We start from the raw sequence: 142,249 nt of genomic DNA, 5'->3' as shown, positions 1-142,249 counted from the left end.
GTGATAACAACGAAACAAAAAAAAGGAGAGACAAGCAATTCAGAAAAATCTCAATCAACTCAATCACTTGAATAATATCAGAAGTCCTCATCTGATATACTTGAGCACTCTTACAAGATCATTCGTTTTGCTGCTCAAATAAACCCTCGCCTACAGTTCACATATCTGATCGTCAAGGATCATCCTAGGGTTTTCAAGCCTCTCGACCGCTCTGCAGTTTGAGAAGCTCAACTCAACTATACTCATTGTTGAAGAGAATTGAAGCTACTCTGAAAGCTTCCACCAGTCTGATAAGAACTGAGAATCTTATCTGTGTAAATCTAGGAGTTTCGGATTAGGCATTGGATAAGTCCTAAGTCTGAAGTGGGTGTATTACAAGACGTTGTAATAACCAAAGTCTTCTAGTGAATTCCTTCCTAAGTGGAAGAAGGGGAGACGTAGAAGGATTAAGCCTTCGAACTTCCATAAATCGTGCCTTAGTCTTTACTACTATTTATCTTACATTCTGCTCATACATTGCATTATTAACTTTGCATCACTAAAACCTCTGAACTATTTCCGCACTATTTAAGTTGTTCAAACCGTTTTAGAAGTTGAGAAAACAGATTAAGTGAACTAAACCTCACTTGATCATTTTAAAGAAGAAGAAGAAAAGTTTCAGAGTGTATTGACCCCCCCTCTACCCTCTGAACCGATCCCAACAAACTATGTTGTCGGTTTAGCAATAAGTAAAAATTCTCAAACAGAAATAATTTCAACAAAACCAACTATTTATGTTGAAAGAATGTTTGAAAATATTACAAGAATTGAACACCCTCGAAAAGCATTTATTGAAGAAATAAATCCCTATAAAAGATGGAGTTCAGATGACCTCCAAATCACAAAACAGTCTGTACCAAGAAGATCATTATCATTTGCTAGAAATGATGAAGATATTCTTGATAAGATTGGAACCATGAATCAAAATATTCTTAAAATTAAACAAGCTATTGTTAATGAGTCAACCTCATCGCAATGACGTCTTTAATAAAATTAAAAAAAGATCTAGGAGATTTAGAAAATAATATTAATAAGATCAATCTATCAATACAAGAATTAGAGAAGAATTTCAAAGAATATATTGATTTAGCAACGACTAGATTAATAATTGAACAAGAAAGACATAGTAATGAAATATTAAACTATCTTAAGAAAGTTCTTCCAATAGATAAAGGAAAAAGAAAAATGGACGAAGAACCACCATTCAAAATTGAATCATGGTATAGAAATCCCCTTAGTTATGGCAAACATAAGTATGGAGATGTTTAGTGAAACCGACTCATCTGATTTTGAACAAATAGGAGTAAATACAGAAGAATTATATCATTCACATCAGAACTCAGAACAATACAGAGATATGGATATTTCAGAATCAGAATCTGAAGATGATTCTAGACCACGATTAAATCTACGAACGAATGTAGAAGGTAGTGGTGGAAGAGATGATGAAGAATTTAAATATAACAGAGACCAATACTCTGGATCTTATAAAGATGTTAGAGATATTCTTAGAGAATCAAAAACATCAGGATTTGTGAAACAGAATATCTTAGATTTAGGTTGTTCAACAGCCAAAGAAAGAAAATCAAAGATAGATCATTGGGCAAATGAACTATCAGTACAAATTCAATTAACATCATTATTAGACAAAAGTGAGAATATTCAAGTTTTAACTCATGGGATGATAAAAATAACACTGGTAGGAGCAGTAAGAATTTGGGCTGAAAACCTAGTAATTACTAATCTACCACAAGGAATGACAGGACATCGATATTTCGAACTATTTGTTGATGCCTTGTACCAATAATTTTTAGGAGTTTCTAATAATGATGCTAATTTGGTAGCTAAGAATATAGAACAAAATAGAGCAATCTTTATATTGGATAATATTAAATTATGCAATTTATGTTACTTAGAAGAATTTATTTGTGATTATGAAACAAACTATTATCAATTAATAGATGCTGATAAAAAGGAACATTATAAACTAAGTATCTTTAATAAGATACCTAATATACCTATACACAGTAAAGATGAATTCTTAACTAGTCCTTATGCTAAAACTTTAGGAGGAGCTATATATTAAATTCATCAAAGACATAATAACAAAGAAATGTCATGAAGTAATACTAAATAAAAGAATCTCTAAATCCTACAAACAAAACAATAAACTTTGTTGTGACAAAATGGAATTCACAGTAAAAGAATACGGTTGCAAAACAAACATGTCACACAAATATTTAAAACGACAGAAACGGAATAAATTTAATAAACCTTATAAATCTTTTAATAAGAAATTTATTCCCTATAAGAAAAAGAAATTTAAAAAGAATTTCTTCAGAAAACCTTATAAAAGAAAATTTTATAAAAAGTTTGATAACAAAAAACCACCTTGTCCAAAGGGTAAAGGAAAGAATTGCACATGTTGGTTGTGCAACGAAGAAGGACATTATGCGAATGAATGTCCAAAACGAAACGAAAAGAAAAATAAAATTAAACTTCTTGAAGAAATATATACTATTGGATTCTATCCCGTAGAAACAATTGAATTTTCATCCGACGATGAAAATATTTATTATCTTGATGAATCAAGTGAATCAGATTTTGAATCCGATTCCACATTTGATAATTCAAGAAATAATAATGATTAAAATAACGACAAGGGCATTTTCGGAAAGACAAATATAGGAAGTAAATTGAAAGTTATGTTTGATTTAGGGAGTTATCTACAAGTTGCCCTTAAAATTTAATCTTATTTATACATTATCTCAAATTTTAGTATGATATACAAAATATTAATCAATTTATTTAAAAATAAAAATAAATTGGATGTGCAAATTTTAATTTAATAAAAAATCTATAGTTTGTTATAAAATATAAATTAATCTTAAATTTAAGACTAAATTAAGATTTCTATGTTATTTTATACTTTTTATTTTTAAAATATCTTCAATTGATTAACATCATAATATTATACATAGTTGTTAAAGGCGAGCACAGGCGAGCCCCCGTGCCTATATTCCCAGGTGCAGCGTTTTAATAAGCGTCTGGGCTCGCCTTTGAAGCCCACTGAGGCGCGCCGCGCCTCAGTTTTTTTATTCTGTTTTTTACATTTCTTTTCTATTTTTAATTTAACATAATAAAATTAGGAAAGCCTATCAAACCCTAGAATAGAATAAATGGGCTAAGGAAAGTTATATATTTTCCCTTTTTTAATTTAAAGAACATTTAATTGAGGTTCCATTTTCCAAATATTTGAAAATTACATTTATAGATAGATACATAACAACTATAAATTAGGATCAAATTATTAATCTGCCTTAAACTAGAATCTAAATTGATTGAGTGCAAATTAGTAGAGAAAATCCCTACACTTATTATGGTAAAAAGGAAAAATAAAAGTAAACAAAAAATCTACTAGTAATAGGATTTCTTAACTACACACAACATTCTAAAAATAAAATCTTAATATTCTAGATTAGAGAACTAAAAATAATGCAGAAATATGCGAATAATTAAATATTTTCTAACTGTATTCTTAAAGAATATGCACTTTACCACAAAATAGTAGTAGTAGATAAATATTTTTTGTGATATGATATATTTTTGTTTAGCTTAATTATTTCAATAATAGTTTTTTTATCATATAATAGCATTAAATAAATATAGTTTTCTGAAAAATTAATGGTGCGCCTTGCTTCGATAAGGCGCGCGCCTCGCCTCGCCTCGCCTCGCGCCTTGCGCCTCAGGCTCCAGGACCCTTTGTGCCTTAGTGCGCCTTGCGTCCTTAACAGCTATGATATTATAAAAAAATGTTATTTAGCGCGTGTTTAACAAACTCGTCGTTGCAAAGATAAAACGTGCAACTGTTATTAAAAGTTAAGGGTTGGGGTGCCTAAAATTTCAGAGGGGAGAAGTTTGTATTTTCGATATTTAACAAGGGGATTAGGTGCAAAAAAAACTCTAAAAAATAGTAATAATGTGTGGAATAATAATAATAATTGGAATATGCAAAATTCTTGAATTGTATGCTCTTTTTATTCTTTTTAAAATCCTTTTATTTATTTAAATATGAGTTAGTATAGTTTCCGAAAAAATAAAGGAAAGTGGATATGTGTTTCCAATCATTTGTTAATCATAAATAAATATTATTTTTTTATTAATCATATTACTAGTAAAAACAAAAACAAAAAATAAGTAGACAAAAACAAATACACATCTTTTTAATTTTATTCGATTTAATAAATGGATAGATTATTATTATTATTCCAAATATTAATAAAATAAGTTGACAGACACATGTACATACCTTCCTTTATTTCTTTCGAAAACTAAACTAACGCATATTCAAATAAATCAAGGAATTTTGAAAAAAAAAAAAAGAAAAAAGAAAAGAGTACAAATTCAAGAATTTTGCATATTCCAGTTATTCCACATATGACGTAAAATTTACTCTTATTTTATTAATAATATTGTTTGTAAAAATAAAATAAAAATAGAGTAAGTCTCTGTTGAGAAGGTCTTACGAATTTATATCCGTAGTAGGTTGATCTGGTCCATATCTGAGTGAAAAGTAATACGTTTAGCATAAAAATGTACTTTTTCATAGGTCGGATCAATAAGAGATTCGTCTAACAAAATTAAATCGTCACAAGAGTTTTTGTGATATAAATAAATTTTTTACAAAAACAAAAAGAGTAAAACATTTTTTGAAAGATAAATTGCCAATTATTTTAAAAATAAAGTTTTTTTAAAAAAAAAACTGGTTGGATGGATCACCTTATTAATGTTATTTATTAAAATATTCATCCTCTAGTTTTAACCGAGTCCTAATTATGTCTTTAATATTTTCCAGGGTCATTAATTTTTTTAATTTTTTTAAAATTAATTAATAATTAATAATACCTGTATGGGATAAATCATAAGCGAGTCTGTTTTTTTTAGCTTTTCCTACCTTTTTCCTTTTTTTTTTTTTTTTTGAATTCTTCTCGCAATGGCCTTTTATCTGCTGTCCGTTTCCGTGGTATGCTCCTTTTTTTGAAACGTTCTTTTCTTTTTCTGTTTAACCCGTTCAAACAACTGTGCCTAAGAACGATAATTTGTGTAGTTCCCCAGTTTATTTTGTGTTTATTGTCATATCTATATATCTCCCTATATATAAAAAATCTCCTCCTTAGACACCATCTTTTCAATTGCCGAAATTACCCTTATGTAATATAAATATTACACTTTTATTTTTATTTGTTTTTTTAAATTTTAATATTTCAAATTTCCATATTTTTCTCAACTAAACATTATAAATAAGATAAATCTCTCCCTATATATAAAGAATCTCCCCTTAGACACCATCTTTTCAATTGCCGAAATTACCCTTATGTAATATAAATATTACACTTTTATTTTTATTTGTTTTTTTTAATTTTAATATTTCAAATTTCCATATTTTTCTCAACTAAATATTATAGATAAGATAAATTGATAAATAAATTTTAAATTTATTTTTATATTATTTTATAAATAAAAAATAAATAAATTTAAATATTATCGAAAAAATAATATTTATATATAACATACAATATTAAATATATTATATGATTTTATACACACGCAACGCGTGTGTGCAATTATGCTAGTATCTAATTAAAAATTTTATGAAGCCTAAATGAAATTTACCATTATACCCCCATCTATATAATCTTAATAATGTTAAATAACTAACTCATTTGTAATTTATTTATAATTATCATATCTTATCTCTTTTTTTAAAAAAAATTAGTTAATTATTAAATTAAATATTCTTTATCTTAATCTATACTTTTGAATATTAGAGGGTGTTTGGCTAAACTTATTAAAAAGAGCTTATAAGATCTAGAAGATTATGGGCCCGTTTGGATTTGATAGATATTTTTTTAAAAAAAAATGCTTTTTTAAGCTATAAATTTTAGTTTTGAAAAAACTTTAATTTTGACTTTAAAAAGTGCTTTTTTTTAAGCACTTTAAATGGCCACCCAAACACTTTGTTAACCCAAAAATCACTTTTTTTAAAAAAAAAATGCTTTTATGATCTGGATTTTGAAACCAAACGGGGCCTATAAGTTGTTTTAGGAGCTTATAAGCTGGCAGTTCTTATTTTAAAAATAATTTGTTAAAGTGTTTGGGTGAACTTATTTTAAACAACTTAAACATATTGACGTGTTTGGTATTAGATTATCTTTTTATTATCAAAATTTATCAAAGAGGGTATAATAATATGAAAGTAATGTAAATAGTAATATATATAAAAAATTTAAAATTTTCATAAATATTAAACATATATTAAAAAAATAAATCTATTTTTATTTTAATTAGAAAAAAATTGATAAATATATACAAAAAATTGGCAGTGGGCATGGTGGGAATTTAATAAAACACATAAGGATAATATGAAGAAATAAAATATCAAAATAAGATCTTTTTTAAAAAAGTAGGGGTGACTTTACTTTTTAAAAAAATATAAGTTATCAAACATCTTATTTTGACAGCTTATAAGCTGTTTGACAAAAAATTTGTCAAACAAATTTGAAGAGTTTATAAGCTCTGCCAAACACACTCTTAATTAATTCATCATGTCAGTCCTAAAATTAACATAAAAATTAATTAGCTTGAAAATTTTATGTATTAAATTTTTTTATATATGCACGCATCGCGTGGAAGAGGCGGTAGTGTTAAAAAAAGATGCTGCGGAATAGTGTAATACCTGCATTGCATAAGCGAGGCTGATTTCTTTTGATAGATAATGTGAAATTTGCCTTGACTGCAGGTTGTGGTAATTTGAAACTTTATTTTCTTTCTTTCACTTTTTCTTTTGAGAAACAAGGCATCGAATAACTATCTAGATAGAGATGTCAAACGCCCCGCCCTGCCGTAGCCAGTCATCAAACGGGGCGGCTGGCCCGCCAATCCAGAGGGTTGGAAAACCTCAACCTGAGTCGCTGGTTGCGTGCTAGCTTGGCCCGCCAAATTTTTTTAAAAAAATTAAATCAACACGAATACAAATATTTGATTGAAAGTTCTCTTTCAGCTCTTTAGCTGTTTTAGCCGAGGTATGGCATTTAGGCGTTCTCGAGCGATTTTTTGAGAATGTGCAAATGCGGGCTCCATGCGTCTGCACATTCCATATTTTAATTGTTTTAATTTTTTTAATTTTTAAATTTAAATATTATTAAACGGTAATGTTTATAGAATTTGGCCAAATTGAGTCCAACGGGTTGATTTTTTCAACTGTCAAATAATGTTTTTTTTATGGAAAGACAGAAATCTGCAAGAAAAGATGTCGAGCGGACATTTGGGGTGCTCCAATCTCGATGGGCGATTGTCAGAGGCCCAACGTGTTATTGGTATAGGAAAAAGTTGAAACAAATCATGTTAGCATGCATTATTTTGCATAACATGATTGTTGATGATGAGGGAGGTCACATGACAATTAAATTGATACAATGATGAAGGTGACAAACTCGCACAACCTATCCATGACTCAAACCAAATATTTCAGGATTATCTTCGAACAAATTCTGAGCTGCGTGACACTCAAGTTCATCACCAACTTCGCGCAGACTTAATGAAGCATATCTGGGGGAGTTCCAACAACAATCCGTGAATTAGTCCCTCATATATTATTTTTAATTTCATCGTATTGTGGGTTTTGACTCACGTCTCATTCTCTTTTGTGTCATTTTAAAATACTGACAACTCTCTCAAATCAGAAACGATACATTTTCACACAAATACTAATCATATAGGATAAAAATTACAAATAAACAAAAAAAACATGTGAGACCCTCATGAGTTCATTTTGTGAGACGGGTTTCTGACCCGAACAGTCCATAAAAATTATTATTTTTTATGTCGGAAGTATTGGTTTTTATTTTTGTATGGAACAGGTTGACCTTTTTATAGATTTAAATCCGTTATCTCATAGACATACTAAATAAATTAATTAATTAATAAAAATAATGAATTTGACCAATGTCGAAACCACAATTTAATTAAATGGAACACACATACCATCAAATGATTGTCAAATAAAATTCTTTTAATTAACAAAATTATCACACTATTGTTAAAAATCACAAGAAAACCCATAAAAACATAACTTGCTAACTTAAATAGTTGAGAAGATATAAAAGATTTCGGAATTGAAAGTGATATATTTATATGTAAGAAGATATTTTAAGGCAGTTGTGAAAAAATTTAAGTTTCTTGCATACTATTGAGACATTAATTACACAGCACAATTTTTTTTTAAAATGAAAAAATAAAGTATTATGTTGTCAATTCAACCAAATAATAAAATTTATTCTTCTTAATAATTCCAAATCTCAATTCCTAAAATCTTCTCTTCTCTCTAAGTCTAGCCTTGTGGCCACCACCACAACTTAGGTCACTAAATTTTTTTCGAAAAAATAAAAATTGATTAATTAGAAGTGCTAGCTATCATTATGTATTGAGAGAGTTAATATGTAATGGTTTGGTCGATATTATACTCATTTCCACCTATCAAACATTTGTTAAAATTAACTATGAATTTATGCTTTTGTGGTTAATTATTAAAGTTTTTTTTTTAAATCAACATCTTACATCTTAATTGTTATTTTTAGGCGTTCGTTTGTTAATTAAGTGCATGAATTAATTGTTAATGAAAAATACTATGTATCTTCATTTTGAAGAATAAATAAATTAAAAACACTTGAAAAATTAAGTTATTAAAAAATATACATATATATATATATATATTAAAATTATTGAAATAAATACGTGATATAAAATTTAGGCGAAAAATATACATGATAATTCAAGAGCATTTAATAGATTTTTTTAAAAAAAAAAACAAACAAACTCTTATAGTCAGTGATGGTGCTAGATATTTTTATGCAGGAAGACCAAAAAAAAAAAGATAATTCATCCCAAAATATTTCAAAAAATTAACTGGATTATTTCTTTAAAATTAAATGTGACACCTCATAATAATAAGGTAGATATATTCATATTTCAAAATAAAATAAAAGTGACCTTTTACATTGAAGCTAGAAAATTGTTATTATGTAAAAATAAATTATATACAGTTAAACAATAATGTGAAAAATATCAAATATTAAAAAAATTAAGTTAATGTCACTATAATTTTAATTAATGTTTATTCATTTGAAATTTTCAAAAATAATCCAAAGATAAAAAAAACAGTCTTTGTAGTGACCATGCTTTGGATCACCTACTAACTAGCAGCTTTAAGCATGCAATCAGTTTAATTAAAAATATTTAATTAACAGAGTAAAACTTGCAAAAACATATCTCATAATATACATAAACCGACAAAATACAACCGGTACTAAAACCCAAATCAGTAGTGATACAACCATATCAAAATGTAGGCAATTAAAAACTGAAATGTATTATTATACAGCTATATCGAATCCAGCTGTATAATATACCATTTGCTATCTCCAGCCCTCTAGTCCTGCCTCGAACTCCCTGCCCTGTCCAACCTGAGATCTGCCCCCGTCGAATGGGATGTACAAGTTAATAACAGGGACATGAACGACTAATGCTCAGTATGAAAACATGAGTAAACATATAAATATGATACATGCAAGTGTGACGACTGAGTATCGGGTCATCCATCAAATCATGCTCAGAACAGGCGCTAATGAGTTTTGTAACCGCGCGGATCAACCTCTGGGTACAACCACGTAAAATGCAACATATAAATGCATATTCGTTGTGTAGTGGCCCATATCTAGAATTAACGATAATGAGTAATTATCGTTTGATCATGTTATATTTAGTAAAAACGTGATTAAGGAGACTTCTAAATGGATTAACGGAGCCTGGATATAGACCCAAAATGATCAGAAATGGTCCAGTGGGTCAGACAGATCGGAAGCTCCGAAGTTAGGATCGGATGCTCCGAGGGTGATCGGAAGCTCCGATGAACGATCGGAAGCTCCGATCGAATTACGTCATCCATGACGTGTGGTTGATCGGAAGCTCCGAACAGGATCGAAAGCTCCGATCACCCCTATCCGAAGTCAACCAGTGATATTTTGACATGTGGCAGATAAGGATGTTCGGAAGCTCCGATGGCAGGATCGGACGTTCCGATCAAGGATCGGAAGTTCCGATCGAGGATCGGAGGTTCCGATCGATGCCTATAAATATAAGGTCCGAGGCATTCATTTCTTGCCAATTTCGAATTCTCTCCTTCGCCCTCGTGGTCCTATTTTAAGACTTTGGGTACTCTTATTCTAGAGTTGGAGTAGGATATTTGTTTTAGTATAGTCAGACAGTGTCTGACATAGTAGCGGAGCAGTGCTCGTGTTGTAGAGCCGTGTTCGAGGCTGTGGATTCGCAGCAAGGGAGTATCCTAGTTGCGGGATAGTCGTCATCAGGGGGCTGACGACGGACGCAGGTATAGCTATGGTCTCCTTAAATTATTTAGGAGTATGCAATAGCTTAGTTAAGTCTTTTAGCGCTTATTGAATGATGCATGGGTATTTGCATTGTAGACTTGATGATAGGCTTGGAACCTAGAGTGGGACTACTAGGACTACCTTAGAAAGGTACGTAAGTACTGACTGAGATTTCCAGCGGATATGCATGCTTATATGTTGCATTTATGTGTTTGCATGTTATTATTGTTATGCGGCATGTGCATATCATCTTGTGCCTGTACATCTGTATATCTTTCGAGATGAGCCAGTTAGGGTTGCTCAGCCCTGTTAGGACGTTTGATATCGAGTACCCTTAGGTACTGATACCTCGAGGACTCCGCGGTCCGCGTCCGGGATTCGGGAATGAGTGGTCGCACACAGTGGTTAGCTACCCCGATGTGACGAGCTTATATCCCAGGCGCCAGTTTGAGCAGTTTGTATACAGTTATCCCAGATATGGATACCCGGTCATTTGCATGCATCATATTTGTATGTTTATCTGTGCTTTCGTATTGAGCTTAGAGCTCACGTCCAGTATTTTCTGTATATCTGGATACCCTATTCGATGGGGCAGGTATAGGTGCAGGATTGAGCACCAGGAGCCTGGAGTAGCCAGTGACCTTGAAGACAGCAGGATTAGCTGTAGGTTTTATTTAAAGTAATTCGATTGGGTTGTATAAATCGAGTTTGATTAGCCGGTTGTATTCTGCCGGTCTACTTGTATTTAGTCTTCCGCAGCAATTTGATTTAATGCATGCTTAATTATGCTCTTAACTCTGATTAGGTAGTGGATCCGGGTCGGGTCGCTACATTTATGGTATCAGAGCACTGCATGCAAGGGACTTAGGAAATTGATAATAAGACCTCTTGATTATCCTTGTAGGATTGATTGAGGCTAGCGAAAGAAGATTTGGTTCTTCATTGCCAAGGTTTGCGGCAGAAGTTTTTACTATAAGGAATGCAAACAGTGAACACCAGTAGTAGCATATCGATAGATAGACTGACTGCTGTGGACGGTTCATCATTCAATGCATTGGGATGTTGATCGAAGAACATATGGATTCCAGCCAGGGAAGACTGGAAGAGAAGATCGGTTATATCGCGTCAGATACCTCTGAGGGCTTTTTGGAACGAATGGTGTTTAGTAATCCATGTGGTTCCAGTCCTTGAAGATTCTCCACTCGTAGTTGGAGAGATTGTCAGATAGACCTTCACCAAAGAATGCCTCGAGTGCCTAAAGCATGACAGGTTTCGAGAGTGAGGTCTTTAACCTCGTGCAGAACATGGTTTTGCCGGTATGCTTGTATCGATGCTTTTGGTAGGCATACGGAAAATTTCATGTTCAAAAGCATGATTTAGATACAAGAAGAACGCTGATGGTAGATCGTGAGCAGAAGAAGTCGACTGACATACACTGACGCAGAGCATAGCTAGTTAGCTATCACGTGCCATTTCTCCGGAGTTCTTCGCTGGAGGACATGTAGAGAGACTTGGACGGAAGTATGCTTGTATCGATACGTGTGTCGATTGGAAGCTTCATGCTCAAGGAGTGAAGACAAGTTCGACGATTTTAAATACTGTATTGATGTATTTGTAAACAGTATTTCAGTTGTAATGAATCATCAGAATTTGGTTGTATCAGTTCAAGTTATTGGATGTACATTTTGTTGTATTTTGAATACTGTATGTATTACATGGGATTGTAATAAAGGAAATTGTACATAACTTGAAGTAATGATACATGTTTTACTTATTCAAATATTCGTGTTTGATTACAAGTAATTTTACTAAGTTTGGCTTGGAATTAGTTGACTAATCAACTAGGATAGCTCATGGATTTTGAGTAAGTCAACGGTAACGGATTGACATGGGGTTAGTCTAGGTGTCTTCCTAGGGCTGACCTAATTAGTCGTTTGACTAAGTTAGTGCCATTGATGAGGTAATTCATCTGGGAGCATGGAAATATCGATCTTGTTTGGAATTTTGAGTTTTTGTTCTAAGTTGTTTCCTTAGGACAGTAGTCTGATTGACCTGCATAGATTGAGACTTCGTGATGATGGGATTTCATCGGGATACCAAGTCGGGTATATGCCGAGAGTTGTGGACTAGGACCATGACTAGACATGATGGAGCGCGACCCTATGCCAGTGTTACTCTGGGAGTCTTTCGTACTTCGGAGAACGCCTGGAAGCCTTCGTGCTTCAGGATTTGGCGGTGGAAGGCTACTTAGTCTAGAGTTTTGGTAACAGTCACGACGGGGTATGACATTGGATTGAATGCCTGGTTAGGTGTCAGCAGTTTATTTATCGTCTGACTGTCGTCAGAGATATTGGTTTGCAGTTTTGTCACAAGGACCAGTCTTGGAGGGATTTTCCTTGACGAGTACGTACTCTGAACAGATAGTTTTAGTCTATTGGGTACTGCTAGACTAGTGGATCTAGTCGGGGTTTGGATGCTCTTGTGATAGGGGCTATCCAGGAGTTTTGGTTTGTGAAATTCCTGAAACATTTGACTCGGAGATGAGTAGTTTTCAGCATTAATGGTTTCCTTCAGTGATAAATTATATCCGATGCTAAGGATTGTACATGACTATTTGAGGCGTGAGGATAGGGTGATTTATGCCAGTGTACACTTGGTGGTGATTTCAGGTGGGACACCGCGGCAAGTAACCTCAGTCTCGATTTGTTGCAGTCTTAGCAAGAGATATAGTTATCAGGAGCAAGTTTAGCGACAGTTGGTAGTGAGTCAGTATCGATGCGAGATTGGTACTGGTGACTACTAAATGCTGTTGTCTGACTCTGTCAAAGATAAGTGATTGAATCAGCTGTGATTCTTTTTATTCCAAGTATTTGGGATATGCGGACATGTGGCAGTGAGATCATCGATATTGATCGAGCCATGAGAGTTTCATTGATCAGTGATTGTCTGATTAGGGTTGATATCGTCAGGCATGGCAAGAGCTACAGTATATCGATTTGATTGATCAGATTATTCCAATCGGTACAGATGAGATATAGTGAATCAAGAAGTACTGGGAATGGTACTTTAAGTATGGTATGCTTTGATATAACGATTCACGTGCATTTAGGAAATTCTTTAGTCGCTAAGGGATCTCCAGGAATGCGGGAATCGAGACTTTTGGATTCGGCGGATCACGAAAGTGGTCATTAGTTGGCTCTTGTGATCGTAGTTGTTAGTAACGTTGCTTCGGCTACCAGTGACGGATTTTGATCTGAGCATTGCTTGGTGTTAGCAATGAATTATTCAGTTTGCGGAAATATGATTCAGTGATTGCCCCAGGTTTGTCAGTGGACGAATTTTGAAGACTATTGGTCAGAGTGTTTTGCTTGGGATGCTTCCAGCAGATTTCTCGAGATTTGTTCTTGAGAGGCGATTCGACAAGTGATTATGGAGTTCAATGAACATTAGCAAGTTTGAATTAGTTGTTACATGGGATGAGACAACAGCTGAGACTTGTGTTTCTGAGTCTGGCAGGATTGTTGTCATTGATATCCCAGTGCGTTCTGATATGCTGTGTCATTGAGAGGTTGAGATAGCGGGACTGCCGCTAGTATTGATAGATTTTGTGTGGGATCTAGTTGAATCCGTTTGGTTATCCCCGCTAGGGGGCCAAGGATTTGGTTATCTGGAACAGGATTAACCGGAATCGTTTTCGTCGATATTATTTCTAGTTTCGAGATAGAAGTAAGCATCTGATATAGACTACTGCTGAGGATGGTGTTGGTCCATCTGGGAGTTTCAACAGGATGATAGTGAATTTCGAGGCGACGACCTCGAAGGATACATTTAGACAAGAAATTGTGTATAAAGATTTTGTCATCTGGTTACTTAGCTGGTACTCTTTGGGAAACATTCATTGAGAAAAGTGAGTACTGAAAGTACGTACTATAACGCCAGGAATTGTCAGGATTTTGTTTTTATCCATGGAAGGATGACTAATACGATTGAGTAGATGCTATCTACGATAGCGAGATTCGGATCAAGGTTTATTGCAATCAGTCTGAGGGTTTCAGATGGTTAGAGTCGTGTGCAGTGGTGCGATTGCTCTGCGAGCTGGTGGCCAGTAGTTGCCATTTCTATTCGCATAAAGTACTGTTTTGGAAGATAAATTTTATCCTTCGTGATAAAAAGTAACCCACACGAGTTCTTGAAAAAGGGATATCTAGGATTTGACCGAGAGTCGAATCTAGATCGATTTGTTTAGAACTTTTCGATAACGTCAAAGGATGCGATGTTACCGTTAGACCAGTGAAATACAATGTGTTGTATCTGGTTTTATCGTGGGTAGCGATGGAGTTCGTGCATGTCTAGAGAATAGCTGATGGCTAGTTACAATCTTAGCAGGAGTGTCATCGCTAAGATTTGTAGGCAGTGTGGCTGATACAGTCGATAATTTGGACCGAAGGTGCCATGTTGTTTCGGTTATCGGTGGATAACTGACGATAGTCAGTAGTGTTACTCGATTCTCGTAGGATTGCTGATAAGAAGGAAGTGATTTCCAGAGTGATTGTTAAAAGCGTACGAGTTTGAAATCAGTGCGAATTATAAATCGAGTTTATGTTCTGATGTGGTTCAGTGAATGAACAGACCTTGCAGGTTTAGCGAGGTTTGGTATTGTCGAAGGTTATTTGACCAGATGTTTTGAACCGGAACTACTAATGAATTGGACGAATGGTTTATACTATAGTCCCGAGGTTTACCTTAGATTTCGAGGACGAAATCCTTTTAAGGTGGTGGGAATGTAGTGGCCCATATCCAGAATTAACGATAATGAGTAATTATCGTTTGATCATGTTATATTTAGTAAAAACGTGATTAAGGAGACTTCTAAATGGATTAACGGAGCCTGGATATAGACCCAAAATGATCAGAAATGGTCCAGTGGGTCAGACAGATCGGAAGCTCCGAAGTTAGGATCGGATGCTCCGAGGGTGATCGGAAGCTCCGATGAACGATCGGAAACTCCGATCGAATTACGTCATCCATGACGTGTGGTTGATCGGAAGCTCCGAACAGGATCGGAAGCTCCGATCACCCCTATCCGAAGTCAACCAGTGATATTTTGACATGTGGCAGATAAGGATGTTCGGAAGCTCCGATGGCAGGATCGGACGTTCCGATCAAGGATCGGAAGTTCCGATCGAGGATCGGAGGTTCCGATCGATGCCTATAAATATAAGGTCCGAGGCATTCATTTCTTGCCAATTCCGAATTCTCTCCTTCGCCCTCGTGGTCCTATTTTAAGACTTTGGGTACTCTTATTCTAGAGTTGGAGTAGGATATTTGTTTTAGTATAGTCAGACAGTGTCTGACATAGTAGTGGAGCAGTGCTCGTGTTGTAGAGCCGTGTTCGAGGCTGTGGATTCGCAGCAAGGGAGTATCCTAGTTGCGGGATAGTCGTCATCAGGGGGCTGACGACGAACGTAGGTATAGCTATGGTCTCCTTAAATTATTTAGGAGTATGCAATAGCTTAGTTAAGGCTTTTAGCGCTTATTGAATGATGCATGGGTATTTGCATTGTAGACTTGATGATAGGCTTGGAACCTAGAGTGGGACTACTAGGACTGCCTTAGAAAGGTACGTAAGTACTGACTGAGATTTCCAGCGGATATGCATGCTTATATGTTGCATTTATGTGTTTGCATGTTATTATTGTTATGCGGCATGTGCATATCATCTTGTGCCTGTACATCTATATATCTTTCGAGATGAGCCAGTTAGGGTTGCTCAGCCCTGTTAGGACGTTTGATATCAAGTACCCTTAGGTATTGATACATCGAGGACTCCGCGGTCCGCATCCGGGATTCGGGAATGAGTGGTCGCACACAGTGGTTAGCTACCCCGATGTGACGAGCTTATATCCCAGGCGCCAGTTTGAGCAGTTTGTATACAGTTATCCCAGATATGGATACCCGGTCATTTGCATGCATCATATTTGTATGTTTATCCGTGCTTTCGTATTGAGCTTAGAGCTCACGTCCAGTATTTTTTGTGTATCTGGATACCCTATTCGATGGGGCTGGTATAGGTGCAGGATTGAGCACCAGGAGCCTGGAGTAGCCAGTGACCTTGAAGACAGCAGGATTAGCTGTAGGTTTTATTTAAAGTAATTCGATTGGGTTGTATAAATCGAGTTTGATTAGCCGGTTGTATTCTGCCGGTCTACTTGTATTTAGTCTTCCGCAGCAATTTGATTTAATGCATGCTTAATTATGCTCTTAACTCTGATTAGGTAGTGGATCCGGGTCGGGTCGCTACACGTTGGCTATCTCAGTCAATATTTATGTACCTATACTTAATAGTTCGAGTCTACCTCAGGACCTAGCTTCCAAGCCTACAATCAAATATTTATTGTATCACTAATCATCTTCTACAAGCCTTAACTAAACTAACATATACTCCTATAATTTAAATAGGATTCTCGGACTATACTTTCATAAGTCGTTAGCCCACTGATCTTGAAAACCAAGTTTCTACTCTCAACTGGATGATATTCTCCAAGCACCTCACTTATACCGTCGGGTCCTCAATATATAAGTACTTTCAATTGTATATTGAATCACTGAATTAATCTTATGAAATTATGATTCAGAACTGAGGCTTCGGCCCCTTATTTATAGGCGGACTTTCGCTGAGTTCGGATGGTCCGATCTTGAGTTCGGATCGTCCGATCTGGCACTTCGGATCGTCTGATCTGCCACGTGTCAGTCATCCGACTATCAAGTCATCATTCCACGTCATCGGATCGTCCGATGTGGCACTTCGAATGGTCTGATCGGATGCCAATTGTCATTCATCTGTGAGCCAACTCACTTGCTTGGTTGTCTAAGGAGATCGGATCGTTCGAACTCTACTGGCTTCCGAACTCTTTCGTTGTCTCCGAACTGGGTGTAGTCCGGATCCTCCGAACTCTAGTTCGGATCGTCCGAACTCACCAAGATTTCATTAATCCCGAATTATATTTTAAATCACACTTAATCCCTTGATCATGTATTTAGTAACTCCATAATCATGTTTAATATTTAATTAACTTAATACAGGATACGGGTTACTACAGTCTTAAAATAGTTAAATATCACAAATATAACCACAATTAATTAAGGATGTTAAAGGCAAACAATGAGAGATTTTGAATTTTCCGTTCTAATTTAGAATCAATGATTTAGGGTTTGAAAAGTATAATTAAAAATGAAAATATTTTTTATTTTATTTTTTCATATAAATATTTTTTTGATGAAAATTTGTGGGAACAAAATATTTCTCGAAATAAATCCGATATTGGTGTGATTTTTCAAATTTATTTTCGGAATCATTTTCCTACTTAAATAATTTTGTGAAAAGTGAAAAACATATATTTTATAAATTAACCGATCCCTAAAAAATAAGCAGAAACAAAAACAAGAAATGAAAATAAACATAAATTATCGATAAATTAAATGAAAGAAAACAACTTAACATCAGATAAACCAATAACTCACGAAAAGAGAAATTAAAACAAGTATAAATGATTTCATTAATTTTTATCCCAAAAAAATTTCAATAATAATAATGATAATTTGAGATGAATTTAATATGTTATCATTTGTCACAGCTATATATTAATAATTTTGAAAATAAAATAAATTTGTTGGAGACTTAACTAAATTTTCTCACGAAAACTAAAATATTAATTCGGAATTTAAGCTAGTGCATATATAAGATGATTAAAAAAAAAGAAGAAGAATCATATAAAATTTTAGGAAGTCCATTAAAAAACAAATGTAAAATATAAAAGAAGATTGAGAAAAATTCACAATTCAAAACTTAATTATACCACATAAAAAAATTATGTATTCAATATAACATAATATTATAAATGCCCAAATATTAATAATTTACTCTCAATAATTAGTCATTAGTTAATATCATTTAATATAGATAATAAAATTATAAGGGTGTTGTGAAAAAATAAAAATTTACGATAAAAAGTAAATACTTCAAAACTCAAAATATATCAAACTCTACACTTTATAATATTTTTTTCTCAACTCAATTGTATTTTTCATCACAAATGAAGACCTATTTATAGATCCACATTTGAGATTAGTCCAAAAATAAATACATCATCATCTACATCATCCCACACTAATTTTCCACATTTTACAACTCAATATTCAACATTCAACATTCAATATTCAATATTCAATATAATAATAATAATAATATATTTTTCAACACTCCCCCTTGTGATGATGATCGTGATATGATGACTGTCTTTATTATGTGTTTTATACTGCCTCGTTAAAAACCTTACTAGAAAAAACCCAGTGGGATAAAAACCATAGTAAGGAAAAAAGAGTGCAGCCACGTAAACTCCCCCTCATGTTAACATGAGTGATTCTTCACATATTCCGCAGATTGCGCATCCCAATGTTGTATATATGCTTTCTGAATATCATCGTGGGAAGTGCCTTTGTGAAGAGATCTGATGAGTTCTCACTTGATTGAATATAACAGATATCAATATCTTTATTCTTCTCAAGCTCTTGAGTGTAGGCAAAGAACTTTGGGGGTATATGTTTTGTTCTGTCACTTTTGATGTATCCTTCTTTTATTTGAGCAATACATGCAGCATTGTCTTCATATAACGTCACAGGCTTCTTGTCTACTGATAATCCACAAGAAGTTTGGAAATGTTGTGTCATTGATTTTAGCCAAACACATTCACGGCTTGCTTCATGTAGCGCAATAATCTCAGCGTGATTTGATGAAGTTGTTACAAGTGTTTGTTTCTGTGAACGCCAAGAAATTGCGGTGCCTCCACGAGTAAATACATATCCGGTTTGGGAACGTGCCTTATGTGGATCAGATAAATATCCAGCATCTGCATAACCAATGATACTTTGATTGGTGTCTTTTGAGTACAAAAGTCCCAAATCTGTCGTTCCTCGTAGATAACGAAATATATGTTTAATTCCGTTCCAGTGCCTCTTTGTTGGATATGAACTGAATCTTGCCAATAAATTTACAGCAAAAGATATATCTGGTCTAGTGCAATTTGCAAGATACATAAGGGCACCAATGGCACTTAGATATGGTACTTTTGGACCAAGAATAACTTCATCATCTTCACATGGACGGAATGGATCCTTTTCTATGTTTAATGATCTTACAACCATTGGAGTACTTAATGGATTTGATTTATCCATATTAAAACGTTTAAGGATCTTTTCTGCATAATTTGTCTGGTGAACAAAAATTCCACATTCTTTTTGTTCTATTTGCAAACCCAGACAGTACTTGGTTTTTCCAAGATCCTTCATTTCGAATTCTTCCTTCAAGTACATCATAACCTCTTGAATTTCTTTATTCGTTCCAATGATTTTTAAATCATCAACATATACAGCAATAATTACATATCCGGATGTTGTTTTCTTGATGAAAATACAAGGGCATATTGGATCATTTACATATCCCTTTTTCATCAAGTGCTCACTTAGCCGATTATACCACATTCGGCCGGATTGCTTCAACCCATATAATGATCTTTGCAATTTTACAGAATAAAATTCTCTGGGTTTTGAACTTTGTGCCTCAGGCATCTTAAATCCTTCAGGGATCTTCATGTATATATCACTATCAAGTGATCCGTATAAGTAAGCCGTAACAACATCCATCATACACATTTCCAAATTTTCAGACACTGCCAAACTAATCAAATATCGAAACGTAATTGCATCCATAACAGGAGAATACGTTTCTTCATAATCAATTCCAGGCCTTTGAGAAAAACCTTGTGCAACAAGTCTAGCTTTATATCTTACTATTTCATTTTTCTCATTTCTCTTTCGAATAAAAATCCATTTGTATCCAACAGGTTTTACACCTTCAGGTGTGGGGACTATAGGTCCAAAAACATTACGTTTATTTAGCGAATCCAATTCAACCTGGATGACATCTTTCCATTTTGCCCAATCATGACGAGTTTTACATTCACCAAAGGTTTTTGGTTCATGATCCTCGTTTTCATTTATGATGTCACATGCCACATTATAAGAAAATATCTCATCAATATCTTTTATATCTTTTCGGTTCCATATTTTTCCAGTATTAATATAATTGATAGAGATTTCACGATTCTCGTCAGTTTGTGATTCTGACAGAACATTTTCATCATCAGGTGTTTCTTCTGAAACACCATTTTCTATTTTATGATCATCGTGTTTCTCTATGTCTTTTCTTTTTCGAGGATTTTTATCCTTGGAACCGACTGGCCTTCCACGCTTCAAGTGTTTTATGACATCATGAGTGTCTTCAATTTGTTTCTTTGGAATTTCAATTTGAGCAGGGGCATTTACAGCATGTATATATGATTTTGTTACCCCTTCTGTGTCTGCAAATGCATCTGGCATTTGATTTGCAATTCTTTGCAAGTGCGCAATTTGCTGTACATCTTTCTCACATTGTTTGGTCCTTGGATCCAAATGTAACAATGATGGTACATACCATGTGATTTCTTTTTCGATGTGTTTCTTTTCTCCCCCTAACATTGGGAAGATTTCTTCATTAAAATGACAATCAGCAAAACGTGCTGTAAACACATTGCCTGTCTGAGGCTCAAGATATCGAATGATTGATGGGCTATCATAACCAATATAAATACCGATTTTTCTTTGAGGACCCATTTTTTATCGTTGAGGTGGTGCAATAGGCACATACACCATACATCCAAAAATTCTCAGATGAGAAATATTTGGTTCTTTACCAAATGCAAGCTGCAATGGGGAGAATTTATGATATGCACTTGGTCTGATGCGAATTAATGCCGCAGCATGTAAAATTGCATGTCCCCATATAGAAATAGGGAGTTTTGTTCTCATAATTATTGGTCTAGCAATCAGTTGTAGACGTTTAATCAATGATTCAGCTAATACATTTTGTGTATGAACATGAGCAACAGGATGTTCAACAGTAATTCCCATTGACATACAATAGTCATTGAAAGTTTGAGAAGTAAATTCTCCAGCATTATCAAGTCTTATTTTCTTGATTGTATAATCGGGAAATTGATTCCGCAATTTTATTATTTAAGCCATTAGTTTTGCAAATGCCACATTTTGAGTTGACAATAAGCATACATGTGACCATCTGCTGGAGGCATCGATCAATACCATAAAATATCAAAATGGTCCACATGGTGGATGAATTGGCCCACAAATATCACCCTGAATACGTTCAAGAAATATGGGTGATTCTGATTGGATTTTAGCTGGCGATGGTCTTATAATAAGTTTTCCAAGAGAACATGATTTACATTGAAACTTATTATTCTGAAAGATCTTCTGGTCTTTCAATGGATGATCATGCGTATTTTCAATAATTCTTTGCATCATTATTGAACCAGGATGTCCCAATCGATCATGTCAATTGATTAATATTGAAGAACTATTAACCACCATATTTGATTCGATTGGCATTATATGTGTATAATGCAATCCAGTAGGGAGCATTGATAATTTTTCAACCACGTATTTCTTTTCTGATTTATATGTGGTAAGACACATATATTTCTGATTTCCATCAGTTATCGTCTCAGTATCATATCCATGAGAATATATGTTATTAAAACTCAACAAATTTCTTTTCGATTGTGGTGAATATAAAGCATCATTTATCAGAAATTTTGTACCATTTGGTAACAAAAATTGTGCTTTACCACAATCTTCAATCAAGTCTACAGGACCTGATATTGTATTCACCATTGTTTTTGTTGGTTTTATTTCCAAGAAATATCTTTCATCTCGCAGAATAGTGTGCGTTATACCACTATCCGGTATGCAAATTTCCATGATATTATTTCCATGTTTGCTCATAGCATTTTCCATATCAAACTTCACAAAAATGCAATAAAGAAAAATTAAGTACAATACAAATGCAAAATATAACATGCTTTATAATACAAGAATGCATAAAAAATACAAATTTGTTACAATCTAATCCCACCAATCTTTTAATCAATGTCTTCGAAATCATTCAAAAAATCTGCAGCATTCAAACTAGTTGAACCAATTAAATGGTCACTATTTTCAACAAAATTGGTCTCTTTTCCTTTCCCCTTTGTCGATTCTTTATAGAGCTTACATAGGTGCTCATGGGTTCGACAAATATGTGACCAATGTCCTGGAGTGCCAAATCTATAACAAACACTCTCAGATCTTTTTGAGTGATTTTCATTTTCACTCGTATTTTCATGCTGCCTTTTTGGTGGGTGGTTCGTAACGTTCTTTTGAGATGAGTTATTTAAATAACTATCTCGATTATTTTCATATCCACGGCCACGACCACGACCACGACCGCGATAATTTTTACGTCCACGTCCACGCCCACGCCCACTTACTCGACCTCATCCACGACCAAATTCTGGTCTATGTCTTTGGTTTACATTTTTTATTACGACATTTGCTTCAGGAAATGCCGTTGATCCAGTGGGTCGGGATTGATGATTTTATTAACAATTCGTTGTTCTTTTCCGTCACAAAAAGACATGCAATGAGTTCAGAATATCTCGTAACGCACTCTATATTGTTGCTGTAAAGTTATATTTGATGCGTGAAAAGTGGAAAATGTTTTCTCAAGCATTTCCATCTCTGTGACTTCAAGTCCACAGAATTTTAATTGCGAGACTATTCGATACATCGCAGAATTATAATCACTGACTTTTTTAAAGTCTTGGATTCTCAACGAATTCCATTCATCACGGGCGGTCGGAAGTATCACTTCCCTTATATGCTCAAATCTTTCTTTCAACCCTTTCCATAAAATCATTGGGTCTTTTTCTGTGAGATACTCACATTTCAATCCTTCATCAAGATGTCGGCGTAAGAAAATCATTGTCTTTGCTTTATCTTGTGAGGTTGATATATTAATTTCTTTGATGGTATCACTTAGACCCAATGACTCAAGATGCATCTCTACATCGAAAGTCCATGGCATATAATTCTTTCCAGTGATATCGAGCGCAACGAATTCAATCTTTGCCAAATTTGACATGGTGGTACTAGAAAAATAACAATGCATTTTATTAGTTAATTTCTATTAGTATGATAATACAAAATAATGGAAGGACGAAAATTACAAGTGCGTATATAAATAGATAAAAAATCTGTGGTGGAAAATCGCCGGTGAGTACAAAACTCGTGAGCATGATGATCATAGTCGTTATGAAAAATAGCCTTAGAAAGGTCAAAAACTCCATCTTCTTCTTTTTCGAAAAAAAACCGAGGAGAAAATATTTTGAGAGAAAGAGTGAATTTGGTGTGATTGAAAATGAGTTTGAGTGAACATATTTATAGGTCAAAAATTAGCCGTTTGTGACCGTTGGGGGTAAAGAAAAAAAATCGAGTATGTGTTGAATAAAAATTTGTGATAATGATGCAATGCATATAATGATAATCATAATTAAATAATTATGTATATCATATCACATTATTATAAGGTCAGTGTCATAGACAGCCTTTTATATAATGTTATGAAATTATACCAATATAGTTAGTATAAAGTCAGGTATAGTATATCATATCACATTATTATAAGATCGGTGTCGTAGACAACCTTTTATATAATAACATGAGATTATACAAATATGGTTAGTATATAAATACACAATAATATATATCATATCACGTTATTATAAGGTCAGTATCATAGACAACCTTTTATATAATAACATGAAATTATATATTAATATAGTTAATATATATACATAATAAATATATATTACGTTATTGTTTAAAAACCTTAGAGGCTTTTATACTTGTCGTATCCCTTACCGGGAGTGTGGGATGTCGTCTTAACATCTTCCCAGGATTTATAACAAGTTTTGAAAAAAAACTTATTTTTTCATAACATGATATTATATATTAATATATACACAATAAAAATATATAAACAGTAAAAATTCTTACTTGTTGAATATTTTTTATTTCTTCTTGTATTTTGGAGCGTCGAAAAATATAGAGAACCTTCGAGCGATCGTGCTGATAACGTGTTGTGAAAAAGTAAAAATTTACGGTAAAAAGTAAATACTTCAAAACTCAAAATATATCAAACTTTACACTTTATAATATTTTTCTCTCAACTCAATTGTATTTTTCATCACAAATGAAGACATATTTATAGATCCACATTTGAAATTAGTCCAAAAATAAATACATCATCATCTACATCATCACACACTAATTTTTCACATTTTACAACTCAATATTCAACATTCAACATTCAATATTCAATATTCAACATAATAATAATAATAATATATTTTTCAACAAAGGGAACCCATTTAAAAAAACAACTAACTAACTTAAATAGTTAAGGACATATATGAGAATTCACAAATAAATTAACATATTTATATAAATAAAAAATATATATAATATTATATTATATTATATTATATTATATATATATATATATATATATAATATTGAAATATAAATTGTGCCACCAAGTCCAAGATAAGTTATGCAATTTCGTTTTTTATTATCTTCTTCACTAATAATTTTCAAGAAGCTTAAATTGACAGGAGTGAGGAAATTAAGGACAGTTATCAACAAAATCAATTTCAAAAACGAGTACCAAATTCTTACCTAAAGACTTTTGGATTGAAGTGGAGAAACAGCCACGTCTTTTTTTCCAAGGAGCGTTTATTTTCATTTTACATTTCCAAAAATCTTGGTGTTATTTGGAAAGGGATTCAATTTGGATGCATGCGATTGACCGTTTGATCGATCGCCACAGTATTCAAGGCTTTTTTTTTTTGTTTTTTTTTTCTTCCAAATTTGATATGGAATAATGTTGATGTGTAAAGCTAGAAAAACCGATGTGGTCAAAACTGGTCGAATTAATCAACCCCAAAAAAAATTTAAAAAATCTTGAAATTTCACGTGTTTTCAAAGGAGTTCGGTAAAATTAAACTCGTCCAATTAATACGCAACTCTAGCTCATATTTGTCCTTGCATGGTCCACTCCTGTCCCCCTCATTTTAATTCCTTCAAACTTATCGACGACTAGACTGTGCTGTTCCAAGTCAATCCATAAAATTAAATAATTTTAATTTAGGATTAATTCCTGTTTTCTAAGACACTCCAAAAAAATATTTTGCCATGGCAGTTGTGATCTGTGAAAGATGGCCGGTCGCCTCATTTTTCTTAATTCTGATCGCAAACCTTTTAGCCTCGGCCGCCATGGCGCAACCCCGGTGCTTCAACAACGGCAATTACACCAATAATAGCACGTATAACAGTAACCTCGGCACCCTTCTCTCTTCTTTATCTTCAAGCATCGATTACAATGGATTCTACAACGCCTCAATGGGGCAGAACCCGGATACCGTCTACGCTTCTGTGCTCTGTAGAGGGGACCTTCAGCTCCTTGATTGTCGTACTTGTATCCAAGATGCCACCGCTGACATAGTAAGATCGTGTCCGAATTACAAACAGGCAGTTCGGTTTGATGCTATCTGCACATTACGCTACTCTGACGAATCCATGTTCGGGATACCTGCGGATACGACACTGTTGGCCTTGTTCAATACCCAAAACGCCTCGAGTCCCGACCAGTTCATGCTTGATCTTAGAGTTCTGCAGGACAATCTTCGTGAACAGGCTGCCAACGGTGGTTCTCTTAGAAAAGTGGCTGCTGCGAATAGAACTACCGTAGACTTTCAGACTGTCTTTTCCATGAATCAGTGTTCCCCAGATTTGTCTATCGAGGAATGCAGAACGTGTTTAGTATCGGCAGCTACGGATATTCCAAGATATTGCAACGGCAAGAGAGGGTGTAGGATACTGAAGCCTAGCTGCAATCTTCGCTAAAAGATCTACCCTTTTACAATGAAACCAGGCTTCAAGAATTACAGGCGGCGCTTTCAACACCGCTACCACAAGGTACGTACGTAACAAATTAAATGATCACGTGTATAATCAGTGTTCTAAAAATCCCCGTCTAGGCGAGGCCTAGGCGCTGGGCGGCTACCCGCCGCCTCGACTAATGCCTGGTCGACACTCTGGGTGTCACCCGATTAATTGGCCGCCTAGGCGGCCTGGGCACCGCCTAGGCGCCTGCTTCCTAGGCCGCCTGGGGGCCGTTTGGGCACCGCCTAGGCCACCCATTGCCTAGACGGTTTACTCATTAAAAATAAATTAATTTTTTTAATTAATAAAAAAACTTAAATGTGTTGTGAAAAAGTAAAAGTTTACGGTAAAAAGTAAAAACTCAAAAACTCAAAATTTATCAAATTCTACACTTTATAAAATTTTTCTCTCTTCACAATTGTGTTTTTCTACACAAATGGAGAGACCTATTTATAGATCTCAATTGGAGATTAGTCAAAAATTAATACATCATTAATTACATCATCACACACTAATTTTCAATATTTTACAACTCAATTTTCAACTTTCAACCTTCAACATTCAACAATAAATAATAATATATATTTATATATATTTTCAACACTCCCCCTTGTGATGATGATCATGATAGAATGACTATCTCCATTACGTGTTGTATACTGCCTCGTTAAAAACCTTACTAGGAAAAACCCATTGGGATAAAAACCATAGTAAGGAAAAAAGAGTGCAGCCACGTAAACTCCCCCTGATGTCAACATGAATGATTCTTCACATATTTCGTAGATTGCGCATCCCAATATTATAAATGTGTTTTCTGAATATCGCCGTGGGAAGTGCCTTTGTGAAGAGATCGGATGAGTTCTCACTTGATTGAATGTAACAGATATCAATATCTTTATTCTTCTCCAGCTCTTGAGTGTATGCAAAGAATTTAGGAGGAATATGTTTAGTTCTGTCACTTTTGATGTATCCTTCTTTCATTTGGGCAACACATGCGGCATTATCTTCATACAGTGTGATTGGATTCTTGTCCACTGATAATCCGCAAGAAGTTTGGATATGCCGAGTCATTGATTTAAGCCAGACACATTCACGGCTTGCTTCATGTAGTGCAATAATCTCGGCATGATTTGATGAAGTTGTAACAAGTGTTTGTTTCTGTGATCGCCAAGAGATTGCAGTGCCTCCACGAGTAAATACATATCCGGTTTGGGAACGTGCCTTATGTGGATCAGATAAGTATCCAGCATCAGCATAACCAATTATTCTCTGATTTGTATCTTTTGGATACAAAAGTCCCAAATCCGTCGTTCCTCGTAAATAACGGAATATATGTTTAATTCCGTTCCAGTGCCTCTTCGTTGGACATGAACTGAATCTTGCCAATAAATTTACTGCAAAAGATATGTCTGGTCTAGTGCAATTTGCAAGATACATAAGGGCACCAATGGCACTTAGATATGGTACTTCAGGACCAAGAACAACTTCATCATCTTCACATGGACGAAATGGATCCTTTTCTATATTCAATGATCTGACAACCATTGGAGTACTTAAAGGATTTGATTGATCCATATTGAAACGTTTAAGGACCTTCTCTGTATAATTAGACTGGTGAACAAAAATTCCACATTCTTTTTGTTCAATTTGTAAACCAAGACAATACTTGGTTTTTCCAAGGTCTTTCATTTCAAATTCTTCCTTCAAGTATAACATCACTTCTTGAATTTCTTTATTCGTTCCAATGATGTTTAAATCATCAACATATACAGCAATAATCACGCATCCCGATGTTGTTTTCTTGATGAAAACACAAGGGCATATTGGATCATTTACATATCCCTTTTTCATCAAGTGTTCACTTAGCCGATTATACCACATTCGGCCGGATTGCTTTAATCCATACAATGATCTTTGTAATTTCACAGAATAAAATTCTCTGGGTTCTGAACTTTGTGCTTCTAGCATCTTAAATCCTTCAGGGATTTTCATGTATATATCACTATCAAGTGATCCGTATAAATAAGCTGTAACAACATCCATTAGACGCATGTCCAAGTTTTCAGACACTGCTAAACTGATCAAATACCGAAACGTAATTGCATCCATAACAGGAGAATATGTTTCTTCATAATCAATTCCAGGTCTTTGAGAAAAACCTTGTGCAACAAGTCGAGCTTTATATCTCACTATTTCATTTTTCTCATTTCTCTTTCGAATAAAAACCCATTTGTACCCAATAGGTTTAACACCTTTAGGTGTAAGGACTATAGGTCCAAAAACACTACGTTTATTTAGCGAATTTAATTCAACCTGGATGGCATCTTTCCATTTTGACCAATCCTTTCGAGTTTTGCATTCACCAAAAGATTTTGGTTCATTATCTTCATTTACGATGTCACATGCCACATTGTACGAAAATATCTCATCAATATCTTGTACATTCTTTCGGTTCCATATTTTTCCAGTATTAATATAATTGATAGAGATTTCATGATTCTCGTCAGTTTGTGGTTCTGACAAAATATTTTCATCATCGTGTGTTTCTTCTGGAACACCATTTTCTATTTTCTGATCATCATTTTTCTCTATGTATTTTCTTTTCCGAGGTTTTTTATCCTTTGAACCGATTGGTCTTCCACGCTTCAGGCGTTTTATGACATCATGAATGTCTTCATTTTGTTTCTTTGGAATTTCAACTCGAGCAGGGGCATTTACAGCAGGTATATATGATTTTGTTACCCCTTTTGTGTCTGCAAATGCATCTGGCATTTGATTTGCTATTCTTTGCAAATGCACAATTTGCTGTACATCTTTATCACATTGTTTAGTTCTAGGATCCAAATGTAATAATGATGGTACATACCATGTGATTTCTTTTTCGATGTGTTTCTTTTCTCCCCCTAACATTGGGAAGTTATTTTCATCAAAATGACAATCAGCAAACCGTGCTGTAAACACATCGCCTGTCTGAGCCTCAAGATATCTAATGATTGATGGACTATCATAGCCGATATAAATACCATTCTTTCTTTGAGGTCCCATTTTTGTTCTTTGAGGTGGTGCAATAGGCACATACACCATACATCCAAAAATTCTCAAATGAGAAATATCTGGTTCTTTGCCAAATACAAGCTGCAATGGGGAGTGTTTATGATATGCACTTGGCCTGATGCGAATCAATGCAGCAGCATGTAAAATTGCATGTCCCCATATAGAAATAGGGAGTTTCGTTCTCATAATCATTGGTCTAGCAATCAACTGCAGACGTTTAATCAATGATTCAGCTAATCCATTTTGTGTATGAACATGAGCTACAGGATGTTCAACAGTAATTCCCATCGACATACAATAGTCGTTAAAAGTCTGGGAAGTAAATTCTCCAGCATTATCAAGTCTTATTTTCTTGATCGTATATTCGGGAAATTGATTCCGCAATTTTATTATTTGAGCCATCAATTTTGCAAATGCCACATTCCGAGTGGACAATAAACATACATGTGACCATCTGCTAGAGGCATCGATCAATACCATAAAGTATCGAAATGGTCCACATGGTGGATGAATTGGCCCACAAATATCACCTTGAATACGTTCAAGAAATATGGGTGATTCCTTTTGGATTTTAGCTGGTGATGGTCTTATAATAAGTTTCCCCAGAGAACATGCTTTACACTGAAACTTATTATTCTGAAAGATCTTCTGGTCTTTCAGTGGATGACCACTTGTATTTTCTATAATCCTTCGCATCATTATTGAACCAGGATGTCCCAATCGATCATGCCAATTTGTTAGTATTGAAGAATTTCCAATAACCATATTTGATTCGATTGGACTTATATGTGTATAATGCAATCCAGTAGGGAGCATTGATAATTTCTCAACTACATATTTCTTTCCTGATTTATATGTAGTAAGACACATATATTTCTCATTTCCTTCGGTTATTGTTTCCGTATCATAACCATGAGAATATATATCATTAAAACTCAACAAATTTCTTTGTGATCGTGGTGAATATAAAGCACTATTTATCAAAAATTTTGTACCATTAGGTAACAAAAATTGTGCTTTGCCACATCCTTCAATCAAGTCTACAGGACCTGATATTGTATTCACCATTGTTTTTGTTGGTTTTAATTCCAAGAAATATTTTTCATTTCTGAGGATAGTGTGCGTTGTACCACTATCTGGTATGCAAACTTCCAGTGCATTATTTCCATCTTTGATCATAGCATTTTCCATAATGATCTTCAAAAACAATATGCAATAAAATGAATTAAGAAAGATACATGCAAATTATAATATGTTACAATTTAATTGCAGAATAAAACAATACATGCAAAATATAATATGTTTTACAATATAAAAATTACATTGTTACATTCTTTTCCCACCAGTACATTTAATCAATATCTTCGAAATCATTCAAAAAGTAGGCAGCATCTAAATTCATTGAACCACTTGCATGGTCAATGTTTTCAGTAAAATTGGTCTCTTTTTCTTTTCCCTTTATTGAATCTTTATAGAGCTTACACAGATGCTCAGGGGCTCGACAAGTTCTTGACCAATGTCCTGGAGTGCCACATCTATAACAAACACTCTCAGTTCTTTTTGGATGATTTTCATTTTCACCCGTATTATCATGCTGCCTCTTTTGTGGGTGGTTCGTGACGTTCCTTTGAGATGAGTTATTGAAATAACTATCTCTTTTATTTTCAAATCCACGGCCTCGACCACGACCGCGATCATTTCTACGCCCACGTCCACGCCCACGTCCTCGTCCACGACCTCGACCAAAATCTTGTCTATATCTTTGATTTTGGTTTTCATTTTTACTTACGACATTTGCTTCAGGAAATGCCGTTGAACCAGTAGGTCTGGACTGATGATTTCTCATGAGCAATTCATTATTCTTTTCCGCCACGAGTAAACATGCGATGAGTTCTGAGTATCTTGAAAATCCACGCACTCTATATTGCTGTTGTAGAGTTATATTTGATGCGTGGAATGTGGAAAATGTCTTCAAGCATTTCCATCTCAGTAATATTATGCCCACAAAATTTCAGCTGTGAGACAATTCGATACATCGCAGAATTATAATCACTCACCTTTTTAAAATCTTGGAATCTTAAAGTATTCCATTCATCTCGTGCGGTCGGAAGTATAACTTCCCGTATATGCTCAAAACGTTCTTTTAACCCTTTCCACAAAATCATTGGGTCTTTTTCGGTCAAATATTCACATTTCAACCCCTCATCAAGATGTCTGCGTAAAAATATCATCGCTTTTGCTTTATCTTGTGAGGATGATATGTTATTTTCTTTGATAGTTTCGTTAAGACCCAATGACTCGAGATGCATTTCTACATCGAGGGTCCATGGCATATAATTCTTTCCGATTATATCAAGTGCAATGAATTCGAGTTTCGCCAAGTTCGACATGGTGGTACTAGAAAATAACAATGCATTTTATTAGTTAATTTCCATAAATATGACAATACAAAATAATGGAAGAACGTAAATTACAAGTGCGTATACAAATAGAGAAAAAATATGTGTTGGAAAATCGCTGGTGAGTAAAAGACTCGTGAGCATGATGATCATAGTCGTTATGAAAAATATCCTTATAAATGTCATCATCTCCATCTTCGAAAAAACCGAGGATAAAATATTTTGAGAGAAAGAATGAATTTGGTGTGATTGAAAATGAGTTTGAGTGAACATATTTATAGGGCAAAAACTAGCCGTTTTGTTACCGTTTGTGACCGTTGGGGGTAAAGAAAAAATTGAGTATGTGTTGAATAAAAATTCGTGATAATCATGTAATGCATATAATGATAATCATAATTAAATAATTATGTATATCATATCACATTATTATAAGGTCAGTGTCGTAGACAGCCTTTTATATAATGTTGTGAAATTATACCAATATAGTTAGTATAAAGTCAGGTATAGTATATCATATCACATTATTATAAGATCGGTGTCGTAGACAACCTTTTATATAATAACATGAGATTATACAAATATGGTTAGTATATAAATACACAATAATATATATCATATCACGTTATTATAAGGTCAGTGTCATAGACAACCTTTTATATAATAACATGAAATTATATATTAATATAGTTAATATATATACATAATAAATATATATCACGTTATTGTTTAAAAACCTTAGAGGCTTTTATACTTGTCGTATCCCTTACCGGGAGTGTGGGATGTCGTCTTAACATCCTCCCAGGATTTATAACAAGTTTTGAAAAAAACTTATTTTTTCATAACATGATATTATATATTAATATATACACAAAAAATATATAAACAGTAAAATAAAAATTCTTACTTGTTGAATATTTTTGACTTCTTCTTGTATTTTGGAGCGTCGGAAAATATAGAGAACCTTCGAGCGATCGTGCTGATAACGTGTTGTGAAAAAGTAAAAATTTACGGTAAAAAGTAAAAACTCAAAAACTCAAAATTTATCAAATTCTACACTTTATAAAATTTTTCTCTCTTCACAATTGTGTTTTTCTACACAAATGGAGAGACCTATTTATAGATCTCAATTGGAGATTAGTCAAAAATTAATACATCATTAATTACATCATCACACACTAATTTTCAATATTTTACAACTCAATTTTCAACTTTCAACCTTCAACATTCAACAATAAATAATAATATATATTTATATATATTTTCAACAAAATGTAGATATTTTAATTTTTTGAAAGAATTTTACTCAAAAACTGAAAAAACATAAGATATAAAAATTATTTTTCATAGTGGAACTTATAAATATTCCAAAATTTTAATTTTTTTAGGCTAAAAAAAACCCGCCTAGTCGGCTAGGCGGTAGTCGGTGGTGGGTCGCCGCCCGACTACCGCCTAGCGCTTTTTAGAACATTGTGTATAATTAATATAGCCTTTTACAGTGCAAATTAAATGAATTATTATATCGACGAAATGAGACTTGGACCTAACTCATCTCAAAAGTTAGTTTAAGAGGTAAGGATTGCCTTTTTTTATATGAATGGCTTCCAAGTTATTTAACCAACCGATGTGGGACACAAACTAAGACACCAACACACCCCTTCCAGGTTATTTAACCAATCGATGTGGGACACAAACTAAGACACCAACACACCCCTCTCACGTCCAGGAATAAAACGACTGGAGCGTGTAGATATTAACATGTGGCCAACTATGGGACGGATGAGGTCAACTATGACCGTCCAACACATAACGGTGAAACCCGGGCTCTGATACCATATTAGAAATGAGACTTTGACCTAACTCACCTCAAAAGCTAACTCAAGAGGTGAGGATTGCCCTTGTTTATATAAAGGGCTTCCAGGTTATTTAGCCAACCGATGTGAAACACTAAGACACCAACACGACCGATAATTTCTTAATAGGAATAGGATTCAAACTCATCATGATTTTGCAGGAACAAATGACAAGAACAAAACTCGGATGACCATCATCATTGTTGTTTCAATTTCAATTGGTGTGTTTCTGATAGTAGCTGTATTTGCTGGCTTCCTGCTAATGAGAAAAAAGAAGAAACCGTACCAAGTAATTGAACGTGAGTTTTTTCCCACCTTTTACTGAACATATATATATATAACTTTCAGGCATTACCAAGCAATATAATGTTGCTAAAACCTTCCCCTTTAATTTGAAGCTGCACACGGTATTGATGTATCAGAATCTCTACAATATGACTTCCGCGAAATTAAAGCTGCAACAGACGATTTCTCGGATGCAAATAAGCTGGGGCAAGGTGGATTTGGTTTCGTTTACAAGGTAATCAAATATATATATAAATTTCATTCAAAAAATTTATAATGTCCTCTGTCACATTGATTGAATATTAGTTTTAACTTTGATACAAATTAACTAGATAGATATGGGAATTCAAATATGACATAATTTAATAGGGAAAACTTCCCAATGGACAAGAAATCGCTGTAAAAAGGCTGTCCGTTGGTTCGGGCCAAGGTGATGTGGAGTTCAAGAATGAAGTGTTGCTAGTAGCCAAGCTACAACACCGAAATCTTGTTAGACTCTTGGGTTTCTCCTTGGAAAGAGCTGAGAGGCTTCTTGTCTATGAATTTGTTCAAAATGCAAGCCTCGACAAATTTTTGTTCAGTAAGTACTGAATTTCAAAGTTATATCAAACTAAAAGTAATTAATTAATTATTTATTACACTGTTAATTGTGAACTCCCGTATTCTTCGGATATATATACGTACTACAGATCCTATCAAGTGCAAAGATTTGGATTGGGAAAGGCGTTCGAAGATCATTGGAGGAATTTCGAGAGGACTTCTTTATTTGCATGAGGAATCTCGACTTAAAATAATCCATCGTGATTTGAAAGCCAGCAATATACTTTTAGACGGTGAGATGAACTCCAAAATTGCGGACTTTGGCATGGCGAGGTTGTGTCCCACAGATGAAACTCAAGGCAGTACCAACAGAATTGTGGGAACATAGTAAGTATATTGTTTCACTTGAAGTGATCAGGTCAAATTCATAAACATGTGTACGTAGTAGTATAAGACAGGCGACCAAGACTATCAAATATCAATCGGTAGGTTTGGAAGATAAAACTTGCATCATATGGGATAATTGGAGAAATTTTTAATTAATGTTCTGTTTTCAGGTGAAGCCATGAGCTCAGTTGTTCTATAATTCCATCCCATACAAACAAACTTCTATCCATTTTATTTCGAATAAACTGTGCAATTATGCGTATGTACAGATCATATTCTGATAACTTGCATGTTGATTGCAGTGGGTATATGTCACCGGAATATGCAATGCACGGCCAATTTTCTGTTAAATCCGACGTATTTAGCTTTGGAGTGTTGATTCTAGAAATCGTGACTGGCCAGAAAAACAACTCATTTCGAAATGGAGAGAATACAGAAGACCTCTTAAGCGTGGTAAGCAAGTCTATTGTTATTGAAGCCAATTACCAATTTTATAATCAGCTGTAGCTTAGAGGTTTGCTAGTCCCCTCTTTCTAATATTCTTTTTTTTTTTTCTTATTTCACATATAATTGAGAATATTCCATATTTTAGCCCTTTAATTAACCTTTATCATTCAAGATTCACCACCTTCAATCAAGTATCTGGACTTCCATGTATTGAATGCTAATTTATTTAAGAGAAATATCTCAATTCTCACAGGCATGGAAATATTGGCACCAAAGAACGATCGAGGATATGATCGACCCCGTGCTGAGGGCTAGTTTGGGTTCCTTACGTGATATATTACGATGCATTCATATTGGATTGTTATGCGTGCAAGATAATCCAGCAAATAGACCAACAATGGCTTCCATTGTTCTAATGCTTAGTAGTTTTACCATCTCTTTGCCGGTTCCTTCAGAGCCAACATTTTTTCACAAATAGCGGTTCTATTTCGAAAAATGCGTTATTTCAAGCATATGATTCAAAAGAGCTTGGATCAACCAAATCATCTTCCCAAAATAAGTCATCTCATTCTAGTGAATTATCAGGGAACATCATGTCAATCACTGAGTTTTATCCAAGATGATGTCTAAAAATAAGCCTAAGGTCAAAGATTAAATTATCTGTATTTGTAATCTTATATTATATACTTTAATTTGTGAAGTGTGAGGATATCTTTTTAGTTTTTATGCATTGTAAGGATTTGTGAATTATCTGTTTTGAATTTGAAAACTTTTTTATGTTTGAAAAGATTGAGTTTCCCCTCATCTTGATTGTTTAACAATTATTGTTGGCATGCATCTTTTACATCGATGTGGTGTATATCCAATATCTAAGTGCTATGTCACGTAGATGGGTATGGTGGGTGTACAAATTTCAAATATATATATATATATATATATATATATAGTTTTTATATTTTGAGCAACCACCGTAAACACCTATATGGACACGGGCTAATGTGACGTTTATCAATTGGATGTTGAGGATGTCACGTCAACGGTGCTCTTATAAGTATTTATGGTGGTTGCTCATCATATCAAAACTTTATTAACACATACATAATACCTAAGTTGCAAATTGATGTTTTGATAGAGACATTTATGATATTAAGGTTACTTCTTTAATTTGACGGGATATTTTTGTAAAATTCAATTGTATCATAAACTTGAACCACCCAAAGTACTATTTGATAAGTATGATATGATAAATATATTAATATTTAATTAATTCATTATATAATCAAGCTAATGGTACATTTCGATATCTTACATAAATGATGTATATATATATATCTATATTAAAAGCTCGGAATTTTTTTGTTGTCACATATACATATAAAATGTTCCATAAAAATGATACAATTTACCATACATAATCAAAATAAAAACTTGCTTCAAATCAAATACTTTTATTTTGACCAGAAATATATGAGAAATACTCGATTTTAAGATAACAAAAAATATTTATAATAAAATTTCAAATTTTGAACCAAAAATTATCATAAGCAATAAAATTTTGAAACCGAAAATATTGAAACATCCAATCAAATTTTAAAATTTGAAATATCCAATCAAATATCTAATTTTGAATCGAAAATTATCATATATATATATATATATATATATATATATATACACACACACACACACATACCATTAATAAAAATTTTCACACACACATATATAAAATTAACTGAAATTAAATTAATAATATTTCAAATAATTATTTTAATTTTTATTGATAATATTTATTTACTTTTTGCCTCGATATATTAATACACTATCTATGACAAAATCCAGAATTGTCAATAAAACACACAAATTAATAAAAGTTTGGGATTCAATCCCATAATATTTGTTTTCCAGATAGACCGTCTATCAATTAAAGATACAAAAAATCAATTATAGACACACGCATTTTTACCATATATGTGTGTATTTTTTTGGACGATATGCATGTATATATATACATAGAGTTCTTTTATGGTGCCCAACAACTATACCTAAGTCTGTGCCCACCAAGTATAAGTCAGCTCACCAATTATGCTGGTCAACTCACCTATTGTACATGATGTGCACGGAATATGTATATATATATATATATTGTTGATAAGTGCATTTTGTATGCATTAGTTTTTGATATTTTTATATATATTTTTGTGTGCATTCATATTGTTTTTATAGGTTTTAATACATGTGTGTATTTCACTCTCCCGGTTGATTTTGTAGGAAAATAGATTTTTGAAAAGTGAATTACGGAGCAGCTTTGGTCAAAAATTTATATTTAATTTTAGAGAGATCCAAATCCGATCTCCACCAATCAAAATGAATTCAAGATGTTTTGAAGTTGATGTCCAAATTTCAGCTCGATCCGACGGCTAGAAGATATGAATTTTTCAAAATTGTCGCGCGCAGCAAGTTGAAGCATGCGCTGATAAGTGAAGTTTTAGCGCGTTTGCACAAGAGTTTAGCACAACAAGAGGCGCAAGCACGCAATGGAGGATGTGAACAGCGCTATAGTTTGTGAAAAAGAATTGTTTGCACTACATGTAGTGCAAACAAGGATGAAGAAGCGCAAACTCCCATGGATGAGAAGAGATTAGCGCTTAAGTTGCGCTGTTGGCTGCTGAAGGAAGCGCGATTGTAACGTCCGGAAATTTGCTACGTAAATCCGCATGCATAACTAAGAGATTTAATAAGTTTAAAATAATGTGAAAATGTGTTAAATTGTTTTTATGAGTGATTATTTAAATTATGTGATTTATTTTCATGTTTTAAATATTTTTTCGGCATTTAAATTTGTTTTCTGTGGTTTATGAATTTATTTGAGAAAGTTTATTTTATGATCGCGTAGGCGGGGCCGTGGACGAACGAGATGTTTGTTTTCACCCAAAATATTTTCGGAGATTTTTAGGAGCCTTAAAATATTATTTTAAGGTATAATTTGAAGAAAATTATGGTATTTATATATATGTATATTTAGATGTCCGTTTTTACCCAAAATAAATCATTTTAATGACTTTTATTAAGTTTTAAAAATCACTTATTTTATTATTTCGGGATTTTTAAGTTTTTAGCAAATTATCATGTATTTTTTTAGTTTAAATTTTAGTAATTATCTACCCAAAGTATTTATTTAAATATTTAACCTAGACTACCCAAATATTATCCTAAGATTTTCTACCCTATCTCACGCCTCAACTCCCTACCGCCTCCCTCAACCTTTCTCCATCATCTTCATCGTTCTAGCAAGATTTTCACAGCCCCGTAGCCGAGCTTTTAAGATTTTATATTGGTTGGAGATCTGTTCGTCCCGGAGAGCCGTACGACGCGACATAAACGTTATTTCTTGCAAATATTCATCAAGGCACGTTTGAATCCCTTCTTGAACACCATTTAAGTCATATTATTCTGATTTTAGCATGAAAATTATGATCTTGCATGATATATGTGGTTTTAATGAAGAACATTCATGAACATGCATAGAACCTACGTTTTTAAAGCTTATGAATCAATTTTATCACGTTTTTCTGTCATGGATTGTTCTAGCTTGCTGACCAACGGGTTGAGGGTTGATATAGGGTCCCTAGGGTCGTGTTTGGATGATGGTTCAGTGGCTTTAGTCGTTGGTTTGGGCTAGGTTCATGCTGGACGCAGGTTTAGACGCAAACTGAGCGGTTTGCGTGCGAGGGCTCGTTCTTGGTCCACAGGACGAGTTTTAGGTTGGTTCTAGTTGAGTTATAATCCCAAGACCTTTGAAAAAATTTTCCAGGTGGTTCTCTGGCCAGTGGTGGCCGGAGATTGGCGGCCGAACGGCCGGAATCAGCAGTCGCGTTCTGCACGAACAGCAGCAGAGGGGCTCTGTTGTTTTGGTTCGTTCTCCTTCTACAGGGCTTGGTTTAAGGTCAAATTTGTTGGGTTAGAACCGTCTGGGTGTTGGCTAAGTATGGAAGGTGGTTTCACATCCAAAGGTGGCCTGAGCAGGCGGCACGATCAGATTTTCGGAAGCCGCTCAGGGCTGCCTCGAGTTGGGCTTAGGGAGAGGTAAGCTAGGGTTGTGTCTGGTGTTTTGGCAGGCCGGGCTCGGCTTTTCGGGTCCGGGTTGGGTCTAAAATATAATGGGTCAAGTTAGTTTGGTTCGGGTTTGGTTTATATTAGTTGGACTCGGGTATTTTTATTTTGAATTAAATAAGAGATTAAGTTAATAATAAATGAGTTTGGGTTCGAGTTAATTAATTAATTAGACTAGTTTAATTTTAATTATGGGCTTAATTAATTAATGAAGTGAGTCCACTAATTTGTCATGGGCCGTGTGATCCATGAAAATTATTGGACCAAGTTGTGGCGGGTTTAGTAATTTTATCGGTCAAATTTATAAGTTAATGGTTAGTTAATAATTTTATTAATTTAACTTTAAGTTAATAAGTTGATGGGCCTAAATTATGTTTTTAGTAAGCCCATTAGTTTTTCATGGGCCTGGGGGCCCATGAAGCTTAATGGGCCTTTCAGGTCGGGCTTTTGGGTTTTTGAGTCAGTCTAAAAATTTATGGGTTTAAGTTAAGTGGTCAGCAGCTCGAACAAGTCCTTGGAAAAATAAACGTCCGTAAATATATATTTAATTCATGCATGCATTTTTATTAGATATATAAGTATGATTTTTAAGAAAATAAATTAAATATATATTTACGGACAAATTTTCATGAAATAAAGAAATAAATGATATTTTTTTAAGTTCATGCATCATGTAAGAATTTTTATGATAAGTTTAAATGTATGTTAAGAAAAATATATTTTTATGGAAGTTGAAGTGAAGGTGGAAAGTGATGTGGTTGGAGGCCGGGATACCTGGGCCGGGTGACCTTCCTAATGATGTATAAGTATGATGAGCTTATGGATCCAGCTGAGAGGGCTGGTGAAGTGGCAGCACAGAGGTGAAAACCCCACCGCCGCGTACGTTGGTTTATAGATTGATCAATCGCTCAGTATGATGCCACCGACATGGATACGACTTGTTGAGAACTAAGAAATTATGATAAGACATTTTATGAGATTTATTAAATATGATGTTTATGTTTAGCATGATGATGAAGCATTATAATTATTTATTCATGTTTATATGCATAATATTTTAAGAGCATGCACGTATAATTATTATTCACGTATTTTATATGATGTGTGCTTGTGTGTGGTTTCATTTTGTTATATAAGGATAGAACGTGCTGAGCCTCTAGGCTCACTAGATTTAAATAGTGCAGGTGAGCAGAATGTTAATGAAGTTAATGTGTTCCCGACTGGTGGCGAGGGCATATGAGTATCCAGGCGGCTACAACCCGTGACCATTGCTCTAAGATGATTTTTATGTTGAGACTAGAACATATATTTCCGCATATGTATTATTATTATAGATTTTTAGTATATGCATGGATTTTACATTTAAGTAATTATTTTCTAAGTTTTCATGAATTTTTGTGAAAGAAATATTATTTAGGAATTTTATTATGGCATTCTTATAAATTATTATTTAGTAATTAGTTTTAAGTATTTAATTGCATGCGTGTACCTTTATTGTATTTTTTGTGTATTTTTATTTTAAATTAAGTAAAGTTATTTTTAAGTACGATATATATATGTATGGGCATATATATATTTATATTCATTATTTTATAATAAGAGATTTAAAAAAAAATTCAGTAGTAGTTTTAGGATGTTTCATTTGGTATCAGAGCCATGGTCCTTGGAGGGTTACTAGCCTGCTACACGGAGCTCAGAAGCCGCACTGCCAGTCTGTAAGTTTTAAATGTTTTAAATTATGTTTTATGCATGGGACACATGATTTTTGTTTTAATGATTTATGAAAATGATAATTTTAAGTTATGAAAGTCTTAAAGTAAAAAAAAAAAAAAAAAAAAAAATTATTTATGCAATGCGGTTACGTAGAGAATTTATGGAAATTACAGTATGTTTCTGATACACGTTACACACCAGGATGACTAGAATGATATTTGTTTAAAAAATTAAGTTTGATAATTTATGAGACGTAAGTTTGACATTTAGATTTGTAGATTAAGTTATGATTTTAGATTTTAAGTTTGACAAGTTAGAAATTTTTTTTTCTTTTTGAGATTTAAGTTGAATTTTAGATATATAAATTAAGTTATGTTTTTGGGATTTAAGTTTAAAAAATTAGTTTTGAAACATTTTAGTCATGTGTTATTAGACGACTAAGTTAAATCAAATTTCGAGGACGAAATTCCATTTAAGGGGGAGAGAATTGTAACGTCCGAAAATTTGCTACGTAAATCCGCATGCATAACTAAGAGATTTAATAAGTTTAAAATAATGTGAAAATGTGTTAAATTGTTTTTATGAGTGATTATTTAAATTATGTGATTTATTTTCATGTTTTAAATATTTTTTCGGCATTTAAATTTGTTTTCTGTGGTTTATGAATTTATTTGAGAAAGTTTATTTTATGATCGCGTAGGCGGGGCCGTGGACGGACGAGATGTTTGTTTTCACCCAAAATATTTTCGGAGATTTTTAGGAGCCTTAAAATATTATTTTAAGGTATAATTTGAAGAAAATTATGGTATTTATATATATGTATATTTAGATGTCCGTTTTTACCCAAAATAAATCATTTTAATGACTTTTATTAAGTTTTAAAAATCACCTATTTTATTATTTCGGGATTTTTAAGTTTTTAGAAAATTATCATGTATTTTTTTAGTTTAAATTTTAGTAATTATCTACCCAAAGTATTTATTTAAATATTTAACCTAGACTACCCAAATATTATCCTAAGATTTTCTACCCTATCTCACGCCTCAACTCCCTAGCCGCCTCCCTCAACCTTTCTCCATCATCTTCATCGTTCTAGCAAGATTTTCACAGCCCCGTAGCCGAGCTTTTAAGATTTTATATTGGTTGGAGATCTGTTCGTCCCAGAGAGCCGTACGACGCGACATAAACGTTATTTCTTGCAAATATTCATCAAGGCACGTTTGAATCCCTTTTTGAACACCATTTAAGTCATATTATTCTGATTTTAGCATGAAAATTATGATCTTGCATGATATATGTGGTTTTAATGAAGAACATTCATGAACATGCATAGAACCTACGTTTTTAAAGCTTATGAATCAATTTTATCACGTTTTTCTGTCATGGATTGTTCTAGCTTGCTGACCAACGGGTTGAGGGTTGATATAGGGTCCCTAGGGTCGTGTTTGGATGACGGTTCAGTGGCTTTAGTCGTTGGTTTGGGCTAGGTTCATGCTGGACGCAGGTTTAGACGCAAACTGAGCGGTTTGCGTGCGAGGGCTCGTTCTTGGTCCACAGGACAAGTTTTAGGTTGGTTCTAGTTGAGTTATAATCCCAAGACCTTTGAAAAGTTTTTCCAGGTGGTTCTCCGGCCAGTGGTGGCCGGAGATTGGCGGCCGAACGGCCGGAATCAGCGGTCGCGTTCTGCACGAACAGCAGCAGAGGGGCTCTGTTGTTTTGGTTTGTTCTCCTTCTACAGGGCTTGTTTTAAGGTCAAATTTGTTGGGTTAGAACCTTCTGGGTGTTGGCTAAGTATGGGAGGTGGTTTCACATCCAAAGGTGGCCTGAGCAGGCGGCACGATCAGATTTTCGGAAGCCGCTCAGGGCTGCCTCGAGTTGGGCTTAGGGAGAGGTAATCTAGGGTTGTGTCTGGTGTTTTGGCAGGCCGGGCTCGGCTTTTCGGGTCCGGGTTGGGTCTAAAATATAATGGGTCAAGTTAGTTTGGTTTGGGTTTGGTTTATATTAGTTGGACTCGGGTATTTTTATTTTGAATTAAATAAGAGATTAAGTTAATAATAAATGAGTTTGGGTTCGAGTTAATTAATTAATTAGACTAGTTTAATTTTAATTATGGGCTTAATTAATTAATGAAGTGAGCCCACTAATTTGTCATGGGCCGTGTGATCCATGAAAATTATTGGACCAAGTTGTGGCGGGTTTAGTAATTTTATCGGTCAAATTTATAAGTTAATGGTTAGTTAATAATTTTATTAATTTAACTTTAAGTTAATAAGTTTATGGGCCTAAATTATGTTTTTAGTAAGCCCATTAGTTTTTCATGGGCCTGGGGGCCCATGAAGCTTAATGGGCCTTTCAGGTCGGGCTTTTGGGTTTTTGAGTCAGTCTAAAAATTTATGGGTTTAAGTTAAGTGGTCAGCAGCTCGAACAAGTCCTTGGAAAAATAAACGTCCGTAAATATATATTTAATTCATGCATGCATTTTTATTAGATATATAAGTATGATTTTTAAGAAAATAAATTAAATATATATTTACGGACAAATTTTCATGAAATAAAGAAATAAATGATATTTTTTTAAGTTCATGCATCATGTAAGAATTTTTATGATAAGTTTAAATGTATGTTAAGAAAAATATATTTTTATGGAAGTTGAAGTGAAGGTGGAAAGTGATGTGGTTGGAGGCCGGGATACCTGGGCCCGGTGACCTTCCTAATGATGTATAAGTATGATGAGCTTATGGATCCAGCTGAGAGGGCTGGTGAAGTGGCAGCACAGAGGTGAAAACCCCACCGCCGCGTACGTTGGTTTATAGATTGATCAATCGCTCAGTATGATGTCACCGACATGGATACGACCTGTTGAGAACTAAGAAATTATGATAAGACATTTTATGAGATTTATTAAATATGATGTTTATGTTTAGCATGATGATGAAGCATTATAATTATTTATTCATGTTTATATGCATAATATTTTAAGAGCATGCACGTATAATTATTATTCACGTATTTTATATGATGTGTGCTTGTGTGTGGTTTCATTTTGTTATATAAGGATAGAACGTGCTGAGCCTCTAGGCTCACTAGATTTAAATGGTGCAGGTGAGCAGAATGTTAATGAAGTTAATGTGTTCCCGACTGGTGGCGAGGGCATATGAGTATCCAGGCGGCTAGAACCCGTGACCATTGCTCTAAGATGATTTTTATGTTGAGACTAGAACATATATTTCCGCATATGTATTATTATTATAGATTTTTAGTATATGCATGGATTTTACATTTAAGTAATTATTTTCTAAGTTTTCATGAATTTTTGTGAAAGAAATATTATTTAGGAATTTTATTATGACATTCTTATAAATTATTATTTAGTAATTAGTTTTAAGTATTTAATTGCATGCGTGTACCTTTATTGTATTTTTTGTGTATTTTTATTTTAAATTAAGTAAAGTTATTTTTAAGTACGATATATATATGTATGGGCATATATATATTTATATTCATTATTTTATAATAAGAGATTTAAAAAAAAATTCAGTAGTAGTTTTAGGATGTTTCAGCGATAGCATGATTGATGGTTATCAGCGCTAGTGGACGCGCAATCGCGCAAGGAAAGATGGGAACCGCGCAAGTCTGTGTGTGAATTATTTTTTCTGGCAGAAACATGCTCGCTCGAGCGAGAGCTTGTGATCGCTCGAGCGAGAAATACGGGAGCAGAAATCTTCGGAACAGAGAGTCTTTCGCTCGAGCGAGAGGTTGTGCTCACTCGAGCGCGACATCCGAAATCAGAAAAATTTAGAATTTCGGAAATTAAAAAGTCTTATTTTACGGGCTATTTTCCATGGGCTTTTTAAACTCGTATTTAAGGGACTTATTCATACGGGATAAGGGGATTCATCAGGGATTTTTGGACGCACAACCAGAGCAAGGCGGCTGGATAAGAGAAGATATTTCTGCACTTTTTCTTTTCTTTTTATTTTAATTCTTGTTTAATTCTAGTTTTAATTATTGAGTAGTTTGTTTTTAACCAAGACGGTGTGATTGGGCCGAACAAATTCATGTAGTCATCCAAGGGTAAAATCACGAGGGAGGCCATATCATTGATCACTAAGGTGCTCTTGCGTTTATATATATATATATATATATATATAGGAATTTTTCAGTTGTTCAACCATGTTTTTTCACTTGGTCCGCGACCACTAAAACCCGGTAGTAGGTTTTAGTGATGCAAAAAAAAAAAAAAACCACTAAAACCCACTATCGGGTTTTAGTAGTCACGGACCTAGTAGAATAACATGGTTGGACAGCTGAGCATTCATATATATATATATATATATGTGTGTGTGTGTGTGTGTGTGTGTGTGTGTGTGTGTGTGAGACCACTGTCCCACATGGGAAAAATGAAAGGTTTAAAATGAGTTTAAAATGGGCTACAATGGACATAGTAACTTGGGTTGATCATTTTCATAAAGCGATGACGAATACGAAGTAATTGCTATAGGGGCCCGTTGTGCAGTCGCGCAGGCACGGGCCTGGGCCCGGGACATGACAGAATGGTATCAGAGACGGTCACTAGCCGGCAGACCCCGACAAATAAGTGCTATGCGGGACAAAATGCTACGTGCGTGGGAGCCACCTCTTGAACCTGTAGGAGCCATCTCTAGATTTCCGGTGCTGGTGGATCGATCAGGCCGCGACGAGGACGTCGCGTTCTGAAGGAGGGGTGATTGTGAGACCCGTGTCCCACATGAGAAAAATGAAAGGTTTAAAATGAGTTTAAAATTGGCTACAATGGACTTCTATAGTAACTTGGGTTGATCATTTTCGTAAAGCGAGGATGAATACGAAGTAGTTGCTATAGGGGCCCGTTGTGCAGTGACGCAGGCACGGGCCTGGGCCCGGGGCATGACAATATATATATATATATATAGAAATTTTCAGATACCCAACCAATGATGCCCAACTTATCCCCGAAAACTAAAACCAGATAGTGGGTTTTAGTGATACGAAATTTTTTTAAAAAAAAAACAACTAAAACCCGGTAGTGGGTTTTAGTGATCAGAGACGAGTTGGACAGGAATGGTTGGGCAGCTAAAAATTATTATATATATGTATATATATATATATATATATATATATACACACACACACACGAATGTTTCAATTTCAAGCTAGAAAATTCAAATAAACCATGCACCCTTAAATTCAGCAAACCATTAATTTTTTAAACTTAACACACATATATATACTAGTATTTTTATTTTTTTTTGTGACGTGGAAACCCGCAGCCGCTATCCTTAGGTGCGCTCTAGGTAAACCCTCGGACTAACGTAATAGCCTGCAAACTACGCTAATCAGGTAAACCACACTGGGCAAACCCTGTGTGACAGGCTAGCCCAAGAAAGTGTTGGCAGGGAGAATCGAACTCCTGACCTTTGGCCAAGAGTTCACCTGCTCCACCAACTTGGACACCCCATTGGGGCTATATACTAGTATATTTGCACACACCCATTGTGTGTGACGAAAAAATTGAATTTTTTTATTAAAATTAATTTCGAAAAAAATCTAATAAATTTATGGGAACAAAAAAATGAATGTTTTTTGGGTTAAGAATATTAACCATAAGGATAGTTCAAACATGAATTATATTAGTTATTTTCCACTCTTTTTCATATTATTTGAAATTTCAAAATTAGGGCTCTCATACCAAGAGACCATGCAATTTCTCTAAGTCCTTCTTGCTTAATAAATAGGTATAGATTACAAAATATAACCGAATGTTTAAAATTCAAACTAGAATTCAAATAAACCACCCTTAATTTCAGCAAACAATTAAAATTTTTAAATATCAACATATATACCAAAAAATTTCAAATATGCATTTGAACACAATGATGGTATAAATATTTTTCACGTGCAAAACTATGATGTAATATTTAAAAAAAAACCCGCCGATTTTATTCTGAAAACCAAATGGCTCCATTGTTTAAAGTTATCCGTGAACTCGAGCCGCAGAACTTTTACTCCGTCCTAAAACTACGACTTGTCCGTTGTTACGATCTACCTCCATATGATAGCAAGAGAGATCTCATCATGAAATGCATATTTCAAGAAGTTTAGTTATACTTAATTTTTTTTTTGGATATCCATGTATCTAAAAAATGTTGGTATAATATACGTTCTTCTCAATTTTACAGGGAGCACGCATATATGCAACCATAAAATATGACATCCTTGAGAAATTGAAGTCAATTCTCAAAGAAGGTCATCTTTATGTTGTTAAAAACATGGTTTTTTCACAAAATAGATTGAAATACAAGACCACGTCAAACAAATACAAAATCAATTTTTTCAATAAAGCAAATGCGTGTGAAATTTTCAGCATTCCAACTCAAATGTGATAATCTATTAATCAAAATCTGATCCAAGAGTTCCTTTCAAGTTCCAACGAAGATAATTTTTCTTAATTGTTTAATAAACAATGACAATTAACAAAAGTCAAAGATAATCATTATCACATATGTGGCTTTTTTTATGAAACATGTTTTCAATAATGGTCAAATGTATGTCGTTGTATCCAGAGTTACAAATCTCAAGGGTCTTAAAATTTTAATATGTGATTATTATTACAAATTTACAATGAAAGAAACCCAACTATAAATATTGTATTTAAGAAAGTTTTTCAAAATATGTAATAATACTTTTTTAAACTTTTTTTTAAAATTTACTTTAGTGTTGATTTTGTATCTACTATTTAATTACAAACTCAATTGTCATATTTATCAATTTTTAATCGTTATATATACAATACAATCCGTGCATCGCACGTATGAGATACTAGTGGAACAAAAAACGAAGAAGTGTCCAAGCATAATTCTACTTGTATATATGTTGTATTTTGCGAGTAATTTGTCGGTTCAGTTGAAATGCGGCCCAATCAAATCAGACCTCTGAGCCCGAATGGCCGAATGGATTCGGTTAACAACCTGGCCCAAACGGATTTTTGTAAGTAATATTAATTTATGTTTCTGTTTATTTAAATTTTAAGCACTAGAATGGCAAAATAATTATTTGATATACTTTAAGAAATTCTTTTCAACGTGTATATATTTTCTAGAATTACGCTTTAACATACATACATACATATATTATATATACTAGCAGTAGGGCATACGCATTGCGTGTGTAACAAACAAACATATTTTTTTTCTTAAAAGTCGAAGATGTGTTTTTTTTCCTCAAAAGTGGAAGATGTGGGAGGTGAAAAATTTGAAATGGCATAAAAATTAGTATAGTCATGGATTTTGAGATAGTCAAAATTTTGTAGGAATTTTGATGGGAGAAAGTAGTTGAAAAAAATGTGGGTATAAAGGGTATTTTTGGGCATTTGAAAAATAGACCAAGACACCAACAAACAGTTTCTTTAAGGTGCTCAAACTTAATTATTATTAATAATAAAAGATTATAATTTATATATATAAACAATGGTAATAGGCTAAAACTTAAGCTGATTGGTTTTACGTCTAGAATATTCTGACCCGACCCATTACGGAATTGAGTCCGGTCCGGGTTGAAAACGGATCAAAATTGAAATCAGCATTCATTCATTGATGTGGATGAGGTATGATTACGTGTTCAATATCGATCTTATTCTTATCTTCGCTTATTGACATCGAAGAGCACATACAAGAGCCGTTCATGCCCTACACTTCACTCGCATAGAAAACTTCATATTTCAATATATCTATACATTTGCTTGAGTAAGGATGATGCTTTGAGAAGCAAAAATAATTCAAACAAATTTGGCTTGATTTTCTGATTTATTTTCTCTTCTTTTTGCCGAATTACTTAAGGATACTCGAACTAACCATCCTAACAAACTCTCTACATGTTAGGTTTAATTATTAAAAAATGCGCCTAATTATATAAACAATATAATGTTTTTGAAGACCTTTTTCATAAACACCCAAATTTTCAAATTCATTATTCATCAACATACATAATTGTTTTCCATTAATTTCTAAAAATAGTAACATCCGAGTCACCATATATCCGTGTTTATTTTACATACTTGCTCGCAATTGAATATATTATCTATTGAATGCAATTTACATCATGTTATTTTTGTAAGTATGAATACAGATGGCACAAAATATTTCAAAAGTAAACTGCTGCATGCATTCTTATCTAAGTTATGAATGTGTACAATATAGGAAACGTCCACAAATGAAATATATGTATATTTATATGAAGTAGATTAGATTATATTATATGTGCTGTTTTTTCAAGAATATAGATAGATTTTTAACAATCAATAATGCGTGGGGACAATAAAAATAAATATAATTTTGGCTGATGATACATAAATATAATTTGGTTTCCCAACATCTTGTCATTTATTCCTTGCTCCTACTACTTTGAATGACTCAAACAAAGAATTGATTGGACGAGCAGCGCAAATACCAAATTGCCCATTGTCCTATTCCCACACACCTCGAAATTCAGTGGCAAACTTGGGGAACCAAATATTCGGTTGGAACACAACCACGGGCTGGTCGCCGCGTAAGTATAGAGACTTGACAATGACATTAGGTGGAGTGGGCCCACGTTGTTGGATAGAACTCGGTAACATGTGACTTGTCCGATCAATTCAATTCTTATCCAATTTTTTTGCACAAACAGGATAGAGCTCTCAAACGGGCCAATTCAAGGCGGGGCGGGCTAACCCATCAAAAACCCACATTTTGGCTGGTCGATGGCGAGCCGACCTACCATCCTGACGGGCTAAAAATCCTCAACCCAACCCAATCCAAGGTAAGTTGCTGGTTAGGCGGGCCGGCCCGCGGGTTGGATCACGACAAATAAAAATAAATAAATAATATTATAATTAATTATAAATATCATTTCATAAATAAATATTAATATAAACATATTAATAAAAATTTTAATTATTGATTTCATGTGTTTAAATTTTATATAAAGTCATTAATACAAAAAAAATCACAACTTTTATTAAAAAATAAATATATAATAAAAAAATAAAAATAAATTATTAATTTTCTAGGCCCGCGGCGGGCCAACTCGCGCGGGTCGCGGGCCTAGGCGGGTTGGCCCATCTAGGCCCACATTTTGTTGGGTTAAAAAAATTTCAACCCAATCCATTTAAATTATGTGGCGGGTCATGTCAATCCAACGGGCCTAACCCAAATTGACGGCTTTAAAAGAGGACCAGTCTCATCTTGTGTTACCAACTTGTGGATTTTTATCACTTTGTTCTGTTTGTATTAATAATAAAAATTAGGTAAAAATTCTTAAATACGATTTGTTGATTTCATATATAAATTTTATGAAACAGGTCTTCTATTTAACCCGATCTATGAAAAAATATCATTCTCTATACCAAAAACATTATTTTTCATATGAGACATAAATAAAAAAATTTATATTTTGGTTTTTTCATAAGTGACTCAAATAATATGTCAATCGCATAAATCATATACAAAATTTTTATTTTATTTTTGTTTAGTTTATTCAAAAATGATTGCACATTTTTCAAGACGTAATTAATAAGATTACTTTAATAAAAATTAGGAAAAATTATTACTAAATATAATAATCCCTCCGTCCCATTATATTGTTCACGTTTCCTTTTTTGTTTGTTTCAAATATATAGTCATACACAATATTTAGTATTATTTTTTTACACTTCTTTACTAATATACCCCTATTAACTACACCTTGAAAATTGTGCAATCATTTTTTAATACATTAAATAGAAATAAAATAAAAAGTTTATATAAAATTTACTATCCCAATAAATTTTTCTCTTAATTCGTGTGAAAACTAAAATAAGACAACATATTATATTATCTGAACAAACAGAAAAGAAAACTTGAAATGTGTAATTGAGGCAAAAGTAGCAAAATTTCACGTTAATTTAGATATAAATGTATATATACTAGCTACTAGAGTCATCATATTTGACGTCATTCGTCCTATCATATTTTTTCATAGATTAAAAAAAATTATTGAAATAACAAATTATAAACAAACTTTTTGTTTTAACTCTATCTAATTCATTCAAAAAATGGATGCACGTTTTTCAAGTTGTAAATAATAAAGTATATTTGTAACATTGGTAGAAAAAAATATTGATAAATATAATACAAACTTATATAGTGTACACAAATTAGAGTGGAAAAAATTATCTATATAATTTAAAATATTATAATATCTTCATGCGACTATATATATTTTAAGGGTGAATCACTCCTTACAAAAATAATGAAATGAAGTTTAAAATACAATAAGAGGATCCACTGTACATTTTTTTTATGACATGAAAACTTGCATATATTATCGTTCTATGTATACTGGGTAAACCACAGGTTAATGCAATAACATGCAAACTACTCCAGTCAAGTAAATTACATTGGAAAAGTATTGTACGACAACCTCATCCAAAAAAGTGTTGCTCCTGGGAATTAAACCGTTGATCATTTGACAAAAATTTATCTACTCTACCAACTCGAACAAGTCACGCAACAAAATTCACCGTACTTGAAATTTCTTGCACATGGTGAGGTAGGGGAAAAAATTACTATTACAGTCTACATATGCCCAAATAAAAAAAATAAAAAATAAAAGAGAATATAATATAAAAATAAAATGTGAATATTCGAGTATATCCATAAGCTTCAGAGTAGATTCAATGATTGAGCGTGGCCGAGGTGGATCATGCTGTCTGGTCCCACACGTTAGACCAATCCTATATATGACGCCCAATTACATGTACCCACGTGGAACCATCCATGAGCAATGCTAATTGCTATGGGCTTCAAATATATATTTTATCAAGAAAATTTATTTACTTTTTGTAACATATAAGAATTTTAAATGTAGTCCAAATTTTAGAAGGAATCAATCGTATACAATACAAGTCGAAGAAGTAGGTGTTTACATTTGTTGATTTTTGTTAATTTTTCTCAATCTACTTAGTTTTGTATCTTTTTTCGATGAAAACAGAATATATTTAATTGAATGACGATATTGATTTAAAAGTTCGTTTTCATTATATACTTTTGCAAAACTTATCATCTTGTGGAAATTGACATAAATATTAGATTTTTTTTTAATGATCTAATTGCTTTAGGTAGAATCCCGTTTTAGAAATAGCAAGTGAAAACTTGAAAGAATATGAATTCGAAAGAAATATCCTCATGGGGAGAAAAAAAAAAAAAAGGGCTAGTTAAACTTATTTTAGTTTAATGTATTGTATATAATATTCTCCAATGCCATCATTACTTTAGTTCAATAATTTCTATCTTTATTTCATCATTATATTATATTTTAAAATCATTTATATTTTTAAAAAAAATATATTATTGAAATAATGAAATATGCATGATGTGGCATCACTATCCCAACATATATATCATGATAATACAAATATATTTTCTAAAATCAAAGTAATATATATTATATATATTCGTCTCCATGGAACAGTACTTTAAACATTTATTGAATATTTTAAAAATAAACTATATAACATTTTATAGAAAAAAAGAAAGAAATATTATATAGAATATTATGCGGAGCCTGCACCATGCTCTTGTATTTAATGCCAACATCCCATTAATTGTTGGGGAATGAAGTTTATAGTGAGAAGTCAAAAATAAATTACAGTACTGTTAAGAAGTATGTCTAGAATTCGAATAAACCACCGGATCCTAAGTTACGAAATGGGGGAGCTGGTTGAGTTCTCCGGAGAGCCTGCAGGAATCAATTTATCCGACACAGTTTTTGAGTTCTTGAGCGAAGAATCCGAGAGCCTGCAGTCATCTACCGGAACCAGCTTTGATGATGAAGAACAAGAACAAGAAAACGAAAACGAAAACATCAATGCAAAAAATGCTAAAGATATTGATGATGAGAAGAACTCATGGGAGACGCAACTCCAGCTTCTACAAGTAATTAATTTAATTTTATCTGTTCTAATGCGTCACAAATCTTTGATAAGGCGCTGAAATGTTGAGTAAATTTGCAGGCTACAGTATTCAGAACGAGTAGTTTAGAGTCAAGAATCAGGAAAATCGTTAAGGAAGCGAAGCAGGCCGGAAACGCTTGCGCCTGCGGGACGCCGGAGCAGAAGAGTTGCCGGAAATGTCTCATGGAAGTTGTTTGCCGGCGCCTGCAAAGTTGTGGTTTTAACAGCGCAATTTGCAAGTCCAAATGGAGAAGTTCACCAGATATCCCCTCAGGTATATATTATATATATAACTTATTACCTAGCTAGCTAGTACTGTTTCTTGCTAGCTTTATATATACATGTTGATCTTCCAAAGTTTTCACTGATTTGAGCCATAAATTTTCGCAAAAAGTTCGTTAAACCTTATTTCAAGTTTAAATTATTTCACACAAAATATCATAATTAATTTGTGTTTTTTGGCTGACGTACAACTCAGTGAGGCACTCATCATGGTGTTGCTTATGTGAGAGACATTGACTAAATTTTTTTTTAATGCGATGACACATTTCATTTTAAAAAGAATAATGGTATCCATAATTTTTTTTAAGATAACTAAGAAAGATAAAATAGTTGTTAGCATAATGAACGTCCGAAATGAAAAGCAGGTAATATAAAGGAGAGCTGGTCGGGAATTAGAGGGTACTAGGACCCACTAAGGTTAATAAATGAAAAATAAGAATGGAATATTGTAAATTACAATTGCTTCAAGGGTTGAGTTCAACTTACCACATGGGTATTACCCCAATGATAAATCTAATGTCCCATGATTTGTCACGTCAACAATATATAATTAATTACGCCTATATGTAAAAATACGAGTCATTGGATACATGATTTGGATATTATCCATGTGCTAGGATCTTATTAACATGCTTCAAATATATATTATCTATATAATTAGTGTTTCTTGGTAGGCAGTACGCATGCTTATAAGGTACATATTAAAATTTGTTTGTATTTAATAATTTTTGTGTACAAAATATATATTTATTTTATTAGGATATGATACATATATGTTAGATATGATTTTATTGAAATAGTTTGAACTTTGAGATTCATATAATAGAGAGGGTTGAAGAAAAAAAATAAAAGATTGAGAGAGGTACGAAAATTACTAATAACCCTCTCACCACTAAGAAAAAAAACGAAAGAATTGTAGTGAAAAAGTTAATGTTTTATGCAGGGGAACACACATTCTTGGACGTAATTGACACTTCAAGATCCAAGGGAGGGGAAGTGAGGGTGATCATTGAACTGAACTTTCGGGCCGAGTTCGAGATGGCCCGAGCAAACCCGGAATATGACAAGCTGGTCGAAGCCCTCCCCGAAATTTTCGTGGGAAAAATCGAAAGGCTTCTGGCGTTGTTAAAGATCTTATGCACGGCTGCCAAGAGATGCATGAAGGCGAAAAAACAGCACATGGCACCGTGGCGAAAGCATCGGTACATGCAGGCTAAATGGCTTAAAACTTGCGAGCGGTTCGCGGTGGCACAGCCTCTGTGGCCGGAATATGGATATACCGGCAGGGTGGCGCGGCCGAGTGTATCGTTGCTAACGGTGGATCTTAAGGAAAGTTTTGCTGATTTGTATAGACCTGCTGCTGTTGAAGCTGCGTGAATGTTCATGAATATTATTGGATTTTTTTTTGGTTTTTTTTTTATCCCCGTGAATTTTGGACTTGGAGTATTTCGATTTGTGTTCACTTTGGGTACACGAATAATAACAAATATCATTGGTACTGCTAGCTTTGTTGATTAGAATATGTACTGAAAAAACCATCTCCATCATTGGTAATGGTTGATGGTTATAGAAATTTAATTATCAGAAAGTGAATAATTAAGGACGAGAAATTAATTCAATAAATCAAGGAGAAGGCTCTTGAATAGTTGCAGTTGAACCATCTAAAGGGGCAAATGTAATAACGAATACATTTGGGATTTAGGGTAGGTCCTGTACAGTTAATTTTTGGGCTGTACCACTAAAGCCCATATAAAAATAAAGCAAGAAAAAGCCCAAAACTAAATGCGGTGAGCGTGGATCGAACACGCGACCTTCAGATCTTCAGTCTGACGCTCTCCCAACTGAGCTATCCCCGCTCGATCCCACTTCGTGGTTTAGTTTTATATATTATAATACACCAGAATTATACATATATGTATAAAAATGAAATTAACAAAATCGTTGTCGTAAAAAACATGAAGAGAGAAATGAATTTGGCCAGAGTTTTATGGTTTAGGTTGGAGGGGATAAGTGGCTTTAACTTCTTGCTCGTCCGACTGAAAACTCTTCCACCTCTAAGTCAAACTGGTATAATCGTAATAATATCTCTCAAATGGCATTACTCATCATCCTCTCGGGCCCGATTATCATTCTGGTAAGAAAATATTGTCTCAACCAAACATTAAAATCGGAATGCAACTTAGTTTTTAAGATTATTCGTGTTGTTGCAACAAATTTCCCACTCATAAGTTTATCCATTATTCCATCGTCTTTACACCAAATGATTAAACATACTCAATCATTCTTGAGTACCTTGTAAACAACTTAAAGTTCACAATCATTGTCAATGAAGTCATAATTACACTGTGGATCACAAGAATATTTTTCCAAATCCGTTTATAACAAGAAAAACAGTAAGGAAATTGAAATACCAATAAATAAGTAACGAAAGATTCACCTCCCTTGTACGTACGTATTGGACCAAGAACTTGACAATGACGAAGACATTGCCTGCCCGATCTCTTCAAATGTTGGGTGTGAATTGAAATCATCACCAAAGGTTCGTGGAAAAATGCACCAATCTTGAGCTTCCATCATCTTAAGTAAAGGAATTTCCCAATCCTCGGCCTCATCGAACTCGTTCTTCCCTTCAAGGATCTTCACTACTTGCCTCATTTTTGGCCTTGAATTTGAGTCTGGATGTGCGCACAGCAAGCCTAAATGAAGCATTTGTTCCACTTCCTTCTCATCGAGACCATCTCTGCTCCTTAATCGCGCATCGATCACATCGAGCAATGCCCCTCTGCTACTCAACTCCCACACCCACTCTATCAGATGTGGCTGGCCTTCTTCAATAGGTCTTCTACCACAAATGGTTTCCAAGATCAGTACTCCATAACCAAAAACATCGGTTTGTGTCGATACTCGGCCGCTCTTGATCACCTCTGGCGCTAAGTACCCAACTGTGCCAACCACACGTGTAGTGCCAGCCATCTTATTGTGATCGTGCATTCTCGCTAGTCCAAAATCACCTAGCCTAGCATTCATTTCTTTATCGAGCAGCACATTGCTCGCCTTGATATCTCGATGCAACACTTTGGCCTCCCATCCTTCGTGTAAATACAAGATTCCAGAAGCCACTTGCTTCAGAATCCGTAGTCTATCTTCACAACTCAACATCTTGCTTTCCCCACAATCAAACAATTTTTTATCAAGACTCCCATTTTCCATGTAATCATACACCAAAACCAGGCTGCCCTTTTCTTTCTTGCACCAACCTCTCAATCCCACTAAATTCCTGTGTTTCAGTCTCCCAAGACTTGATATTTCAGCCAGGAACTCTCTAATCCCTTGGCCGTTTTCAAGAGAAAACCGCTTCACCGCAACCTCTGCACCTCCAGGCAACACCCCTTTATAAACGTTCCCATTCCCTCCAATTCCAATAATATTTTCATCAGAAAATCTCTTTGTAGCCGCATCTATCACTTGATAAGCAATTCTATGTGGCCAATACTCGAATTCCCAATCTTCCATTTCTTCCATCTCCTTCCTTATCCTCCTATTCCTTCTCACCGTCAAGAAAGTAACTAATGAACACGCGAAGACGAAAAACAATAGCCCCGAACTGATTCCAGCAATGAAGCCTTTTCTTTTGTGTAATGGAGTCTTTGGGGGCTCAAAAGACGGCAAATCTTTGGTGATCAACCCCTCACTAAGAGAAAAGTTGGCGTTGCTGAAACTCCAAGCCAAAATCTTGTGACTTTCTACCAAAGCCCCCGTGGATGATGTGAATCCAACGAACATTTGATCCTCAAAGACTTCAGAAAGATTTACAGGAACACTCAGCAGAGGTTTCTTAGGCCTTCTCAACCCCACAGGCGCCATAGTAACATTAACAATACCATCAACATAATCAATCCAAACCTGATAATTTTCCCAATTATTAAGCTTCAGTTTCTTGAACGAATACGAACCAGAATTACCACCTCCGTTATCTTCCATCTGATCAGGCCAATACCCGGCCTCGTAAGCACTCACAGATGTGAGAGAATTGACATCAATCCCAACATGATTATCATTAATATCGTGAAACTCTTGGTTCTTAAACACATCAAACTCGACTCCAAACACATGATTACTCGGAAGCCCGTTGTTGCTGAAATTAAACAATCCCAGATTTTGAGAAGAGCTCGTACCTTGAATCCCAGTATGCGGAACGAACAAGAAAACTATGCCGTGTCCCGGGAGCACTCCCACGTAAGGGGCCATGACGAAAATGAAAGACGTGGAAAAGGGAAGCACGGAGGAAGTATTCGGCTGCTTGGTGACGATTTTTGTCGGGTGTAGAGCTCGACCGATGGAGAAAGTGGAGTCATTTGTGAGGGTGAGGACTCGGGATTCGATCGTGGCGTTGCCGTAAAGGGAAACGTCGGAGGAACCGAAGCCATTGAAGAGAAAATCAATGGCGGAAGTGGAGTGGATGATGAGAAATAGTACTGTTAGCAAGTATACTAAACGCTGGTTGTATGGTTTCTTCATTCTAGTGAAGGCTGCAGGAGATGGAGCAGAGGAGTTGACATGGAGACAAGGTAGGAAGACTTCCCATGATATGTAATAATAATAATAATAAGAGAAAATTTCATTTATTTTTGTAATGAAGTTGCAAATAAAGATTAATTTTGTAAAAAAATAAAATAAAAAGGTAAATACAATTTTTTTAAAAAAACAAACAAATTAAGAACATTATTGAAATATTAAAATAATTCACCAAATACAGTTATTTTTATTTCATCTCTTTTTTTTAGAAGTACCTAGCTACAATTTAGTTAATCATTGGGAGATTAGGCTATAAATCGGTCATGTTTCAATATATATATAACTCGCCAAAAAGAGAGAGAGAGAGAGAGAGAGAGAGAGAGAGAGAAAAGAAATTCATGCGATAATTTCATATCATTCCTATATTTGTTATTTATTATCACATAGTTCTTTAAAGAGGCAATTTTGGAAATTAGAGTTTTTTTTTTTGGGTTTGCCCAAAAAAAAATATTAGGGTGTGGGTCCTATCTGACATGGCAATGAGTTAAAATATTTTTTTTAATATATATATACATATATAAATGATTGAGTTGAAAAAATATATATGTCATGATTCATGGTCAACTTTCACTAAATTGATATTAAATTATTTGCTTTGTTCAACAAGAAACTTTTTTCATCTTCTAACAAAATGTGTTGCAGCCAGCCGACCCTACTTTTCCCGTAATAGAAAAAGCATGGTAAATCCATTAGTTACCACATATAAAATATGATAATTGTAAATCATATGTTGTGTTACACGCGAAAGCTTGTGTCGAGTAATTTCTGCTAAATTGAACCCTCTTCTAATTTTTCTATTATTTTTTCATTTAAAAATAATTGTTATGTATATGATCATCATTTGCCATTTGGATTTTAGAGGCCGATAATTTGTTCTGTATCTAATTCGGTTACAAATCGACATTTTTCTTGTAATATATATTATTTGTGCTCTAACAAAACAAATAATAATATTCCAATTGAATGAAGCATTTGCAAAGTCCGCAAGTCAGTAATCTTTGAGAATATCACGTCATTTGATTTGTTTCTTATTATGAAGAAATGACATTTTGCTGATCATAGAGAAGAAGATTTGACTGCCAATACATAGTTTTGACTGAAATCTAATTAAATAATGAGTAATACTCTTGTTAGACGGTTTCATCCGTGAAACGGGTCAATTCTATCAATATTTATAATAATAAATAATACTTTTGACATAAATTGTAATACTTTTTAATGGATAACTTATATAAAAGATCTATCTCATAAATATGACCCTTGAGACCGTTTCATAAAAGTTTTTGACTTAAATAATATACACCTATTTTAAATAAATATATTTTAGAAAATCAGTCCAAACTTTTAAGTCTTGAAATATAAAACCATATTTCCATATGATCAGAATCATGTGTGTTTGAGAAACATCGCCTGTGTGAAAATTATTACTATGAAATTTGAGAAAGGCGGCTGAAGAAATTTGCTACTCGATAATAAAGACTATTATATTTAAAGATAATAATCCACGTAGATAATTGTCAATTATGGAGTCTTAAATAGTATTTACACCCGTCGGGACTTTGCTTCTATGGATTAAGTCGGCAATTTTTTAAATTTATACCATCATTCCCAATCAACTAATAATTTTCCTTCACGCGTGAAGTACTCCTTCCGCATTCATATATTTAAATTCGTATATGTGTTTTCACGCATACGAAAAAAAAAATAAAACATTAGAAAGTACATTTTACAAAAGAAATTTTCGATTTAACCTTTATTTAAATTATGTTTTAATTAAATAAAAAATTTACTGAAAGTAGTTAATACATTTAGTGCTGAGTGTATACTGGTAAAAATTAAATAAATTAAATAATATTAAATATTTAAAATATTCTAAATATTTCGGATGGATGGGATGTAGGTAGTATTAACTATTAACTTTTAATTTAAAAAATATATATAATTGATGTGTTAATAATTAATAAATTAATATTATTATTATTATTATTATTATTATATTGATATAATATTTGAATTTTGATATTTTATTTCTAGGTGAATAAAATAATTATTTTACTTAAAATCATTAAATGTTGATACAATATGAAAGTAGTATGGTTTTAAAAAAAATGAAGGTATATGGGTAAAATTTTAAAAATTTTAAATTATTTTCTCGATTCACTAACCAAAGTATTTGCGCATCGTATTACTTTAATAATAATTCATCATTTGTTTAATACTTCGGTATTAATCTGAGGATGGATACAGTTTGACTTTTGATTACGGTGAAAATGTCATTATTTCATATTCGTGTTGAAATTATCATCAAATTAATGTGATGGATGACAACATAGAATTTTCCGAAATAAATAAATTGTCGTAATTGACTTTTGGATTTTTTTTTTAATAATAACTAGTATTCCCTCCACATAGGGCTCTTGTTATAGATCAAGATCAGTAACAGACTAATATATTTCAATTTAATATGGCGTGATTTATTGACATATTATCGTTAATTATAATGCATAATGTATGTATCATCAAATTTACACAAAATTCGTATATAATTTTATGGTCAATGAATGTATAAACACATAATAGAGTAAGATGTTCGCTCGATTGTCGACAGATTATCCGTTTCATATGGAATGGCGACTTGGGTATCGAACATATGTCTAACTATATTGAGCTATAATTTAAACATACCTAACTGCTAATTATTGGTTATTCTGTTAAATTATTGAACGCAAAATTTATATCTTTAAATCTCACCTGCAATTATTATTTGATTATGCTACATGTACAATACGAGTTACACATTGTGTTACAAACTACATTAAAAATTATACGATTATATTAAATAACACCTTTGAAATATTTTTTTTCCAAATAAAATGTAAAAATAATTTTATAATTTCAAATGCATTTTACAACAAATTTATAAATCTCACTATATATATTATATATAACATTTTCTTTATTATCTAGACCTCTTCATCCACTAAAAGTGGCTAATTCAAAACGACTAATGAAGTATGCAGAAAACACCTTTAGTGTATTTTGTATAAATAATTGACCAATATTTTTATATGCCGGCCCTGATGGAGCAGGTAATGACATGTATATGAATACTATTAAACTTAAAGATTGAAATTAAGATCATTAATTTTTTTTATTATTTTGTATTTTTTATATATATGATAAAAAAAACTTTTAAAAAAGAAATCATCGTTTTTTCTAGTTGTTGATGTGCAAAATTTGAATTTTGTATGGAGAATTATAATACAATGTACAAAAGTAGTGTTCTTAAAGACGACGCCTAGAACCGCTTAGGCGCTATGCAGTTGCCCACCATCTCGATTTTTAAACAGTTGAAGTTTCTGAAAGTTATTACATTAATTGATCGTCAAGTTGCTTAATCTTCGCCTAGATGCCCCAAAATCCGCCTAAGCGACCGCATAGATTAACGAATAATATTTTTTATTTTAATTTTTTAAAAAAGATTATTTGACATATATGTCCACCAATTTGTATCACATGAAAACAAGAAATATGCCATGCAATTCGAGTTTGAATTCGATAAAGATGAATTATTGAATAAATATTAAGATGAACGAGAATAATTAGACATTTAGAACAAATAAACACATTTAGGCAAGTGAATTCGATAAAAAAATTATTGGAAAAATATTAAGATAGATCGGATTAGAATAATTAAATATTTAAACTAAAAAAACCGTATAAGCGGCCGCCTTAGCTTCTAGGGGCTAGACAGTGGGTGACCGTTCGCCTACCGCTTTTTAGAACATTGTACAAAAGTATATATCCAACAATATATTGCAGATTTCACCATCATTTATTTACATACATAATATATATATAACCGGATGGAATGAAGTTATCCAAATAAAACTATTCATAAAAAAGACCCGTCTTTTTTTTTTCGAGAAAAAACCTGTTTTTTTTATTGGTCCAAATGCATGCTTTCTTCGTTGTGAAAAAAGCTGTACTCATGAATCAAAAGTCAAAAATCAAAACCAACTAGTTTGGTCTAGGGTTGTCATACCGGATCAAAATACCGAATTTTCGGCATATCATACCGACTTTTTTTCGATATACAGACATTTTTTCGGTATACCAAATTTTTTTTCGATATCTATATGGTATCAATATGGATTTTTTCCATACCAAAAGTTCGAAATTTCGCTATCGGTATCGTTATGAATTTTTTTCATACCAATTTTTTTAGTACGGTATACCGAAAAACCACCCCTAGTTTGATCTAACTTATAAAATCATTCCAGATTTCACAATTAGCAAAGGATATCAACCAGACAGTACCGTTACAATTTAATTTAATTTTAGTAAACATCCGCATATTACTCTTTCAAATAATTCAACATCATCATCAAATTCAAAAATTATATATTATCACGATAGCATGTAACTCGATTTAATAAATTGTATGAACATACCATGCCGCGTGAATAGTCAGCTGTGCACAATTAAACTGATCAAGCTTAAGAAAGACATTATAAATTCTTGAAACTAGATACATATATTCCTCAAACTTAAGTCCCAATAATTTTTACTCCCAACTCATAAAATAACAACTTGATTAGCAATTTAATCGGCAAACCCCTAAAGTAACTCCAATATTAATTTTAAATATACTCAGATTTATGAGGTTTATTCATTATTTAAGGATGCGCACGTTAGATTAAAAAAAAAAAAAAAAAAAGGCCACGTTAGTCTGTAGTATTTCCTCACTGATTTATGCAACATAGGAAGAATAATCTAGGATTCAATCTCCGCCAACTCTTCAATTTTTTTCTGTGCCATGCAATTATCTAGCTCATTAATTAATTAATGTAATTTATATTATCACCAGTACTCAGTTGAATACGGACTTGTTATAAATGTTATACGTTAATTCATAGTTTTGATTGGACACCAGTGTTTTGATACTGGGATTTCATAAAAAAATTTATATAATAAATATCGAATTCTAACTGGGTTTTGTCGAGTTTAGAGTCCACTGTAGTCTATTCTGTAGGCAGTGGATGTGCATAGTTGTTCTTGATTTTGATCGATTTGGCGGTGTAGGTCTGATGAGTAGCCAGTCCAATTTATAGCCAGTCCAATTTAACGTTTTTTGTGCTTTTTTCTTGTATTTGGATCGGTATTAGTGGATTCGTATAGCGGTAAAGGGGTAAAGATTCAAAATTTGGGGAATTTTTTTACACACATTGTCTGAATATGGAGGTGGGATTAAGGGAAATGAGAGGTGAAGTATGTGGATCGAGGGGACAACAATGACTACAGGGTCGTTGGATCTTCGATCTTCAGGAAGTAATGGATCATTGCAGCAAATTCAGAACAGTTTGTTGTCATTGTCTATCCAAACAACACCTATTGTGTCATCAAGAATCAAGAAGGCAAAAACTTTTATGAAACGGTCTTAAAGGTCATATTTATGACACGGATCTTTTATATGAATTATCCATAAAAAAGTATTATAATTTATGTCAAAAGTATTACTTATTATTATAAATATTCGTTTCACGGATGAGAGCGTCGTCTAGTTTTACACAATCAAGAAAAGTTTTACACAATCAAGAAAGCTCACCAAGATGTTTAAGGAAAAGGATAAATTGTTCCATTGGATCTGCAAATTCGCCCCTCGAAACAAGATTGGAATGCTTCTCTTGTCTCTTGTTTCTGCTGTGGTTTCGTATGGGTGTTGTTTAATGGTAAAGGTTGGTTTCTCAAAATTTGAAAACTGTGGTTTTGATTTTGTTTAATTTGGGCATTAGCTTACCAGGACTTCCCATTCATGAACTCCACAGCTTCTCTATATTATGTTATCAAAACCCGGCTGTTTACTATGAGAAGTTAATTTTGTGCTTCGTGGTTGGTTACTTTCAGGTGAAGTTACTCGAGAAACCATTATTCCGAAAATTGATGTGCAATCCAGGCCCATTATTCGACGAGAAGGATAATGTGAACGAAACTTTCTCTTCCAAACTCGAGGAAATGGAGAAAAACTTGCAAATGTAGCCCCTCCACCTTCAGCACCTGCAACTTTTCTTGGGTATACTCTTCCTTCTGGGAATCCATGTGAGAGTTTTACATTACCTCCGCCACCAGTGGACAAAAAGAGTACTGGACCCCGTCATGAGTTAGAACATTATGCTTTGTGGGCTTTCCCTTTTTTCCTGTATATGCATGAGTTTTTACTAGTTCATGTTATGACCGAGGTTTTCCTTTTTGGCGCATTTTCTTTCTTGCTGTTTGCTTTCTCAGCATGCCCAGTTTGCTACCTTCCTATGGAAAATGTACTTATGCCAATAGCGCCATCCTTCTTTCCCGTGCTTAAAAATTTGACTTAGTGTGAGAAGACAACTTAACTAAAACTGAATTCGGAGGTTCTGAGTTCGGTGGGTATCCGTCATTGAGGCAGAGAAGTGATTCATTTGATGTGAAGGAGTCCATGAATGTGCACTGTGGGTATGATAGTATCGTCTCGAAGCTGTTTCCTCGAATACTTTAGTGTATTTAATTTCTTTGCATCATTCAACTTAAACAGAACTCTGATGCTAGGTGCGTGTGAGGTTTGTCAGAGGAGTGAAGCCTGGCCATCAGACAATTTTGACGTAGCTGATTCGGACCTTCTTGAGATGGAAACTTGCCAAGGGGTGGTTGTTGCATCAGCGATATTTGTTACCGACTTACTTATGTATTGTTTCACTTTTAAGTGAGAGTATTTGGTTAATTGACGAAAGAATCATTTCATGAACAGGGGTTCGATATAATACGGCAACCAAAAAATATTAGTGAATATACCAAGCGAAATTCCTGTTTTCATATCTTTGTGGATGAACAAACAGAAGCTTTTCTAAAAAATTATACTGAACTCAGCAGTGACAAGAAAATTGGGCTGTGGAGGATTCTAGTTGTGCACAATTTACCTTATTCTGATCCAAGACGTAATGGAAAGGTAAACTTTGCCAGGTATTCACTGTGGATGCAAAACTGGAACTGGTCGTTGATCCGTATCAAAATCTCGAAAGGTACCAGTATACGCAACCAATACTTGCCTGCTTAGGTGAGGATGGAAACACTATCCCTTTTCTATTGTTTATTTATTTGGAACTGAAATGTATTTTAATGATATTCCAGGTTTTTATGGAGGAAAAATGCTAGCTTCGCCATAGCGAGGCATTTTAGGTGTTTTGATGTTTTCGTAGAAGCAGAAGCTAACAAGGCTGTCGAGAAGTATGAAAATTCTTCCATTGATTTTCAAATCGAGTTTTATAAAAAAGAGGGCTTAACTCTTAACCCCATTCTCCGCTGATAAATTCCCAATAACCAGTAGTAGGACTGTACATCCAATCAACAAATCTCATTCCCTATACTTGCATTATTCTTAACGTGGTGATTGTCCCGTCATTACATGTTTTATGAACCTTCGTTTGGATGTGGTCAGATGTCCCCAAAGGATGTGTTATAGACTTATAGTCCAATCTCCAACCTCGATCTTCACTTGCCTCTGGTTTAATCAAGTGGATAGATTTACACGATCTGGTTGAAGACTAATTACACGATCGACATGTTCTTGGACTGTGCGAGACACAACTTTGTCATTCAGGTAAATAAAGGTGTTATAATTTTATGTATCCACAAGTAACTTCCAAAAAGCTTCTGCTTGTATTGTCTTTTTGCTTTAAGTTTGTAGAGTTCAATGAAGAGAAAAAGCAACTTAGCTTAATTGGATCAAGCGGGTTATTAAGTGTATACCAATGCCTATAGATGCATCTCAGCAACCTTAGACTGGTTTATTGTCGCAGGGATACCACAGAGACTTGCTTGAGCACTGGGCTCCCCTGCCGCCTCCGGATTCTCCTGCTAACGTTCATCCTCGGCCGCTACCTTCCATAACCATTGAAAATCTGAACTACACCTCCACAGAGAATTTAGCAAGCTTTCCAGTGAAGAAGGCTTCCAGTGGGCGTGGGAAACATAGGAAGTCTAAGCGCCACCGGAAGACCATAAGCGCGATCAAAGTTACCGGTAGCATGGAGCGAAATTTTTGACTAGAAATTTTGGGAGTTGTATTTCCGCTTATATTTTTTTTGGTTACTAATGTTACATTGATCGATTTTTTTTTTTATTCTGATGTATATATATAAATTAAACAAATTGAATATTTGAAGCATGGAGATTCTATATTAGAACTAGTTTAACAAAATTACGAAGACCTTTCTCAAAAAAAAAAAAAAAATTACGAAGACTAAAATGAAAATCACAATTTACAAAAACAAGAATTGGCTATAGCTCAAAATATAGTAATCTTTTTTAAAGAAATCTCGAAACAATTCAATGAATCTAAAATATTATGTTCTAACAAAATCGTGAGAATGAATGATATTAATGGCTATAATTAATTGATCATACATGGTCCTTTCTGGTCTTGTTGGGGAGAAGAAGGAAAAAGCGCAAATAGAAACTGCGATTTAAGTAGAAACTAAACCCTAGATTCACATTCAGTCAAAAACCCTGCGAAAGAACTCAAGGGAAGTGACAACAATGGCAAATCGACGTTGCCTTCAATCCTTGACCCGTTATTTCCAATCATCTAAAACCCTAATCCCCCTTTCCCATATCCGTGCCCCTGCCTCAATCTACTTCCTCCCCCAATCCCAGAACCCCGAGCCTATCAATCGCATTTGCAATCGTTTTTCTGCCTCTCCACACCGCTTTCTGTTTTCCCGGCATTTCTCATCCACCGATGATGATGATGACACGGATGAAAGTGACGATGAAGCAGAGGAAACTGAAAATGAGGCTGAGGAAGCTGTTTTATCAGCTGAGGATAAAGACCGAGAAGCTGCTGAAATTGGGTACAAAGTCATTGGCCCGCTCCAGGAATCTGACCTGGTTTTCAAACCTTACGAACCCGTATTCGCCATTGTTCAGGTTCATTAATCGTTCTCTTGGTTTTCTTTTCAAAGTTGGCAACTTGAGAAAGCTCTTAAATTTTCACGAAAATGTTGTGCTTATGACTACTGTATTGAATTAAATATTTGTGTAACGGATATGTGTGCACTAGACCTGGATCATATGTTTTTTTGTTTTTGCCCAATCAAGCCCTTTTGTCTTTTAAGATCTTTATTCCCATTAATCCTATTTGATTTCTAATATACTAGATTGGGTCGCATCAGTTTAAAGTGAGCAACGGGGATAGCATTTTCACAGAGAGGTTGAAGTTCTGTGATATCAATGACAAGGTTAGTGTTGTACTTTAAAATCTTGTGGTGTTGTACATTGTTTTATCAACAAATGTGCCAGATTTGTAGTTAATTTACCTGCTATAATGTTAAAGAATAAGTTCATGGTTGCCCGATTACCTGCAAGGTTGAGTTTTTCAGAAATTGAATTCTAAGGTATGTGAGTTCAGAGGTCATATTCATTAAGTCGGCCTTCTTTATTATTAAGGTCCTTTATTCCTGTTAAGCCCAATTGGTTCGGAGCCTATATTCCATGGTCTCTGAAGGCTTTGGCATTATTAATTACAATTTACAACTTTATCTGATAAGGTGTTAACTGCATTATACCTCACAGCAACCCCATCATTAGGTGAATAGGTGAAATTCTTTTCATGCATCAATGTGTTTGTGGCTTTTCTTGGTTAAAATGCTTATGTAAAACGACAATCTGGTGTTCTTGATTTCTACATTTACCACTAGGATAATAGAAAAAAAAAAGTCAGTAATATTTTCCCTCAATGTAACAAGTTTCAACATATCTATATGGTTAACCATTTTTCCAAATGGTTTTGAACCTAATATGACTAAAAATCAAAATTACTTGTATTTTCTTTTCTGTTCATCTAATTATCACTTTTCCTACTCATTTTCAAGCTGTTTCATTTAGAGATCTGTAGTGCTTCTGTTTGCCTTTTGTGCTGATTATCCAAGTCAGGACTTCGATTTAACTCATTCATCTAGATATTAAGCTATCAGTGCTAATTAATTGCTTGAAGTTGGTGCAGTTTCAGTTGAATTAATTTTTTATTCATTTATTACCGTGTTCTTGCAGTTGATTCTCAATAAGGTTCTTATGTTAGGCTCAAAGTCTCAGACGATCATTGGCCGGCCGACTTTGCCTGATGCAGCGGTTCATGCTGTTGTCGAGGAGCATGTACGAAATTCTAGATTATATTTACTCGTTCGTTGCTACTTCCAACATCTAACTACTCATCACTTTTACTAAAAGATTTTTCAAGCAAGCCTTTCCTTTTTCTTGTTTCAATTTTTCACCATCTCATCTTGGAATTTTATTCTAAGAGTTTAATTTCTGATGTTTCGTTTATCATGCAGGCATTAGATGCAAAAGTGATTATATTCAAGAAAAAGAGAAGGAAAAACTATAGAAGAACAAAAGGTCATCGACAGGTAATTCGGATTTACATTAGATACATTCCTAAGCTAAATCTTGATGGGTTTATGTTGCTTCACTTTTTTATCGTGATTTTTCTTAAATGCAGTGCTTGATTATTTGTATTTCATTTGTGTGAGTAAAAATCTCTGACATTTTTCCTTGGAAAATATCAGGAGTTGACCAAGTTAAGGATAACAGATATACAAGGAATTGAGAAGCCAGAAAAAGTAATACCTTTAAAGACGGAAAAGAAAGAGAAGCTGAAGAAGTTGGCGATTGAAGCTATTTAGAAACTCCAAGATTGCATGGTAGGGTCTTTACCTGCTACTTGTTAAAACGCCTTTTACTTTCTCGTCATTTTTTCTTCTTTGCAGAGGTTTTGTATTTAAACATATTGGTAATTTTTTTTAGTTTTAAAGACCAAAAAACTTCCAGATAAGAATGTGTTATGGGCATTACGCCCGAAAACCAGTCTTATGATATCCCAACGGAAGGCCTATGAAGATAAAATAAGTAGAACCCTATCTTTTATTTTAAACTTTCAGTGAGTGAATGGTGTGTGGACAACTCCCTTTGGTTTGAGCTGGCCTTCAGTTGGGATATCATTGGGCTGGGTTTGGGACATGCTCAATTGCCCATAACTGTATGATGTCTCATATTTATTACAAATCCATAAGCCGTGTGTTTTAGGCTTAAGCCGCAGTTCTTGCACTTTGGGAGTGACAAAGCGCACTTTCTCTTCTGGACGCACATCTTTGTCCTAAGCCTGGGGTTTGGTGCACCTTAAGGCTCGAGGAAGGTCTTGAGCGCCGGTGTTATTAAGTATTCGAGCTGGAGGCCCAGAACCTATGTGCCTAGATCCTCTGATGACTAGAGAATGCCCGACTTACATTCTCTTTCAAATTACTTAATTTTCTAGGCCGTTGTCGTGAATTCTCATGGCTGTTCGGTGTTCTGTGCATTTATCATAGCTTTCATTATTAAGTTTTTTGCCTTCACCGATAAGATAAACGTGTAATTTTTATTCTCGTGGTGAACTTCTTGCAAGCAGCTATGGATGCAATATCTGGCAAGTGGAAACAACTGTTCCTCATCTAAACTTCCAATTCTACACCTGCACTGAACAGTAAGTTAGTAACTGACGGCGTCGAGGCATCTGTGTTGGATTTTCTTATAAGAAATTTGGTCTCTCTCTCTCTCTCTCTCTCAACCTGATATTAATTATTAAGTTCGAGAGTTGTGACACTATAGAGTGCACAATACCCATTTTTGGAGACTTCATCTTATCTCCATTTATGTTAGCTGAATAATTAGGGAATACTTATTCAAGAACACTAGTGCCTTCCATGGGATGATGTAATCCTTTCGAACGAAAAATTTTCAAATCGATGTGATGTTTGCCCCATGATCTCTTTCTCTCCAATTTTCGACTATGAAAGTTTACTCTGTTTTGTATATTCTATAAAATCAAGGTAGACCATCTCGCTTCTACAGCGCCAAGAATACGTGCAAATAACTTTTCTAAAGCATTTTGAGGAGCCTTTTTTGAAACTTCGTGATGCTATGATGGAAGTCTTTGTCATATCAATAGTTTCTCCACTCTTAACATGCATGTATATTATTCTCCATTACATAAAGCATCCTTAAAAAAATTGGACCTTTTTAGGTTATGGGTATTGACCTGTGCATTATTGATACTTTCCCTGGAATAAAAACAATTGAATCGAGTCAAGAACAATTAAATTTGATATTGCATGAATTACAAGCACCAAAAGATCACTTAGATTTTCAAGCCCAGTGTGTTTTTAATTGAAAAATAAGCCTCCCATAATAATCCACCATCTTTGCCATCGACCAATATTAGGACAAAGAGTCGAAAGAAATGACTACATCACCACACGGGGAATCATCCGCAAAATATGCTTTGCTTATTTCATATAAATTTTATCATTTAGACAAAATATCATATCACGATATAGAAGAATAAAATACCACGACTATTTTTAGTAGTGGCCAGTAAAGTTTTCCTGCCCTTGATAATGGGCTGTGGGCATCTTTACTGTTTCCAATAGTAAAAAAAAAAAAACTTGAGACCACACCAAAAATATGCTCTCATTTGCTTTAAAAGCATACCTAAATATTCTCTCAATCAGTTCCAACAAGATGGACTCCAAGTGCTGCCTTTTTAGTGTGACATAACATATTTACAATTTTATTTATACATTAAAAAAAACCCAGCTCCATTCTTAGGTTTGCCACCTTCTTGAAAGGATCATGATGAAGATGCATAGTGGATCGGGGTTCTTGTTCAAAGTGTGATAATGTATCTAAGATATTTGGACGGTTTAGAAATTGTTGGTAGTGCAGTCTCTAAAAAATTAGAGGTCATGGGCTAATTTTCTGGAGAAGGTTCTATATAATTTTTTTAATTAAATATCGATACGATCAATTTATTTAATAATCAAAATTACAAATACTTCTAACTAAAAATAATGACATAAAATATGACATTGAAAGAGAAAAAATATTGAAACATAAATTTACTCTATAATCTCACGAGTCAGATATGTATTAATCCATAGTACAAATAGAATAAGAATAATCAAACTAAAGAAGTGTAAATAGTTTATTTTTATCATAAAACAAATAAAAACTATAATTTAAATACTAATAGATTAAATGAATAATTATAAACGATTTGAGTAAAAAAGTCCAGCGAATAAGAAAATTACAAAATTTTATAATTTCATACACCAAAACCAAATGAATTAAAAATAAACATCAATCGCAATACACAAATAGGGATAGTTGACACAATTTAAACAATCTAATTCATCTAAAAGAAGCAATTTAATGACAAAAAGATAATTTTTTTTAATACAAGAAATAAGTTTTTTTTTTTACCTAAAGAATGTGAAACAAAGTACAAAAAATTGACCACAATTTTAAATTTGTAACAAAAATATTGAAAGACACTTAATATTTTTTTAAAAATTATTGGTAATTAAATACAATTTAAAAATTAAGGTCCCACATCAAGGAAATGTCCTAGGCAACCGCCTAGGCTGTCTCTCCTTGGAGCCGGCCTTGAATGTTGAAGTGTTGGGTGTTTGTCTCACATCGATTAGGTAAAATTCCTGAGAGATGTATATATAGACAAGAAAAATCATCGCTTGAGCTAATTTTTTAGTTGAGTTAAGTCCAAGTTCATTCTCTTTAACATGATATCAAAACTTAGACTTATCATTATGTGTTGGGCTATTCACATTTCAGATGTTCATTTTTGGATTTTTGAGTTAGGTCCAAGTCCACATTTTTAAGAGAAACCGATAAAGAAAGGAAAGTGATCGGTTGAGAAGCATATCCCAAGTTTTTGCTATGGGCCACTTTATCAAAAACAGTCGATACAAATCCCCGAAAAGCTAAGTGTTGAATCCCTTTGTAATCCACTAAATAAGATGACAATCCAAAAGGGCCATAAAGCGTATAATTTTGGTTTTAATATATTGCATCAAAATGTTACACGAGACCTATGTATGTCATTTTCACTAGTAAAATATATGCACTTGCTAATGTGGTAATTCCAACCAAGACCGTGATTCATACTGTTATTTGTTCTATGTAAACAGTCACATTCAAAATTTCTTTTTCCTTTGTTTTTGTATGACTAAGAACTCAATGATTATTATTCTCTCTTTCATATTTGCATTGAGTAAACTTCGGATACATGCAGTTTATATGTGCCACATAATTCTTCTATAGACATGCTCACCAAAAAATGTTTTGGTGAGATTAAAACTTAAAATTTTAGTATCAAATTTCACGCACTTCGACTATCAAATCAAAAACTCCACACGTTTGAAACTTCTTTTTTCCCATATAGTGGTCGGTGGTCTAAGGACAAGAGAAAAACAATTTGATACGAATAATTGTTGATTATTTTATAAACTTTATGTAAGTGTTACATTAAACATTGAAATTTTTAGATTGCACAACATTAGTTAGAAAAAATATACATTACAAATTTTGCAACTTTTTTGCCTGAGGGGTGACGAATCCTCCCTAGCAGAGTTTGGCCGCTAATAACCTAATTGAACAATTTATATCACTTATGACCGGCCCCTCTCTCTTAAATGTTCCAAAAAACACCTAAATATTTTTTTTAACAATTACTTTTGTAGTAAATTTTTTTTATAAATTTTATTCTAGTTATTTACTTGACATAACTAAAATTATGATAAAAAAAACTAGAAACACGTTTGGTCTTGTCATATTAAATTTGATTAAACTTGTAAAATTTGAAGTTTGACTTTAGCATTTCATAACGTTTTGCGTGTTTGACAATTTTGACAAGTGGAGTATGAAAAAATATTTAATTTGATATAATATAATAAAAAATAAAAACATTCCATGGTATATTCCTTGTATTCGAAAAGATCCCATTGGATTAATTACCTGTCCCCGAACAACCGTTACACAACACCGTGAGATGATCACACCACACGGAAGAAATAAAGAAGTGGAGTATAGCTGTTTTCTCTTGAAGAACATAGGGGGAAAAATAATCTTTTGCCATGTTTGAGACCTGCAAAAATGGATTAATGGAGGGAATTTGGAGGGTGTCTTGCTGGCCTCTCTAAATTCCCTCGAGCTTTTGCTTTTGCTTTTTTTCTTTTTTACGTCGAAACCATTTTTTTCCCATCATCTGCCTTTGTTTTTCTTTTTTTGCTGTGGACTCTGGCCAAGAAATTGCGGGTAAATTGCCAAGATAATGCTAAGAGCTGAACAAAGTGGGAGAAAATTATCTTGGTGGTGACCAGTGCTCCATTTTCTTGGATTCTGACAGCTTTTGGTGGAGGTTGTTTCTGATTCAGTATTGTCTGGCTACATTTGGTACCGTTCTTCTTTTGGGTTCCAAGTGTTTCTCTCCGTAAAATTATAAAAAGGTAAGCTTTTTATCATCTTGAGATTTATTTTTATTTTAATTTCTTATGATTAGTTTTTAAATCTTTTGTTGTTATTTTCTTTGGAATGCCATTTCTTTTCATAATTTACACGAGGAGTTTCGTCTAGGATTGAACGTGAAGATCCTGATGTTCATGTATTCATTTTGATGTGGATGCATGTGTTGTTTTTTAGTGTTATTTATACAGACGGGATAATGAAACTTGTCAAGGATTCGTGAGAATTTCATTTATGTCAATTGTATTGATTTCATTTGAAGTAATTGATCTTTCGTTTCTATACTCGATCAGTGTAATAGAGAGATTATTTTCATTTGTGGAGATTTTAGTTATGCCATTTTTTTACCTGTTATTTCCTGGATTTATCTTTGTTTTACACTTCTTGTGATATCTGAGTTAATAGCTTTAGTACTTAAATGCTTGTTTATGGAGAACAAAGCGGAAATTGTGTAGATTGAAAGTGCGTTGAGTGGGTTCTTTGCTTACATTATCTACTTTACTATGTGGCGCATATGCAGGTTTCATGATATGCATAGCTTGACATGCTAAACATACTGGTTGACAAGAATGGTTACTCAAACAAGCCAAGATATCCAGTGTCTTGCTGCAGACAATAAAATCAGATTTCTGTTACTGTCCATTTCTTAATTGATGTTAGCCTGAACTTTCATTTTTCTTGTTTGAGAGGCAAATCTCAGTGCTTTGGCGTAGAGTGGAGCTAACTGAAAATTGGCTACACTTGGGGCAAATCTCCTTTGGCAATTCTTGGCTTCAGAAAGAATACTCTTTCAAGCCATTCAACTATATATATTCTCTTCCAATAGTTCAGCTTAAAAGTCCTTTGGTTAATTTGAAGTTCCCCAAGCTAGGCCGTGCCAGTTTGCGTCAATAGCTGCGGAGGGCAGTAAGAAATTTCCAGTACTCGTGAGAATGAACTCCAATTGTTTTGATTGCTGATCTGGAATTTCTTTTGTTAACGTCTGATCTATTGGTGGAACTTTGTGCTACCTTTTTTTTTTGTACAATCTCCGTTGGGAACCAGAGTTTTGAAAGGACTTCCTCTGTATTCCCTTCGTGGGCAAATCTCCTTTGGCATTTCTCCATCCTGGAGAAACTATAAATAGATGGATTACAAGCAGGGATAAACCGTAAGGGTAACCTGCAAAAATCTTTCTATAGTTGATATTATCTTTCGTGGACTGCCGCATCTGTCTATCAAGAAACAGTACCATGGATTCTCTACTCAGTGATTTCGATAGCCACAGCGAAACCAGCAGTTCTGATGATCAGGACGACCTTGAATCCTTATATGGAGAGCAGGCCCGTTCTATATTTTCAAGTCTTGAGGAAACCATCGAAAAGATTAATGATTTTCTTTTGTTTGAGCCCCGATACCTGCATGGGGACATAGTTTGCATGACATCTGACCCCTCGGGGCAAATGGGAAAGGTCATCAATGTCCACATGATGGTGGACTTGGAAACAATTTGTGGAAGCAAAATTCATAATATCAGTTCTGAAAAACTCCAGAAAATACGTCCCATTTCAGTTAACGACTTTGTCATTTGTGGAATCTGGCTCGGAAAAGTCGAAAAGATAGTTGACAGTGTGACCATCTCATTTGACGATGGTAGGCAGAGCCAATTTATGGCCAACGGCCCAGAGAAGATTATTTCCTTATCTCCAGATTTAGTCGAAGATCCCCAGTATCCTTTCTATCCCGGACAAAGAGTTCAGGTTGAGTCTTCTCTATCTAAGTCAACTAATTGGTTGTGTGGTGACAGAAGGGGTAAACGAGATTTAGGAACCATCTGCAAAGTTGATACTGGATTTGTGTATGTTGATTGGCTTGATTGTGTTGGCATTAACGGTGCTAAATGGCCTGCTCCCCCTCGTTTGCAAAATTCAAAAGATTTATCGTTTTTGCCATGTTTCCCCCATGAAGATTGGCAACTTGGTGATTGGTGTGTTCTTCCAAATGAGCAGAGTTTGCCAAGCTTATACACGTCTCGGCTGGGTGAGGGAAATAAGAAGTCTGAAACAGCAAGCGAGAGTAAGACAGCTGTTATTGTGAAGACAAAGACTATGGTTGATGTACAGTGGCAGGATGGCAGCCAATCACTAGGACTTGAATCATGCACACTACACCCAGTCAATATTCTTGATGTCCATGATTTTTTTCCCGATTCATTTGTGCTGGAAAAGGGAACGATTGACAATTTGCAGGCTTGTGAAAACAAAAAATTAGGTATTGTCAGATGTGTGGATTGTAAAGAACGAATGGTAAAGGTGAAATGGTGCAAGTCCTCTGCGAATGGAACTTTTGATGAAAAAATACAGGTGGAAGAGATTGTGAGTGCTTACGAATTGATGAAACATCCAGGTTATGAGTACAGCCTAGGTGAGGCTGTTTTTAGGAAGAGCGGGTGTGTTGGTGGTGTCACAGATTGTAGCTCGTTGACAAACTCTGACCTTGAAAATGGCAGCGATCAGGCTGAATATCTCAGAAGTAATTTCTTATCTCTTATTGGGATCATAATTGATATAAGAAATGGAGATATTGAAGTAAAATGGGCTACAGGTGCCATAAGTAAGGTATGCATTCTCGATACTTTGTTGTTAAAATTCTGCAGCTTCGGTATTAAATTCAAAGACTTGTATTTTTGCTATTCTTTAAGTACTAATTCAATATTCAACATCATAACAGGTTGCCCCATATGAGATCTATCAGGTTGATAAGTGTGAAGGGACGACTTCTACTCCTATGCACAGTGGTGAAAATGTCCTTCAACCGAATGAGGTTATTCAAGTGAAGGATAACCAGTCGTTAGGCCATGAAGTAAAGGTAGCACCAGGGTACTCTCTCCCTTTATGTATGTTGCATGAATTTGTGCTATCTTACACTTTCAAAAACGTAAAACCTGTGGCAATCAGGGTAAATAACCATGCCATTTTTGCAAACAAAATTTCTTTCCAAAAGAAAGTTAATGTTTAAGTTCACAAAACTTGCAAGTGCTGAAGGTAAACATACCTGCCAGGATATGCTAGGTTTGGATCACGTCAATTCAAAGGACCCTGGCTCAATTTCCTTTTCTGAAGCTGCTCTTAGTGTCTGCACTAGTATTACTTCAAGCCTATTTCAGTCTCTAAGTACAGCATTAGTTGGCGCATATAGATACACATCTACGGATGAGAGAAATCATGGGAAACCCAAGGGGGAGGATGCCTTGGAACTTTGCAATATGCATGCCGGTGGCCAGCTTCTGATGATAGATGACTCGGAGACACATCAAACAATTACTTCAGAAGAAAGTAAAGAATCAAGTGGTGATACCGCATCACCATCTTGCAGCAAGCATCCAAATCTTTTAAAGCAGTTTGATATTGTTAGTGGTTGCTCGGAACACCACTTTGTCAATGCATCAGGAACGGGCCTTCAGTGTTCCCAGGTAACAGAAAGAAATATAAGTTGATAAAACCAGTTCTCTTGTCCAACTCTTGGTTCAGTTTTATTTGTTAATTTTGTTCTGACATACACAGATGAAAAGAGGTTGGCTGAAAAAGGTTCACCAAGAATGGAACATTCTGGAGAAAAATCTTCCAGGTGAGAACTGAGAAGTCCTGCATTCTCAGGGGGGGATCCCGAACTTTTATTAAGGGTAAAAAACCAAAGCGCACACACACACATGTGTGTATAAAATCATCCACAATAAATATTAAAATAAAATAACGAAATATAAAAAATAGTTTTTAATTTCAGATCTTACAATGTCCCTTGTGACTTAAAATTTTTGAAAATAATTGATAACATATATATTCGATAAAGAAGGAAGACAATTTCTTTTCATGTACTCTTCTAACATGAGTTGGTTAATGATGATCAAAGGGCTTAAACGATATTTTACTGTTTACAATTTTTTTATAAAGTAAGGATATTTTTCACCTAAAAATTTAAGAAGGGGCCGCTGTCTCCCTTGCCCCATGGAGCCGGCCATGCACATTCTTGGTGGCTTTAGATATCTGATGATATATTCTTGAAGTTAATTTATTTGGAAAATCCGTCCTATCATCCAATAAACAGAGAAACACTGAAATATGGCTTTTCTATGTTCTTGACAGAAACGATTTATGCACGTGTGTATGAGGATAGGATGGACTTGCTTAGGGCAGCAGTTGTTGGGAGTGCCGGGACTCCGTATCATGATGGATTATTTTTTTTTGATGTCCATCTACCTCCACAATATCCCAACGATCCACCAGTAAGCAAATATTTTTACTTGTATACATCTTAGTGAAGAAGTTGCACTATTTATGAACTCCATATTCATGCAGATGGTGCACTATAACTCTGGTGGACTTCGGATCAATCCTAATTTGTACGAATCCGGAAAAGTGTGTCTGAGTCTTCTCAACACATGGAATGGAGCAGATACCGAAATTTGGAATCCAGGATCGTCCACAATACTTCAAGTCCTCCTCTCTCTTCAGGCCCTGGTGCTAAATGAAAAGCCTTATTTCAATGAGGCGGGATATGATTCTCAGATAGGGAAACCCGAGGGCGAAAAGAACTCCCTCAACTACAACGAAAATGCTTTTATTCTCAGCTGCACATCCATGTTATACATACTACGCAAACCACCTAAGGTATATTGTTAATCTACCAAGTCTGGTCTTGTGTATGAATTCTTGAATTTGGAACTCAGTTCTGTCAAATTTTCGAACAGCATTTTGAGGGACTCGTCAAGGAACACTTTAGTCGACGAGGCAGCAGTATTTTATTGGCTTGTAAGGCATATATGGAAGGAGCTCCAATAGGTTATCCGTTCAGCATCAGGGAAACTGAACAAGAAAATCGCAAAGGAAGCTCGACTGGATTCAAGATTATGCTGGGCAAGCTCTATCCGAGGCTTGTGGAAGCATTCTCTGGCAATGTATGTGTATAAATAACTATTATCTTTTGTGTGGTTCCGTTCTGATCTTTTGTTCCAACGTGGTGTTACACTTCTTGTTCATATATCTAGAGAGAAATACTCTACATATATATATGTAACATGAGGTGTAAAACATTTTGGAGCCTTGAATAATGTATGATAATGTGTGTAGGTTAGTTTAATTAAGTTTGCTCTGTGCTGATTTGTAAGAACCTGTAGAAGGAATGCAGTATTATTGTCGGTGTGTTCGTGAAAAATTATGGCTTGGAATAAATTTCCCAGAATATATATGGACGAGTTTTGATTTTTAGTGATCTGCATGTATATATTTTTTTAAGTTGATGAATATTTTTTAACATTATTCATTTTGATATATCATGGCAATATATTATTGTGGTAACAAAGTTCTAGACATATATGCGTGCATGCAAGTACACATGAATATACCGCAATGGGGAAATTACATTATTTTAATCATGGAATTTACATATTTTTCGTTTTTTATTTGTTTTTTGGTCGAATCAGTAATTAATTCACAGTTTTAGGCCATTAACTTTTTTTTCCCATTGCAAATTCCAACATATTAGCGAGATTGTGTACACACATGCAAAATTTTACCAGCCCTTCATCGCAATGGCAATATTACAACAAATTTTAATTTCTAAGGAGAAATTACATTTTTGTCGTTGCCATATTATACATGTACGTGCGTCACAAAATCTTCAACTCAATATATAGTTAGCATATATAGAGCAGCCGTAACATGGTCACAATTCAAAGTTGTACAATATAACATGGTTGGACACAAACTCACAAGAAGTACATGCAATAATTCACAAATAATTAAGGACAAAAAGTCAAAAAGGAAATGTGCATGATTAAAATGAAGAATTGTTCGAATCTAAGACTTTAGAGCGAGTAAATTAATGAGATTATGAAGAGAGTAAATAACTATGATAAGATAAATAATTGAAGCCACGAAGCCAGCAATAAGAGCAGCCGTAACATGGTCACAAAATTTAGGAACTTGGCCGCAAATTGGTAGCCAACCAGCATTGCTATTTCCATTCTTCCCCAATTGGCCAATAGCCAAACATGCCGATATGCTAGAATCCAGCAATAATGTCATAACCTATCAACCAAAATAGGGACAAATACAACTTTTTTCAATCGCAAAATAGAATATTTTTGTTTATGACACGTATTACTATTATTTTTTATTTTAATTTGCGTGGGTTTTGTCACATCCATACAGTAGGTCAACTAATGTTCGAAAATATATTTTCGTAGCCAAAATATCAGAGGTGTGTTGACAATATACTCACAGAATGGAGAGAAAATGCAAAAATACAATTGCAAAAAGCCCTTTTTCCCTTTTTTATTCCACAAGTATTTGCAAAATAAAGAAAATAAAGATTAACAATCAAACTAAGCTTACTAAATCGAGAACCAAGACCACGTGGTCGTAAGAAGTCTTAGCCGGGAGAAAGGATAGTATAAAGGTGTAGCCACTTGCTATTGCATTCATTATTACAAAATAGCTGCACAAATGTCAAATGTTATAACAATCAAACGTCTATTTTTCTAATAATCTGATAGAATTAAAACACGATTCTGCGTTTTCAATTCAGTTCAAACAAAGTGATGGTTTGATAATATCAAATGTTACTATCAAATGTCCATTTTTTTTTTAAATAACCTGATAGAAAACACGATTATCCGCTCCTAGTTCAAACAAAGAGATAGTTTAATTTGATAATATTCATTAATGACAGTATAAGGCTATAAAACTAATTGGCAGGTGAAATGAAATGGTCATGAACTTACTTGAAAGCCGGTGATTTCTTGTAATTGGCTTCGAATTTGATGCTAAAAAATTCAGCCGAGTCATGGCTTGTGACCATGATCAATGTTGCAGTAACTAAGGCAGCCAAGGCCACCAGCCTCAGCACAAACATGGGAATCCTGCCTTTATAATCTAAACCCATCAATTATAATGAATACGGAGGTTAAATATTTTTTAAACAAATGAAAATTGTGAACTAACACTAGAAGTGTATAAAGATATTTAAAGTTGAAATATTTTGGCAAAGAGGGTTAGGATTAAGATATAAAATTGTGTGTTAGGAAAGGCTGATAAGTTGGGAGGTGAACTCTGTCTTCTTGAAAATCTTGGAGGGGTCCTTATATTCTTGGTAACCTAATGAAAAAGGTAGGCAATAATGATATATATTATACTATATAATATTATTATAAAATAAAAACATGATGACATATTTATTCTTATAATTTTCGGAATTTGACTTACACGTTCAAGTGAAAAATGTTTGACCCTGATAATGAATATATGAAATAATTATGTGTCTATTTAAGCTTACATAACCAATAGGTGGCATGCATTTTTGCCATTTTTTTATTTGAAATATTTTAATGAGAATGCAGAATTCTGCTCAACCGTGACGCCAAGACTCGGATAGTTAGGGGTGTCAATTTTCAAGTTATAGTTTTAGGATTGTAAGAAACTGATTAAATTCATTTTATATATTTTTTAAACACAATCTAAATTGCCAACCATCATTAAAAAAAAAAATTAGACGTATCAATACTCAATTCGTATCTTGTTGAATTTAGCTTTCACAAAAAGTTAAATCTTTCTTAAAAACCAATTGACTTATATGATGCAAGTTGTGGAATCTAGAATACATTACAATTAATGAAGGTTTGGTTCGTAGCGTTTTCATAGAGTTAGTGCTCACGTAATATACTCACATTCTTGCAACTCTTTCATATGTTAAAATAAATAAATAAATAAATAAATAAATAAATAATAATAATAATAATAATAATAATAATATTTTTTTTAAAAAAAGAGAGCCAACGGGCTGAGAACCGTTGAATCAACTTGTCTTGTCAGTTCAACTACTCACCGGTTAAGAACTTAGAATGGGGGCCTCACTCTTTTTTTTCCACTCTTTTGCCTCCTTTGACTTTGTCAGTAATTTATGTATGGAGATTATCATGTATATGTATATACTATATACTATATACATTGGTCTTGTTCAAAGATCAGGAGAAGTGATTTAAACTTAAATTTTGAATTACCCAAAACTGACTTGCATACATTTATATCACAATTAAATTCGCCTATCGACTACGCTGCAACTAGCAAGGCAAATTGTTCATGCTGTAGTTTGAATTTTTAAAAGTATATCACCTTTTTTTGTAATTGGACATCAACTCATCAAGGGAGAAATAACGTTTCTGGTTTTACTATGAAATTTGTCGAGGAAATAATCAAAAGGAAATTCAATCTTGTCCCGACAATAACTAGTTTAAAGAACTTATGGAAATTTACAAGGTGTGTAGTTATTAAAGCATCAGTGGAAGTGCCATATGTCAGAAGGACAGGACAGACCATTGATCGGAAAAGCAACTTTCAGTCATCAGGTGGGAAGTCCTCGTCTGAAGCGTTACCAAGAAAAGAGCCCAGAGTCTTCCTTAGAATGCTGAATGTTTTATCATCCTGCAAAATAACACAGACGAATCTACGTTCAATTAAACTTCATCCTACAGCGAGTTACAAATCATCCATGTTCTATTGATTGTTTGTTACATTACTATGCACATGAAACATGCCTAAGTAGTTATTGTTATTCTTTTATTTCCATATATGGATATAGATGACAAAGCAAAAGGAATATATATATGTCACCTGCTTTTTCTTCTTCAGTGACTCCTCCAATTGGCCTATTCTTGCAGCGCTTGATTTCTCATGTTCATTTAACATATTCTTCTCTTTCTTTCCTGAGAGCATTCAAGAAAGATGTAATCATATTTTAATGTCTACTTATGCATTTAGGTTTATGGTAAGAAATACTAAATAGATTATTATAAAAGATCTCTCACTTAGTTGTTCGTATCGTATGAACAATCGTTCCTTCTCTCCTTCATACTTGGAGATCACATCTGTCAAGACCGAAGTATAACACAAATCAGGCACTCTTTATATGGTCAGAGATGAATGGATTATACGCATAGGAAATACCTTTCAAGGCCTGCAGATGCGTAGCTTTCTCCTTGCAGAACTTCTCAAAAGTTTCTTGAAACTTGGCTGTCTCGTTCTTCAGTAGATTCTCACACTGCAAGGATCCAGGGAATACATGCATTCAAACTGAAGCAAGGAAAGCGAAATGATTTTAAAATACTCAGAAAAGTCCCTTTCATTTCTCAGTGTGTGTCACCTCTTTTGAGCTCTTGTAGAGTGTCTTTGCAAAGTTTTGCCTGTCAATAAAAGACATGGTTGATGAAGTGTCCCAAAGTTAATGACAGGCAAGAGTGAGATAACTAACTATATGCTCACAAACGTGCTATCACCTTTCTTTCTCAAACTTTGATTTCAATTCATCGAAACTTGACTTGATCTCTGAAGACACACTGTGAGGAAAATCACATATAAGGTCATCAAATGGCTTGAAATTTTAAAGATTATCAAGGTGACCTAGCATTTCACCAATTGTGTGATATGCATAAGAACATGATCACTCATTATTAAGCAAGTTTATTTATCTGCAAGAGCACAATTCTGATTTGAAGCTATTTATGTCAAGGGGGGAAAAAGAGATAAAACAAAAGCCATGGACATGAGTTTGACCTTATTTTCTCTCTGTGATGCGTGCACACTCTCCCAACATAATCAACAATGAATAAATTATTTGAATTCATGTAAGCTGCTGAAGTATGCTTAGAATTTATGTTCCCCAAAAATTGATTGATATGCGTTCATATTCCTTTGAACTAACATGCTGTGATTCAGGGTAAAGATATAGATACCAAGGTTCCTTTACCAGTGAAATTTCTGAACACATGATGGAAAGGACCTGGTAAGCGTTTCCACGTTATCAGCCTTATTGATGTTCTATTTGCACAGATAATTAACTAAATTTATCCTCTGTTAACTACAGAAATCTAGAATCACGGTAGTTTTGGAACATTCTTCTACACGTAAAGAGATCCAAATACTCCAAAATTTGAGATCTAAAAATAGCTAACAAGGAGCTATAAAGATCAACTACTTCGTAATAATTTTCAGCACATTCTAATCATATCGTAGAATCAATGCAGAAACATGAATAAATTGTTAGATCTAAAGAGATATGCAGAGTCTCGCCTCGAAATAGTCTCCTCGTTCTTCTTCTGACCATCCTTTTGCGCTTTCTCCTTGATATGCTGAAGAGCACTCAAAATTCCTTTGATATCACTGGATTTTCATACAAAAATCACATCATTTCATGGAATTTTTTAAAACACGATCATAGTAATCGCAAAACAGAAGCCAACTTGGATATAGCGGCATCAAAATCATCGTCGACTATGACTCGCTTTCGTTTCAGATTATTCGACTCCAACACTCGTTTGGAGATTGTCTTTTCTGCTGACATTGCTAATCTTCTAGGCTTTGATTCTTCCCCGCACGATCGCTGCTGCAGTTGTTTCGGCTACTAATATTTGAATTTGACTGAACTAGTAGTGATTTTGGCGGTGAACTGCGAATCTGCTTATATAACCCCAGCTGTCTCGCCAATTTGTTGGGCTGGGCCGACTCCAAAGTGCACCAGTACAACCACTAGTAAAAACGAGAATGTCCAGGTCCAACTCTGATTTGGGTTTAACTTTCATGTTTCTGCCCAATTGAATTGAAAAATATGATAAATAACATTCAATTTTTTATTTTTTTTCTTCTTCTTCATATATTAAAGTTTTATATTTCTGGTAAATATAGATCTCATGGACAAGTTCTAATATTTAAAATATTTAATTAAAAATATAGTCAAAAGTGACCAACACAATAGTCGTTTTCATTTAGTAAATGATAAACCGAAAAGTGAAGAATTAGAGATGGAAAATAGGTAAATAGGATATCTTTAGTCCTAATCAATTACAGTATATTAAGTTTTAATTTGGTATTTCTTATCAAAATCATGTTATTTTAAAAAAATTAATCATTATATTGTTAAATACACTTAATTACATATATATACATATAAACTACATTTAGCCTATCATATAAAAGATGAGTTTATAATAATAATTATTTTTAAAAACACCAAAATATTTTATTCAATAATTATCTCTTTCTATCTACGGTCCGATTAAGAACCTTCAACTCACTTCATGTTTTATTTATATAAAAAAAAAAAACTTCTCTTTTGCTGGTAATTGTAATGATTCAACAAAAGAGAACTAACGTTTTACCTATTCACGAGATGATTAGATTGAAAACTCAGTATTTGTTTATTTTGTTAGTTAATAATAATAATAATAATAATAATAATATAATCGAAAAGATAAGAAGATTAGCGTGAGTCATGCGCAAAGATGACACGTGTAAATCGAGAAATGGTCGATACATGAACGACGAAGAATAAGGAGAAAAGTGGAAACTTCAAATTTCTTGGCGTGACGGGGAGTCCATTAATGTGTTTTACTTTGTCGGTCGCATCTGCCACATTGCCACCATTATTGCTTCTTTTTTCTAGAACAACTTTGGCACTATTTCCTTCTCTCAATTGAATCAACCATCTAGAAGCAATTTTTTTTCTCCAAAGCCGGCCCATGTTGATTTCGTGGTTCATTTTTGTTTTCATGCGATAATAGCATTTCTAAAAAATATCGAAATACGTATGTAGAATAAAAACATATAAGCTGAAAACAATGGTTTATTGTGGTTTATAACTATGTGTAACAAAAGACGTAAATAGATTAATCATTTACTACTTACATTAATTGTCTTTAAGTTGGTGGAGTAAGTAATTGTTTTGTTAATGATTACGCATTCGGTTTCATTTACCAATTCTTCTCATATGAGTCCGTTACACAATGTGTTATCTGGTATGATAATTGGATATCATAGTTTGCAAGCTAATATATTCTTACTTTTAAATTTTTAGTTTTATTTAATCATTAAATCTTTGGGGTTTTTTTTACGGTAAAACAAATATTTGGTATTTTTGATATTTTAAAACAATGTTCAATTTTTTAATACGATTTTATTCTAAAATGTACAAATTAATTGATTATATTTTTTAAATAATAAGTCAAATCGTAATAGAAGAAAATGGAGTGGAACTAAACCGAAATTAAATGGTTTATTTTCGTTTACAAGTCCAAATTTATCAAAATAGAACCGAACCACCGTTGCACATCTCCACTTGAAACATGCTAAATCGTGATAATTTTCTATATTATATTTTCAAGTTCTTAAAGCATCCTAGACACAACTAAATTAATTGATATTTACATATATTAAAGTTGTATTCTGTAAAATTTTAAATAATTAAAAAAAAACTGATTTGTTATGTAAATCGTGTGTGTTTGTGTGTGTGTGTGTGTTTTTTTTTTCAAAACACTAATTGCGTGTGTTTTGGAACCGGATCTATGCTGTCCTTCGGGGCACTACCCGAAGGTCAATCTAACGAACCCGGGTTTCTTGCACATCAAATGATTTGATATACAAGAGACTCAGGTCCATTGATGCAGGCTGACAGGATAATATTCGTATCTCAGCATAGAAAGACCCGTGTTTTGGGGATCAGTCGATGCTGGCAGATGGACAGTATCAATAGTGGCAGATCAATTTGTAGATCAAATCAATTGATCTGCAATTGATCAGTCACTGTCCATCTATCCTTCGAGTAGGCTACCCGAAGGACAACATGAACTCATCAGTGTTTTGGATCGTAATATATACATATATACAATGATTTTCTACTCATGTTGTTGGCTGCGAATATAGGAGTAATAAGTTTTCTATAGGGATGACAATGGGGCGGGTTCGGGACGGATTTGGGCAAACCCCATGCATGCCCCGGCCTCTCTGTGGATCCGATGAGTTCAATCTGGGTTAGACCCGTTAGATTCGTCAAATTAAATATAATTTAAATTTTATTAAATAAAAAATTTAAATAAATTAAAAAATTAACAAACCATCATTAAATTTAGGGAGTTGATATTTACACTTCATTTTGTATTATCCACACTCCACTTCATGTGTAAAATATATGTTCAATTTACTCACAAGTAGAGTTTTAATAACACAAAATAGAGTGTAAATATCAACTCCCTTAAATTTATTTTTCAAATTTATATTAATAATATTTAGGATTAAAAAATATTATTATAAATTAAAATATATCATTTTTATTTAATTAAAAATTAATAACAAAATAAAAATCATAAAAATATATTTTCATATTAAAAATATCATAATATAATAAAATTATTTAAATATACAAATATTATAAACTCAAATTAAAGATAAAATATTGATTATGTAATATAAATAATATAAATATATATTATTAATATATACACATATATATTTTATATTTATATTTAATATATATTTTTGGCGGGATGAGTTTGGGCGAATTCGGCCAAATCAGGGACCTACTCCGGAGCCGTATGTGGACCCGCATGACTGGATCTTAACCCGTACCTCAGGGTCGGGTTCAATGCGAGACCTGATTTATAGGGATGTAAACGAGCCGAGCCGAGCTTTTGAATGTTCAAGTTTGGTTCATTTATAAACGAGCCGAGCCCGAGCTTATTTAACGAATATATTCATGGTTCACGAGCTTATTCGAGCCTAAACGAGCTTAATAGATTTAAATTATAAATTTAAATATTCATTAAATTAATAAAAAACTAAATTATATATTTGAAAATAATATAATATTATTATTAAAATTTGTAATTTTATTTTATTAAATTAATTTTTATAGATTTTTCAATATTTTTTATAAGTAAAGTGTAAATTTATAAATTAAATATCAATACTATTATTTTTTTGTCTAAGAGATGACTTTCGAGCTTGTTAACGAGCATGTTCACGAGTTAACGAGCCGAATATTGTAAAGCTCGAGCTTGGTTCGTTTGCCTTAACGAGCCTCATTAAACGAACTCGAACGAGCTTTTAACGAGTCGAAACCCAAACTATTCACGAACTCTTCATCTCATTTGCATCCCTACTGATTTAGAGCTATTCATTTACATTCGTAGTTTTTCTGCTTGTCGTGTTTGGAAACGTTTTAAATAAAATGATAAATAATTAATTATTAATGAATTAATACACATTTATTTTGATATTTAAGGATGTGAGAGGATCCACCTTTCATCCAACAAATTCTCTACCATCAACCTTTGCGCTTCACTCTTTCAGGTACCAATCCCATCTCCCAACTCTTTCTTGTGACTGATTATTTCTGATTTTTCAAATTCTTCTCCATCTTTTTGTCAATCTTTACTTTTAGTGATCGGAATTATCGCTTGTTTTTTTCCATCTTGGTTGGTTTGTATAAGCAGTCGATTGTGTTCTTGGGTGGTTTTTTTTTTTTTTTTTAATGTAAATTTGTCAAAAACATTTCTGGGCTTTATCAACTTTTTTGTTGCTTGGGTGATTTTTTTGGGAGAGTTTTAGTGACGATCTGTAGTTTGAAGTTTGAACTGAAGGAGTCTGCGTGTGCAATAGTTAGTCAAATTCTTTTGCTGCAAAATATTGTTGGGGGAGGAGATTACTGCTATGTTCTGGATCAATTAGGTCTGTGTAGAAAATGGGTTTCTCTGGGGTTAGATCGGATACAAATCACGCTGAACGTGTAAATAATGTATGGATACTTGTTCGGGATTATGGAAGAAAATTTCCATTCATTTACCATGGAAGGAAGAAGTAATGTTATTGATGATTCAGTATTTCAAAAAAAAGGTTTCTTTGTATACGATGTCATTTTTATCGCCTTTGAGAATCATTTTTATTCTAATAAATCAATTTTCCGCGTATAAATTTCGTGCGAAGTTGAAATCTTGAAGTTTCTCACCAAAACGACTCGTTTTTTTGCAGGGTTTGAAGGATTCAAAGCTGTAAAGAACTACGAAAACTCAGCTAATGGCGTATCAGCAGTACTTTGTGCAAGAATGGAGGCCAGAAAACATTTCTGCCTGTTTCGATTGCAGCATATGCTTGGATTTTGCTCGTGATCCAGTAGTAACTCTCTGTGGCCACCTCTACTGTTGGCCCTGCATATACAAATGGTTTAATTCCCAGACCGCATCCTCGAAGGAGCTCCCCCAATGCCCCGTTTGCAAGGCCGAAATTTCTGAGAAAACGATGATCCCTTTATACGGCAGGGGACTATCTTTTTCCAAACCTGAACAAGAAGCCAACACCATCCCTCCCAGGCCATCGGCCAGCGGTATACAGCACCTCCCGTCGCATAATCTTCATCAGAATGAGCAGAATACAACAGATTCTTCGTCGACCGTTTATTCTGACACGGTGGGCATGTTTGGGGAGATGGTCTATGCAAGAGTATTTGGCAATTCGCAAAGTTTGTATACGTACCCAAACTCATATCATTTTGTTGGGGCCAACACGCCGCGGTCAAGAAGTCAAGAGATACAGGCTGATAAATCTTTGAACAGGGTTACCATTTTTCTGTTCTGCTGCATCCTCGCGTGTCTTGTCTTGTTTTGAGCTTCATGACCATATAATATATTCACGTATGTATAGATTTGTATAAAATTTTGGGACTTTTCTGTGTCATTGTTTGTCGAAGAGATTATATTTAAGTAGTCTTGTACAATGGACAACTTCACTGAAATGATAATTTTGGCTTCGATTTCGACCTTTGTTCATTAGTTTCCCTGATATCAAAACTCAAGTTGTACCGAGGCACAAACTACAGAATAGAACAAAAATCATCACGATTCAAAATCGGAAGTAATCATTTAAATACGATACTTTAGAGTTTAGACCCATTGGCTTTATTAGTTAGTCAAATACCAGTGAAGTACTACTGATTGTACAAAATCTTTTCAAGAAAAGGAAACACCCCAATTACTCTACAGGTTGTGTGCTCGAGCTGGTCACGTGATTCGGATTCACTAGCGTGAATTGAGAAAGAAAACCGTGATTACTGGCCTTCAAAGACAGCGGCACCAGCCCAATTCGTTGCGCTGCCGGTTCGAGGGATGCTGGGGAGTCTGGTAAAGAGGTCTACTTGAAAAAAGACAGCATTGATATTTCCATTATGATCTACTTGAGGGATACCTACCACCTTATGGAGTGGATGATCAAAACTCATTAGCCCGCTCTTGTTTATGAAGATACAGCCTGAAACATTTCGTAAATCCGTAAATGTAGATTTCCACGCCCATTTTTAAACATAAAAGAAGAAAGCACCAAATTTTACCTGGAGGGAAGGGAGAGTAGCAATTTCCACAGGCAACAGAGATGAGATTTGGGTCGTCAGTACATACTAAGGATCCATCCGATGCAGTTCCCCAATGAAATTGCATGCGTCCATCGCCATCCTGCAAAAAATTAAAGTTGGCCATACAATATCATTTGAATACTTGTGATTTTTGGTTGCTGATCTCAATTCTCAAACATTTGAAGACTGACACATATATATTATACGTACCCTGGCAAGAAAAAGAGTGGAGTCTTTGGAATCAAAGAGAATGAAAGCAAAACTTCCATGGAGCTGCTTTACAACTTGATCGGCTGGATAGGGAGCACGATCCCGCAATACTTTGTAGGCTTCCACTATAACCACGGCTTCCGTAGCTTGTCTCGAAAGCCCGTAATGTCGTCTCAAATCACAAGTGTTGAACAACGACCCACAAAACAGGCAGGATATCTCATCTATCACCACAATTGATCTGTAAAGAAAAGGTAACTAAAATGAGCTCCAAATGTAGCTTGCCAATTATGTCGAAAAGGTTTCATTTTCACACCTGGGTTGTACAGGATTTTCAAGCTCATGCGACAAAGCCAAGAAGTTTCCATTAGAAAGATTGTAGAAAGTGGCATCAGATCTCCAAGAACGAAAGGTTTCTGCAATTTCTTGCGGGGAGCAGTTCAAACAGTTGTTTCTTCCGACACACGGAAGGCTCAATTCTTTTGGAAGGTTGCCGATTGTGCTCTGGAAAACGGCCAACATTTTGAAGCATAAGCAAAGGGAATATGGAAGAACCCGCGATCAAATTTTGCAGATAAAGATTGTTATGGTGGGCTTTCTGCATGAATGTCTATCCATAATTTTGTTTTGGCAACTGATATACAGGCGCACCTGCTGTAGATACACGTGTAATCATGTTGAGAGATGTAAGCATTTTTTTCCTTTTTTAAAAAATTAATAATAATTCCTGTTTTCTTGTTTTATGAATCGAAGGCAAGAGATTTGATTGAGATGAATATGATGGTTTAGTACACGTGGGAATGTGTAACTTTATGATTTGTCAAAATTAGTAGGTTTCACATGGGATCCACTGATTTTAACCAATCATGAGTCGTCACGTCACCCGCAGAGCACTACCCTGCGGATAGCATCTACTCAACCGAATATGATGGTCCATTCTATTTCTATGCATTTTGGCACCATAGAATTTCATGTTCTAAAATATGAAAATTCACCAGTGTAAATGTTTTTAATTTGACTATATATTGGTTAATTTGGTATCATTGAATTTTAACCTATTTGCGCTCGAAATGATTTTTTTAATTTTTATTATTATTATTTTACTTGTTAGTTGATTTTAGGTTCTTAGATTTATCATGTTGATTATAGTAGAGCTTAACAACGCTTTTGTTTCATTACATGACATCCAAGATTTTCGTTTTAATTTCATATTTAAATGGTTACGCTCCAATTTTTGAGTTGGATACTTGGATCAGTGTATTTTAATTGATGCCTTGCGAAACTCCATTTGAAATGTGTTTCTTCTCTTTAATTTATTCTAAAGGGGATTAGATTCAAATATGACGACCAATTTTGGCTTCGTCCACCAAAAGTTGGTACTGCAAAAAAATAAAAGGATTGGAAATATGCAAAAACCAAGAGAATGAATGAATCCTTTTAATCAGAAAATGAACATCTGTATATATAAGCAACAATTATTATATCCAAAGAACCATGTTCACCGACTAAAATAAACATTGAAAAATTGCAAAAATCAGATAGCTACAGTTTTGCCAAGAGAAAACAAGACAATACATTCACACAGATTTGTCTAATACTAAAACTTGTGAAATGTTTCCACCCACACCATATATACATCTTAAAAGTTGTCAAGCACAAGTGACCTGCCTCTGTTTAACCATGCTTTCCAAATGTTTTGACACTAACGCGGTTAGATTAGGATCCTCAAAACAAAGTTCAGGGCCGAGTCTGCAGCAAAAATACACAGAAACAAAGCCCCCATTAACCAATCAATCCATTACTGCAGTTTCTAGCTTTGTGGTTTAGAATGACAAGAAGGTTGCATCTCAAGGAATGCTTACTTTGGATCGAGAACTATCTTCTGAACTTCTCTGATGGCTGAACTTGCTGCGTATAATGATATTTTTCCCACCTGAAATGCATATATGGTTCAGATTACTTCCAAAAACGATTGAGGAAGACAAATGGGTGGCCCATGGGATAGGAGGTGACGAAAAAGTGAATATGCCTGACCTCCAATATTTGAAGTTTTGCTTCATGGTCATTTGGAAGACCTCGAATTTCTTCAGACAATTTTACAGCCTCTGGTAGACTTTCAGGAGAGAGAAAATCGAGGCCCAACTGAACTGACGACTGGAGATTGCACGAGTTAAACATGCTAAGTTTACATAACCTTTCATAGTTCATGTTCCAATAAAGGAAATCTTTATTATGAAAAAAAGTGCCTAAACAATCAGATTTATGTAAAAGTTGCTCCCCTGGTGATATACACAACAGAATCCCCCAAAACTTTTCTACCTAAATCCATGCTAAAATGCTACTACGGATCAAAGTGGATCAAAAATATTATGTTAGTTAAAGAACCAGGCAGGCCAGAGACAGATATCGATATAAGGCTCCTTCAAAAAATATATATGTTGAGGAAATATTGAAGGCGACAAAGTTCCAGGTCACTCAAGTATTAGTGTATCACATCTCAAGAATAGAATAAGATGAGAACCATTGGGACTAATGTGATTGATATCTTTTCAGTCTGAATAAACATAAATAGCTGGCCATCGTGCTAACAGAGGGTTGAAATCTGCAACTCACCTGAATATGCCTTGCTTGGAAAGGACATCCAGCAGGGATGAAGATAGCTTCACCTATATGATGTTCAAATGACCAAGGCTCCACTTCTGTGAAAAGAGAAACTAATTCACTAGAAGAATACATATTTCTATAGTAGAAAACTAGCAATACGTCTTTGACATGCAAAATATTCCCCATTGTGGAGTAAAACTGTCAGTGATGAAGAATTCAAAACAAGAATGTTTGGTACGACTGTAAACATAGCAAAAAACCAGTTACCCAAGCAACTGTAAAGTCTGCGACAGGCAAACAAGTATAATTACAAAAAACTTGGCCACCTACCGAATTCTTCTTTCAGCTGTCTTATGTGATGCCTATTCAAATATATCACCCCATCATAAAGAGACTGGGATACCTGAAATAAAAGAGTACATTAGCAACAGGCAATCATATGATCTTTGTAAGGGATCAACTTTATGTTGCTAAACCAACAAAAATTCACATTATCATCAAAGATACTGTCTGCCCTCCCAAGTTCCTTCCAGTGATTTCTTATATACTCATTCAGTAGGGGCACATCCTTTCGGTGGAACACATCCCATAAAGCTCCAACTTGAGATTTGTGAGAAATGTTCTCTCCAGCTCTGTTCTCAGCATAATTGATGGTCGTCTCTTTGTCAAGATAACTTTTGTTTGTTTCGTCACCATCCCTGTTCACCGTATCATTTGGATGAACGGTTGTGACAGGATCATCCTCTCCACTAGGTAATGATTTTGAGTGAATTTCAGGGCTACTACGTGATTGTTCTTCAGCAGATATTCCCCCAGACTTTTGTGTCCTATCAATCTTAGTAGGCATACCTTGTAACTCCACTTCACTAGTATGAACCAAAAGGAATACCTGATCACAGAAATGAAGAGGTAAGTCCTCTAAATATCTATGGCATGGCAGTTGGATGTGCAAGTACATTAAAAGACACTGAAGAAAAGACAAGGTATGATGAATTCCTTGGTGAGAATTTTAGATGAGGTTGAGGGCAAAACAAAGAAAGCTATCACCACGGTCCTTCCATCCACTATTCTCATCCTTTAGCCTTAAGTCCTTGACTCAAGGAGATGTCCGGTGGGCCGAAAAATTAGTGCAGAACAAGAAAATCACACAATTATACAACACTATAAGTAAAAAGATTGCAAAGATAAGAGATTTTTCTCTCACCATGTCACGCATAGTAAGACGAAGATTATCTGTCGAATCACCCCGACCAATCTCTTCGTGTATCCCATAAGTAATAAATATCTTTGGACCCACGTCGTTCTGCAAGGAATAATGAGGCAATTTTGCAGCAACATTTAAGAGACCCCACTTGGAATGGATGAACTCGAGCAAGGGGAGTTGATTGATGAATTCAGATCTATGGCACAACAAAAACTCTTCTGAAGCACTCGGACAAGGCCAATCCTTCAATTTTAATAACTGTGGCCGACCATTTTCATTAATTCTACCATCAAAATATCCTTTCATAAACTCCCCAAGTTCAATATCAATCTGTAATTCGCATAGCAAATAACATGCATGTTTTAGAGAGAAGCCAAGTATCCAAGTATAATAACACGAAGGAAAACGATAGAGCAGCATGATTTGTAAAGGATAAAAGATTAAGCACAAACCTAGATACCAACAAATTAAGTAAATTAATTCCAATATACCTCAGTCAAGCCAAAGTAATCAACAGCTTTCACAACTTTGTCGGCAGCTTTAGTTTTCTCTTCGTTCATCTCCTTAATTCCATTCCATATGACCATGGGATCCCAGATGGACATTGCAGATGTACCACAAATCTCCTTAATGATAACAGGTTTCCCCTTGTTCCAGTGCATTCTAAAGTCTCCAAGCCCTCCATTTTTAACATCTTGTGAAGATGGATGATACAGAAGGTTATCATCTTTCTCTTTATTAGCATCCTGGCATAGCCTTGGTTCAAATCCAGTTTTCTCCAGGCTATCAGAATTACAAACCTTGCAACCACTTACCATTTCTTCAACATTTTTTACAAGTTTTGCGACCCAATTCATCTTAAATATGCGCTTCAAAGTTAAAAGGTCAGATCCACACCCCCCGTATTCCTTTTTAGGGCATGAAATGCTGCCATCAGCATTAGCTTTCCAATCAGGATATCTTCTAAACAAATTTAACTTCATATCCGATAACTTTATGTGCTCAGACATCATTACTTCAACTCGATCATTACTTTCACCGGTGATCTGTTTCATTTCCACCTTTACTGATGGGTTTGATGCTTTTCTCATATCTTTGCAGCAGTTAAGGCACATATCATATGAGCACTTTGTGCAATGTCGATGATAATCAACGATGGGCATCCTGCAGGAATTACTGAAAAGGAGAGGTGTTCAAAAGCTTACAGATCATATTTTGTTAAATCAAAATAAATTTATTCGGCTCAACATAAGCATACAAAAAGGAGTGAACACATTAGGGATCATAAAGATGCCATTAGCATTCCCCACTCATTAGGGAGAATAAAAAACTGATGGAAGAATAAAACATATTCAGTACAATAGGGAAACAGACGCAAACAGAACATGAATGTTTATACACTTACCAACACATTTGCTCATCAGCATTTATTTTAGTCCTCACAAGGTCTATTTCGTTTCCTGCAATAATGATAAAAAAATAATATTAATTCCCGTCATGGAAGATTTCATCCACGGATCAGCCTCAATATACGACTAAAGTGCAAATGCAACATACCTCGAAGTCTTTTTTCCGTCTCTACCTCAGAACACTGTTCAGAATGGATCTGCTTCACTATCGGAAGTACAGCAGATAAAAGACTGTAGAGGTACTGCAATTTTTCTTTGGCTGGTATCTCGCGTATCCTTGTCTTCCCAGAACATCATAAACACATTTGTAAGGAATTCATAATACATCTTGAAACAAGTTGCAAATTATTATCGATCCTAAGAACAAACTGCTTAGGGAAAAAATAAAACCTTAATTAGATTATCCCCTCGTAAGCAAACCCTACAACTGCATGTACCACGACATGCAGGACAAACCCTTTGAATCTCCTCCGCTGGGATGCCAGCATACCTGACAAATGATGGGTCACATGTAGGGAGGAAACAAGAACAAATCCTTTGAAAATTATATTTGTCTCACCAAGTAGAGATACAACTGTCACAATATCCTCTTCTATCACATTTAAGGCACCAAATCATTTCCCTGTCATCGCGACGACATTGATGGCAAGGTTGTCCCCTAGTATCATCAGAAGATTCCAAGCTTCCATCAGAAGTCTCCTGATATGAAAAGTGCCCTCAGTGGAATTTACAATGACAAAGAAGCATTCTACTTGAGAAACTAGTACTATGAACTGAAAAACTTTTGTAGGTAATTGTCTCTAAACCTCAGCCACAACCTCAAAACGATGAAAAAATAAACTTCCAACCAAGTTCCAGAAAGTTTTGGAAGGTAGCACAGGAACTACAGAAACACAGAAAGAGGAATAATTTGATTTTGCATAGAATAAAACACACCACTCACCATTTTAGGACTAACCTCAAATGTCTTTTGTGATCTGCTTCTGGATGAATCAACGGCAGATGTTGGTGGTGTTCTACAAGACCTTCGACTCTCCTCATACTCTGATCCGTCAAGGTCATCGGTTGACCTTAGAGAACTTCGAGCTGAAAAGCTCCTTCCTGAGGGCATTTCAGGTGAATAATTAACCTGTCCTTTCGGTAATTTATCCTTTTTCTTCGTCCCAGACGCCGAGCCAGAATAGTCCCCAAATTGTGCACTGAGCGGTAGATCCATTTCATCACTCTTGCTTTCCAAGTAGACATCACTTTCACCCGTAAATTTCCTCTTAGTCTTCTTCATACTTGCACGCATTGCAGAATTTGCTGCCCTCTTCTTTGCCTGGATGTAATGCTTTTCGCAAACAGTCTTATCAGGCATGGACATGGCGGTGCATCTCCATTGTTTCCCATCGGACCTTTTACACCGCAAATCATCAGGAATCCCAATATTGTCCTCACCTACTCCAGAGGACAACCGTGGATGGTCCATAATAAAAGTGTCTTCTCACGATTTTATTGCGAGAAAAGAAAACACTCAAATCTTGTGCTCTCAACCTGTCATCATCGTAATTCAAACATAAATTTTAAAAGGAAACATCCTCAACATGAAGCAATTCATCTTCGATGAAAACAGAAACCAATTCGTGAAAGAAATTCCCTTAGAACTATAAAATCAAACCCAGCTAGAGAATTTGACATAAAGATCACAGAACTCGTTACAATCTCGTTGGACAAGTGATTTACCGGGAATTTAACCAACAGCAAACCTCTCAAAATTTTAAAAACTTCAGAACCATAGTTCTTACTACTGATGTCGCAAACATAGACAACATCATAAACTCACGCTAGTCAATTGCAATGAATAGATACAGAAACAAGGTGCTAACTTAAAAAAAAGTTAAATCTTGATTCCTTCTACAATCGGATGCCTACTTTTTTTTCAAAAAAAAAAAAAAAAAAAAGAAGAAGAAGAAGAAAGGAAAAACCTCAACCCGTGAAATCAGTTTACTTGGAAACAGAACATTGCCCTACAAAGCATAAGGATGAGCCCGAGCATACCTGGCCTTGAGAGTGTGATATGCGTATCACCCAGCGCCGATGGGTAGCGAAAGAAACAACAGGCGCCGGAGTTGGAGCAGAACAACCACAACAATATGTTGTCACAAATCTCGTATTAACAATTTAGTTTATTAATTTTAAATTTTTGGGAATTTATTATTAATGAAATTGATTTGTTCAATTTCAAGAAAAAAAATTATTATGACTAGTAAAAATGCGTGTGCCTTGTGTAAAATAAAACTTATTTTTAAACATGAAATAAGTGGGGAATTTAGTTGTAATACCCGGTATTTTAAATACGTAAATCCGCATGCATAATTAGGATATTTAATTATTTAAATTTTAGATTTATTGGTTAAATAATTATGTGAATTATTTACGCATGATTTAATTTATTTTTTTAAGCATTTAACCCATAATTAGTGATTTTTATGATTTTTAGTATTTTAATTATTTTATCGCGTAGACGGGACCGTGGACGGACGAGATGACAACTTTCTAGCCAATTAATTTCACGAGCCTTTTTAGAGCCCTAAAATATTATTTTTAGTTTTATTTCCTCAATATTTTTAGTATTTAATTTTATATAATTTTAGAAGTCCATTTTTATCCAAATTTAGCCATTTTAATGTTAATTATTTTTAAGATTCCCTAAATTTGTAATTTCGGGATTTGTGTTATATTATTTAAGTTATCTATATTTTAAAAACTTAGGAAACCTTTTTAATTATACTATTATCTCCTAGATTATATTTTTCAAAAAATTAATATCCTAGACTACCCAATCCATCGGCCAAAACCCCCCTACTCACGCTCAATCTCTCTCCCTTCAACCTAGCCGCCACACCCCCTTCTCCATCATCTTCTTCATCGAGCAGACCCAAAAGAAGTCACCATAGCCTCGGTTTTGAAGGTCCAAGTCGGTTGTCGCCGTCCCGTCGTCCCGGAATCGTCTCACGCTCGTTTTTCTCTTCATTTCCGGTGAAAGGCATGATTCTTCTTTTTTTTTTTATTTTTATTTTTGTACTATATCAGTGTTATGTGTGTGTGTGTGCATGAGCATCAATTTTTTTTTAGAATTTTTCAGAAAAGAATCGAACTTGGATGAATGTATGCGCCTTGTTCATGCTTTTGTGTATCATGCTCACGTTTTGGGTGCCATGGGGGTGTTCAGCTGCTGGCCAGGGGTCTTGAGGTCGTGTAGGGGTGGTCTGGACTCGAGTGGCTCGAGTGGTTCGAGCCAAACGAGCCCAGGAAGCCAACTGATGCGATGATGGTCCAAGGGGGTACAGTTTAGGGTTCCATGGAAGAAGTCTTCGGGCTGGAGGTAGGGACCGTGGCTCGGGCTGAGCCATGGCAGGTTAGCACCGCCCAGACGTGGGCTACGTCTGGGCGGCGGCGCTCCGGCCAGGGGTGGCCGGAGCTGGCCGGCAGCAGGTCATGAAGGCCTGCTGCTCACGGCCGAGGGAAGATCGGGTAGGGGGGATCGGGTTTAGGGTTTTAGGTGTGGTCCGGGTCGGGTCAGTAGGGTAGTGGGTCGGGTTAAGTGGGTTCGGGTCTGGGTTTGGTGGGCCGGGCTCGAGTCTTTTTATTTTTAAAATATTTTATGAATTAATGGGTTTTTGGGCCAATTAATTAGAAATAAAATTATTTGGACTCCCAAATAATTTTATTTGGGTTTTTAAAATTTTAATTAAGTTAGTCCATTAATTTTATGGGCTTTTGAGCCCATAAAAGTTATTGGGCCAGTCTTTGGGTTTTTGGGCCCATTGGGCCAGTTTAAGTTGTTATTGGGCCTAGAATGTTTTATGGGCTTTAAATTATTTTAATTGGGCTTAGAACAATGTTATTGGGCTTAAGTATGTTAATGGGCCAGATTTAAGTAAATGGGCTTGAGTGTTAGGGCCAGCAGTCCAGGACAATCCATGAGAAATTTGCATGTGTCCTGATTATATATTTAATTATTTTTATGCATTGAAGTTATTTTAATATTTATATGTTAGTAAGAAATTAAATTAAATATATATGAAGGACACACATTTTAATTAAGTACATGCATTCATGAAATAATTTTATGCATAATTAAATGTTAAGGTTGAGCAATAATAAAATATTTTATGTTGGAAGTTGAAGTAGTGTGACAATTTAAGGGGGATTCGTCCCCATATGTGAACTATTGAAGGGCAGTTTACTGCCAATTTAAGAGGTGATTCGTCACCGCCACGTACGTTGGTTTCCACGCTGATCAGTATTTAATGTATGATTTAAGGTTACACTACGGATACAACCATGCGATGTTAGAAAATTACCTTGCTCAACAATGTTATGTATTATGTATGTCTATGTTATTTAAGTTAATTTAAGTTATGTTTATGCCATGATATTCTTAAGCATGCTCATTCATGTATATGTATGTATTAGTATTTAATTGTTTTAAATTATTTTAAACACTTGTTATGTTAGCATGTTGGGCCTCTAGGCTCACTACACTGGTATGGTGCAGGTGAGTTCGTAGAGGAGGATGTAGCTCCTACCGGCGGCGAGGACATATGAGCGGACATGCAGTGACCCCGTGACCGTGATAGATGTCTGAGTCACATTGCATGTTTTTGATTATGTCAGCGCGTTACACATTTTATATTATTTTTTTCAGTGGTTGTGAGTTTTGAATATTTTATTGAATATTGTCAGTGCATGCAAACTTTAATCATTTTTCTTATGCAGTATTTTTAATTAAATGTTTGACTCAGATATTTATTTTATTTAAAGAATGCAATTTTTATTTAAGTTATTTATTTATTTATTTATTTTAAATCTTTTTATTCTGTGCATATATGTATGGGCATATATGTACATATTTTAATTAGTAAGTATATATATATATAAAAAAAATATTCGCATATTTATTTATTTAATAATTATAGAGTTAGGGTTGTTTCATTAGTAGGATAGTGGGGAGGTTATGGATCGGGGATCATGACTGAGTAATTAAAATGTTGTGAGAGTAAAGATTGATGTGTAAGAATTATATATTATCTATTATCTATCTATTACCTATCTAAAAGTGTGAATAAAAGGTCAAAATTTTACAATTGTGAATTTACAACTTTGTCCTTTTATTCTACACAATTTTATGTAAAAGTGAATATAAATCTATTACCTATCTAAAAGTGTGAATAAAAGGGCAAAGTTTTACAATTGTGAATTTACAACTTTCCCCTTTTATTCTACATAATTTTATGTAAAAGTGAATATAAATAAGGATATAAATGTAAAAATCAATTATTAGTTAGGACATAAAAGTAAATGTATAAATTTTTATATAAATAAATACAAAATATATGGCTTGTTAATTATTACACATTAACTAAAGGCATTCATTACTGAGTAATAATTGATTGATTAAAATAAATGAATCAAAAAGATGTTACAATATAATAAGCCTAAAATAATTTTTAAAAATTTCATGTTATAATTTGGGTGGGATTTTTTTCATTTAATTAATTGATTAAATAAATAAAATAAAAGAAAATATTTTTGTTATGAAATCAGTTTTGGAAAGAGAAAAACAAAATGGGTGGGATTTGTTTTCATTTAATTAATTAATTAAATAAGTAAAATAAAAGGAAATAATTTTGTAAAGAAATCAGTTTTGAAAAGAGAAAACAAAAAATTAAAACTTGTCATAATAATTTTAAAAACATGTTATAATTAAAAATTAAAGACGGTTATATATTTATGAGTCTTATATATTTTTGTATAGATATGAAGAGGTGAATAAAAGGGCAAAGTTTTACAATTGTGAATTTACAACTTTGCCCTTTTATTCTATACAATTTTATGTAAAAGTGAATACAAATAAGGATATAAATGTAAAAATCAATTATTAGCTAAGACATAAAAGTAAATGTATAAATTTTTATATAAATAAATACAAAAAACATGGCTTGTTAATTATTACACATTAACTAAATGCATTCATTACTGAGTAATAGTTGGTTGATTAAAATAAATGAATCAAAAAGATGTTACAATATAATAAGCCTAAAATAATTTTTAATAATTTCATGCTCTAATTTGGGTGGGATTTTTTTCATTTAATTAATTGATTAAATAAATAAAATAAAAGAAAATATTTTTGTGACGAAATCAGTTTTGGAAAGAGAAAAACAAAATGGGTGGGATTTGTTTTTATTTATTTAATTAATTAAATAACTAAAATAAAAGAAAATAATTTTGTAAAGAAATCAGTTTTGAAAAGAGAAAAACAAAAAAATAAAACTTGTCATAATAATTTTAAAAATATGTTATAATTAAAAATTATAAACGATTATATATTTATGAGTCTTATATATTTTTGTATAGATATGAAGAGGTTATACAAATAACAAATTTAATAATTATATATCAGTCTGATTACTTATTTTTTAATTGACTAAAAATAAATATTTTTCATATCTATGAACAATATAACGAGTATTTTTTCAAACAAAACAGTTAAAAGAAATATTTTTGTAAATAATTTCAAAATATAAAAACAAAAAATTAAAACTTCCGATAATAATTTTTTAAAAAATAGAATTAAAAAATATTTTTTGAAACTTTAAAATTTTTGTATAGATAGATGTAAAGACAAAATGTTAAGTAATAATTATACAAACTTAATAATTATATAAACTTAATATTACTCACTTTTTATTGGTTAAAATAAATATTTTTGAATTCATGAGCAATGTAAAATGTAATTTTCTACCAAAAGCAAAATGTTCAAATTATGAATGAAATGACAAAATTTTCTAAGATAATAACAAAAAGTTAAAACTTCCCATAGTAATTTAAAAAAAAAATTAAAAAATATATTTTTTTGAGGCCTTGATATTTTTGTATAGATAGATATGAAGAACAAAATGTTAAAGAATAATTATGCAAACTTAATAATTATATGTGAATAAAAGAACAAAGTTTTACAATTGTGAATTTACAATTTTGCCCTTTTATTCTACACAATTTTATATAAAAGTGAATATAATAAGGATATAAATGTAAAAATCAATTATTAGCTAGGATATAAAAGTAAATGTATAATTTTTTATATAAATAAATACAAAATACATGGCTTGTTAATTATTACACATTAACTAAATGCATTCATTACTGAGTAATAGTTGGTTGATTAAAATAAATGAATCAAAAAATGTTACAATATAATAAGCCTAAAATAATTTTTAATAATTTCATGCTCTAATTTGGGTGGGATTTTTTTCATTTAATTAATTGATTAAATAAATAAAATAAAAGGAAATAGTTTTGTAACGAAATCAGTTTTGGAAAGAGAAAAACAAAATGGGTGGGATTTGTTTTCATTTAATTAATTAATTAAATAACTAAAATAAAAGGAAATAATTTTGTAAGGAAATCAGTTTTGAAAAGAGAAAAACAAAAAATTAAAATTTGTCATAGTAATTTTAAAAACATGTTATATTAAAGACGGATATATATTTATGAGTCTTATATATTTTTGTATAGATATGAAGAGGTTATACAAATAACAAACTTAATAATTATATATCAGTCTGATTACTCATTTTTTAATTGGCTAAAAATAAATATTTTTCATATCTATGAACAATATAACGAGTATTTTTTCAAACAAAACAGTTAAAAGAAATTTTTTTGTAAATAATTTCAAAATATAAAAACAAAAAATTAAAACTTCCGATAATAATTTTTAAAAAAATAGAATTAAAAAATATTTTTTGGAACTTTGAAATTTTTGTATAGATAGATATGAAGACAAAATGTTAAATAATAATTATACAAACTTAATAATTATATAAACTTAATATTACTCATTTTTTATTGGTTAAAATAAATATTTTTGAATTCATGAGCAATGTAAAATGTAATTTTCTACCAAAAGCAAAATGTTCAAATTATAAATAAAATGACAAAATTATATGACTCACAAATTATAAATAAATTATGTGTACTCACGTGCGTCGCACGTGCTTTTTACTAGTTAAGAAAAAAATATGAAAAGAGGGTAAAATGGATAAGAAAGTTGATGTCCTCGAACAATAATATTTTCAAAATTTATAAAGATCTGAGTCGTACGATTGTCCTTCGAGCACCATGTCCTCAAAGCAACATGGACAGGATCCTAGCACCATTTCCGATCCGTTTACGTCTCCAACTTAAATAAATAAATTTAATATCATTGGGCAAATTTAGTTCAATCAATCCACACGAATAATTTTAAAAAAACTACTCACCACTGTTAGCGACAAAGTAATTTTTTTTTTTTTTTGGAGTCGAGGGAGGAGATTTTTTTTTGTCATAATTGAGTCTCGAACTCGAGAATTTATCCCACATTTGGGATCTTTATGCCAAATGAACTACACGTCATCAGAGACAAAATAATACAAACAACATTGTAATTGAGGAATTTATCAAAGTCTCATTAAATTATTTTTCTTTGGTAGTAGTTATACAAACATTGCAATTGAATTCACCTATGAATTCATATTTGCTTAATTTTGACCATTAGACATGATATGGAATTTCGCTTGAGACTTAAATGATATTGTGCTTTTTCACATTCTTTACAATTTTCATCGAAACCATCAATGGTGCAGTCGAGGATTTGGATACAAATGGAGTGATAGATGAAGATTCAAGCATTACTGGAATCGGCTACTTTAATTTCCGTTCAACATACGAAGAGATTGCGAAAAGAGATCGCGAACCGAGTGTCTCATCCCTTTGTCTTTGAAGTTTTTGTGATTTCACCAAATGTAAAACAACGTTTGGAAAAATTCTATCTTGTGTCAATAATATTGTGAATCAAGACCTGCTGTAGTAATGCATTGATTTTCTTTATAAAAAAAAAAAAGAAAAAAAAAAAAGAATAGAGGTGGTTGAAAGAAAAGAAGAATAAATGAATAATGACGGCTATAGCCAGAGCACACACGAGGCATCTGCATATTGTGTCAAGCCGTCGACTCAAACCAAATTAAAGTTACTTTTCAAGCTTGAACGCAAGTTCCAAAGTCCGAACCAACTAAAATTTCAACTGCTACTCAAATCAAATATAAAAATGTAAACAATATGCAAATAGCTTCAATTCATTATACTTCCTAACATAATTATAAAACACAAGCCAAAGACTATTATAAAATAAAAAATTAAAAAAGTAACCAAATCCGTCACACCCACAAACTAGGATTGTTTGCGGGCTATTACATTAGTCCGGGAGTTTATCCCGAACGCAACGTAGAACGACTGTGGATCCCCACAGTCATACGATTTTTTATTTTTAAAAAAAAAGGAAAACTAGAGACTAGACCCATATCAATCATCTCATGGTTGAAAGAAGAGCTAAAGACTTGATCTAGACGTGCCCTCAGAGATCTCTCTGTATCATGTGCAAGAGCTTCTGTACAATCTCAGACATCGGTGGCCTGAATTCTGGTTGAGGCTGTGCAGCAGAAAGAAACAGAGGATTTAAAAACATACGGTTTCTCTTTTATTTTAACAATTCAAAGATTAAATGCATCAGATGTCCATGTCCATATCTATACCGGGATTAGGGAAGATAACCTTTGAATAAATTTAACAGGCCGTTCAATTGACAACATGTTTGATAAAAGTTGGGTAAGGATAAAGAATCGAGTCACCTGAATACACAGAGATACTATATCAGCAAGCCGAGATAGAGACTTGGTCAGATAAGCACCAGCTAAAGAAGGATCAACCATTCTTGATAATGCATCTATATCATGAAGCTGTGAAAATGCCCATCTAACCAAATATTGCTCTCCTCGTGGACGCGACCTGTTTTTGAGAGTACATGTTAGACTTTTCAAACATCCACATTTACGTCTTTTGAATTGTGTTCTGGCAAAAGATCTACTAACTTGTCATTAGCTTTTCGCCCGGAAAGAAGCTCTAACATTACAACACCAAAGCTGTACACGTCACTCTGCCAAGAATAGTTTCCCAACTCAAGTTCTGGTGCCCCATAACCCGAACCTTGCAACTAATCAAAATATTTATCAAAGTTACGAGTCAGTGCAATTCCAACCTTGATATTTGAAGGTGATTATTCAGATTCACCTTTTCTTTTTCTGTGCATATCCAATTTTCACAAACTATAAGATTATAAGTGTCTAAATAGAGTATATACCTGAGTGAAAAAGTTGGATGGTAGCAATGGAGCCAAACCACAGTCAGAAACTCGTATGGAAAGATCATCATCGAGCAACACATTAGCAGATGTAAAGTTCCCGTGAACAATTGGTGGTTGACACACCTCGTGCAAATATCTTCCCAAAAAAACAAGGGGAATGAGACCTTAAAATTAGCAGTTCAAGAAATGGCCAGAAAGGTTCAGCGCTCCGGAGGCTTCTAGCATTTATCAAACTATAAACTTCAAACTTCTCAAAATCGCTCCTTTTCATTTTTTTAGTGACTTTCTCGATGAAACTTACGGGACTAAATGCATCAGGCCCCAGTGAAAAGTTTAAAAGAGTATAAAACCCCCTAAAAATATTAATAAGCTACCACATCCTCCATTTTTTAAAAATCAATCTCTTTCAACCCTTGTGTAATTTTTTATTTTTTTTTAAACAAAAAAATCTCAAGCACATTTACCCCATTCGTAAGGGGTTTTAGACTGGTTATTCAAAAACACTATGTTTAAAAATGCAATTAATTATACACACGAGGTTTTTTGCATTTTTTTTATTTCTACAGGAGCTGCTGATATGATTTGCCCTGAAACTTACTCAAGGGCTTTTGCAGCTTGAAGTGCCAAATGCATGCGAGCATTCCACGAAAGCTTCTTATTGATCTCATCATCCAATGATAGTGCCTCATTAAGCATACCATCACTGCAATAATTGTAGACAAGAAGCCGTTGTCCATGCTCAAGGCAGTAACCTACAAGCTCAACTATATTTGCATGGTGAAGTTTGGAGATGCTTGACACCAGCTCGAGGAATTGCCGATCATTCAGTCTCCCTGTAGCAGCTTTGTCTAGTTTCTTGACCACTAGAACCTGGAGAATCAGACGAGTGACCTCGTGAAAAGACATTTTACTGACCATGTTACTATCCAGAACACGTTAGGAACAAGAAACGAAAATTTAAGGGACAATAAAGAAGTACTATCCCTTTGTAGAAACAAGAGGTGAAAACAACAGCTCCACCAAGAAATTAGATTATGTTAAGGTACAATTAAAACAGATGTTAGTATATCAGGTGCTCTGCAGCTCCCCCTCCCCCCAGCCTACACACGCACCACCAACGTATTGAGTTGGATTGGTGGGGGCCATGGTCACGATGCAGTCCTTTTTGTTGGATTTCACAAACTATATCAAGATGAAGTCAATGGAGAACACCTACAGCATGACATATCAAGATCTTTTCAACATGGTAATATTCTCACAATGTTTTGTTTCTTGTTAAAACGCAAAGTAGCATTTTTAATCTTTACATAAAATTTAAAAAAAATAAATAAATAACTATCATTTTATTCACAACAGGCACAAGAACCTTCTCATTTAGCAAGATGTCCACTAAATCCAAACTATTTACCTTTCCATCAGGAAGCTGGGCTCTGTAAACCGAGCCCAGCGTGCCTTCCCCGATAAGACTTTCTGGAGCAAAGCTAGTAGTGTACTGTTGAAGAGATGCTACTGTGAATAACTTGGAAAAGTCTATAATCTCAGAAGCATTTTCTCTAGGGGTTAAATGAGTAATTATTGGATCTGCAACAATCCTTTCAGAAGGAATGGATGCCATGGGAGGGGCCTCAAGGGAAAGCCCTTTCTCATCCAATCTTGTGGTACTTGTGTTATGATCCATTCCTTGCTTCATGACAACGTCATTTCTAAGAGTATCTTCAACAATTGGATGCGAAACCACTTCCTTTGCCACTGTGCATATTAAAGTTACTAAGGTGAAACAGGAAACGATAATCCTAAAATGAAAAGAACAAAAATCTTGATACACCATCCCATTTCGAATCATGAAACAAGTGTCATGGCTTTGCAACACTATTTTAAAGCATCTTCTAATAGGATGGGTTAATTATTTTTGTGAATTGGAAATAGATGCAAAATAATTCTTAATAAAATGGCATTATAAACAGTCTTGCTTGTATGGATTGTGGAATGGGACGTGAATGAAACAACATTAAGAAAATGAATCACCTTTCTGAACTTCGTTAAGAGGCTTTCTCAAAGACTTCTCCTGTGTGTGAGTACCCATGAGAACATTGCCCATTCCCGTACTGCGCCTGTTGGAATTTTTTTCACTCAATCTTCGTCTACAACGACGAGACATAAACAGACATAACACTGAGGCAAGTATTGCAGTCACAAGCAACCCTGCAATACCAATCCAAGTAATGCCACTCTTCTTCTCTTTCCTTCTAGACCCGAGTAACTGAGATGCTGATGGCCCATCTGCTTTAGTTCCAGGAGCTGAAGGAGGAGAGAGTACATCGGAATATGATGAGGGAGGGGAGGCTGGTGGAGATGGTAAGATAGTGGTGTCAAAAGGGTTTCCATCTCTTCTGCACCACGAAATGAGATGTGAAATAAGTTTTAAATTTTTTTGAAGGTTTGCAATAAGATTACAGTAACAGATTTAGAGGTTCATTATCCAAGAGAGAGGAAATAGTTAAATAAAGAAGAATTTTATATAGAGTTTTACTTTTACCTGAAATTGGGAATGGTCAGCAATTTCTCAGGGATAGTTCCAGAGAACATATTATTTTCTACGTTCCTGAGCAGCATCAGAAAACCCAAATAGTAAAGAGATAAACACTTTATGAAAGAAAGGTGATTGCTTATTAGATATCCAAGAACCATACAAGTCTCTCAGATGAAGATTTTGAAGAACATCAAGTGTTCCAGAAAGCTGATTGTTTTGTAAATGCCTGCAATAAACCAAATACATGTATCAGCCAAGTATTGTTGTACTTCACTTATGTAATATGTTTTTCGAGTATCATGTGTTTAGCCAAAACAAAATTCAATGGTATATTATTTCAACTTACAAATAACAAATATTTACTTTTACATGAAATTTCATAAACAAATATAAATTACCCATCTTTTGCTTCACAATAGGCCACTTTAACTTTCATTATAATGAAATACTAGGCATGTAACACAAATTGAATTGAATTCACCACAAGGTTGGAGGAGCAATTCTACAGATTGTGCAAATTTATGGTTTTTCCGCAGAAAAGTAAGCTAAATGCAATTGCTCATTACAAGGGATGATAATGTTGGAAAATGAAAGTAGCCTAATTTTCAACAAACACAAGGCAATTGCTCACAGTGTGGTAAGAGATGATAAATTTCCCATCGAGTAAGGCAATTCATTTGTGAGACCATTTCCTGATACATCCCTGCATCGTCATAGTGAATTACGTAAAAAAAAAAAAAAAATAGACTTCGAAGATTTTGTGGGATCTGCCACGTCCATTAATACAGAGAACTCACAAGTTAACCAATCCATCGAGCTGTTGAAAGACATCTGGAATCGGTCCAGTCAAATGATTGTCGCTTAGAGAACTGAGAATTTTGAAAGCTTAACAATAAGTAAAAATCCACCATTCACCAACAGTTTTATGGAATAAAACTTACAAATTTGTCAATTCGCTTAGCGAGGATAGAGTATCCGGAATTGTTCCAACCAATTGATTACCTGAAAGATTACTAGTGTTTGTGGTTTTAGGGAGGGAAGATGAGGAGTTTCAGAATAGAGTATCGGCAAAAGTTTATCCATAATGTTAAAAACTTGAGATAAGAAACATACAAGGTTCTAAGAGTGATGGGCAAATCAGTTGGTATACTTCCTCCAATGTGGTTGTTGCTTAGATCTCTGCTTTTGAGAAAGAACAAATTCTTTCATGAGGTTCCATATAACCAATAATGGCCCGTTCAATGAAGTGAAAGAACGGAATTTCCTTTCAACGACTTCGCAAGTAAAGGCAAAAGAACGGGTCAAAGAATAAGGCAATAAAAGAAATAACCAGTGGAAATGAACTCACAGTAGTCTAATTGAGTTAAAAAACCCCAAATCATCATCGAGTTTACCTCCCAAATTCGCACCACTTAGTGTTCTATCAATCAGAGAGTACAAAAGTCAATCCACAAATCAGTTCCACATCATACACAAGCATAAAAATTTAAATATAAAACGAAATCTTACATCCCAATTATGTTTCCATTTTCACACTCCAATCCTTCCCAACTCGGAAGCCCGCACGGGTCTAATCGAACGATGATCAGTTCAGGAGTTGGCACGCCCAAAGAAGCATATAATCTCGTTACAGCATAGACTGTGGATACAAAGTGCGTAGCGAAAATCAAAATTGGAACACTGAACCAAAAAAAGAAAAGAACAGATTTTCTGAGCATACAATCAAGAGGGTCGGTGTATCCACAAACCAAAGGCGCTGCAAAATAAAACAACAAACAAACAACCACCCACATCCGAATCTTCAAACACAGCCTATGCCTCATCGGTCATCAGTTATGGCCGGCCTACACTTCAAAGTTTCCTACTTTTTTTCCTTTTCTGCCAGATTCTTCAACAAAATCTTCAGGAAAACCACTCCATAACCCCAATAACAGAAGACACGGAGTTCAAAATCCCGAAATGCAAAAACCAAAATCCTTAAAATGCAAACGCAAGAACTCTTGAAGCCGAGACAATCCAAGAACTGCAGACTCCAGGAACACACACAAGTCACACACTTCGTGAAAGCGAGAGTTATTCTAGAACAAGAAGCCAACGATCTGGGTCAAGAGCCTTAACAAGAGCTCCTTTTGCTAAAGAAATGCAAAACATACGCATACAACAAAGCGCGAAACCTTGACAGGGACGGGTGACTGTAAAAGTGGGCGCTTTGCACTCTGTTTTCTTGTTTTTCCCCTCAAAAAGTGCGCATATACCCATTTAAGAATTTGACGTTTGAATGTTGGTGAATTACAGCCACCATCCCTTTTCTGTTTTCAGTTTCTTGTTGATTTATTAGGATTAGCACTGATCTGATTACGTACCGGTTAAACGAACCTTTACCTGTAAATAGCAAAGGGACAGAGAATTACTTAATAGTGATGCTGGAACTTCTTGGAATGCTTTTATATTAATTTGAAAATTATCCTAAAGAAATTGAAAATTAAATTAAAAAGCAGATTATCAAAGAACAAAAGAAAGGGCGGTGTATGGAAGGTGGACGAATCAGCTTCTTGAACATGGTGTGTAGTTTTTAAAACAAATATTTTTATTTAGAATTTTTTCTTAATAAATATGTTAAAAAAAATTTAGTCATTTTATGTTTAGATAGATTACAAACATAACTTTACTCGTGTTATAATTGGATCCTACTAATACCTTAAGTTTGGTATAGTATAATGAGTACATGTATAATTTATTTTATTCAATTATGCGTGTCATATTATTTATCTAATTATTAAATTTTTTTACATCAATCAAATCATTTATATTTATCTTACATCAATCAAATCATTGAATTTAAATTACTATATTAAATTTATAAATAATATTATTCATATTTTATTTAAACAAAATAATAATTTATCATTTTTATATAAAATTAATCAATCAAATCAAATCAAATAAGCTATAATCTATCAATTAAATCAAAAATTATATTTATTATCATTTTTATTTATTTTATATTATATTATATTATTTATTCATATATTATTTATCTCATCATCGAATCAAAAATCAATAATGAGGATTGCAACAATATTTTTCTCGGGTCTTGTTAGTTCAGACTTCAGATAGATCTTTAATGGCATCAATTTCATTTTTGCCTCTATTTGTTTTAGTGTTTTGCCTATACCATGCGATATTGTATTAAAAAATATTTTTATTAAAATCTCCAATTAAATTTTATGACATTCCGACGAATAAAATCAATTTTTATGGACATGTATGGCCTACATTTGAAAAATACGTATTTTTTATGTCAACCGTATTAAGTACTTTTCACAAATATATGGATTTGAATGACGTGTTTTACAAAACTACAAAAAACTCGATCGAATGACAATAACTTTGATTCTCTAATTAACTAGTATTTGAACTAAGGCTCATATGTTTCACTATAGGACATTATGATATTTCAATTTACACAGTGACGGTATATCAACTATGATTTTAGGTTAAATGATATATAATTAATTAATGCCATGATTCTCATTATCGTGGTTAAAGAAAGCTTCATTCTGAACATAAATTATTTTCAGCAGGAGAAGACAAAAATAAAAACTTGTAGCATCAGATTAACATCAATTATTATATGACAAAGCGACAAAAATGATACTTGGCAATTTCCAATTCGGACTCGATTATAAAAATGAAAGAAAAGTGTATATACTCAATAATTAGATCGTAACATCAGTTTTCAATTATCAAGAGGTGAGCTATCCAAGTCTATTTTTGATCCCACTCCACAAGTTTCTAGCAATGCAATGTTTCGTTTCATTCATTGAGTGACAGATAAAGGGCCGCAGTTGATAAAATATGAAGTGGCCACTTAATGACCACTATTCTTTTTTACGAACTTTTTTTTTTGAAACAAGATAAATAACATTATACCAAATTCTACAAAATTACAGAGGAAATAAAAGTAGGAGAGGGCGTAGCCCTTTCTAACAAACCAGACATAGAAACCGCTTTCCTAGCCAAAGCATGGGCAGCCTGGTTCGCTGATCTATACAAAAAAATAAATTGACAAGACGAGAAATCCCCAGCAAGGATTTTACAATCATCCACTATTAAGCCTAATCTAGAAGAATCAGACTTCGAAGAATTATTCAACGCTTCAATGACCAGCAGAGCATCAGATTCAACAATGATATGAGAAAAGTCTAAACTTTTAAGCCAACTAAGAGCTTCTCGTATACTCAAGGCTTCTGCTACCATTGCGTTAAGGTGTCCCTGCAATCTACCATGAGTAGCAGCTGCCACTACTCCATAAGTATTACGAAGAACGCAACCATAGCCAAAATGAGAATAATTATCAATCACAGCAACATCAACATTACACTTAAAAATTTTTTCAGGAGGCTTTATTCACCTTCGAAACCCAATCTGTGAAGTAGAAGAGGAGGGTTGAGCACCCACCTGCTTAACCATTAACCATTGAGAGTGGATATTAAAAGCCGATTGAAAAATAACAGTAGCTAACTTGCACCTCCCATTTCAAACCATGTCATTTCTATTTTGCCAAACACACCACAAAATAGTATTCGAAAAACGAATCACCTTGAAATAGCTCATGGGCCTACTTTCTAAACTTTTTTAACCAACTAATGAAGACCGAGCCCGCTGAATTTGAATCATGGACCAAACCTAAATCTATCCTAATTTAATTTACAAAGCCCATGTGTAAGTTTTATGTCCGTGCATGCGTTTTAAGATTAAAACACTGCTTATATTAATCAACTATCAAACTGCGGGAAGTTCATTAATGTTGAGTAATAAAGTATCCCGAAACATGCTGAATATCATAAAGATTGATCTTGGTTTATTTATTTTAACGAGTCTCATTAAATAAGCTCAAACAAGCTTTCATTGAATCAAATTCCGAACAACTCATGAACGACTTGATTCATTTACACAAAACTATTTTAAAATCTATTCAAAAAAGCTACATTGCCCGCGGTGTGTGTGTGCGCTTGTGTGGCCGTATGGTCATAAAACGGAGCTCTGAATAGCTCATGAACGACTTATTCATATACTAATCATGTACATAATTGATTTAAAATCTATCTACAAAAGCTACAGATCCTGCGGGGTGTGTGTGTGTGTTTGTGTGGCTGTATGGTCATGCACGCGTTTGTAAGATGAAAACATGAACTGCTCAATTAACGATCGAACAGCGGGAAATTCATTAATGCTTAGCATTAAAGTGTTGGGCTTTTCATCCCGGAACGTGAAAGGAGAAGAAGGGTGCATGTGGCGCATTTAGATGATGTAGGGCGAACGAGAAAGACTTGATATAATAATATTTTACAGGGAAGTAGCTCCCATTTTTTATTTCTCGTAACATGGAACCACTACCCCTTCGATGTTGATGGATCTATTCTCACTCACTACTAATTTATTGCGTCGTGCATGGTTTTAAATTTAAAACCCCGATTTTTATATTTTAGTAAATACAATCACATATTCAAAAATATGATGATTTTTTTTTTAAAAATACATTGAGCTAGCACAATATTAATTTACCTTTCTGGGTCAGGTGATCATGTGTCTCGTAAGTCGTAATTACATGAGATTTAATCGGGTTTTCGATGCTATCCTAGTCATCTGAAGATATACATGGTTATGCGAGACTATACGTTTTTTTTTTCACATGAGTCCACACGTTACATTACATTTACATGCGAATAATGTAACATCTTAGTATATTTTATAGTAAAGAGCCTTTAATTAATTAACTTAAATTAATTGATAAAGTTTGGGATTAAATTACGATTATATTTTAATTTAATTCCAAACAAAACCAAAAATATTAGACAAATTAGTCATTTTATATGATCTCTTATTTTTTTGCCATTAGATTTTATCTTATTTACCAAAATGACATTCTCTATCTTTATTTGTATTTTTAAATATTTAGATTATATTAGATTGTTATCACTTTTAAAATTTTGAATATTTAATTCATCATGTGACTTCTAGAAATAATATGAAAATCAATTAACATAAAAAATTTATATATATGCACGCATCGCGTGCAATGAACATTAGTATTTATAATTAATGCACTGTAAAATATATTTTTTGTAAATGTGAAGTTGTTTATGATTTTTTTTCCCTATATTATAGTAACGAGATAGTGGTAATTAAGACTTAAGATAATGAGATATAATTGAAAGAGGAGGCGGGAAATTTTTGAATGATCAATTTACTTTTGTATTTTTTAATTATTATAAATATATTGAAACAACGATAAAAAAATAAATTTGAACATCTATTAATAAATGACCAAATCTACCGAATCTAGTTACTAACGATTATATATTACAATATAGTAAAGATATCTGGATTAATATTTAGGACATTTACTCATATTATAACATAGACAAATCCGATTTAATCGGCTCATAATTTTTTTAAAAAGAAATCTACTGTCCACTAATTGGGAAGGAACAAGTCAATTATACATGAATTAACCAGATATAAATCGAAATATGTGGAATCAAATTTTGTATTTTTTAAAACAAAAAATTTGCCCTATTATTACTTATTTATTTTGAAAAAAGAATTTTCACTGTTCATTAAAAAAATACAGTTGCCTAGTCTTCGTCTAGTCAATTTCCTTGCCAACTAGAGAAGGCCGCAAAATCTCTCTCCAACAAACCTAATAAATACATGCAATCTACGACTGACCTCTTTCAACACTTCCCCTTCTCCTAAACTCTAAGCCTCCGCCGCCGTTGCTCCGTCGTCTTCTCTGAAACAGACCCCCATGGGTATCTGCATTAGCACCAACCGCTCCTCAGTAACTTCCAAGTCACTGAAGAAACATCACAAATCCAAGTCTAAATGTACCAGAAAACAACGCCGTGGCACCGCCGACGCTCGCAGCAAATCTCCGCCACCCACTCTACCGTTCTCAGACGAAGAAACAGTCAAAGAAGTCCTCTCCGAAACCCCCGCCGTTGCTAAACAACTGCCACCTTCATCCCAACAAAACGAAACTCCTTTCATCAAGGCCGCGCCTTTGTTAACAGACTTCTCCAAGCTTCCAGCTGAAAAACACCCAGAAGGTACAGTCACCAAGAAAACCTGCGCGGCGGAGGTGCCTGAGATCTGCAGCACCCACGGCGGCGGTGTTGGTGGTTTGGCAAATATTAAGGAGAAGAGAGGAAAAAAGGGCAATGGAAACGATGAAGTCCGCGATGTGTACCAGAAGTCTCCGGCTAGGCTGAAGAACCGACCCCCCGGCGAGGTGAAGAGGGATAAGACGTTGGGGAAATCTCCGGGTCGGGCGTCCGAATCTTCGATGGATCGTTCAAGACCCGGATCCATTTCTTCGTCCGGGAATGGGAGGAAGAAGGATACCGGTGAAATATCCGGAAGACGGTCAAGGTCTCCGGTGAGCAGAAACAATGGCGGGTCTTCGAAAACGGACCTTGGTCGGAGCCCATCATCCAGAAGGTTTGGGAAATCTCCAGGACGGGTCGGATCCGGGTTGGGAGATAGGCTCCGAAAAGTGGACGAAGGGAAAGAGAATGGTAGAGATCGCAAGTGGCCGCTGACAAGTAATGAGATGCTTGAAAACCCAGTTGTATCCTTGGAATGTTTCATATTTCTGTAGTGTTAAGGGGTTAGTAAGGTTTGTAAATTTTAGCTTAGCGAAGGCTATTTTGGTCTTTAAACTTGTCTCATGTGTTGTCGTCCCAAAAACAACAAAAAATTAATAAAATTTTATGACACATATTTGTGGATTTGTGTGAATGAAAAGTCAAAGGTCGTCTTCCTTTTTTTTAACAAGTATCCGGGACAGGATCTGTACAAGCACAGCTCCAATTGTGTGTTTTTTTTTTTCAAGTTTTATACGAGTTAGTGCAGATTTTTTTAGAATTGGAGCAGAAATTGGATAGGAATTGAAGAGGATAGGAATGAGTTTATTGTCAAGTCCACAAGAAGACAGTGAAATCCAGTTCATTTGAAATGACACTTGAATTCTTTCTGCCAAAAACTTACACCTCAACCGGACTAAATGTTAAAGCCAAATACTTATTACACCTTTTTAGCTTCGAAATATCTTATAAACCAAACAAACCAACTCCCAAAATGACTCAATAAAGTTCATTACCATACAGAATCCTGGAACTCAACTAGATCCAACACTTGCACTCGATATACAATTCAATTTTAGAAACACTAGTCAAGTACTAGTTTTTAGCTTGATTATATACACAACATCATCATATCATAAAAGCTCAAGTTGACCTCAATGTCCAAACATTTCGAGATTCTGCATACTGGAACGACGTTCAGGTAGAATCGGCGAAAAGTGCAATACTTTTATACCGGTTCCTGTCTATGTGAAGGCCATGAAACGTGCTCTGGAGGCAATGGAGCGGGGGCAGGATGTGCGATGAACTTCGGAATACTGTCACCAGGCATCAGAACGGAAATAACTTTGGGTCGAATAGATATCTGAAATCCCTGCAAAATTTAGATGAGATTTACAAAAGAGAACTGAATCGTTTCAATTTGGTGCTCAGAAGCAGCACCTTTTGGCCAAAAACCTTCCACAATGTATCCCATGGTGGTACTTTCTCCACATCTTATATCAAATTTCCTCCTCATTATAAGTTCAGTAGAACCTTTAAATAAGGATCAAACCAAAAGGGGACAACCAAGGTGTTTTACAGGACAAAACAATCACCTGAGACTTGATCCATACAATAATTTCATCGAGCCTAACACCGCAAAGGTGACACCACCAGCAGAATCATCAGATCAAGGACTTTACCATGTGATATAGCATATATCTGCCTGGTAAAATGCGGGCATAAACAGGGCTGCCTTTCGAGATACCGTATCTTACTAAACTCATATTTCAACGCTCATGAGAACATAGTTGTTGAAGCTATTCAAGGCTTCTTCGACAGTGTTTGGGAGAGCTTTTAGGAACGTTTCTCAGCTTTTCGTCAATAAAATCTTAACAAAATTTCATTTTGTTAAGAAAAACCTGAGATAGACACTAGTTTACCAAATGCCAATCGACAACAAGGTTTTAGAGGGGGAAAAAAACATTTTGTTCCCAAATCCCACTAGATACATCTGTAGCAAAACTATGCCAATCAGAACCTACATATTTCAGGAAACACAAACATAAACACGCACTTGCTTTTGGAAAATTATGGGCCTCATGGGACCAATATAGTCTGGAAACAAATACTTAAAAAACAATAGTACTGCATGTGTTATATAAGCCATAGTGTCCTTGTAGGGCCAAACAAAGACCCACCCCTCAAACGAAATACACAAGTTACTTCACTCAACTGACACCTCTGTTTTCTACATAATTTATTCGAATATTTTCTCCTCCACACTTTTGTCAATGAAAATGAACATGAAATTTAATGGAGGTTGGAAAACAGGTCGAACGTGAGAGAAAAAGCCAACTTTGAGAAAGAAGCAATGTTGTCGAACAGATAACGTAGGAAAAGGGAAGAAAAAAGAAAACAACGACGACTTTATGTAATAATAGTAATCATCACAAAGTGTACGAAAACCAGACAATTTGTCATCAAAACACCAATAAGGGAAAAACAGGGTAAAATGAATAAAGAAACTTACGTTAGGAGAATTAGAGCCCAGCTTGGAATTTAAGCCTCGGACATGGCTTTGCGCCTCGACGTCGGAAAGTCCGCGGCGGCCACCACGGGGTGGAGGGAACTCCGGCGAGGTGGTTCTAAGAAACTTTTCAAATAAGGCCATCACGATAAACATGGAAATGAGAATAGCCGTGGCAACAAACCCAAAAGAGACTGCATTCACAGAATCATCAAAATGCGTCAAATGCTCATCCCTCTGCAAGTACAGCGGCGCACCACCGGGAGCCAGCTGCCATTCCCCGAAACCCTCTCCTTCACTTCCCATGGAAACGTAAAACTCCACTACTTGATCAAGTCCCAACCAGACTTGAGCTTCAGCACATTCAAGTATTCAAGCTTTATATATAATAAACCAACCATATATCTTAGACATGAACAGAGAGTTTGAAAAGACGGGCCGAAGCTTTTTGCAATTGTAGGGGGGCAAGAACTCGCATTTTATGAAGCATGAGTCGTTTCAAAGCGTGATGATGCGCAAGAGTCCTTGTACGAATTAACAAATACATAGAGGGCAAGAGTAGCAACATGGGGGACTATTAAAGCTTTGGAAATAGGCGGGGATTGGAAAAAGATGAAGCTTTGGGATTTGGAGCCTACGATCTTCTCGAGTAATTTAATGAAGAAAGGTTGGGAAACAGCGTACCTCTGATGCCGCCGCAGCGTGTTTTGAGCTCACATCTGCTTAACTTTGCATTGCAACCATTTATAAGACAAGCTATGTTGTACTTACACAAGGTTTATATATTTTGCTTTTGAGATTAGAAAATAACGTATAATTGTGTGTAATTTTTAAATTAATATAACATTTTTCTTATAATAATAATCCAAATATACAATGGAATTAATAAATTTTTTATATTTAAGTTTTTTTTTAAAAAAGTAATTATTGAGTTTGATGAAGCAATTTCTATATTTATAAAATATTAATCAATATATATATTTGAATTACACGCTAATGGTTCGTTCATAGTATGCTGGAGTCCAAGTTTTATGTTTTTTACATACTTGTAAAATTCCTAATTATATTATATAGAATATATATGTATCGATTTTAACCTTTTATATTCAACATACTCCACGATTTTTTATCACATATATATAAATTGTTTCTCAAAATGTCACGGACAATCTCAGTGCCGCAATGCATATGCAATCCATTAATTATATATGTGTGCTTTCACATGACTTGCCTTTTGTTTACTAAAACTTTTGGCCTTTCATTATCTCATAATGATTATTGTTTATGAGGAATTGTTTAATGTAGACTCGAGGTTGATCCAAAAATCTTATATTTACATTTTTTTTTGTTTGAAAATAAGTAATTTAGAATGTGTAATTAAAATCTGTATGGAGGTCTTAAGGTTAATTATTTATATAACAATGTGGTTACATTGTTGTTTTGCTTGATCTAATAGCATAATTTAATGTTAAGATCATATCACTCTATATCGTTGTCCCTTTACATATATATATATATATATATATATATATATATATATATATATATATATTAATGATATCATATTACGATATCCCGGGTAAATAGGACCTGAGATATATTAATGATATCATATTACGATATCCCGGGTAAATAGGACCTGAGATGACGATACCCCGGGTGGATAGGACCCGAAAAGATGGTATTAGCTTCTCGGGACAGCGGAGCAGGTCCTAGCCTGACTATCTTTAGGAAGTATGGTGATATCATATTACGATATCCCGGGTGGATTGGACCCGGGAGGATGGTGTAACCACAACATATTAAGGAACCCGGGACTGGGTGGCAGTAACCTGGGATCTACGAGGAAGGCTTAACCTGGGAGGCCTTAGCACCCGGACCGATACAGGAGATCGAAAGGAACCCGGGTACCTCCCGAAGTAAGCCTTCGGAAGTTAGGAAAGAAAAGAAAAACCAGTGGGGCCCCGGCCTTTCTATTTTTAGGGCCAGGAAACGGCCACGTTTATTTGAAGTGTATCAGGTTCAAATCACAAATCCAATCATTACTAAACACGATCCAAAGGAGTGGGCTCTGTCCGGAAATTGTGGAGGTCTAAATCACACGTGATAACCATCTTATCACCCTAAAAGTTGTCAGTAAGGCCATACCCAGTAATCATTGAGGACCCGGGTGGGCGAGTATAAAAGCCCGTCCTGGGGGGCAAGGTAGGGCTATGGACTCACTCTCTAAAAAATATTCGTAGAACTTCGTCTCCAAACGGATAAGATATTCATATATTTTGTATCTTCACCTACCTTTTCCGCTCGGGAATTTACCCATCCACGGGTAGTCATTTTGTGATAATCGCGTCATTGGCACCATCTGTGAGAAGTGAGTCTAAGGCGTAGATATGACCATCATGGATGATCCTGAAAGCTCTCGTCGAACAGTGGCTGCACTCCAGGAACAAATGAACGCTATGGTGGACGCGGCTGTACAAAGAATCTTGGCGATACAACAAGGAGAAAAAGAGGGCCAAGGGAAGGATAATGAAAAGGAATAGAAGGGGAAGAAGAACCAGGGCCGAGGCCCGAGAAAGAGAAGAATAAAGGCATACACGTGGAGGAGGAGGAAAATTCACATGCAGGATCGGCAAATGTCACCATGGCAGGGGAGTTGGAAATTTTGAAACAAAAAATACAAAAACTGGAGAATACTGACCCGCGGGAATCTTTGCGGGTCAAAAGTTTGGGCTGTCCCTTCTCTTCGGAAATCATTAGAGAGCCATTGCCAGTCTATTTCAAGTCCGCCAAAATCAAGGAGTATGATGGCAGCGCTGATCCCGATGAGCATGTAATCCGATTTGAAAATGTGGCAATATTGCATTGCTATGGTGATCAAATCAAGTGCAAGGTGTTTCTAACTACCTTGGTGGACTCCGCCCAGAGATGGTTCGAAAATCTGGAAGAAGGAAGCATTAAGACTTTCAAAGAATTTCGGGAAGTCTTTTTGCAATACTTCAGCAGCAAGCGATACAAGAAAACCACTCTTAGCCTCTTCGAGATAAAGCAGCTAAAAGAGGAGTCTCTAAGAGCTTATATTAAAAAGTTCAATAGAGTGGCCCTGGAAGTGCCTGCGTGTGCACCTGAAACCAAAATCACTGCTTTCACGCAAGGGCTTAAAGAAGGAGAATTCTTCCGGTCTTTAGTCAAGAGGGCTCCCAGATATTTTGAGGACCTCTTGGCTCGAGCCGAGAAATATATCAATATGGAGGAGGCCCAGCGACAGAAGAGGGAAAAGGATAGAAGGGAAGAACAGAAGGAGAAAGGAAACCAGAGTAATCAAGGAAGAAGAAGGCAGGATCAACCAGGGAGGCTTGCCGTTTTTGCTCCTCACAGGGTAACCCGGGATAGGGAAATCCACTTGTGTGAGGAGAATGTTCAGCCGTTGCCTCCAAAAAGGCCGGGAAAATACTGTTCGATACACCGGGTTAACACACACGACACTAATGAGTGCCGGAGGCTCATCGTGGAACCGGGGCAGCCTATACCCGAAGAAACAAAACATGTGGAGAAAAAACAGCGGGGACGCCCCTGGGTACCCCGGTTTGACACCCCGTGAAACAATAGGCCCGACCCCTCAAAAGCCCAGGAGGTAACGCCACGAGGGCCTGACAAAGGACCCCGAGAGGGATCTTCCAAAGGGGTGATCAATATGATTTTGGGAGGATCCACTGACGGGGACTCTAATAGGGCTCGGAAATCTTGGAGCAAAAGAGAGGTCCTGGGAATCGAGGCCCGGAGACCAGATCCCTGCCCAGTCATTACATTTGGGCCCGAGGATTTGGAGGGAGTATGTCTACCCCACAACGATGCTTTACTCATCCGAGCGCAGGCTAACTATGACATAAGAAGGGTGTTTGTGGATTCGGGGAGTTCTGTGAATGTCATTTTCCAGGATGCATTTGAGCAAATGGAATTGCGGGGATGTGAGATTAACCCTGTAAAAACATCCCTGTATGGGTTTGCAGGACATACCATTCGGCCTAAAGGAGAAGTGCAGTTGCCTATTACGTTAGGATCGGGTGATACAAAGAAGACTGTCATGGCCCTCTTCACCGTGGTGGAGGCCCTATCTTCCTAAAATATTATCCTGGGAAGGCCGGCCTTAAATGCCTTTAGGGCTGTCGCTTCCGCTTACCACCAAAAGATCAAATTCCCGGTGGGGGATCGAGTGGGCAAAGTAAAGGGAGATCAACACTCATCCCGACGGTGTTATGCGGACACCATCCAGGTGGATAAAAGAGGGCACGAGGGACGGAGAGGAGAGATGGTTCCAGACAGGAAGAGGTGTGCGCGGTAGGAGAAGTAAAAGAAGAATATGAGGAGGTGGAGGTAGTGCCTGGACAGCCAGGGAAGATCGCCCGGGTGGCTCGGGGAATGGAGCCTGCTTTGGTTAAGCAATTAAAGACCTGCCTGACCCAGAACGCGGATGTGTTTGCCTGGTATCCTAAGGAGATAACTGGAGTCCCGGCCCATTTGGCAGAGCATAGGCTAAATATCCTCCCAGGATCTCGGCCCGTCAGGCAAAAGAAGAGACACTTTGGGGCAAAAAAAGACAAGGTCATTGCTGAGCAAGTCCGGGAACTTCTGGAAGCAGGTCACGTTAAAGAGGTACAGTTTCCTACTTGGTTATCTAACGTAGTGCTGGTACCCAAAAGTACAGGAAAATAGAGAATGTGTATAGATTTTCGAGACTTAAACAAAGCCTGCCCCAAGGACTGCTATCCCCTACCCTGGATTGATCAGTTAGTAGATTCTACCTCTGGTTATGAGCTGCTTTGCTTTATGGATGCTTACCAGGGATACCATCAAATTCCCCTGGCTAGGGAGGATCAGGATAAGGTCAGTTTTGTTACGTCAGGAGGAACGTTTTGTTATGTGGTTATGCCTTTTGGGTTAAAGAATGCAGGAGCCACCTATCAAAGGATGATGGATAGAGTTTTCAAAAATCAATTGGGCCGGAATGTCGAGGTATATGTGGATGATATTCTGGTGAAATCCAGGACCCGGGACCATTTTATTCCTGACTTGGAAGAAACCTTTGGTACCTTGCGAAGGTACAGGGTGAAGCTTAACCCGGCTAAGTGCGTGTTCGGAGTGAAAAGCGGGAAATTCTTGGGATTTGTAGTGACCGAGAGAGGAATAGAGGTAAACCCGGAGAAAGTAAAAATCCTGAGGGAGATGCCATCACCCTCCTCCATTAGGGAAGTGCAGCGGTTGACTGGAAGAGTCACTGCCTTGTCTTGTTTCATTGCTCGGTCTGCCCACCGGAGTCATCCTTTCTTTCAGGTGTTGAGGAAGGCTCAGAGATTCGGATGGAGTGAGGATTGTGAACGGGCTTTCCAGGAATTAAAGGAGCATCTGGCAAATCTTCTCATCCTGGTTAAGCCCGAACCAGGTGAGAGATTGTGGGTTTATCTCCACGACAGAGTTTGCTGTGAGCACGGTGTTAATAAAGGAAGAGGGAGGAGATCAAAATCCAGTTTATTACGTAAGCCATGCTCTGAAGGGGCCCGAGACCCGATACAGTGAAATGGAAAAGATGGCCCTGGCCCTTATTTTGACTGCCCGGAAGCTCCGACCTTACTTCCTATCGCATCCGGTCACTGCCCTGACCAATAGCCCCTTGGGCCGTGTGATGACTCAGTCGGATGCTTCAGGTCGATTGGTCAAGTGGGTAGTAGAATTGGGAGAATACGATATAGAGTACAAGCCTCGGGCAGCTATTAAGGCACAAGCTTTGTCTGACTTCCTGACCAAGGTCATAACATTTGGACAGGAGGAGGTGTGGAGAATCTTTGTGGATGGGGCCAGCAGTTTGGAAGGAAGCAGAGTGGGGGTGATCCTCATTTCTCCCACTCAGAAAAAAACTAAAGTGGCGATAAGATTATCATCTTTCAAGTCGAACAATGAAGCAGAGTATGAAGCAGTAATCTCGGGCTTGAAATTGGCTCGGAAGGCGGGAGCCAGGCATGTGATTGTGTATTCGAATTCTCAACTGGTAGTGCAGCAAGTCCAGGGAAATTTTGGCATCAGAGAGAAGAGATTGCAGGAGTATGTGGGACTTATCAAACAGCAGGGAGAAAAATTTTCTAGCTGGAGCATTGAGCAAATTCCCAGGGAGCATAATGCGGAGGCAGACGCCCTAGCCAGGGTGGCATCATCCCTCACTGGTATTGATAGCCGGGAGGTGATACAACAGTCCGGGTCGGTGATGGCCATTGAAGGAAGGGAAGAAGAGGCCTCGAAAAGATCTTGGATGGCTCCCCTTGTGGAGTACTTGCAGACAGGAATCCTTCCTGGGGATGAGGCACATGCCCAAAAGCTCAGAAGGCAGGTAACTCGATTCACCTTGATTAATGAAAAGTTATACCGGCGATCTTTTCAGGGTCCCTTGCTAAGGTGCCTAGCCCAAGGAGAAGTGGGCTATGTACTTCAGGAAATACACGAAGGCTGTTGCGGAGATCACGGAGGGGCTCTGAGCTTGGTCCGGTGTACCCTATTGGCGGGATATTGGTGGCCCACCCTGCAGCAGGATGCCCGACAGGTAGTCAAAATGTGTGAAGGATGCCAAAGGTTTGGGAACTTTTCTCATAAGCCAGCGGCAGAGTTACAGCCGATGTGGGCATCCTGCCCTTTTGATCAGTGGGGCATGGATATCGTGGGACCATTTCCTGTGGGCCCCGGACAGAAGAAGTTTTTACTGGTGGCAGTGGATTATTTCTCTAAATGGGTGGAGGCTGAGTCATTAGCGAGAATCACTGAAGAGGCGGTATTGGGATTTATTTGAAATAACATTGTCTGCCGATTTAGTTTACCCCGAAAGCTTGTCTCGGACAATGGAAGGCAGTTCCAGGGAAAGAAAATAAAGGATTGGTGCACAGAGATGATGGTAAAGCAGGTATTCACTTCCGTGGCGTACCCCCAAAGCAACGGACAAATGAAAGTAACTAACAGGACTATCATCCAAACTTTACAAACCTGACTCTTTGGTGCTGGTAAAAGTTGGGTGGAGGAGGTCCCCGGTGTGCTATGGTCTTACCGCACTACCCCCAGGACGGCCACAGGAGAAACACCCTTCAGCTTGGTGTATGGGTTCGAGGCCGTGATCCTAGTGGAAATCGGACAGACCTTCCCCCGGGTAAGAGCCCACCAGGATGGAGAAACCATGGACAAGACGCAAGAGTTAGACCTGATTGAAGAAAAAAAAGAACGGGCCGCTATTCGAATGGAAGCCTATCGGAGCAGGATAATCAAGGCGTTCAATCAAAAGGTCAAAACCCGGGAATTCCAGATAGGAGATTTGGTACTGAAGAAAGTTAACCCGGCAGGAGGGGTAAAGAAGCTAGAAGCAAAATGGGAAGGACCTTACAAAGTAATTCGAAGGATAGGAAGGAGCGCCTGGTATTTGGAGGACAGCCGGGGCAAAGTCCTACAGAGGCCCTGGAATACTCTGCATCTTAAGTCTTATTATCCTTAAAAGTACATATGCGCCTGTAAATTATGTTTCTTCCGGTTGTATAAATAAAAGGTATGTTTTGATCTATTGTAAACGCAGAATAAAAAAAAAAAAACCCAGGTGATCCACCACCCTGGTACTCAAAGGCCCGTGGTAATTCACGAGCCATGTAAGTCCAGGTGATCTGCCACCCTGGCACCAAAAAACCCAGGTGATCCACCACCCTGGTACTCAAAGGCCCATGGTAATTCACGAGCCATGTAAATCCAGGTGATCCACCACCCTGGTACTCAAAGGCCCGTGGTAATTCACGAGCCATGTAAGTCCAGATGATCTGCCACCCTGGCACCAAAAAACCCAGGTGATCCACCACCCTGATACTCAAAGGCCCGTGGTAATTCACGAGCCATGTAAGTCCAGATGATCTGCCACCCTGGCACCAAAAAACTCAGGTGATCCACCACCCTGGTACTCAAAGGCCCGTGGTAATTCACGAGCCATGTAAATCCAGGTGATCCACCACCCTGGTACTCAAAGGCCTGTGGTAATTCACGAGCCATGTAAATCCAGGTGATCCACCACCCTGGTACTCAAAGGCCCGTGGTAATTCACGAGCCATATAAGTCCAGGTGATCTGCCACTTTGGCACCAAAAAACCCAGGTGATCCACCACCCTGGTGCTCAAAGGCCCGTGGTAATTCACGAGCCATGTAAGTCCAGGTGATCTGCCACCCTGGCACCAAAAAACCCAGGTGATCGACCACCCTGGTGCTCAAAGGCCCATGGTAATTCATGAGCCATGTAAGTCCAGGTGATCCGCCACCCTGGCACCAAAAAACCCAGGTGATCCACCACCCAGGTACTCAAAGGCCCGTGGTAATGCGTGAGCAATATGAGCTCAGGCGGCCCACCGCCTGGGGCTTGAAAAGGACCCAGGATTCCTGGCGCTCGGGCATCGGAAATGCCCGAGGGAATAGGCCACCCTCATGTTCGAAGCTCATGGTAAAAAAATATCAAAACAGAGGATTTAGCCAGGCATACAGAAAAAATCATTCGAGTAAAGAGGCGAATCAAGAACAAAGTTTTTCATTAACAACAAAATATACATGTATAAAAGTTAGGAGCCTAAGCCTAAAGCTCCGATGAATAGCCTAAATCTAAGAACCCGAGGGGTCGGTTCCCTCTAGAGATTTCTGCTCTTCGCTGGCGTCTACCCCTTCCTGGGGCCCTTCTCCTTCATTTTCAGGACCGGAGGGTAAAGAAGCAATGGCCAAATTAAGATCTGGAACTCCTTCCTGCATCAGGCCAGCTGCCTCGTACTGAGCAGAACAGAGGTCAAAGCCCTGGGTGAAGAAATCTGATAAGTGTGTTTGGTATGCATTATTTTATAGCACTTTATGTTTAGTTTGCATGCAATTAAGTTATTTTTGTAAGTTTTATTAATGTTTTATGTTATGTGTTTTCATTAGACTCACCTGGTTGAATTTTGTAGGAATTTAAGAAAAAATTGGGATTTCTGTGCAACAAGGCGCGCGCGCGCGAGCCTCTTGCTCGCGCGTGCGCCTAAGGGAATTCCAAAGGCATCCAGGGCCAGGCGCGCGCGGGCGAGCTCATGCCCCGCGCGCGCGTAGAAGGAATTTCCAGAGGGTGATTAGAAGAGGCGCGCGCGGGCGAGCTCATGCCTCGCGCCCCGCGCCGAAGAGATTTCCAGAGAGATGTAGAGAAGCCGCGCGCGCGCGAGGCTCCTCCTCGCACGCGCGCGTGTCCGTGACCTAAATTCCGAGTTTAATATTATTTTTAAGGGATTCTAATTGGGCGGCCCTATAAATAGAATTTTTATGCCCTTTTTACAGACTTTTGATCTTTTTGAGTACGGGAAAAGCTTACGGCGGCTGTTGAGCAAATTTCTTCAGAATTTCTTCTATTCTAGTATTTTTATTTTATGTTTTTAAACTTGATTTATTGAATCATGTTTATTAGTGAGTAGTTTCTTTCTTTCGATCAAGGCCACGTGATTGGGCCAGACAGTTTATGTAAAAACTTGATTTGTTTATTTGAGATTTTCAGGCTTAATTGATTTTATTGATTATCAAATTTATCTTTGTCTTACAAATTTCTTGGCCAGTTATTTGTTTGTTTGTTAATCGATTCCAAGTCGACAGAGGAGGTCTCGAATTCGATCACTTTGATTTTCAACATAGTGTAAAACTGACTAGAAATAGAATTCGGTTTCATTATGCGGTTTAGGTGTTGACTGAATTTTCACAGTGATTTATGCATTCAAATTTGATTAGAATTACGAAAGATTAGTTCATCAATATTTGAATAGGTTTGATTGTTCTAGAAATAGTCCTTCGAACAAATTAGGAAAATTCCCGTGAATTACGATTAAGTCTAATATCTTAGATTGACTGCTTGTTACATGAATTGTCTGGTACCTACGTGAGTCCTTGATCGAACTTTTCCCAAATTTGAATTAATCCAAAATTTTCTGCCACATTTTTATTTAATTTAATTTTATTTGCAATTTTATTTATTAGTTAAAAATCTAAAATCATCCTTTTAATTAGTCTAGATTAGGTAGAAATAAATATATTTTGGTAATCATTTTTATACAGTCCCTGTGGGTTCGACACTTGGACCTTTGTCCACTATATTATTACTTGACCTGGTATACTTGCCAGTTGAATTTATTCACACCGATTAACGCGGTCAAGTTTTTGGCGCCGTTGCCGGGGACTGTTTATGATATCAGAATTTTTATTTCTCTTGAGATTAGACTGTTTTTTTTTTAAAATAAAATTTTGAATTTTTTTATTTTCTTTTTGTTTGTCAGGTACTCGTCTGCTAGTGCATGCGTCGATCTAGATTTTTTAAAAATCTCCTACCACTCGACTTGGAGATAGAACGCACACTCAGAAAAAATTCGTTGTGCTAAGAGAGATCTTAATCTGGAACTTAGTTCTGAGTTTGAGGAAGAGATGGCAGAAGAAGTTGACAACCACACTGTTTGGGATCTTATTAGGCCTCCGGTTGAAGGTTATGGATCCAGCATCGTTCACCCCGCTGTTAAGGCGAACAGCTTTGAGCTTAAACCCTCCACTATTCAGATGATCCAACTTCAAGCACGGTTTGGAGGCACTTCTACTGAGGATCCTTACGCTCATCTGGAGTGATTCTTGTCGATCTGCGACACATTCAAGTTCAATGGGGTAACCTCTGATGCAGTGAGACTGTGGTTATTTCCATTCTCTCTACAGTACGAACCTTGGAGTGGCTCGATGATCTGCCGACTGGTTGTATTACTACTTGGACGGGTCTTGTCCAAGAATTCCTAAAGAAATACTTTCCTCCTACGAAGATGGCTAAGTTATTCTCTGATATTATATCTTTCAAGCAAAAGGAAGGAGAATCTCTACATGCGGCGTGGACCAGGTTCAAAAAGATATTGAGGACATGTCCTCAGCATAATCTTACTCAAAGCCAGCAGAACCAGGCATTCTACAACGGAACCGATCAGTCGGTTCGATCTATGCTGGATGCTGCTGCTAATGGATGCTTATTCAGGAAGACGCCAGCTGAAGCCTGGGAGATCATTGGAAATATGGCTGAGAGTAACATTGGATGGCCGGATGTAAAGAAGGAAAAGAAGGCCGGAGTTCTAGAGGTCGATGCTTTGATGGCCCTGAATGCTAAGATCGACGCTCTAACACATCAAGTAGCACTCATGAAAACAGCGCCAGCACAAGGGAATCTGAAAGAAGATCAGCAGTTGTTTGAAGTTGATGCTGTAAATTTTATGGGAAATCAAGGACGACAGCCGTACAACTCCTACAACAACAATTATAATCAGAACTGGCAGCCCAAGCAAGAGGAGAAGAAGCCGAGTTTTGAGGAAATAATGATGAAATATGTGGCGGGTACAGAGGCTCGCTTACAAAATCAAGAAGCTATGATGCAGAGGTTGAAAAGTCAGATGGGTCAAATTGCTTCCCAATTGTCAAATCGTCCTACTGGATCTCTACCAAGCAACACTGAGCTTAATCCCAAAGGCAATGCAATTATGGTAGTGACGAGATCACAATCTGAACAGTCTGAGGAAAAGCAGATGGACGAAGAAGAGACCATGGAGGGGCCGAAAAGTGCAGAAGTTATGGAAGGATGTGCATGTTGAAAATTCCTCCAAGACAGGTAAGAAAGGTAAGACTTCGAAATTTGAAGTTAATGAAAATGTTGATTTATCTACTTTACCTTTCCCTCTTAGAGCTAAGCAACTATTATTTGATTCTCAATTTAAAAAGTTTCTTGAAATTTTCAAGAAACTGCATATTAACATACCTTTTGCAGATGCTTTAGCTCAGATGCCGAGATATGCAAAGTTTCTGAAAGACTTGCTAAAAAATAAAAAGAAGCTGAATGATCTTACGCAAGTCACAATGAAGGAGGAGTGCTCGGCGGTGTTGCAAAAGAAGCTTCCAACAAAATTTCATGATCCAGGGAGTTTTTCTATACCCTGTCATATTGGAAGTCTGTCTTTTGATAATGTGTTGTGTGATCTAGGATCGAGTATAAATTTAATGCCATATTCTATTGCTCGAAAACTAGGTGTTGAAAATATAGAACCTGTTGCTATCTCTCTTAAATTTGCTGATGGATCTATTAAATACCCAAGGGGGATAGTGGAGAATGTCCTATTCAAGATAGATAATTTAATTTATCATGTAGACTTTGTTATCCTTGACATGGAAGAGGATTTAGAGGTTCCCCTGATTTTAGGACGTCCTTTTCTTGCTGCTAGTAGAGCGTTGATTAATGTTGAGAGAGGAGAGTTGGTGCTGAGATTGAACGATGAACAAGTAGTTTTTACTATGTTTAAGCCGGCTCCTGAAAGCCCAATTTTAAAAACTTGTTCTGCTATTCGTTTGATTGATATGATTGGTGTTGAAATTGATGCATGTCAGCAGGTGCAGTTGTCTGCAGGAATTGGTCAAGTGCACAAATTCTTTAATGGTGTAGCATGCAATTGTCGGACTGATTCGAGTTTTTCACAGACGGTGGATAAACCACCTTGAATTTTGCCACTCAAGAGAAGAGTATAGTCGGGCTATAGACTATAAATTTAGCGCTGACTGGGAGGCAACCCAGTGTTTTTGCTTTAGATTTTTATTTTGTTTTCGGTTTTTGTTTTGTTTTTATTTGATTTTTGTTTCTTTCCCATGCCAGTTGGTCGTGCCTTCCAATATTCTAGAATGATGATACCGTCCCGAAGGATTCTATCAAGAAGGAAGAGGATGAATCGAAAACCAGGGGAGTGTTATTTTTGTTCTCATTGTGTTTTTGTTCGTCTTTGCATTTGTGTGTTTGTTATGCATTCTGTTCATTGTTCTGAAGCATTGAGGGCAATGCTTTGGATAAGTATGGGGGGTAGATTAGTTTTGTTTGTGTTGATTGTTTGCATTCATTTGGTATAGTTTATTGCATACAGTTCGTATTCATGCATATCATGATGTTTTGTGTTTATGTTGTCTGGCATGAGTAGGATGAGTCATAATAGCCAATGATGATGAAGTTTATGTTGAAAAAATGATTTTTTGAAAAATTTTGATCTTGACTTGACATGAGAAACTATAGGTTGAACTGTGAATATTTTTAAGCACGCATGTTAGACCAGTGAATTGTAGCGAAAGATTTGATGAAGTTTCTGTCTGTTTGATCATTGCACGACAATAGGTGGTTTGTGGATCTTGATTGTGTTCTATGAATTTTGATGATGCTATAGTTTACACTTATGATCTTGGGCGCACCTAAAAAAAAAAATTATATACAATTCCATCCGGGCCTTGAAAGGATTAAAATTCTATAAAAAAATTAAATTTAAGGCTAAGTATGCGGATTAAATGGGACTGATGCTCCATCCGGGCTATAGACGAGGGGATTAGAAAGAAAAAATAGAATGATTTTTCATATCCTAGCCAGTTATAGCTAAGTCAGCGGGTAATTATTGGGGCTAAATCAATACCGGGTGCAAAATCCGAAGGTGTGCAATTCATTATCTCAAGGGAGGTGAGTTTAGTCTAGACGTCGTTGGAAGGATGGACACTTGAAAAGTGAAACTTGCACTGATTTGTTATAGGTCGCTAAGCAGTCTTGAGATGAATTCGATCTAAGTTGCATAAAACTGGAATGATATTTCACACACACACGTTCACGTTAAACCGAAGGTGTATTATGAAAAGTTGAGAGCATATGCGTGATTTTGTTTTTGTGATTGAACTTCTCGGAGGCTGTGCACTCTCATGAATCATCCTTACTTATGTTTTTGTTTGCATTTTATTTTTGCATTTCTTGCTCGAGGGCGAACAAGAGTTAAGTATGGGGGTGTTGATAAGTGTGTTTGGTATGCATTATTTTATAGCACTTTATGTTTAGTTTGCATGCATTTAAGTTATTTTCGTAAGTTTTATTAATGTTTTATGTTATGTGTTTGCATTAGACTCACCTGGTTGAATTTTGTAGGAATTTAAGAAAAATTTTGGATTTCTGTGCATACAAGGCGCGCGCGCGTGCGCCTAAGGGAATTCCAGAGGCATCCAGGGCCAGGCGCGCGCGGGCGAGCTCATGCCCCGCGCGCGCGTAGAAGGAATTTCCAGAGGGTGATTAGAAGAGGCGCGCGCGGGCGAGCTCATGCCTCGCGCGCGCGCCGAAGAGATTTCCAGAGAGATGTAGAGAAGCCGCGCGCGCGCGAGGCTCCTCCTCGCACGCGCGCGTGTCCGTGACCTAAATTCTGAGTTTAATATTATTTTTAAGGGATTCTAATTGGGCGGCCCTATAAATGGAATTTTTATGTCCTTTTTACAGACTTTTGATCTTTTTGAGTACGGGAAAAGCTTACGGCGGCTGTGGAGCAAATTTCTTCAGAATTTCTTCTATTTTAGTATTTTTATTTTATGTTTTTAAACTTGATTTATTGAATCATGTTTATTAGTGAGTAGTTTCTTTCTTTCGATCAAGGCCACGTGATTGGGCCAGACAGTTTATGTAAAAACTTGATTTGTTTATTTGAGATTTTCAGGCTTAATTGATTTTATTGATTATCAAATTTATCTTCGTCTTACAAATTTCTTGGCCAGTTATTTGTTTGTTTGTTAATCGATTCCAAGTCAACAGAGGAGGTCTCGAATTCGATCACTTTGATTTTCAACATAGTGTAAAACTGACTAGAAATAGAATTCGGTTTCATTATGCGGTTTAGGTGTTGACTGAATTTTCACAGTGATTTATGCATTCAAATTTGATTAGAATTACGAAAGATTAGTTCATCAATATTTGAATAGGTTTGATTGTTCTAGAAATAGTCCTTCGAACAAATTAGAAAAATTCCCGTGAATTACGATTAAGTCTAATATCTTAGATTGACTGCTTGTTACATGAATTGTCTGGTACCTACGTGAGTCCTTGATCGAACTTTTCCCAAATTTGAATTAATACAAAATTTTCTGCCATATTTTTATTTAATTTAATTTTATTTGCAATTTTATTTATTAGTTAAAAATCTGAAATCATCCTTTTAATTAGTCTAGATTAGGTAAAAATAAATATATTTTGGTAATCATTTTTATACAGTCCCCGTGGGTTCGACACTTGGACCTTTGTCTACTATATTATTACTTGACCTGGTACACTTGCCAGTTGAATTTATTCACACCGATTAACACGGTCAAAATCGAAGGACTTATCCATCACCGTCTGCTCGAACTCCTTGGAAGAAAAGAAGGATGCCCACCATTCAGCTTCAGCACCAAAACGCTCCTCTAAAGCCTGTGCAGCATCCAGGGCAGAGGAAAGGTGTATGTCTGCCTCTGCACGAGCAATCACCAGCTGGTTTTTCATTTTCCTCGTAGATGCCCGGAGTCCCTCTGCCTCACGCCAAGCCAGGTCTCTCTCCTCCTGAGCCTGACCTAGCTCCCGGGTAAGTTGCTCCGCTTAGGCCCCGAGGGATTGGATCTCAGAGGAGCGGCGGTCTTGAACTTCAAACAATTTTTGCTTCCAACTCTCCTGAGTCCAAACCAAGGCCACTCGGGAACTCTCTAGGGACTTCTGAAGAGACCGGATTTCCGCTTCATGAGCCTCTTGGAACCGGGCTGCCTGGGTATGGAGCTGGGCAATGCATTCTTCAAGGGATCCACACCGGTTGCTCTCTTTAACCTGGTTTGAATTAGCTTCATCCAGGGCATGTGTTAGCATGCACAAACCCTGTAAAAAAAAAAAAGAGAAAAACAAGTTAGGCGAAGCAAAGTGCAAAAGCTTTTCTTTATACAGGAAGAAAGGGATTTACCGTGTAGGCGTAGGAGATACCCTCGGAGAATTTGGAAGCAATATCACGGGCGGACAGCAGGGAGTGATCCTCAGGGGACAGTAGACTCTGGAGCTGAGCCATTTTGGAGGAGGTGGTGCCCGATAGAAAGAGAGGGGACCGGGATCCCCAAGCAGCGGCGCTCTGCGGACCACCACAAAACATGGCTGGTTTGCTCCTGGCTAGCAGCATATGTTTCCCAACCGGGCACCTGAAGGCCCACCGGGGGATTCGGAGGAGTCGAGGTTGGAACCTTCTTAGAGGAGACCCCCTCAGAGTCACTCAGGACAATCATCTCGGACACTTGAGTAGCCTTCCTCTTACGATGGGAGAGGGGGATCTCATCTTCTAAGTCCTCCTGAGATAAGGACAGTAGAGCTCGAGACTCCAGTTGAGGTGGGGCCAACATCAGGGCCCGGGCCTCCGGAACACCAGCGCTCCTTAGGGGGGAGGTAGGAACGGAGAGGGTTGGCTGGATGAGAGCAGGGACGGAGGAAGGTGGAGGATGTGGCTGTGCCAGGGCGCGGGTTTCCTCCTCCGTCCTTGCCTTCTTCCTCCGCTCTGCCAAGGCTTGAGTTTTTTCTTTGGCAGCTCTCCTCTCTGCAGCCCGCCAGGAAAACTTTTCCCTCATCATGTCGGACGGATCTGCAACGAAAAGGGCAAATTAGGGACAAAATGATTAAAATTGATAAAGCAAGCAGTCGGGACAAATCCAGAGATTACCCGGTTGAGCGCCCAGGACACCGTAAGCGTCGATCACCTGGTTAAGGGGATCTTCCTCCCGGGTACTCAACTCGTAAGCTATCATATTTTCATTGGAAAAGAACAGGGGAAGAGAAGTTTTTGTTGCCAACCAAGGCTAGGCTGCGAACATAAGGCTCCTCGACTTTATAATTATCCGGGAGCTCAGGTTGAGAAGGGAGGCTGGATAAGAAGCCAGTCCTAAAGGTAAAAGGGGCCGGGAGACGAATGAAAAAATATCTTTCTTTCCATCCCTTCAAAGAGGAAGGGATGTTGGAAAGAAAGCGAGTGTTCAACCGGGCAGCCAAAGAAAAAGCCCCTTCATTAAATCGGCAGGTAAATAAATAGTGAAGAACGAGAGGGGTGATGGCTAAATTGTGCATTTTAAAAAGAATGTAAGTGGAGGCCATAATGCGGAAAGAGTTCGGATGGAACTGGTTAATAGGAACCCTAAAGAAATCGGCAACTGCCAGGTAAAAAGGAGAAATGGGAAATCGAAGGCCGCTACGGATTTGGTCTCGAAAAAAGGTGTAACAACCTGCTGGGGGGGTATCGGGAGTACTCCCCGGTAAAGGGCGGAATAAGGAATGGGATAAGGGGATTTCCCCCGAGCCGCGCAGTTCCTCTGCGGCCCCTTGAGATAGGGTGCTGGGAAGATAGGTGTACCAACCTAAGGCCGGAGGGGCAGAGGCGAGGGGTGTGGGGTTTTTTACTTTCTTTTTTCCTTTTCCTTTCGTAAAGGAAGAAGAAGCGGTGGAAGTTTTAGAACGAGAGGAAGAAGTTTTCCTAGAAACGTTGGGATGGGAAGGAAGAGCAGAGGCGGAGCGAGCATCGCTCGAGCTACCACTTGGCACTTCGTCTCTCGAGGAGCCTTTGGCATTCGCCCCAGAGGTAGAGGATGTACCAGTAGACATAAGGAAAATAGGAACTTACAGGATAAAGATTGAACAAGGGTGTGCGTTGAACAATCGACGAAAAAACAGGAGAGGATTGCAAGAAACCAGAGAATAATCGCGCAAAGAAGAAAGACGGTGAGAAGAAGAAGGAAGGGTCGCGAGGATTAAATACTAAAAGGGGCCAAAATAATCTGAGCCATGTATTTTGAAATGAACGGTATATATATGCAAAGCGTGCTCAAGAAGCTGAAGCGATGTCTGACAAATTCTCTGACAGGCGCACTACGAAGCGTCTAGGGCTGACGTAAGGGTAGCGACTCCCGAGTAGATACCCCGAATGGATATATCACAATACCTCGGGTAAATAGGACCCGGGATGACGATACCCCAGGTGAATAGGACCCAGGAAGATGGTATTGTTGGAACACGCATTCTCTGATCACACGGATGTGATACCCGGAGCAGCGGAAGTTTTAAAAATTTTATTTTTTGATATGGAACGATTCCATATCGTGGGTATCAAATTCTAACGATTAAAATATTGCAAGTAAAAATATAAATTCACAATTAAATATTTTTACCTCTTCAAGCTAAGGCTTGATTATGGACTCCAACAGAATTTAATCTGCTCTTCTTGTAAATCCCGGGAACCGATGACTTGCTCGATCAATCTCCGGAATTAGGTCCACAAATAGAAAACTGAAACCCTCTGATTGATTGCACTAGAAATCAATCAGATGTTTATCGTAGAGAATAAACAGATTTGATCTGTTAATTCAGAAAGTAATTTTTCAAAAAAATCACAGACTGAATTTTCTCAAAAGGAGTAGGAGATTTTCGAAAAACCCCCTTGAAATATTATGTGTGTATTTCGAAAAATCCAAGGATGGAATTAAGTGATTATTTCGAAACCTACATATATATATATATATATATATATATAATTTCTAGACTGGATTAAGTTATAATTGTATTAGGACACTAACCTTTTAGGGCCCACAATCCATAACTTAAGCCCAACAAGCCAAGCCCGTTATTATAGAAATTAATATAAAATTCATCATGACTCCGATTGATAAACCGATTTCACCAATGTGCATAGAAATCATTTCTGCACCTTTTAAAGTCAAGATAATTTTTCTGAATCCGAATTCAGTGATTTTCAAAAATTTCCATCCCTATGTCATTTTAGGAAATTCCACTTCCTTTAGTTAAGAAGTACAACTTCTCTTTCATTAAATTTAACTCTTTAAATTTAACTATCTCAACGGGATTTAGTAATCCATTACTTGTGTGACCCTCAATGGTTCAGAGATACAGCTAGCCGTGAGCTCACAACTCCTTGTGACTCGGAACAACAATTTCCGACTTATCCATCGAATCATGGTAAGAGCGCCTAGCAACATCGCCCCATGATTCCCTAGGTATCACTGATAGTGCCTGCAAGAACCAGTAGATTTTGGTTAGCGTACAGTACGGTCCCTTCATCCATATATCTTGATCGAATCAACAACCATTGGTGCATCGAGAGTCGTTCGAGATTCGATAACTATGCAATGCATATTGAAGATCAAATAGTGACATCGCATGTGCTACTAGGAAACCGAGTAACCTAAAACACATCATGTACTCTGGCCAGAGATTCGTCACACTAATATCTCCTCCGATCGCATAGGATATCCACACTCGCAAGTATATGGTGAATCCTTGACAACAAAGCATCGAATCCTATATGTGTCGTAATTGTACCCAATCCCGACACCTGATGACCTCAATAGAGTTGGTAAATGAGTCAAAGTACAGTACTAGCATATAGAGTCTCAATGATGTTTCAAGTAGTAAGGACTAATGGTGTACAACAAAAACCGCGGACTTATCCACTCAAATAATAATAACCAATTGGAAAGTCCGAATAGGGTAGTTCGATCATTCATCATATGAATATCCATTTGCATGCTTTGAACATCTCCATGTCCATTACCAATGAAACGTGGTACTTGGCATCACAAATGCTAGTCTCAATCTCGAGCGATCCTTATCCTTATTAGCGGACGGTTCAATTGACTAGGAACTGTTTAGAATATACAGTGACTATAAGATGTGTTTCATAATAGTGATCTCTCTTTATTCACTATCTCATCTTACTTACACTATAGTATATTCAAGGTCTTTATCAAAACAATAATAATATATCACAATATAACAATATGAAGAAAGACAAAGAAAATGCCATTAATGAATGTAAATTATATTAAACAAAGATTGTTTATACATAGAGTCAAAAAAGCCTTTAGCCACAAGTTGACTAACCGGGCACCCACTCTTTCAATCTCCCACTTGCCCTAAAGCCAACTAGTCATACTATGTAATCTCATTGCTTCGCGATGTTTGTCAAACAATGGTCCTGGCAAGGGCTTAGTAAGTGGATCAGCGATATTGTCTGTAGAGGCCACTCTCTCGACAGTGATGTCTCCTCTTTCCACAATCTCCCAGATGATGTGGTATTTCCTCAGTACGTGTTTGGATCTTTGATGAGACCTTGGTTCCTTTGCCTGAGCAACGACACCAGTGTTGTCGCAGTACACCGGAACTGGACCAACAGCTTCAGGAATTACGCCCAACTCTTGGACGAAATTCCTCATCCAAACGGCCTCTTTAACAGCAGCTGATGCTGAAATGTATTCTGCCTCAGTGGTGGAATCCGCTGTGGTGTCCTGCTTGGAACTCTTTCAAGAGACAGCACCGCCATTGAGCATGAATACAAATCCAGAGGTTGACTTCGAGTCATCCACGTCACTTTGGAAGCTAGAGTCGGTATAGCCTTCCAATTTCAATTCTCTTCCTGCATAAACCATGAATATATTCTTAGTCCTTCTCAAGTACTTAAGAATATCCCTCACGGCTTTCCAATTCATTTGACCGGGGTTGGCCTGATATCTGCTCGTGACACTCAGAGCAAAGGCTACATCCGGTCTGGTAGATATCATCCCATACATAATACTACCTATGGCTGACGTATATGGTATATGTGTCATTTTCTCTATCTCTTCGTCAGTCTTGGGACACATAGACTTGGATAGAGAAACTCCATGACACATAGGTAGATGTCCTCTCTTGGACTCATCCATTGAAAACCTTTTCAATATGGTGTCGATGTAGGTTGCTTGAGTGAGTCCTATCATTCTCTTAGATCTATCTATATAGATCTGTATCCCTAGAATATAGGAGGCCTCACCCAAATCCTTCATCGAGAATCTACCTGATAACCATATCTTTGTTGACTGCAACATCCCTACGTCATTCCCAATGAGTAGGATGTCATCAACATAAAGCACTAAGAACGTCACCGCATCCTTAACTACTTTTTTGTACACGCACGGTTCCTCTGGGTTTTTGATGAAACCAAAGTCCTTTATTGTTTCATCAAATTTCTGGTTCCAACTTCTTGATGCTTGTTTGAGATCATAAATTGATCTCTGAAGCTTGCATACCTTATGCTTGCTTCCCATGGATGTGAATCCCTCGGGCTGCATCATATAAATTTCTTCCTTAATGTTTTCATTAAAAAATGCAGTCTTCACATCCATTTGCCATATCTCATAGTCATACCATGCTGCTATGGCAATAAGAATTCTTATGGACTTGAACATTGCGACTGGTGAAAAGGTTTCATCATAGTCAACTCCTTGTCTTTGAGTATAACCTCTTGCAACCAATCGTGCCTTGTAGGTCAATACCTTACCATCAGGCCCAAGTTTTCTCTTGTAGATCCATTTACACCCTATTGGAACAATTCCATCGGGAGGATCTACTAAAGACCAAACTTGGTTTGTATGCATCGAGTCTATTTCCGACTGCATAGCATCAAGCCATAAATTTGAATCCGCATCAGAAATTGCTTCCTTGAAGTTTCTTGGATCACATCCAATGTCGGGTTCACTTTGATCCCCTTCAAGAAGAAGATCATATCGTATAGGAGGTCTAGAAGTCCTCTCGGATCTTCTAGGAATAGGCGTGTCAATCAATGGTTCCTGAGGTGTAGGATCGTTATTTTGTATCTCGGGTTCTTCTCGAATTTCTTCGAGTTCCATCATCTTGCCTTTCTTATCAAGTAAGAACTCCTTCTCCATGAAGGTGGCATTCCTCGAAACAAACACTTTTGTTTCATTAGGATGATAGAAATAATATCCGATTGAATTCTTCGGATATCCTACAAAATAACATAAGGTGGAACGACTATCCAACTTATCTCCCACTGTCTGCTTCACGTAAGTAGGACATCCCCAAATCCTTAAGTACGAATACTTAGGAGCTTTGCCATTCCATAACTCGTATGGAGTTTTATCCACTCTTTTAGTGTGGACATTGTTCAACAACAATACTGTCGTTTCAAGCGCATAGCCCCAAAACGAAGGTGGGATCTCAGTGAAGCTCATCATGGATCAAACCATGTCCAACAAAGTTCGATTTTGACGCTCCGAAACACCATTGAGCTGAGGTGTCATAGGAGGAGTCCACTGAGAGAGAATCCCATTCTCTTTTAGATAGTCCAAAAACTCGGTACTTAAGTATTCTCCACTTCGATCCGATCGAAGTGCTTTAATACTTTTCCTAGTTTGTTCTCTACTTCAGCCTTGAATTCTTTGAACTTTTCAAATGCTTCAGACTTATATTTCATCAAATATAAATACCCATACCTAGAAAAATCATCAGTAAAGGTAATGAAGTAGGTGTGTCCAAATTTAGTACCAATACTAAATGGACCACAAACATCTGTATTCATCAAATCCAACAGATTTTGACTACTCTCAGGTTTTCCTTTAAAAAGATATTTAGTCATTTTTCCTTTTAGGCAGGACTCACAAGTAGGTAGAGAGTTAATATCAGACATATCAAACATGCCCTCTCCCACTAGCTTGTTCATCCTCCTTGAGGAAATGTGACCTAGCCTAGCATGCCAAAGGTTTGCTCGGTTTTGACTATCGTTTTTCCTTTTATTTGTTGTTACCGGTTTATCAACATAATTAATTAAAACGTATTTTAATTTTAAGTTATATATATCATTTTCAAGTTGTCCATTTCCAATTAAACATTCATTCTTGTAAATATTGCAAATCTCATTCACAAAATTGCAAGAAAAACCATCTCTATCAAGCATAGAAACAGAAATAATGTTTTTAATCAAATCTGGCACAAATAAAACATCTCTTAAAAGTAACTTAAAATCGTTCTGCAAAACTAAATAAACGTCTCACACTGCTTTGGCTTCAACTCTGGAACCATTTCCGAGCCTCAGCTGGGTCTCACCCATCCTAAGCTTACGACTTCTTGTCATCACCTGCAAATCATTGCAAATGTGAGATCCACATCCGGTATCCAATACCCAAGAAGTAGTATTAAGTGAAACATTTATTTCAATGTAAAACATATCTTTTGCAGTTCGCAACTGCTCGAGGTACTCCTTGCAGTTACGTTTCCAATGACCGGGTTTTTTGCAGTGATGGCAAACATCTCCAGATATGTTAACGTTTGAAGCTTTTGTATTGCCCTTCTTCTTTGGTACAATTTTCTTGGGTGGGGCAGAACATTTCTTACCCTTTCCACTTGGCCCCTTCTTGGAGTAAGAAGAGGAGCCAACCAAGAGTACCGGTTTTTTCTTCTTTAATGTGGCCTCATAAGACACAAGCATATTGACCATCTCTTCAAGGGTGACCTCTATTTTGTTCATATTGAAGTTCACCACAAATCCGTCAAACGACGAAGGAAGTAAAAGAAGCAATAAGTTCGTATTCAATTCATGCTCCAATGTCAAATCGAGTGTTACCAACTTTTCAATGAGCCCAATCATGTGTACCCCATGCTCACGGACCGAAGTCCCATCTCGCATGCGGCATGTCATGAGCTCTTTGACGGTGGCATACCTCTCCGACCTTGACTGAGCTCCAAAAAGTTCCTTGAGGTGCATGTGTATGAAACATCTAATACTAATAAATGCGGAAATTTTTTTTTATTATTAAAATACTAATTAAAATAGATGTACATACATGCCCATACATATATGCACAAAGAATAAACAGATTTAAAAATAGCTCAAATAAAATGCAACATTTAATAAATTAAATGTCTGAGTCATGCATTAAATAAAAATGTTGTTCTAAACAATTAAATAAAAGTTTGCATGCACTGAAAATATTTCAATAAAAATATGTACTAGTACCAACCACAGAAAATGAATAAAAAGAACGACATGTTTAATATTCCATAAAAACATAATCATAAAGACTCAGACGACGGCCGCGGGGGATCACTGCATATCCACTCATATGTCCTCGCCTCCGGTGGGTACTATGTCCTCTACGTACTCACCTGCACCATATCAATGTAGTGAGCCTAGAGGCCCAACATGCTAACATAAATGCTTAAGTCTTAAACATGATACTACTAGATCATACTAAAAGCAATTAAAACTTACAGACCGGTAGCGTGGATTTCTGAGCTCGCATAGCAGTGATGACCCCACCAAGAACGCGTCTCTGATACCAATTGAAACGCCTACTACTAATAAATGCGGAATTTTTTTTTTATTATTTTAATTATGGGAATTTTGAATTATCAAACTTAGTATTTTTACTTCATGCACAATGACATTTTCAGCAAGTATTTAAGTTATTTTTTTTATGTAGTAATATTATTTCTTTTATGTTTATACATATATGTATGGGCGTATATGTATAGTATTATTTTTAGTATTTTATTAAAAAAAAAAAGTTTTTCCGCATTTATTAGTAGTAGGCGTTTCAGTGTATGTCAGCAGCATTCACTGTATCCTCAAATCGCCTCTGGAGTTCATCAGACATTGAAGCTTGCATATAGCATTTAGCCTTGATATCATGGTCCCACCATTGATCAAGTTTTGCCAATTCTTCCGGACTTATATTAGCCGATGCTTTCTTTGGAGCATTCTTTTCTAACACGTAGAAAATTTTCTTCGAGTTTAGAACAATCTTTAATTTACGGAACCATTCCGTATAGTTTGCGCCAGTCAATTTGTTTTGTTCGAGAATTGAGTATAGTGGATTTCGCGAATTCATTGTAATAAAATACTGAAAAGAAACAGACAATAATCAGTGATTATTTAATTAATTTACTAAGACATAAAATATGGCGAGATTTAATTTTATGAATTTAACTCCCACTATTTTAACAATTTCACTACCCTCTAGTAAAAAACGGGAAACTTGTTTCCTTAGTGGGAACATGGAGTCCAATTGAAAAACTATAGTC

At 35.4% G+C, this 142,249-nt stretch overlaps 15 protein-coding genes, 1 long non-coding RNA gene, 1 other non-coding gene and 1 pseudogene across 25 annotated transcripts; 10 read left to right on the top strand and 8 right to left on the bottom strand.

Moving 5' to 3' along the window:
- The first annotated feature begins 25,543 nt into the window (after window positions 1-25,543).
- Window positions 25,544-26,462, top strand: LOC140870060 (cysteine-rich repeat secretory protein 38-like; annotated as a pseudogene).
- LOC140882719 (cysteine-rich receptor-like protein kinase 10) lies at window positions 26,312-36,173 on the top strand. The gene is made up of 7 exons (XM_073288890.1): window positions 26,312-26,450; window positions 33,882-34,019; window positions 34,119-34,240; window positions 34,375-34,585; window positions 34,695-34,932; window positions 35,235-35,385; window positions 35,633-36,173. Exons 2-7 carry the CDS (start codon window positions 33,908-33,910, stop codon window positions 35,855-35,857), a joined length of 1,059 nt encoding a protein of 352 aa, XP_073144991.1. The 5' UTR covers window positions 26,312-26,450; window positions 33,882-33,907; the 3' UTR covers window positions 35,858-36,173.
- Window positions 36,174-52,742: 16,569 nt separating this feature from the next.
- LOC140875332 (uncharacterized) lies at window positions 52,743-54,984 on the top strand. The gene is made up of 3 exons (XM_073278993.1): window positions 52,743-53,171; window positions 53,249-53,462; window positions 54,414-54,984. Exons 1-3 carry the CDS (start codon window positions 52,902-52,904, stop codon window positions 54,845-54,847), a joined length of 918 nt encoding a protein of 305 aa, XP_073135094.1. The 5' UTR covers window positions 52,743-52,901; the 3' UTR covers window positions 54,848-54,984.
- Window positions 54,985-55,253: 269 nt separating this feature from the next.
- TRNAF-GAA (transfer RNA phenylalanine (anticodon GAA)) lies at window positions 55,254-55,326 on the bottom strand. The gene has a single exon. It is a non-coding gene; the product is annotated as a tRNA-Phe (tRNA).
- Window positions 55,327-55,694: 368 nt separating this feature from the next.
- Window positions 55,695-58,199, bottom strand: LOC140874599 (L-type lectin-domain containing receptor kinase VII.1-like). The gene has a single exon (XM_073277914.1). It carries the CDS (start codon window positions 57,986-57,988, stop codon window positions 55,904-55,906), a length of 2,085 nt encoding a protein of 694 aa, XP_073134015.1. The 5' UTR covers window positions 57,989-58,199; the 3' UTR covers window positions 55,695-55,903.
- A 5,432-nt stretch (window positions 58,200-63,631) lies between these two features.
- LOC140875257 (uncharacterized) lies at window positions 63,632-66,231 on the top strand. Of its 2 annotated transcripts, XR_012148380.1 has the most exons (6): window positions 63,632-63,783; window positions 63,953-64,534; window positions 64,628-65,132; window positions 65,207-65,302; window positions 65,514-65,675; window positions 65,875-66,231. It is a non-coding gene; the product is annotated as an uncharacterized lncRNA (long non-coding RNA). The 2 variants fall into 2 exon arrangements; XR_012148379.1 differs by having other exon boundaries at window positions 65,207-65,675.
- Window positions 66,232-66,439: 208 nt separating this feature from the next.
- Window positions 66,440-69,873, top strand: LOC140875154 (large ribosomal subunit protein bL21m). Of its 2 annotated transcripts, XM_073278719.1 has the most exons (6): window positions 66,444-67,003; window positions 67,234-67,314; window positions 68,126-68,227; window positions 68,407-68,481; window positions 68,641-68,775; window positions 69,519-69,873. In XM_073278719.1, exons 1-5 carry the CDS (start codon window positions 66,614-66,616, stop codon window positions 68,755-68,757), a joined length of 765 nt encoding a protein of 254 aa, XP_073134820.1. In that variant the 5' UTR covers window positions 66,444-66,613; the 3' UTR covers window positions 68,758-68,775; window positions 69,519-69,873. The 2 variants fall into 2 exon arrangements, with proteins under 2 accessions (XP_073134821.1, XP_073134820.1); XM_073278720.1 differs by lacking the exon at window positions 69,519-69,873 and having other exon boundaries at window positions 66,440-67,003; window positions 68,641-69,440.
- A 4,785-nt stretch (window positions 69,874-74,658) lies between these two features.
- On the top strand, window positions 74,659-78,710 carry LOC140880660 (probable ubiquitin-conjugating enzyme E2 24). The gene is made up of 7 exons (XM_073285292.1): window positions 74,659-76,026; window positions 76,139-76,276; window positions 76,470-76,880; window positions 76,972-77,035; window positions 77,551-77,690; window positions 77,764-78,075; window positions 78,156-78,710. The coding sequence occupies exons 1-7, from the start codon at window positions 74,662-74,664 to the stop codon at window positions 78,372-78,374; spliced, it is 2,649 nt and encodes an 882-aa protein (XP_073141393.1). The 5' UTR covers window positions 74,659-74,661; the 3' UTR covers window positions 78,375-78,710.
- Window positions 78,711-79,140: 430 nt separating this feature from the next.
- On the bottom strand, window positions 79,141-80,528 carry LOC140876129 (CASP-like protein 1C1). The gene is made up of 3 exons (XM_073280007.1): window positions 80,190-80,528; window positions 79,801-79,903; window positions 79,141-79,494 (listed from the first exon to the last, which is right to left on the bottom strand). Exons 1-3 carry the CDS (start codon window positions 80,348-80,350, stop codon window positions 79,264-79,266), a joined length of 495 nt encoding a protein of 164 aa, XP_073136108.1. The 5' UTR covers window positions 80,351-80,528; the 3' UTR covers window positions 79,141-79,263.
- Window positions 80,529-81,656: 1,128 nt separating this feature from the next.
- On the bottom strand, window positions 81,657-83,872 carry LOC140876273 (uncharacterized). The gene is made up of 8 exons (XM_073280191.1): window positions 83,700-83,872; window positions 83,530-83,619; window positions 82,737-82,796; window positions 82,604-82,643; window positions 82,408-82,501; window positions 82,269-82,328; window positions 82,075-82,166; window positions 81,657-81,885 (listed from the first exon to the last, which is right to left on the bottom strand). The coding sequence occupies exons 1-8, from the start codon at window positions 83,798-83,800 to the stop codon at window positions 81,799-81,801; spliced, it is 624 nt and encodes a 207-aa protein (XP_073136292.1). The 5' UTR covers window positions 83,801-83,872; the 3' UTR covers window positions 81,657-81,798.
- Window positions 83,873-87,501: 3,629 nt separating this feature from the next.
- On the top strand, window positions 87,502-89,038 carry LOC140875214 (E3 ubiquitin-protein ligase RMA1H1-like). 3 transcript variants are annotated; one of them, XM_073278819.1, is made up of 3 exons: window positions 87,553-87,579; window positions 87,830-87,957; window positions 88,258-89,038. In XM_073278819.1, exon 3 carries the CDS (start codon window positions 88,303-88,305, stop codon window positions 88,888-88,890), a length of 588 nt encoding a protein of 195 aa, XP_073134920.1. In that variant the 5' UTR covers window positions 87,553-87,579; window positions 87,830-87,957; window positions 88,258-88,302; the 3' UTR covers window positions 88,891-89,038. The 3 variants fall into 3 exon arrangements, with proteins under 3 accessions (XP_073134919.1, XP_073134920.1, XP_073134918.1); XM_073278817.1 differs by having other exon boundaries at window positions 87,830-88,024; XM_073278818.1 differs by lacking the exon at window positions 87,830-87,957 and having other exon boundaries at window positions 87,502-87,579.
- A 189-nt stretch (window positions 89,039-89,227) lies between these two features.
- LOC140863069 (stem-specific protein TSJT1-like) lies at window positions 89,228-90,361 on the bottom strand. The gene is made up of 4 exons (XM_073266242.1): window positions 90,156-90,361; window positions 89,840-90,080; window positions 89,609-89,729; window positions 89,228-89,529 (listed from the first exon to the last, which is right to left on the bottom strand). Exons 1-4 carry the CDS (start codon window positions 90,359-90,361, stop codon window positions 89,330-89,332), a joined length of 768 nt encoding a protein of 255 aa, XP_073122343.1. The 3' UTR covers window positions 89,228-89,329.
- A 907-nt stretch (window positions 90,362-91,268) lies between these two features.
- On the bottom strand, window positions 91,269-97,209 carry LOC140880108 (E3 ubiquitin-protein ligase JMJ24). Of its 3 annotated transcripts, none has more exons than XM_073284227.1 (14): window positions 97,097-97,209; window positions 96,000-96,592; window positions 95,616-95,755; window positions 95,447-95,546; window positions 95,205-95,337; window positions 95,053-95,107; window positions 94,139-94,823; window positions 93,648-93,977; window positions 92,934-93,332; window positions 92,774-92,846; window positions 92,453-92,538; window positions 91,874-91,993; window positions 91,702-91,772; window positions 91,269-91,588 (listed from the first exon to the last, which is right to left on the bottom strand). In XM_073284227.1, exons 2-14 carry the CDS (start codon window positions 96,525-96,527, stop codon window positions 91,489-91,491), a joined length of 2,820 nt encoding a protein of 939 aa, XP_073140328.1. In that variant the 5' UTR covers window positions 96,528-96,592; window positions 97,097-97,209; the 3' UTR covers window positions 91,269-91,488. The 3 variants fall into 3 exon arrangements, with proteins under 3 accessions (XP_073140328.1, XP_073140337.1, XP_073140345.1); XM_073284236.1 differs by having other exon boundaries at window positions 96,015-96,592; XM_073284244.1 differs by having other exon boundaries at window positions 95,616-95,752; window positions 96,015-96,592.
- Window positions 97,210-104,174: 6,965 nt separating this feature from the next.
- LOC140879372 (protein STRUBBELIG-RECEPTOR FAMILY 3-like) lies at window positions 104,175-110,316 on the bottom strand. 2 transcript variants are annotated; one of them, XM_073283069.1, is made up of 16 exons: window positions 109,606-110,316; window positions 109,324-109,494; window positions 109,163-109,234; window positions 108,928-108,993; window positions 108,756-108,827; window positions 108,612-108,683; window positions 108,446-108,517; window positions 107,975-108,040; window positions 107,821-107,886; window positions 107,310-107,674; window positions 106,693-107,033; window positions 105,883-106,154; window positions 105,282-105,420; window positions 105,013-105,134; window positions 104,773-104,929; window positions 104,175-104,573 (listed from the first exon to the last, which is right to left on the bottom strand). In XM_073283069.1, the coding sequence occupies exons 1-16, from the start codon at window positions 109,635-109,637 to the stop codon at window positions 104,499-104,501; spliced, it is 2,160 nt and encodes a 719-aa protein (XP_073139170.1). In that variant the 5' UTR covers window positions 109,638-110,316; the 3' UTR covers window positions 104,175-104,498. The 2 variants fall into 2 exon arrangements, with proteins under 2 accessions (XP_073139170.1, XP_073139164.1); XM_073283063.1 differs by having other exon boundaries at window positions 109,324-109,453; window positions 109,535-110,314.
- Window positions 110,317-114,555: 4,239 nt separating this feature from the next.
- LOC140876154 (uncharacterized) lies at window positions 114,556-115,583 on the top strand. Its single transcript, XM_073280031.1, has one exon. The coding sequence runs from the start codon at window positions 114,629-114,631 to the stop codon at window positions 115,478-115,480; it is 852 nt and encodes a 283-aa protein (XP_073136132.1). The 5' UTR covers window positions 114,556-114,628; the 3' UTR covers window positions 115,481-115,583.
- Window positions 115,584-116,036: 453 nt separating this feature from the next.
- On the bottom strand, window positions 116,037-118,206 carry LOC140876427 (uncharacterized). Of its 2 annotated transcripts, XM_073280376.1 has the most exons (3): window positions 118,159-118,206; window positions 117,478-117,851; window positions 116,037-116,337 (listed from the first exon to the last, which is right to left on the bottom strand). In XM_073280376.1, the coding sequence occupies exons 2-3, from the start codon at window positions 117,778-117,780 to the stop codon at window positions 116,194-116,196; spliced, it is 447 nt and encodes a 148-aa protein (XP_073136477.1). In that variant the 5' UTR covers window positions 117,781-117,851; window positions 118,159-118,206; the 3' UTR covers window positions 116,037-116,193. The 2 variants fall into 2 exon arrangements, with proteins under 2 accessions (XP_073136477.1, XP_073136476.1); XM_073280375.1 differs by lacking the exon at window positions 118,159-118,206 and having other exon boundaries at window positions 117,478-118,092.
- A 2,962-nt stretch (window positions 118,207-121,168) lies between these two features.
- LOC140870044 (uncharacterized) lies at window positions 121,169-121,597 on the top strand. Its single transcript, XM_073272990.1, has one exon. It carries the CDS (start codon window positions 121,169-121,171, stop codon window positions 121,595-121,597), a length of 429 nt encoding a protein of 142 aa, XP_073129091.1.
- Window positions 121,598-123,154: 1,557 nt separating this feature from the next.
- On the top strand, window positions 123,155-124,716 carry LOC140870012 (uncharacterized). Its single transcript, XM_073272989.1, has 3 exons — window positions 123,155-124,288; window positions 124,343-124,417; window positions 124,522-124,716. Exons 1-3 carry the CDS (start codon window positions 123,155-123,157, stop codon window positions 124,714-124,716), a joined length of 1,404 nt encoding a protein of 467 aa, XP_073129090.1.
- The last annotated feature ends 17,533 nt before the right edge of the window (window positions 124,717-142,249 follow it).

Source organism: Henckelia pumila, chromosome 1 (assembly GCF_033568475.1).
Source record: "Henckelia pumila isolate YLH828 chromosome 1, ASM3356847v2, whole genome shotgun sequence".
NCBI lineage: Eukaryota > Viridiplantae > Streptophyta > Magnoliopsida > Lamiales > Gesneriaceae > Henckelia > Henckelia pumila.
The sequence above is the reverse complement of the archived record's forward strand: the minus strand, read 5'-3'. Positions and strand labels throughout refer to the sequence as shown.

Bases quoted from the DNA above. Each gene is read 5' to 3' on its own strand.
- LOC140875332 (XM_073278993.1), top strand. From the start codon at position 52,902: ATGTCTAGAATTCGAATAAACCACCGGATCCTAAGTTACGAAATGGGG. The intron at 53,172-53,248 runs GTAATTAATTTA...GTAAATTTGCAG, and splicing joins CGCAACTCCAGCTTCTACAA to GCTACAGTATTCAGAACGAG. The intron at 53,463-54,413 runs GTATATATTATA...TGTTTTATGCAG, and splicing joins TTCACCAGATATCCCCTCAG to GGGAACACACATTCTTGGAC.
- LOC140879372 (XM_073283063.1), bottom strand. From the start codon at position 109,637: ATGAGGCATAGGCTGTGTTTGAAGATTCGGATGTGGGTGGTTGTTTGT. The intron at 108,994-109,162 runs GTGAGTTCATTT...TCTCAAAAGCAG, and splicing joins TTTAACTCAATTAGACTACT to AGATCTAAGCAACAACCACA. The intron at 106,155-106,692 runs GTAAATAGTTTG...CTGATTCTCCAG, and splicing joins CCCAGCTTCCTGATGGAAAG to GTTCTAGTGGTCAAGAAACT.
- LOC140870012 (XM_073272989.1), top strand. From the start codon at position 123,155: ATGACTCAGTCGGATGCTTCAGGTCGATTGGTCAAGTGGGTAGTAGAA. The intron at 124,289-124,342 runs GTATTGGGATTT...TTACCCCGAAAG, and splicing joins CGAGAATCACTGAAGAGGCG to CTTGTCTCGGACAATGGAAG. The intron at 124,418-124,521 runs GTATTCACTTCC...TGCTGGTAAAAG, and splicing joins CAGAGATGATGGTAAAGCAG to TTGGGTGGAGGAGGTCCCCG.
- LOC140880660 (XM_073285292.1), top strand. From the start codon at position 74,662: ATGGATTCTCTACTCAGTGATTTCGATAGCCACAGCGAAACCAGCAGT. The intron at 76,881-76,971 runs GTAACAGAAAGA...TGACATACACAG, and splicing joins CGGGCCTTCAGTGTTCCCAG to ATGAAAAGAGGTTGGCTGAA. The intron at 77,036-77,550 runs GTGAGAACTGAG...TGTTCTTGACAG, and splicing joins TCTGGAGAAAAATCTTCCAG to AAACGATTTATGCACGTGTG.
- LOC140882719 (XM_073288890.1), top strand. From the start codon at position 33,908: ATGACCATCATCATTGTTGTTTCAATTTCAATTGGTGTGTTTCTGATA. The intron at 34,020-34,118 runs GTGAGTTTTTTC...TTTAATTTGAAG, and splicing joins ACCGTACCAAGTAATTGAAC to CTGCACACGGTATTGATGTA. The intron at 34,241-34,374 runs GTAATCAAATAT...ATAATTTAATAG, and splicing joins GATTTGGTTTCGTTTACAAG to GGAAAACTTCCCAATGGACA.
- LOC140876154 (XM_073280031.1), top strand. From the start codon at position 114,629: ATGGGTATCTGCATTAGCACCAACCGCTCCTCAGTAACTTCCAAGTCA.
- LOC140874599 (XM_073277914.1), bottom strand. From the start codon at position 57,988: ATGAAGAAACCATACAACCAGCGTTTAGTATACTTGCTAACAGTACTA.
- LOC140876273 (XM_073280191.1), bottom strand. From the start codon at position 83,800: ATGTCAGCAGAAAAGACAATCTCCAAACGAGTGTTGGAGTCGAATAAT. The intron at 82,644-82,736 runs GTGATAGCACGT...TTTTATTGACAG, and splicing joins TCAAAGTTTGAGAAAGAAAG to GCAAAACTTTGCAAAGACAC. The intron at 82,167-82,268 runs GTGAGAGATCTT...GAATGCTCTCAG, and splicing joins CATACGATACGAACAACTAA to GAAAGAAAGAGAAGAATATG.
- LOC140876427 (XM_073280376.1), bottom strand. From the start codon at position 117,780: ATGGGAAGTGAAGGAGAGGGTTTCGGGGAATGGCAGCTGGCTCCCGGT. The intron at 116,338-117,477 runs GTAAGTTTCTTT...TAAATTTTGCAG, and splicing joins TGGGCTCTAATTCTCCTAAC to GGATTTCAGATATCTATTCG.
- LOC140870044 (XM_073272990.1), top strand. From the start codon at position 121,169: ATGATTTTGGGAGGATCCACTGACGGGGACTCTAATAGGGCTCGGAAA.
- LOC140876129 (XM_073280007.1), bottom strand. From the start codon at position 80,350: ATGGGTTTAGATTATAAAGGCAGGATTCCCATGTTTGTGCTGAGGCTG. The intron at 79,904-80,189 runs GTAAGTTCATGA...ACATTTGTGCAG, and splicing joins AAGAAATCACCGGCTTTCAA to CTATTTTGTAATAATGAATG. The intron at 79,495-79,800 runs GTAAGCTTAGTT...TTTGGTTGATAG, and splicing joins TGGTCTTGGTTCTCGATTTA to GTTATGACATTATTGCTGGA.
- LOC140875154 (XM_073278719.1), top strand. From the start codon at position 66,614: ATGGCAAATCGACGTTGCCTTCAATCCTTGACCCGTTATTTCCAATCA. The intron at 67,315-68,125 runs GTTAGTGTTGTA...GTGTTCTTGCAG, and splicing joins TCTGTGATATCAATGACAAG to TTGATTCTCAATAAGGTTCT. The intron at 68,482-68,640 runs GTAATTCGGATT...GGAAAATATCAG, and splicing joins GAACAAAAGGTCATCGACAG to GAGTTGACCAAGTTAAGGAT.
- LOC140875214 (XM_073278818.1), top strand. From the start codon at position 88,303: ATGGCGTATCAGCAGTACTTTGTGCAAGAATGGAGGCCAGAAAACATT.
- LOC140863069 (XM_073266242.1), bottom strand. From the start codon at position 90,361: ATGTTGGCCGTTTTCCAGAGCACAATCGGCAACCTTCCAAAAGAATTG. The intron at 90,081-90,155 runs GTGTGAAAATGA...TTTTCTTTACAG, and splicing joins GAAAATCCTGTACAACCCAG to ATCAATTGTGGTGATAGATG. The intron at 89,530-89,608 runs GTAAAATTTGGT...GAAATGTTTCAG, and splicing joins CTACTCTCCCTTCCCTCCAG to GCTGTATCTTCATAAACAAG.
- LOC140880108 (XM_073284227.1), bottom strand. From the start codon at position 96,527: ATGGACCATCCACGGTTGTCCTCTGGAGTAGGTGAGGACAATATTGGG. The intron at 95,547-95,615 runs GTGAGACAAATA...ATCATTTGTCAG, and splicing joins GACAGTTGTATCTCTACTTG to GTATGCTGGCATCCCAGCGG. The intron at 91,773-91,873 runs GTCAGGCATATT...TATGCATTTCAG, and splicing joins CAAAACTTCAAATATTGGAG to GTGGGAAAAATATCATTATA.